The sequence below is a fragment of the Natrix helvetica genome, assembly GCF_964273705.1.
Source record: "Natrix helvetica genome assembly, chromosome: 2".
In the NCBI taxonomy this organism is placed as follows: domain Eukaryota; kingdom Metazoa; phylum Chordata; class Lepidosauria; order Squamata; family Natricidae; genus Natrix; species Natrix helvetica.
The window spans coordinates 273,778,485-273,922,663 of NC_138552.1; the positions used below are offsets into that span (position 1 = coordinate 273,778,485).

General features: G+C 42.4%; 4 protein-coding genes across 6 annotated transcripts in view; all 4 read left to right on the plus strand.

Annotated features, from left to right (window-relative positions):
• Positions 1-10,586: 10,586 nt before the first annotated feature.
• On the plus strand, positions 10,587-20,247 carry ABHD11 (abhydrolase domain containing 11). Its single transcript, XM_081942420.1, has 6 exons — positions 10,587-10,810; positions 12,303-12,438; positions 15,686-15,859; positions 17,097-17,267; positions 17,575-17,756; positions 18,274-20,247. The coding sequence occupies exons 1-6, from the start codon at positions 10,689-10,691 to the stop codon at positions 18,416-18,418; spliced, it is 930 nt and encodes a 309-aa protein (XP_081798546.1). The 5' UTR covers positions 10,587-10,688; the 3' UTR covers positions 18,419-20,247.
• Positions 20,248-23,572: 3,325 nt separating this feature from the next.
• Positions 23,573-65,193, plus strand: LOC309386714 (caspase-1-like). The gene is made up of 14 exons (XM_081942418.1): positions 23,573-24,474; positions 26,018-26,109; positions 35,532-35,804; positions 44,943-45,034; positions 48,290-48,562; positions 50,237-50,346; positions 52,049-52,222; positions 52,971-53,205; positions 53,775-53,927; positions 55,644-55,802; positions 58,331-58,489; positions 61,859-61,968; positions 62,736-62,834; positions 64,614-65,193. The coding sequence occupies exons 4-13, from the start codon at positions 45,028-45,030 to the stop codon at positions 62,826-62,828; spliced, it is 1,473 nt and encodes a 490-aa protein (XP_081798544.1). The 5' UTR covers positions 23,573-24,474; positions 26,018-26,109; positions 35,532-35,804; positions 44,943-45,027; the 3' UTR covers positions 62,829-62,834; positions 64,614-65,193.
• Positions 65,194-86,251: 21,058 nt separating this feature from the next.
• Positions 86,252-104,158, plus strand: LOC309386715 (caspase-1-like). Its single transcript, XM_081942419.1, has 9 exons — positions 86,252-86,677; positions 92,229-92,501; positions 94,128-94,249; positions 94,950-95,123; positions 96,217-96,451; positions 96,945-97,103; positions 99,243-99,352; positions 100,723-100,821; positions 103,243-104,158. Exons 1-8 carry the CDS (start codon positions 86,671-86,673, stop codon positions 100,813-100,815), a joined length of 1,173 nt encoding a protein of 390 aa, XP_081798545.1. The 5' UTR covers positions 86,252-86,670; the 3' UTR covers positions 100,816-100,821; positions 103,243-104,158.
• A 9,310-nt stretch (positions 104,159-113,468) lies between these two features.
• The window catches only part of MTMR4 (myotubularin related protein 4), a 53,367-nt gene continuing 22,656 nt past the window's right edge, over positions 113,469-144,179 (plus strand). The window contains exons 1-4 of one of the 3 annotated variants that reach the window (XM_081942398.1): positions 113,469-113,698; positions 119,361-119,579; positions 128,508-128,574; positions 142,254-142,343. In XM_081942398.1, coding sequence (XP_081798524.1) covers positions 128,572-128,574; positions 142,254-142,343 — 93 coding nt within the window. In that variant the 5' untranslated portion in view covers positions 113,469-113,698; positions 119,361-119,579; positions 128,508-128,571. Of the gene's footprint in view, positions 113,699-113,892; positions 114,051-119,360; positions 119,580-128,507; positions 128,575-142,253; positions 142,344-144,179 lie in introns of those variants that run through there. The other 2 variants (XM_081942399.1, XM_081942400.1) reach the window with 2 other exon arrangements.

The following is a 144,179-nucleotide window of genomic DNA, read 5'->3' on the forward strand; positions in this document are numbered from 1 at the left end:
CGCCAGCACTGTCTCTTTAATATGTGCATTCCGTGCGAACGTGTTAAGCAATACAGAATATGAGAGTTGGAAGGGATCTCTGAGGTCTTCTAGTCCAACCCCCTGCTCTGGCAGGAAACCCTATACCGTTTGAGACAAACAGTTGACCAATCTCTTCTTTAAAACGTCCAGTGTTGGAGCATTCACAACTTCTGAAGGCAAGTGGTTCCACTGATTAATTGTTCTGTCAGGAAATTTCTCCATAGTTCTAGGTTGCTTCTCTCCTTGATTAATTTCCATCCATTGCTTCTTGTCTTGCCTTCAGTAAGGCATTGGAACCCTGCTATCATGTCACCCCAGCCCTTCTTTTCATTAAACAAGTAATGCAAAAAAGGATGTAAAAAAGATGTGGAGACTCTAGAAAGAGTGCAGAGAAGAGCAACAAAGATGATTAGGGGACTGGAGACTAAAACATATGAGGAACGGTTGCAGGAACTGGGTATGTCTAGTTTAATAGAAAGAAGGACTAGGGGAGACATGATAGCATTGTTCCAATATCTCAGGGGTTGCCACAAAGAAGAGGGAGTCAATCTATTCTCCAAGGCACCTGAAGGCAGGACAAGAAGCAATGGGTGGAAACTAATCAAGGAGAGAAGCAACTTAGAACTGAGGAGAAATTTCCTGACAGTTAGAACAATTAATCAGTGGAACAGCTTGCCTCCAGAAGTTGTGAATGCCCCAACACTGGAAGTCTTTAAGAAGATGTTGGATAGCCATTTGCCTGAAACGGTATAGGGTTTCCTGCCTAGGCAGGGGGTTGGACTAGAAGGCCTCCAAGGTCCCTTCCAACTCTACTATTGTATTATTGTATTGTAAACAAGACCAATTTCAGAAACCATTCTTTATAAGTTTTAGCCTCCAGTCCCCTAATAATCTTTGTTGCTCTTCTCTGCACTCTTTCTAGAATCTCCACATCTTTTTTTACATCGTGGCAATCAAAGATGGACGCTATAATCCAAGTGTGGCCTTACCAAGGCATTATAAAGTGGTATTAACACTTCACGTGATCTTGATTCTATCCCTCTGTTAAACAGTCCTTCGGTTTTTTGGGTAGCTGCAGCACACCGCTGGCTGATATTTAAGTAATTGTCCACTAGGATTCCAAGATCCCTCTCACATTATTACTATTGAGCCAGATATCACCTATACTCTGTGTATTTGATTTTTCTTGCCTAAATGTAGAATCTTACTTTTTTCACCATTGAATTTCATTTTGTTAGATAGTGCCCAATGTTCAAGTCTGCCAAGACCTTTCTGTATCTTTTGGAGTGTGGACTATTTCTGCTAGCTTGGTGTCATCTGCAAATTTGATGAGTTCCCCATCTATCCCCTCATCCAAATCAAGCAAGGATAATAGGATACCCTAATTTGATGTCTTCCATTTTGTTCTAAAATTGGAACCTGCCTTTTTGCAGTTTCCAGGTAGTCCTTGCCTTACCACAGGTAGTCCTTGACTTACTACTACAGAATTACAGTTGTAAGTCATGCCAATTATTGTCATCATGTGACCACACCCAAATGTACAACCTTTTTTGCAGAAGTCATTAAGCAAAAGTCATGACCATAAAATGTACACTGCAGTCATAAAGTGAACCTAGTGTTTTTACAATGAGCATTCTTCGCCAGAAACAGAAGTAAATGCTACTTAACAACAAATAAGTTCTAAATCACAATTATATGACGGTGGGATGATGCAAATAGACACAAATGCAGGCCCCCGCCATCGGAACTTTGAATATGGGTCATGAGTATCTTTTGGGGAGTCTGTCGTAAGTTGAGGACTACCTGTCCTGTAAATCCATTATTATGCGCCCTACATTCTGGAACAACAGAGAACAGGTCTTGACTTTCTTCTATGTGGCATTCATTTTATTTGTACTTATTTGTACAATTATTTGTAGAGCAATATATCCAACCTCAGTCTATCCTTATTGTTACAAGAAAGCTTCTTCAATTTCTTGTAGTAAGCTTTAGCTTCTAGTGCCTGACCATCGTTGCTGCCAGCCTCTTAATCCTTCTTAGAGTATGCTGCCAAAAATTAACAAATTATTTGAAGGTGGCAATAGGAGAAACTGTTTAACTAATATCAAAAGAAGCTAAAATATTGCTTCCTGGGATATGGAAATCATACATTCATTTGCCTTTTTTTCTGTAGCCACATTACACTTTTGATGGGTATTCTGTTTGCAATATCTGGAAGCCAATTTATGAAAGGTTAAAAAAAACATTAAATCATTTATTTTAACATATATTTATTTGTTTTATGAACAAGAATAAAATGCAAAACAACAACAAAAAACCATACATCCAACCCTAACAACAAAAAGGGGGAAATTGTGTGCAAAAAGGGGAAAAGGACATAAATAATAAATAAATTAACATTAAACATAAAGAATCCATCCATCAAATAGGTAGCGTCATAACGATAGATTTTGTTTTTAAAGAAGCTTCCCACCCTATGCAAAATAATTTGCATTTTGCCAGATGGCAACCTCCTTGCCAGCAGGGTATCAAGATGGGGGCTGAGATTGAAGCTCCAACAGTTTTTTAGGACATCACTAGGGCATAAAAAAGTAGAGGTTTTTTTTAACAGTTAAGCAGAGTTATCCACGGAAGCCAGGTAAAGAGCCATGCTGTAGCACACACACTTTCTCCCAGCCTTTTTCTTTTGGAAGGCTCGGATCGGCTCCCCTCTGGCTTCTCTGCCTCTCCTCTCACCCCAGCCTGCCAGCAGGAGGTGAGTGGGTGGGCTTTATTGCGTTCCAGGCATTTCCCACCCAGACAGTAGGCTGCATTTGCAATGGTGGAGGTGTTTGGGGAAGGCAGCAGGAGAATTGGGGGGGGGGGGATAGCAGAGGAGCTGCTTTCAAACCACTGGAAAAGATATCCGATCCAACTTTTGTCTGTGTGTGTGTGTTTGTTTGAGAGTGAGTGAGAAAGGGAAGGGGGTAGGAGAGATAGTCCAATCCAACTTGTGTGTGTGTGTGTGTGTGTGTGTGTGTGTGTGTGTGTTTGAGAGAGGGGGAGGAAGGGAGAGAAGGAGGAAGGAGGGGAAGGGAGAAGAAAAAGAAAAGGAAAAAAGGAAACATTTCACAAAGGAGAGAAACAAATGCTGTCGTTTTAAATCGGAACTGAGCATGCCTGGCTGTGGAATTCTGGGAGTTCAAGTCCACAAGTCTAAAAATATTTGAAACCCACCACTGTGTCAGTGCCTCACCAGCCATAAACCTCACCGCACGTCACTGCTCTAGATCCTGGTTACATTTTTAATATCTTTACAGAAGAATCAAAACCAAGGTAATACTGATGTATTTGTTCCTTGTTTGTAAGGGATTCCCAAATCTGCATCCTTCCCAAGTTTCAAACACTTTGGCAGGTCACAGGAATTGCAGTAAGGGGAAGAGAAATGTTAGGGAAATTCTTCTGCTTACTATAAAACGTTTTATTTGTCCTCATATCAAACATTGTAATCTGTTCTAAAAGGCCCCACCTTCGCCATAAAATGTTTTATCTACATTTAACATCAGCAACTAAAGCCAATTAAAAAAGGCAGCAATTGCGGTTCCAACCGAAGAGTTTTCTTAGAGATCCAAAACAAAGCAAAAACAGAAACTTCCAACCTTTTCATGTGCAGAAACACAGCTTAGGCCAGGGGTGTCAAACGCGATTTCATTGAGGGCCGCATCAAGACTGTGTTTGACCTTGAGGGGCGGAGTGGGCATGGCCAGTGAGGGCATGGCCAGCTTGATGTCACTTGTGTTGGGGATGCCTGTGGTGGCCTGAGAGCTCTGCCAGAGAAAACGGGCTCCCAAGCTCAGTTTTCAGCTGCAGCGGCCTCCTGCAACCCTCTGCCAGTGAAAATGGAGCTCGGGAGGGCCCTCCTGAGCTCCGTTTTAACTAGCAGAGGCACTGCGAGCCAGTCCTTCACTGTTTCCAGGATGGCTCTCCAGGCCAGATCTAAGTACCCCATAGGCCGGTTTGACACCCCTGGTATAGATGGATAGAGTACAATGATGGCTCTCATGTCTTCTGGAACAATAGGGGATGGCGGGGTGGGATAGGAGGAGGCAGCAGAAAAAGAGAGAATTATGTCAAAGAAAACAGCAAAGATGAGCAGAGAGCTTCTATAATTACTGGCAACCTACGTTCCACTTAATGAGGCATGCAAATTTATTGTGGTTATACTTAACTCTGTGATTAGGATACCAATGAGATGACCTCTCTCTGAGAATTATTTTCTGAGAATTTCCCTAAAAATACTATTTTCCATACTTCCTGGAGAGTATTCTGTGAAATAGCCTCCTCCTGTTCCTGTCTGCAGACTATCTACGGAATAGAATCACTGAAGTGATTTCAGGTGCTAATGTGGAGCTGCCCCAATATATCTAGGATTAAAGAAGGACAGCAACGGGCTTCCAACTACAAATTTACTAATTTCTCAGAAGGTACAAATAAACCATTCTGAATTTTACCCTCTCCCTCTGAATCTCCAAATCCTGTATGGACATGTCCATAACCCTTTCCCAATAACAAATTGATGTGTTAAACTCTTTCTCATTTTTACTATGTTCTTTTTATTGTAATGACTGGTCAAAGACCGTAATAAAAAAAAAATGATATTTTATTTGACAGGTCTATGACACAATCAGAAGCAGAGTTTAACTCAAGGATAACTTCACCTTGGATGCCCTTCTTTCATAATAATGTATGCATTAACCTCAGCTGAATTTTCTCACAAGATAATTTTCCATGAAATGTTTTTGAAAATGTGGTTTCAAAAGCACCACAAACTAGATGGCCAATTTTGGGAGTTCACTTTCTGTTTAGATGTAGCACGTAACACGTGCTCTGAGGCTTTCAAGCTTTTTTTCCCAACCTAATGTTTTCCAGATACATTCAGATTACAACCTACGAAATTCCTAGTACTGGACACTGTTGCCCAATTTATTGCTTTTTAGGGGGGCGAAAAATGCTGGTTTTCAAGACCCAACACATGGGAGGATCAGCTATCAGTTGAGGCAGGAGGAACCTGTTCTGGGGCACATAACTCTGTTCAGTTGCTAATTGCACTTAAGAAAGGATAGGAGGATAGGAGGCAACCAGTTAGACGCAATTTAATAAGCACTCCAGAAGTGGTGGAGTCTGTCCTCACCAGGACAACGAAGGACTGTTCTATACAGCTCACTTCAGCACGAAGAATACGTTTTGTGATTGCCACACTCGGTCGGAGCACATGACCGATACCAGGACAGATGGAAGATACTTGGCCTCAAGCCAACTTGCCGCCTGGCTGTAGTTTAACTCTTCACCAGTCTTCAAAGGCAGCAGTTCTAATAAGGAACAATGGTGTGTGAGGACTGGGAAGGAACACAGGTCTCTGGATCTCTTGGATGAGGAAGGTCCCCATCTTCCATGTTTTCATCACTATCTTCTGTTGAAGTTTGTGACAGGATCTTCATCATACCAAAGAGCAAAGAGCTATTTTCCAGGTTGTGGATGGCTTTTCTTTTTTGACCTGTGAATCAGATAGCAACTAAACAAGAACAGAATGAGTCTGAAGATTAACGATCAGAAATTCTGCAGTCATGTATAGTAGTTGTTGGAGTTTCAGATATTTATTATCACTTATTATTTGTTAATGTCACAGTCCTGTGGTAAAAAATAAAATGGGTGTATGAAGTGGGGAAAACATCTATGCTATTATGGAATCTCTTGGTTGCACAGAATAGATGTGGTTTCAGAAGTCACATTCACATATTCAGGGGCAACTGTATTATCACTATTATCTAATTAAGTTCACACCACACACAAAAACCAGGTTAACAAACTGTAAGTGCTGCATTCACATGGCACATGAGGCAAACCACTTAAGGTTCAACAGGATTGCTTGGCTAACAATATGCTAAGGCAGTGGCTGAATGTCCACAAAACACTGAACTGTAAATTATCTAATTTAATTTTAACCTAGTTTAGCAGGTTGTCTGAACCAGGCAGGTTCTATAAGCTTTCCACAGAAGGATGTTTTAGGGAGGGAATTTTAAAGTTTTGCTGTGGAAGGAGCCGATAAGTTGCAGAGAGACTAAAAAAATATTACACGCTCTTATCAATCAGCTTCCACAGCTCCACAATATAAATTGGGCCAGTAAAATGTGTGGAAAATTTAAGGTACAGCAAAACAGCTGATTTATGAAAATGAGCAAATAATAATTCTATAGGACAGGAGAAGAAATGTGTGTTTATTCTTTCTCATATTTTCAGCCTCCAAAGACTGCAGAAGGCATTCCACTGTACCTATAAGTAAAAAAGGGGTATTAAATTCGATAGAAGCTTAGTTCAATCTGTACCATTGAATTGAATGGTTGATTGCTGCAATCGAGGTCATAAAGCCAAAAAAAAAGCAAGGTGCCTGCATGTGATGTATGAGTTTCAAACTACTGAGGGAGGTAACTCCATACCTGGATTAGACAGAGATCTAACCACTTTAATGCAGTCCTTACAATGTTTATAAGTCAGCCAAATCCTTCCAATAAACTTGCAAATAATCAGGACCATTCCAAATACTGTACATTCTCACTGCACAAGTTGTTCCATTCCAAGTCAGGTCCAGGTCCTGATGGACAAATCCCTATGCTTTTACAGTTTTTGAAGCAGCTTTCCACTTTTCTTGTTCTAAGATTGATTTCCCAGTCTAGTCTACACTTTTAAGATTTTCTGGTGGTCTCAAATTCTTATACTAATCAAATCCCATCTTGCTTAGCTCAGGCTATAATTGGATGTGTGCTGCCACCTGCTGAGACAAGCTCTTAGTATCCAGTTTATAACTCCCTCCTGAATTAAATGAAAATTAGGATTACCACACCCTTAAACAGTATAAAATTGTATCTCTGGTTTATATTGTAAGTGCTACATGAAAATGCTTATTTGACAATATGTTTTATTTGTGAAATAAGTGGCATTAGCTACTGTCTATTAGCTATTTCTTTCTTTGAGAAAGAAAGTCAGTTTAATTCCATATATTACTGTCAACAGCTTTGTGTATAGAAAGGCACTAGCAGGAAGAATTTTCTGGGTTTTCCCTCATGCAGGAAATGACTAATGATTAAAATAAAGTGGCCTTTTGCTTGCCTGAAAGCTATTAATATTTATTATACTACTAATCCAGTCAATAATTAAAATCCTCTGGGTGAACTAAGAGTTAGTAAAAACATTTTTATATTTTATGTATATTAAATAAACACACAGTAATTAGCATCACAGACATCTTAAAGCCTGCATTCATTTTTATGAATATGGATTGGTCTTGCAATGCTGAACAAAACAGTCAATAGTCAAATGATTTCCTTTACTAGAACATCTTTTAGAGATAATGGAGAATGAAAGGGCAAAGGGAAGAGCTTTGAACAATCACATTTGATTTTTTTTTTGTGTGTATTTTCCTAGAACAATGGTTTTCAAACATTTTGGTCTTAGTGTTAGCATTAAATGGAATTTTAGACTTCATTATTCGCCTTTTAATAAAGACGATATTAGCATTTTAGCATTTTAGTTCAGGAAAATATGTTTTCCTTTTAACCGAAGTTATTTCTTTTTCAGCAACTAAACAATAGGGAGCATAATTTGGAGATCTTTGAATACAGCCACTTCTCAACTTACAACTGTAATTGAGTCCAGGAATAAGATTGTTAAGTCACTATAGTTGTAAGTCAACGTGACCAGAAGTAATTTTCCAGCCTTTTTTTTTCCCGGCAGTTGTTGAGGAAACGTGTTGGACATTAAAAAAGGGAAAAAATTAGATCCAGGAAACTACAGACCTATCAGCCTAACCTCAATACCAGGAAAGATTCTGGAAAAAATAATCAAGCAACGAATTTGCGAACACCTAGAAGCAAACAAAGTAATAGCCAAAAGCCAACATGGATTTGTCAAAAACAGATCATGCCAGACTAATCTTATTGCATTCTTTGATAATGTGACAAAATTAGTGGACCAGAGGAATGCCGTTGATATAGTTTACTTGGACTTCAGTAAGGCTTTTGATAAGGTAGACCATAACCTACTACTAGATAAAGTAGAAGAATGTGGGTTAGACAGCATCACCACCAGATGGATTGGTAACTGGCTGACCAACCGCACTCAACGTGTAGTTCTCAATGGAACTGCATCTACATGGAGGGAAGTATGCAGTGGAGTACCCCAAGGCTCTGTTTTAGGCCCAGTACTCTTCAACATCTTCATCAATGATTTGGATGAGGGAATAAATGGGGAACTCATCAAATTTGCAGATGATACCAAGCTGGCAGGAATAGCCAACACTCCAGAAGATAGGCTTAAGATACAGAAGGATCTTGACAAACTTGAACATTGGGCACTATCTAATAAAATGAAATTCAATGGTGAAAAGAGTAAGGTTCTACATTTAGGCAACAAAAACGGAATGCACAGGTACAGTATAGGTGATACCATACTCAGTAGTAGTAACTGTGAAAGGGATCTTGGAGTCCTAGTGGACAACCATTTAAATATGAGCCAGCAGTGTGCAGCAGCTGCCAAAAAAGCCAACACAGTTCTAGGCTGCATCAACAGAGGGATAGAATCAAGATCACGTGAAGTGTTAATACCACTTTATAATGCCTTGGTAAGGCCACACTTGGAATACTGCATTCAGTTCTGGTCGCCACGATGTAAAAAAGATGTGGAGACTCTAGAAAGAGTGCAGAGAAGAGCAACAAAGATGATTAGGGGACTGGAGACTAAAACATATGAAGAACGGTTGCAGGAACTGGGTATGTTTAGCTTAAGAGAAAGAAGGACTAGGGGAGACATGATAGCATTATTCCAATATCTCAGAGGTTGCCACAAAGAAGAGGGAGTCAAACTATTCTCCAAAGCACCTGAGGGTAGAACAAGAAGCAATGGGTGGAAACTAATCAAGGAGAGAAGCAATTTAGAACTGAGGAGGAATTTCCTGACAGTGAGAACAATTAATCAGTGGAACAGCTTGCCTCCAGAAGTTGTGAATGCCCCAACACTGGAAGTCTTTAAGAAGATGTTGGATAGCTATTTGTCTGAAACGGTATAGGGTTTCCTGCCTAGGCAGGGGGTTGGACTAGAAGACCTCCAAGGTCCCTTCCAACTCTACTATTGTATTGTATTGTATTGTATTGTATTGTATTGTATTGTATTGTATTGTATTGTATTAAGTAAACATTGCAATTGGTAAACAAACACACTGGTTGTTAAGTGACCCAGTTCATCTAAATGGGCATATTTTGCATATCTTTTGTCAGGAAACTGACAAAAAAACACCACAAATTGTGTTCACATAACCATGCCACAACCAGTCATAAAACTGACCCGCCCGACATGCACTCATCAAACATTAAGTGAGACTTAACTGTATACATGTCTTTTCTTACATGGGAATCTTACATGGAATATATGGATTATGGTGTGTGTGTGTGTGTGTGTTGTATGGCATATATATATATATATATATATATATATATATATATATATATATATATATATATATATATATATATATATATATATATATATATATATATATATATATATATATATATATATATATATATATATATATATATATATATATATATATATATATATATATATATATATATATATATATATATATATATATATATATATATATATATATATATACACACACAACACACACACACACATGCTGGTCTTGTTGTATTCGGGTCTTTTCCCATGTAAGATTGTTACATGGTAATCTTATAAAACCCGAATACAACAAGACCAGCATACCTACACCCGTGAAAATCTACGAAAACATAGATAGATAGATAGATAGATAGATAGATAGATAGATAGATAGATAGATAGATAGATAGATATGAAATATGTATATATATCATAATCCATATATTAGAATTAGCATTAGAAATTGAAATTAAGAAATATTACAATATTTATTTGACTCTCTGGATCATTTGAAAAGTGGTCAGTGACATCTAGGCATCCCCAGGCCACATCTTAAGAAGAACCTTTGCCTGATTGAACTAAACTAATCTCAAGAAGGTTACTTCTCATGAGAGACTTTTGAGAACTACTGGGGATAAACATGAGATTGGGAAATTGTGTATCTTGCGGAGCAGAGCAATGGCATCGCACTTCAGGACCGCGGATTTATTTGCCTGCAATCAATAGGCAGGGATGTTTCCTACAGGCTTCGTCTGACTTGTGGGGAATCATTTTTGCTATCCATTATCACGTTTTCCGGGATATTTTCTATGTATCTTACAAGTTTTATTTGAAAAAAAATGTTTTGTGCAATTCCGAAACTTGGCTTTACAGTATTAGCAACCGAACATGAATAGGGGCATTCGTGGCTCCCTCTGGTGACAGACAAACGGCAGTGGGCGTGTCCCACAAAGCCGGAAGGGAAAAGTATTACTTTCTTCTATGGCGGGGGTGAGGAACGGTAGGGCCCTTTTACGACTTGTGGACTTCAACTCCCAGAATTCCTGAGCCAGCATGGAACTCACCCGTTCTATGGCATCGGATACCTTAGCAACCGGCCCGGAAGTAGATCTGTGGCTACGTCCCTTCATTAATTTTAGTCTTTTTGTCACCTTGGTGACCGCTACGCCCGGCCAATGATGCTTCGCGCTCTTGGCTTTCCGCCTTTTCCTTTTCGCTGGCCGCGAGCCCAAACACTCCGATGCCGCCTCAGTATCACAGCCCGGGAAAGAAGGAGTTTCGCCAGCCGCGCCACCATGTAAGAGCTCGGGAAGGGAAGGGAACTTGGAAAGGGGAGAGCGAACCTCCTGGAAAAGCCTGGCAGGTACATGAAGCTTCTCTGTTTCCGGTTGTGTCAGGATCATGGACCGGATGTAGTCATCATAGAGATGGAAAGGACAGGCTGTAGATCACTGTTTTCCAACCTTGGCCACTTGTAGATGTCCGGACTTCAACTCCCAGAATTCCCCATCTTCAAGTGGCCAAGGTTGAGAAACACTGCTGTAATTATATATTAAAATGATGGCATCCCAATAGCCTTCCCTTTTTCGGCTGTCAGCTGTGATGGGGCAGCAGAAATGGTCTCCTTGAAAGTCAAGCGAAGCCTGACCTAGGTAAAGAAGAAAGAGCACCCCATAGTATTGCCATAAACCCCCTCATATCCTGGTCCCCGCATCGGAGCAAAGGGGGATGCTGGTTCTGGATAATGGTGGCTTGTTGGAGTCCTGTAAACTAAGCCTACGCCACAGTTAACAAGTCATCATATTTTCGTTTCCAGCTGTAAAACAGTGTTTCCTATCAACCTAAAATTTAAAGCAGGTCAGCTTCAAATGGCATCTCAAGGAAAAGTTAGACATGGAAGTGGATAAATGAATACAATTAGTATAAAAACATTTTAAAGATTTACCAACAATGCCATATTGCTATTATTACATAGGTTGGTGTTTAGTTATAGTAGTTCTCTTCTATTGTTCTTACATAGTTTGACAGTTCTATATGATGATGTCTGATCTGTGTCAACAGGAGAAAGCAATGAATCTTTCATAACTGATTTTGTTTGATCCTAGAGTCTCCTTATACTTTTAGGGAGGCTTTTAGAGATTGTTCCTTAAAATGAGATTTGGTGCCCTTTTACCTGGAATGTGTGCAGTGCCCCACTGTTTCCTGTCTGAAATACCTGTATAATGGTTATCAATTTAGTTGTAAAAACCTATAAAATCACTACCGGTAGATGGCAGCATACAGGTGCAGAATATTTTGAAAAGATTCTGTTTTTAAAATGCTATTTATTGATTCCTTTGAAATGGATTTATGTTGATAGTAAGCTGCCTCAGAGATTCCTGAGGGGAAAAGATAGAACATCAATAACGAAAATCTTGTTTATGGTTTGTTTATTCTACCTTACTGGTCCTTACTGGTTCTTATAGAAACTTTCAATTTTGCAAAGAAACCCACAAGCAGGGCGCAAGTAAAATGACTTTTTTTTTAACAAGAGAAGGTGACTTCCTGAAGAACCTTCCTGGAGATTCTTTTTAGCTAATAGCCATTCATAAATCTGTCCTTACATTAATTTGTCTTTATAAACCTTGCAAACCTTGCTACCATGAAAAAATTAAGGTCATGGGATGACCGCAAGGAGGGTTTCTACATATCTCTGTTACTATCTGCCACTTTGTGGTCATCCACATTTTTGCAGTCCAGGCCTGCTAGCCTAACCATCAACTTGATCATGAATTTTGTTTCATTTATAGGCCAGTGCCTCTATCCTATGCCATTTTTGATGGACCCTCATCAGATCCTCCACTTGTTTTCCTGCACGGGCTGTTTGGAAGCAAATCCAATTTTTCATCCCTTGCAAAAAAGCTAGTGCTGCAAACTGGTCGTAAGGTGGGTAAAAGGTGTACGATCAGCCAAAGAACGGTTGCTACTGATTTGCAAGTCAGTTGCTGCCAAAAACGAGCCATTTGTATGTTGAATACTGTAGTCAGAAGTTCTTTTGCAGGATTTTGTATAACTGAACAGAATGTTCTAAAATATTTTTCAGTCTGTCTCAGGTGAGCCATAGATTTTTATGTTTTTTTTATGCAGCTCTAAATTCAATACAACAGAGAGTCTTTGTTCTTTCTACTGTCTCTTGCTGCAGCTTCATCATCTCTACTGTCTCATAAACAACCTCCAAACATTCAGACAGGATTAAGATAGTGTTGCAAAGAAGAACAAGGGAAGTACATGTATATAAGAGAAGGAGGACATTAATCAAAAACAAGGTGTTGAACCACAAGTCATTAGCTAAATGAGAAAGTAGAATTGGTCTTATCTGAACTACGAATCCTCTAGATTTCTCTCATTAGGTTTCATGCTCTTGAGACAATGAGTACAAAAATATGAGCTTTCCGGATAATATCGGAAAGATTACAATGGTTCATAATGCATCAAAACTGAATCGTTCTGGATAGCAAAATGAGTGGCGTATAAATTTAATAAAGAAATAAAAATGAATAAAACAGAAGAAATGCAACTTTTAAAATTTTTTAAATTTGTTCTACTTTTTACAACACTGAATCTGCAGGTTATTCTGCTGATTTGTTTAATTTGGTGACCTTAATACAAATCTTATGCAATGCTTTTGGGGGGGGGGGGAGTCTGCAAATTTAGCTAAGCTATATCTTTTCCCATAATTCAAAATGAGTTCAGATTGGGCTGGAATTAAAACCCAAAGCTCTAAATTAATTGCTTCTTTTAAATCTTGGTTGGTTTTCGTCTCTCTCTCTCTCTTGCATAGTTTTAGTATAAATATATTAATTATATAATATAATTGTATTATATTAAGTATTTAATATATATATATAAACTATGCAAGAGAAACAGAGAAGAAAAGCAAACCTATTAAACCTATTAGAGAATCAACCTATTAAAAGGAGCTATATGGACAGGCTACGCGGGCGACTGCGGGCCACCACGTGTTTATTGGACCCGTGTCCCTCCTGGCTTGTACTGGCAACCTGGGAGGTCACACGAGACTGGCTCCTGGGACTGGTGAACGCCTCGCTGAGGGAGGGGTTCCTACCAGCCGCCTTGAAAGAGGCGGTGGTGAGGCCCCTACTTAAGAGGCCTTCTCTGGACCCAGTAGAGTTAGCCAATTATCGTCCTGTCTCCAACCTTCCCTTCTTAGCGAAGGTTGTTGAGAGTGTGGTGGCGCAACAGTTCCCTCGACACCTGGAGGAAATTATTTATCTAGACCCACGCCAGTCCGGTTTTCGGCGCGGCCACAGCACTGAGACGGCTTTGGTCGCGTTGATGGATGATCTCTCGAGGGCGAAGGATGGGGGTTGTTCCTCCATCCTAGTCCTGTTAGATCTCTCAGCGGCTTTCGATACCATCGACCATGGTATCCTACTGCGTCGGCTGGAGGGGATGGGGGTGAGGGGCACCGTTTTACGGTGGTTCTCCCCCTTCCTCTCCGGTCGTACGCAATGTGTGTTGACGGGGGAGCAGAGGTCGACCCTGAGGCCGCTCACGTGCGGAGTGCCACAGGGGTCGGTCCTCTCACCTCTCCTGTTCAACACATACATGAAACCGCTGGGCGAGATCATTCGAGGATTCGGGGTTGAGTGCCATCTGTATGCAGATGACACTCAGCTATATATCTCTACCCCGAACCACCCCAACGAAGCCATCAAGGTGATGTCCCGGTGTCTGGAAGCCGTCCGGGTCTGGATGGGTGACAACAGACTCAAGTTCAACCCTTCCAAGACGGAGTGGCTGTGGCTACCGGCGCCCCGCTTTAGCCAGTGTGTTCCATCTTTGGCCATCGGGGGGGGGAACAACTGCCCCCGGTGGATAGGGCACGCAATTTGGGCGTCCTCCTAGATTCCCGGCTGGCGCTAGATGATCATGTGACAGCCGTGGCTAGGGGGGCGTTCCACCAGGTTCGCCTGGTGCGCCAATTGCGCCCCCTACTAGAGCGGGCCGCCCTTCGCACAGTCACTCAGGCCCTGGTGACTTCCCGTCTTGATTACTGCAATGCTCTCTACATGGGGCTCCCCTTGAGATGCACCCGAAGGCTCCAGCTGGTTCAGAATGCAGCCGCGCGGGCTATTATGGGGAGTACTAGGTACTCCCATGTAACACCGTTCCTGCGCGAGCTGCACTGGCTGCCTGTGGCTTTTCGGGTGCGTTTCAAGGTGCTGATTGTCATCTTTAAAGCGCTCCATGGCTCGGGACCTAGTTACCTGCGGGATTGCATTCTACCCCACACATCCCTGCGACCAATCCGCTCTCACAGAGAGGGACTCCTCCGGGTACCTTCCGCTAAGCAGTGCGGGCGGGCGGTGCCTAGGAGTAGGGCCTTCTCTGTGATGGGCCCAACCCTCTGGAACGACCTCCCCCCCGATATTAGAACTACCTTGGACCTCCGCTCCTTCCGTAAGAAACTCAAGACCCACCTGTTTCGACTAGCCGGCCTGGCCTAACTGTAATTACAAGTAACACTCACTACTGACCTTCCTGGATGGCTTTTTAAATTTTTAAATTTTGGGGTTTTAAATTGGTTTTAGTATCGTTTTAATTATTTAATTAGTTTGGGTTATATATATAGACTGTATGTTTGCGTTGTTCTGTCTGGTGTTTTATGTCATGTTTTGTTGTTTTTATATATGAACGGTCTGTACACCGCCCTGAGTCCCTGCGGGGAGAGGGGGCGGTCTATAAATTTAATAAACCTAAACCTAGTAAACCTAAACCTAAATTCCCCCTACAAGGCCTGGTTTGAAGATTTGAAGAACTTCTTTGATCCAGAGCTTTTCCTGAATCTCTATGGGATGGAAATAATAATTAAGCTTTTCTGCAACTTACTCAAATGTATGTATTGCAACAATTTCTGAGGTGGTCAGACCTGGTAATAATCATCTATGCAATTGTGACATTATGTTTAAACTACTAGACTGCACAGCTGTGCACTAAATGAGGCTACCTTTGAAGAATCTCCTGGTTACTGGAAAATTCAACAGCTAGACTGTTCCTTGGTGGATCATCATAATTTCATCGTGTTGGTTTGAAATATACTTCTGGTAATTCTTAAGTAAGGTCTTATCTTTGCCAACCTGCTGGCTTCCCTCTTCTCTTGCCCAGATAGGTTCTAACAGTAGATGCCCGCAACCATGGGGATAGCTCCCACAGCCCCATCATGACCTATGAAGCAATGAGTGCTGACATCCATCTCTTTCTGAACCAGCTGCATCTCAGAAAGTGTGTGTTAATTGGCCACAGCATGGGCGGCAAGACAGCTATGGTATTCGCGCTACAATGGGTGAGCACCTCTGACTAGTTTCTTCTTCTGGTATTTTACTCCTGATATTGGAGTGATATAGCCTTTTAGACAAAAGGGGAGTTGATTATTGAGAGAGGAGGAAAAGTAGATGCTTAGGACGTAGAAATACTTTATTACTAGAAATTTGTGTATGGGAATGAAGGGGGAAACATAAAGTTTGCATCCATTGCAATTAAAAGATTTGTACACAATAGATAACATTGATAGATGATAGATGGAGGGGTGGTGAGTGGATGGATGGATGGTGCTTTAGGGAATCCTGTCATACAATATTGTGAACAAAAATACAACAGTTTATAATTTCTATGGCTAGCTAATATAAAAACAAATTGATAGAACAAATTGATCTGGAGTTGCCACTTAAAACACAAATCTGCAGATTCAAATTATCATATTTCCAACACTATGAAGAACTAGCTCTCTAGACAAGTCTATAATACTGAGAAAGGTGAGAAGAAAGGGAAGATGATGACATTGGAAACCATTGGAAAACCTGAAGGGCCAGTTTGGAGACAAATGATATCAAATAATCTCATTTTGCATAATTTATGGTTTTACAATTCTGTGTGTGTATGTATTTTGTCTCAAGACACAGCACACAAAAGGAGCTTTAAAAAACATTTCCTCTATTCTTTTTTTTTAATTAGCTACAAAATCCCAGGCTTAAACAGTTGTACAAGTTCAGGACACACAGACAAGAACTGAAGTACCTCAAAATGTATATACTGTATTTCAAATTAACAAGGACAGCCAACATCTAATTTACTGGGAGGGTGAAGGTAATAGTATTATAAAATTTGAAACAATTGTGAACTTACAACAGACTTGTAGCCAATTTTACAATTTTTAAGTAGTTTTTCACATTTACTCTTTTAGTCCCTACAGTTAGTTTGAAGAGCACGATGCAAAATAGATGCAGCAACTGTTAGTCACAGTTGACCCATTCTCCTCTGGAAGAAGGGATAGAGGACATAGATTGTAGTCAAACGTAAGGTTTTAAATCTCTTTTTTTTCCGGAAACACAATTGTCGTCTTCTTACAATGTCTGTGATGGAAACTGAAAGAGAAGAGCAATTCTTGTCTGATACACTGAATCTGCCCCTGGCTTAGAATTCTTTTTAGAGTCTAGGCTAGGGATTAACGTGACAGCTCTTTCAGCCAATGATTCCTGTGACCTTCTTCCCACCCACCCCATCCTCAATTTGTTCCTTTGCAGCCAGAACTGGTGGAGCGCTTAGTGTGTGTTGACATCAGTCCTAGCCAAACAAAAGATGTCAGTGGCTTTCAGAATTTCATCGCTGCTATGAAAGCAGTGGATATCCCTAAAGGTATTCCCCGTTCCACTGCACGCCGTATGGTCGAAGAACAACTGCGCCCGACTATTCAGGTAAAGCGTTTCTGTCAAAGAGCGCAAGTTACGTATTTCAGGTCCAAGCTACTTCACCTCTCTAAGTGGGGCGTGCAAAAGCGTGGGACAAGAAACTGTGTGGTATTTTTAAAAAAATAGAATATACCATTCTTCAGAGCTGGACACGTATTGCAATCTGATCCTAGTAAAGGGACAAAACGTAAATTGGTTTACCAAATTCAGCTTTATGTGGATGTGCTCACACCAAAATACATGCCCAAAGATTATTTTTCACATTTAAGCCATCATCCCAGTACTTTTACTTTATTTATTTTTTTCTGCGTAGGAGCCAACCATCCTCTATTTTCTACTTACCAACCTAGTGAATGCTGAGGACCAATTTGTATGGCGTGTGAATCTGGAGGCCATTTCACAGCATCTGAATGACCTCATGAGTTTTCCTGACTCCCAGACATCTTATCTAGGGCCTGCTCTCTTTCTTGGGGGTTCCAAATCTGGCTATATTAGGTAAGAGACTTGGAGCATCATTTAAAAATAATATCTGCAGAGTGGCAGCCTGAAGTCTTTTTATCTTGCATATCAAACAATTTCCAGTAAACAGTAGACTATAATCTACATCTCCCCAAATGGTAAATTTGTCCTGGTGAGTGTCTGCAGATGATGCTTTTGACCATAGGCATAATTTATTCTGAATTGTATTTTGCACAGCTAGACCAAATATATTTGGAAGCTTAGATCTGGTGGATGTTTCTACCGTAGTCTTGCTATTTAACTTTGGCTTTCAGAATGGTCTACCGTTTCTCCTTGCTTTTTAGAGCCAGTTGTAATCCTTTTTCACTGAGGTTTTTTTTTACTGCCTTTTAGTTTCTCTCCTTCATAAACAACTAGTTACCTTTATTTTATATGGTACAAACAAGTTATTTTATTATTAAATTACATTGATTGATATAATTTATATACTTCATCAAGTTCTTACTGCAATTTTTCCTATTTCCTTCCCATTTCTGTGGCTACTTTTCTGCAGTTCCAATAACTACCCTGAGATCAAACGGCTCTTTCCTGATGCTGAAGTCCAACATATTCCTGATGCAGGGCACTGGGTTCATGCTGATCAACCCCAAGAATTCATCACTGCCATTTGTAACTTCATTGCACTCCATCCACTCTAGGATTTCTGAACAGATCCACACAAACGATCCTATCAAGATTGGACGTTTTCTCGTTGGACTTAGAGTTGTTATGTGGCTCGTGGACTGATTTCAAAAGCTCCATGCAAGTGAGCCATTCAAAGTTTTGGACAAATTGTCAGTCCCCTTCCCTGGTGATCTGCTGCTTGGAAGAGTTAGAAGTGGGAATTAGAGAATGAGAGAAAAGAGAGATGTTAGAAAAAAGGAGCGTCAGAAAGCAAAACTGAGGAGTCTTATTCATTTTCATCTCTGGCTCAATCAGAACTGTTTGCTCCAGTTCTGCCAGTCATTCAATGCAGACTCCAAGAAGGTAGACCTAATGGAATATGCTCTCAGGTTTCCCACTTCTGACCTCAATGAGCAGAGAGATATTGAGACACTCAGAATCTTACCCATTTATTCAACTAGATAGCATATGATAAATACGATAATTTACTTGTGGTTAACAGGGAACTCTGGTCTATGCATGTATATATGTTTATTTATTTAATAACCTTACCAAAAAAAAAATATTGGTAAGCATCATGTTGACAATTCATTGTTGAGGTGAGAAATAGATTTCACCTCCAGTGTTTCTTAATTGTTCAATAATACAATACAATAATACAATAGTAGAGTTGGAAGGGACCTTGGAGGTCTTCTAGTCCAACCCCCTGCCTAGGCAGGAAACCCTATACCGTTTCAGACAAATGGCTATCCAACATCTTCTTAAAGACTTCCAGTGTTGGGGCATTCACAACTTCTGGAGGCAAGCTGTTCCACTGATTAATTGTTCTAACTGTCAGGAAGTTTCTCCTCAGTTCTAAGTTGCTTCAGCCAGCCCCCAGTCTATAATTCTTGATAACACTAGATTTATAATCCAGGACACAATGCTTCCTTAGACAATCTACATAGTAAAAAAAATGAGCAGCTGTTTTTGAATCAAGAAACCCAAATGGGCTAACTTGCGGACTTAATGCAAAATCCAGGATCTATGACTCCCATGGAATTGAAACATGGTAAATTTTATAAAACAGTTTATGATATAAAATTGTATAGGTAGTCCTTTACTTACAATCATGTAGTGATGGTTCAAAATTACAATATTGCTGAAAAAAATGGCTTATAACCATTTTCACAATTAGAACTGTTGCAGCATTCCCATGGTCACATAATCAAAATTCGGACGCTTGGCAACTGATTCGTATTTATGACAGTAGCAGTATCCCCGGGTCATGTGATTACTTTTTGTGACTTTCTGACAAGTAAAGCCAACGGGGAAGCCAGATTTACTTTACCAGTGTTTTACTAACTTAACAACAGCAGTGGTTCATTTAACAACTGAGGCCAGAAAGGTTGTAAAATGGAGCAAAGCTCAACTGTCTCACTTAGCAACAGAAATTTTGGGCTCAATTGTGGACGTATTTCGAGGGCAACCTGTAATACAACATGTCATAAAACATCTCCTGTGCTGATATTTGACCATACTATAGAGTTCAACGTGTACTATTCGCAAGGCAGATACATCTCCCAGTCTTTCTAGGGAAGACAGAATATTAGAAGCTTTGTCATTGTTGAAGATGCAATGAATTTGCATGGAAACATCTCTGAAAGGATGACCCAGTGGGATCAGAGGTTGTCTTGTACTTTAAAAGTGATGGATCCAAAGTACTAACAACCCAGTCGTAATCAACTCTTTAGGTTGCTGCTGGTCCTTGAAGGTGAAGGAAAGAAAACGGATCAGTTTCAGCTATATATATATGTGTGTGTTGTATTTGTGCTGATATGGGAAATATGGGTTTCTGCCTGCATGGTTTTCTGTGATGAGCCGAAGGACAAAAAGAGGGAGGAGTGATCTCCCTCCCATATTTGGGCATACCAGGGGTTGTAACACACACACACACACACACACACACACACACACACACACATATATATATATGTTTTCGTAGATTTTCACGGGTGTAGGTATGCTGGTTTTGTTGTATTCAGGTCTTTTCCCGTGTAAGGTTGAGATTGTCTTTGCAACGTTTCGGCAGGATCTCACCTGCCATCTTCAAGCTGTGGGCTTAAAATGTGATCGGAGCTGCCGTCTTTCTGTAAGTCTTGGTGGGAGGGGATGGGGTGCTGGCTTTGTTTCAATAAGTGGAATGATTGATTGTGTGGTTGTATCATGATTGGTGGATTGGTGCTGATTGGTGCAGGCTGTGTGTGCATTGTTGTTTTGTATTTTAACGGCTTGGGTGGTGGGTGGTGTTCGTTTGTTGGCTAGGGCTGGTTTCCAGATGTTTGGTAGGCGAGAGATATCATCACGTTTGTTCATGCTGTGGGGGTGTTTCTCTATTTCGATGGCTTCCATGATTATTCTCTTGTGGAGGTGTTCTGTTTTGGAGATTAACCTGGCTCCTTCAAAGTTGATTTCATGTCCTGTAGCTTTAAGGTGCTGGAAAAGGGAGGAAGTTTTTTCTTTTTTTCTTACTGCGTTCTTGTGTTCTGTGATGCGTGCATTTATCCTTCTGTTTGTTTGTCCTATGTATATTGCTGGGCAGATTTTGCATGGTATTTTGTAGACTCCTTGGTTTTCTAGCTGGATTTTGTCTTTGGGGTTTCTTAAGATGTTGGCTATTTTTTGGTCAGTGGTGAAGGCTGTCCTGATATTGTGCTTGTGGAGAATTTTGCTGATTTTATCTGTGGTGCCTTTGATATAAGGGAGGAGGGCGATGCCATTGTCCTGTTCTGTGTCTTGGTTTTTTGGGTTTTTGGGGTTTTGGGGGGAGTCTCTTTTTGGATTAGGTTGGTGATTGTTTTTCTTTGGAATCCATTTGGAATCCTCCCTAGGACACACCATCTACCAGAAAAAAACACACACCAACCGCTACTTAAATGCACAATCCCATCACCACCCTGCACAGATCAACTCTGTAGCCAAGACCCTCATCTCCAGAACCAAATGCCTAGCTGACAAAGACCACCTGAAAACTGAATTACACAAACTCACAAATGTATTAATCTCCAATGGATTCCAAAATATTTATTTATCAGTACAATTACAACATATATATATATATATATATATATATATATATATATATATATATATATATATATATATATATATATATATATATATATATATATATATATATATATATATATATATATATATATATATATATATATTGCTATAGTTTGGATTATTTAGCAGGCTTTTAAATATGAGTTATTTACTTAATGCCTATTTTTGTGCTAGTTGTAATTGAATGCCACTTTTAAAAGGAGATATCTAAATGAATCCATGGCAAGGAGGTTGTGAGCATTTGGCATACTCAGTATTTGTGATACTGACAATATTTGATGACATGTGACAGTATTTGTGATATCTGTGCATAGTTATTCTCTTACAGCATGACTCCTGCCGTCTCATGTGCTCAATTGTACCCGTCTCCTGTAGTCTTTTCCAGCAATTTGCAGATTGCCCAACTTTTTTAGTAGACTTTAAACCAATGTAAGGTTAAAAAGTGTTTCCCATCTCAGTCTTGGCAACCAGCAAGACTGCCTTTAAATGGCTTCATGCATTTTGCAGAATTATTACTAATGTTATTATCACTAGATCTCTTTCCTGCCTTTTTTATACCTAACTTAATGTGGCAAATGTAGATAATACAGGTGCTCCTCACCTTATGGCCTTAGAATAGTGACCATTCAAACTTACAAGAGACCCTGAAAACAGGACCAGGTTTTGAAATTCTGACGTGCCCCCTGCAGTCCCATGACCATATTTTGGGCACTTGGCAGCCGGCCCCCGTTTACAACTATTGGCAGCTTTCCATGGTTGCATGACTGCAATTTATGATGTTTTCCCCACAAGCCTGCATTGCATCAAGTTTCAAAACAAAATCTGTATAGTGAACAATGGGTTTGCTTTATGATACTCACTTAATGGCTACCTCAAAAAAGATCATAAAATTGGGTGCAGCCAAGACTTACAACTGAATTTATGGGTTCAATTTATGGTCATAAATGGAGGACTACCCATACAGTATTCCTGCCACCTATTTTCCCCAAGATCCTTGTGAGGTGGCTGGGCTGACGAGTGTGACCAACCCAAAGTCACCCAGGTGCTTTTCATGCCCAAGAGAGGCTTAGGACCCACAGTCTCCTGGTTTCTAGCCCAGCACCTTCAACACTACCTACACCAAACTGGCATAGTGCAAAATCTCTGCCTGGTAAAGTGAATCCCACAATTCTTTGCAAACAGTGATCCCTTTAGACCTCAGCAAGTCCTATTCTTTTTCAGGGAAGAATGCGAATGAATAAATATCTTATTTCGGAAGTATCAGTCTCTTTTAAGAAGTACTTGCATGAGTTCAGCCACACAGAACAAACCAAAATACTACAAATAGATTTTTTCCGATAGCTACCATGTTCTGAATTTGACTCAAATATTTGAAAAGTCATTGTATTTTTAACTATTTTAAAAGGCCTAAAGAATTTGGGATCAGAATCCTATGTTACTCAACTGAAGAGGAGGAGGAGGAGGAGGAGGAGGAGAGTACAGGGAAGAATATTTTTCATCTTGATGTAGCAGTTGTGGAATAAAATGTTCCCAAAGGCCATCTGGTCCCACTGCAACAAATCTTTTATCATTTTGTAACAAGAGTACAGTATTTGTTGAGCAACGGATTAAATAATCAACTGTTAATATCCTAACTCTTTTCTCTGTGATATGTAGCTCTATTCATTGTATTTTTTTTTAAGATTTGTTCACCACTTTGAGAGAGAATTCTTTCGTTTGAATGTCTGTGGAGATTCTCAGTCATCCAAGTCAAGGTTGTCCCAAAGGTGCTTTTTCAAAAGGCAACTGGACTTTATTTTTCCTTGGAAGACCTTTTGCCTCTCATCCAAGAAGCTTCTTCAGTTCTGTTCTTTTGTTTGAAGATTTTTATATCTACCGCGTTGGTTTGCAACCTAAAAAACAGAAGAGCATAAAAGGAGGTTTGGAAACAAGGGAAGGAGACCACAAACATCCAGTTCTGGCTGAGAGCAAGGCATTCTTATGATGTCAGCTGACATAGAAATCGAAAAAGCCCTGGGGAACAAGCCAGATTTTCAGCAGTGCCTGAGAATGCTTCAGCTTTCTGTTTCCTTTTCTGCATCTTGGCAGGACAAATGCTACCAAATAAGGAATCCACTGAACTGAACATTTCAGACACAGGAGACTGGACCATTTTTAATAAATGTTCAACTTGGAAAAAAATATTACCGATGTGATGGTTAAGAGTGGGAAAACGTTTTGATGGCACACAAACATTCAAAGCAACCCATAATTCTGAAGGGCAAAACACTTTGCCTGTCAGCACGGCTGCGTATGAAAGAGGCGATCGCGCCCACTAGCTCTATTTGGCGCAACTCATAATATAGTTTTGCAATGTCCTTCCCCTCTTATTTGGTGAAAATAACAAGGAGAACAGCCAAGACCAAAAACTTTATGAAACATAAGAGCCCGTTGTATCCAGTGGCTTTCCAAAACTCAAGAAAAGGCAAATTAGTTTGCAGGATACTTCCACAGCTGTCAGGGCTAGCTCTATTCCTGTTAAATTCAAGGGCGGGAAAAAGGAAACTTTTGCTAACTTTCTACAGAATGCAGGTCATAAGACACTTGTTCCAAGGCTGTTGTAACTTTGAACTGACATGAAAAGAATATGTCAAGGACTATCTGTATCTCACTAAAATTGTAATTCTTCAAGTCAGTGTGATAAATTTAGAAAAATGCACTTATTTTCCTTACAGACAAGAAGTTGGAAAAAGTGCGCACAGAGTTTATAAGGTGTGTTAACAAATCTATCATCAGCCAACTCTTGGATGATCTGCTTTGTAAGAGAATCATGGATGATGAAGAGCTGGAAGAAGTTCATGTGAAAGATAAGACACAGGACCAAGCAAGAATTTTGATTGATAATGTGAGAAGGGACCTGAGGCTAGCGCGCTCTTTATTTGCATCCTCCTGGCCCGTAATACTTATTTACCTGAACAAGTGGATCTCCAAAAACCTCTTACTGGTACTTGTGATTTTATAGCATGTCATCTAGCTTTGGGCTGGTTAGATTTGGTCATATTGGTGTAATAAATCATTTTGAAAGGAAACTTTACCATGATGATATGTCCCTGTTTTTTAGAAGAACATTCCTAAGAATGTTTCTATATACTGAGATATAGGTACATGAAATTTGAGTGCCTTCCGATTTTTAATTAGATTCATCATATCATATAAAAACTCTCCCTTTTTTTCCAGACTAAGACAGTGAATGGCGAACCTTTTGGGCTCGGCGTGTCAAAAATTCAGAAAAAGCCTAACGTGATTCTGCTAGTGTATCACGCCCTCTCCATCGGACAAAGGAGAAACAATTCTTAACAAACTGTTGTTTGCGATAGTAGGATGGGCAGCAGGAAAGCATGTCCCATTCTTGCACTCTTTTTTGAGGCTCCAGAGGCTGTGTGAGAGCAGAGCCGTTTTGCACAATTTCCAGAATGGTCCAGAGGCCGTGTGAGAGCATACTACATTCTTGTGTGGTATCTGGAGCCTCTGAAAGCCATTTGAGAACTTCCCATGCTTTTTGGAGGCTGCAGAGGCCACATGAGATTGTGGTGTGCTCTTACGCAGCTTCTGGACCCACTGGAAGTCATGTGAGGGTCTTACTCTTATAGGGCTTTTGGAACCTCCAAAAATCATGCCAGAACATTCTCACCTGATTTTCAGGGAGGTCCAGAGGTTGCATGCAAGCAGGGCCCTCTCAAACAACTCCCAATAGATCCAGAGGTGGTGCAAGAGTACAAAACATTCTCATGTGGCCCCTAGGCATGTCACGAAAAATGACAGTGTATGTCACTTGTGGACACATATCATAGGTTCCCTATCACCAGACTACATGGTAGCATGGACAAGAAACAGGTCTGGTGCTTTTTTTTCTCAATTGCTCATTTCAATTGAGACTGGGTTGGGCAGCCACATATGTACATTTTCTTCAATGAAGAAATAATTTGAAGGGATAGGTTTAAATGCCTTTGTGAACCGGAATAGTAGTGTTCAACATGGGAGTGAAGTCATCATCTTTTTACACCACCTGATGGGACAGATTATGGAATGTCAGAAGTATCTTAACACTGAACTGTAAGTTTTGCTATTAAGAATGCCTGATAATAAGCTTGATCTGAATGAGATTCCTAAGCGTGGAGTTAACTGCATGCCCCGAGCAAGACTACAGTGCTCGAGGCAGACGGGGCCGTTTTTAATAAATGTTCAACCTGGAGAAAATCTTATTGATGGGATCCTTAAGAGTGGGAAAACGTTTTGATAGCACATAAACATTCAAAGCAATTCATAATTCTGAAGGGCAAAGCATACTTTGCCTGTCGGCGTGGCTGTATATGAAAGAGGAGATCGCGCTGTCCGCCTCTATTTGGAGCAGCTCTTAATATAGTTTTGCAATCTTTGTAGGATATTTCCACAGCTGTCAGGGCTAGCTCTTCCTTGCTGTTAAATTCACGGGGGGGAAAAGGTGGGAAAAATTGCCGCAATGAGTGTGGTTTCTTTCACTTTCACAGTTGCCCAAGGCTGGAACTGCTGTTGGTCGTGAGCTTTTTTGTTCCCTGCCATCGCTGCCTAGTACCAGCTGAATCTTGAGGTATCATGGCAGGTAAGATCATAGGGTGCTTCTCCCCCTGCCCCCTTTCCCCCCTTAAAATCTGAAGTCCTGAAAGAGCGGGAATGTTTTATTTTCGCTCTCTTGCGCTGCATTTTTTTCCTCTTTGCACCGTTAACATAACAAAGATGAAGGAGCAGGGGGTTTGTTTTATTGTTTTGAGATTGTTTTATAGTTACAGGTTTTATTGCCTTTGTAAGTTGAGGGGAAATGGCATGGATTTTGTAAATTGTTAGTTAATAAGTTATTCTATATTTTACTTTGTATTTTAAACATAATTACTTTATATTTGGATTTGACTAATTTTTCTCTCTTTTAAAACGTTGATCAGGTTTTATAAAAACCATTAGATTGCAATGTAGGAAAACTTTATCCTGTAGCTGTATTGAAGGTCAAATATGCAGATTCTACCTCAGAGGAAGCTCCCAGGAATAAATCATACATATATTGCAACACTGAGCTCTTTATTCCTGGTAGGGGTGGGGGTGGGGGGTTCCATCTAAGTAAGTTAGACCCAAGAGCTTCTCCAAGAATAGTCCGACTATTTTTAAATCTTTGGAGTAATACAGTCCAATATATCTGAGTGCCCCCCCCCCCCACATGTTCATTTTCAGACCAATGAAAACCAAACAACTTCTGGCTGTCCATTTGAAAAGGAATGCAAAATAAAGCATCCTTTAAATCCAATACAATGAACCATGCAAAATCAAATAAAATCAAAGACATCAACGTATAAGGGTTTAGCACAGTGGGATGAATGGTCACTGTCGGTGAATTAATAAGTCAGAGATCAATAACCAAATGAAAGGATCCATCAGTTTTTAACAGGTAGTATGGGTCTTTAATAAGGAGACTTCCTTTTTGAGAAGATCATACTCTAAGAATTTATCAATAGACTTCAGTCCTGCTCTAGCTTCCTGAAATAGGGGATACTGTTTCATGTGCACAGGCTCACCCCCCCCCCAAACCTGGTTTCAGAGCAATCTCGGGGTGAGGGGGGGATTTTGTTCACCCTGGGAAATCCGATGCCCACATCCATGATGTAACTGCATCTAAGATGGATTGGCTTGTGTTGGAAGAAATGTTCTTCTGGCTTCAGTTCCAAGTGGGGAAAAAGAAACTGGAAACACAGATGCTGCTTGGAAAGATGGTTTAATGGTGGACAGTATCACATGGCTTGAGCTCCTGAACAGAAAAGGGGAAATCACATGCTTCCAAATGTTAGGTGAAGAAGAAAGAGAGGAAAAAAAGGGGCTTGCTGAGAGTTCCTGAGTATTTTTATACTCTCTGTTCGGCCCCACCTCTGTTTCCTCTTCCTGTATAACAAATGTATTCTGATTGGTTGTCAGACTCTCAGGGGCGGGGGGGGGATCTTAGCCAACTTTGTAGGTTGTGTGACTTTTGAGTCCCAAGCTTGGTTGAGTTCCCAGATGCCATGTGCTGAGTTTCTGTTGCAGATGGGTCTGCCTGAAGGAGGTATATATTTGTTATGTAGAATAGACTGACTCAAGGCCTTTTAATGGCTCATTGACAAAGGTCAGGGGAGCTATTAAGAGTGAGTCTGTTTCCTGCCTAAAAACATGTTTCTCCAGCTCCTCATTGACAAAGGTGGGGGAAAATGAGTTTCTGCCTTTCTTTAGGGGGAAATATTCTGCCCTTTTAATATTTCCTAAAATATTTCATTTTCTAGGAGAGAGGTGAGTACTAACTTCCTACAAAAGGAAATAGTCTCTTGTAATTTTGAGAGTAAGTCACGTCCCAAAAGAGGAATGGGACAGTCAGGCATATACAAAAAGCTACGTATCAACTTTTTCCCTCCAAGTGCCATTTCCAAAGGTTGTAAAAAGGAGTTACGTTGGACTTGTCCAGAAGCTCCGACAACAGATAGATTTAGGAGCAAGCTGTTTTGTCAATACAGAGTGTGTAGCACCAGTATCCATAAGAAAAGGAACATGTTTGCCTCCCACTGTAACAGGTACCAAGAGCTCTGGGGGCCCTAGTATTATATGAAGACTTTGCCTCTGGCTGCCTCATTCTTGTTATTCCATCATAAGAAGATTTGGACTGGTAGATACATGCTGGTTATCGCCAGATGGAACAAATTTATGTTTTACGTTTAATGGGCATGCAGCCTGCCAATGTCCTATTTTTCTGCACATTCATTTTTCTTAAGAGGTACTCCGTTTCCTTGTCCTAGAAATACATTACATCTTTGCCTTTCTAATCCTGTCCTTCCTCGGGCCCCTCTTCCAGGAGAAATACTTCCCTACCACTGCCTTGCAAAGCCTGTGCCAAAAATACATCATTCTATCTTGCATGTACATTTTCCTGCTTCTCTTTCTCCCTATTCACAAACACTTTATAAGTACTTTCCACAAGCTGGCTCCCTGGAAGAGGCACTGGTCCCTGTAACTTCTAACATCTTCCTATGAACAACATATTTAACATTCTCTGATTCTCTGGGGCATCAGGATCCAAATCAGAATATTGCCTCATATTATCACATAAACGACCTAGAAATGAACTTGGGAGTCTCATTGGGAAGTTGTCTGGTTTTATCCATACATCTTCCCTAAATTTTTCTTCTTTGGAATAGCAATCAGTAAAGCTGCAACTACTCTGTTGCTGTATTCCCATAACTCTCTCAGATGTGCTGGGATGCTTGGATCCCATATAGGCTCTTGAAGGGAAACAAAGCATCTCTAGCATTCTCTGGTATCTCTAATCTACCTTTTCCCACAACCACCCATTTTTCCTCCTCAGTCAGAAAAACATTAAACATAGTTTGTAAGTCATTCCATGTAGGATTATGAATAGGAATAATACTTCTAAACAATTCAGTCATTTTTGTAGGATTTTCACTGTTATGCTGGAATATTATTTTTCCAATTATATAAAATACTGGTGTCAGTTTTGGAAGCCATATTAACACCAGAAGCTTCCACACTGCACATTCTTGTGCTTGGGAAATTAGGAAGGAGGATTTGGTTAGGAGACAATTCTGGTGGCCAAGGATGAAATCTGACGTAGAGGATTATGCTAAAAGCTGTGCTATTTGTGCCACCATGAAAACCAGACCAGGGAAACCCCCTGGGTTTTTCCAGCAAGTGGTCAAACCCACAAACCCCTTGGAGGTGATTGTCATGGACTTTATTGTCGAACTCCCGGAAAGTGGAGGAAATACAGTAATGTAGACTATCATTGATTTATTCTCCAAACAAGCCCACTTCACAGCCTGCAACGGACTGCCTTCTGCCAAAAAGCTGGCAAAACTTTTTGTGAAGCACTTTTACAGGCTTCACGGCGTTCCCCGGCGAGTAATATCAGATTGCAGAGTCCAATTTACTATTAGGCTCTGGAGGTTGTTCTTGAGGTCCATTGAACCAGGGTTTAGCTCGGCTTTTCATCCTGCTACTAACGGATCAATGGAACAATCCAATGCAATGGTGGAACCATACATTAGATGTTATGTAAATTATCAACAAGAAAACTGGGCAGATTTACTACCATTCACGGAAGTGGATTATAATAATGCAGTACATAGTAGTACAGGGTTGATTCCTTTTCAAACAACTACCGGCATGGATTTTGTGCCTATGCCTGAATTGGCTAGAGAACTACCCACTTCCACGTCCCTAGCAAAATGGATAGCCTCATTACAAAAAGAGTGGGAGAATACTAAGAAAGCTTTAGCGGAAGCAGCTGAGAAATATAAAAAACAGACACACAAGCACAGGTCTCTCCAACCACCTTTTTGGATAGGAGACAAAGTGTATTTGTCAACTAAGTACCTAAGATTGAGGTTACTGAGCAAGAAATTCAGATCTAAATTCCTCGGTCATTTCCTATAGTGAACGTGATTAATCCAGTGACTGCCCAATTTAGCTTCCCTTGGATACTAGGAAAGATACATCCAGTGTTTCACAGCAGCTTATTGAAACCAGCAGTAGGATCTGCTTTAAGACTGATACCAGCTGCTCCTCCCCAACCTATGATAGTGCAGGGTGAAGCACACTATGAAGTTAAGAAGATTCTTGATTCTAGACTGCATTGGGGTCGGTTACAGTATTTAGTACTATGGAAAGGATACCCTTTGTCAGAAGCTACCTGAGTAAAAAGTTGGAATGTGAAAGCTGATAGACTAGTGAAACAATTTCATGATAAATTTCCTAACAAGCCAAAGAGTCCTCTTGGGGGTTGGGGCTAAGTGTTTTGATGGAGACTGCATTAACCCCTGTTTTGTGTTTTGTCTATTTCATTTTCCAGGACTTATTTTTTTCTTCAGGGGGGGTACGCCTGTCAGCTTTGCAAACCGTATTAACACTGGAAGCTTCTGCACTGCCACATTCCTATGCTTGGGAAATTAGGAGGGGGGATTTAGTAGAGGGAATGTAGTTAGACATAATAGCATTCTTCTTTTCATGGTCATGGTATTCCTGCACCTGGAGGAGGAGTGGTTGAAGTGATGTCTCGAGTTGGGACAGATTGGGATTGGACCATGTGATGAACTGATGGGGGCAGGGGATGGGTTTAGACTTTTGACTTTCTGAAGGAAAGCCTGGAAATCTCAGATTCGGGTTTTCCCAGATGTGCCTATACATCTACTCTAATAAATGGGAGCTTTGACAAAATGCCTGTCTTGGAGTTTTCCATTGGAGTTGGGTCTTTCCAGAATGCTGACAACTGGTGGAAAAAAGTATATAGTAACATACTTTGCGGGGCACCTGCAGGTGACACAACAATTTGCTCCCATAAAGGCAAAAGCCTTGAGTTCCCTCGCCTTTGAAGCTGATAAGACAGTCAAAGGGTAGCTCGATTCATTTCAAGGAAACGAGCAAGATGTGGATATTCTTGAGAGCTACTGTTTGGTGGAGAATCTAAAACACTTGAGGCGACAACTGGGCGCTCGGGGGGGGGGGGTGCTGCACTAATCTAGAGACCACCTTTTGTAGGACAATTTGTACATCGGGAACTGGGGCTGCCCCATTTGGAGGGCTATATACTGGTGGGAGAAATTCCAAGGGGGAATCTCAAACATTCATTGGAAAAGAATGTTGTGGAGGGGTCCACTATACATAATATGCTGACATTAGCTCAATAACTCTGTATTACTACTGACATTTAAAAACAGCTGAGCATACTAGTGTTACATTTTCCAGACTCCCATAATTCAGTCATAAGAGCAAGTATAATTGGTTGTTCAAAGGTGCATTCAGAAGGCCATGAGTAATTCTTTGAGAATTTTAATTTTGGCTAGATATACTTACAAAATTTTAACAGGCCTTGTCTTTTTTTCAATTCTATCCCGCTGGCTGCTAAAAACCTTTGGTATATACATCCGAGAGGGGTAGAAGCATCTCCACCATCCATTCCTTGTGAGTCTCTTATTCCTACATTCCCCATTTCAGGCAGTTTTAAATCTTCTGCCTGCTAAATCACCTCTGGGATCTGAAACAATGTGCATTCAGCTTTTTTCCTTACTACTTACAGCTATAGGCCTTCTAAATGGCCTTTACACTTTCTTTTATGCTTTTTGCTAGCTTATCTATACCTCACAAAGGAAAGTACCTGTCAGCCTCTGTTTCGCTATTTGCTTTCGGCTGCCATTGAAACGGGGAGGGGGGGCTGGTATTTGGGAGGGGAAGTTTAAGTACAGGAGAGATTGTAAAAAGGGAGTTTTGGTCTCACCGTCTACTGCGCATGCTGGAGATTAGTGCTTGGTATCGGTCAAGGCCAACCGTCCTGCATACCAACCTGATGATGCTCCTTGAAGATGGAACTCACATGACACCTAAGGTTTTTGCAGATTGGACAATGGGATGAGGGCTACCAGGGGGAGGGGGTTTGGTTGCATATTGGTATGTATGATTTCGCGCACTTTTGCCTCAGATCTTGCTTTGCTTAGCTGCTATCTTTTCATAACCAGTAAAAGTACTCTTAATTCTGCAAAATGGAGTTAAGTAGTTTATTTCTTGGTTGCTGAGGGAGGCCGGCTTGACATTAAGCAAGATCTCACTTTCACACTCATCCCAGAGTTAACACCTTCTGAGGGGAGTGTAAATAAAACCAAAACCTTCAAAGGAATGTCTTACCCAGGCAGCGACCAGGAGGACAACATGGGGGTGGCTGTATCCTCGTGGCCCTTGGAGACGGACCAGATGGCGGATCTGAATTTGGAGGAACGATCCGTCCGCCCGAGGTGGTCGTTGGGAGTGGGACAGAAGTATGACCCTGAGGAAATTCCAGCTGGAGTTACCACAAGGCGACATCGGCGGCTGGCAGCTGCTTGGCAGGATGCCGACGAGGAGAACCTTATGATGTCCCAGGCTATGAAACTCTTGGGAGAGGCGACGTTTACGTGAGAGCGGTCCCGAAAGAGAAGCTGACCTCCCAGACCTAGAAGACAGAACTGCAGAAGCCCTGTTCCGCCCAAGGGGGGCCCTGGGGACAGACAGTGGAGCTCAACAGGATGGGGAAGACCCGATAGAAGCAGCAGCAGCCGCAAGAGCCCTTCCAAGAGGAGGAGCCCCCCTCCCCCCGCAGACGCCAGATGGCAAAAGTTCCTCTGCTTGGTGTGAAATTTGGAGATGACCGAAAGGAACTAGGATTTTTCCTGGTCCAAGTCTGGAATTTCATGCAACAGTTCAGAGAGGATCTTCCCGCAGAAGAAGCCAAAGTAAGAGTTGTTACCATGGCGCTGGAGAACAAGGCAGTGGCATGGATGGTTGCTCTACATAACAATGACTCTCCCCTGCTGAGAGACTATAATAGATTTATGGCCGCCCTGAGGAAACTGATGACCCGCTCACGAAGTGGAAGGCCAGAATCAGAATGAAAACCCTTACCCAGGGGAAGAACCCAGTGACTGATTACATACCAGAGTTTCGCGAATTGTCCGTTTATATGCAGGATTGGTCAGAAGAAGCTTTAATGGACAGTTTTATGGATGGCTTAAACAAAGATATATACCAAAACTGTGTAAACGGGGGCGGGGGGGCATAACTTGCAATGCTGGTACGAATTGGCAGCAAACGTGGAGATCGATCTAGCCAGAGACAAGTACCGTGAAGACAGTGAGAAAGAGAAAGCTACCCCTCCCAACCCCCCCCCAAAGGAACTCCGAAAGGAGGAAAAAGTTGGTCTACAAGCAAGCCCCAGTCCACCACCTGCTTCCGTTGCAGAAAGGAGGGGTACCGGGCAGCAAATTGCCGCTTCAAGATTGGCCCAAAGCCCTCTGCCGGTAGGGGAGAGGAAGCCAGACAAACAACCTGGGAAGAAAAGGGATACCGCCATGAAAGGGGTGGAACCTGTTGCGCATACCAACCTGAAGATGCTCCTTGAAGATGGAACTCACATGACATATAAGGGATTTGCAGATTGGACACTGGGATGAGGGCTACCAGGGGGAGGGGGTTTGGTCACATTGATATGTATGATTTTGTGCGCTTTTGCCTCAGATCTTGCTTTGCTTAGCTGCTGTCTTTTCATAACCAGTAAAAGTACTCCTAATTCTGCAAAATGGAGTTAAGTGGTTTCTTTCTTGGTTGCTTACGGAGGCCAGCTTAACAGTACCGTATTTTTCAGAGTATAAGATGCACCGGAGTATAAGACACACCAAGATTTTGAAGAGGCAAATTTTTAAAAAAATGTTTTTGCACTCTACAGACCTCCCAAAAACAGCCCATTTTTTGCAAAAATGGCCCCATTTTTCATCAAAATAAGGGCATGCATAGCCTTTAGGAGATTTATAGAGTGCTCCTAGGGACAGGGGGGGCAAAATGAGCAAAAAACGGCCCATTTTCCACTCATTTTTGCCCTCCTTAGCCCCCAGGAGCACTCTGGAAGCCTCCAAAAGGCTATGTATGGCCATCTTGGTGATGGGGATGGGATTTCGGGAGGCCAAAAATGCTGCATTCAGTGTATAAGACGCACCCAAATTTTCACCCTATTTTTTGAGGGGAAAAGGTGTGTCTTATGCTCCAAAAAGTATGGTAATTAACTAAGAAGTTTGTTTTGCCTTACATACAGGAAAAAGGGATTGGAAGCTTCTTAGGAAAAAAATCAAGACTCACCAATGTCTCTGTCCCAGGAAGGGTGGGTGGCTGCTTCATTCTCTCTCAGATCTCTACCATTCAATGATATTCTCTTTTTTAAAGTACCTTTGAGGCAATGTGTCCAGTGAAAGAAAAGAAAGAACCTTGAAAAAAATGCACCTGCTTATTATTCCTTACCTTTGACTAGAAATCATTGCTTCGAGGCAAGTTTTTGCTGGCTGGCTATTCGGCAAATTGAAGGTCAAATATGGCTTTTTTGGGGCTCATGCCTCGGCATGCATATTTCCAATGAGACAAACCAAGACGGGAAGATCATTTTATTACAATTTATCAGAATATTTAGGCAAAAGGGATTCCTCTCGTTCAAAGAGGGAACCCCGATCCTCAGCTTACATCCCCTTTTATAGTTAACATAAAAAAAGAAAAAGGCAAGAGGAAAATTGATTGGACAGGATAATTCCTTTGCATAGGAAATCAGTTACACCTAGTCAAACATGTTACACATATGCATCCCATAATAGCACACACGTTCATTAAAATGAGGTCTGAGCATGTGTGTGTGAATATATATATATAAAGGGTTGTGATTAGATAAAGAGTCTAACATCACTTTTTTCACTTTCTGCAGAATCCTATGTTAATTTAATAACACAGCCATTGGTCAGACTTAGCCACTTAAGGGTTCTTGGGGCAGAAAGATGAGCTAAGTAATCTGGACACTGGAAACATGGAGGCTGATTTGAAAGATGGTTTAATGATAAACAGAACCACCAAGCACATGGGTTCTGGGTACCACATGGAGTTGAGAATGAGGGGTTTGAACTTCAGCTTCCTGTTCCTGTGCAACAACATGTATTCTATTAGCTCTTGCTGGGGTCAGAGCTGGCTCTGTACATCGTCTCAGCTCCCAGGTTTGGTTGAGGTTTGGCTGATGCAATGAAGGGGCTTGTTGCGCAATTCCTATTGTAGCTGAGGGCTAATCCTACCTTTGTTCAGACCTTGCTGCAGGGAATTTGCTTATGAATAGAGCTAGCTATCTCTTTATCTCTTAAGTGCTGACATCTGCTGTGGGCTATTAAGGAAGTTGGGGGCTGCTTTCCAAGAGCATGTTTCTCCATTTCTCACCCAGGGAAATATAATATTCTGCCTTTTTAATATTTCTCAAAATATTTCATTCTTCTAGGAGAGAGGGGGTGCTAACTTTCTACAGAATGCAGGTCATAAGACACTTGTTCCAAGGCTGTTGTAACTTTGAACTGATATGAAAAGAATATAAGTCAAGGACTATCTGTATCTCACTAAAATTGTAATTCTTCAAGTCAGTGTGATAAATTTAGAAAAATGCACTTATTTTCCTTACAGACAAGAAGTTGGAAAAAGTGCGCACAGAGTTTATAAGGCGTGTTAACAAATCTATCATCAGCCAACTCTTGGATGATCTGCTGCGGGAGAGAATCATGGATGATGAAGAGCTGGAAGAAGTGCATGTGAAAGATAAGACACAGGACAAAGCAAGAATATTGATTGATAATGTGAGAAGAAAGGGGCCTGAAGCTAGCGCACTCTTTATTTGCATCCTCCTGGCCCGAAATACTTACTTAGCTGAACAACTGGATCTCCAAAAACCTCTTACTGGTACTTGTGATTTTATAGTATATCATCTAGCTTTGGGCCAAAATTATTGGCCTCTCTCCCAAATTTACTTATTGTGGTCTAGAATCATACAAAGGCTTTGTGTTGTGCCCCCAAGCTGTTCAGGCTGGTTAGATTTGGTCATATTGGTGTAATAAATCATTTTGAAAGGAAACTTTACCATAAGATGATATTTCCCTATTTTTTAGAACATTCCTAAGAATGTTTCTATATACTGAAATATAGGTGCATGAAATTTGAGTGCCTTCCGATTTTTAATTAGATTCATCATATCACATAAAAACTCTCCCTTTTTTTCCAGACTAAGACAGTGAATGGCGAACCTTTTGGGCTCGGCGTGTCAAAAATTCAGAAAAAGCCTAACGTGACTGTGCTGGTGTATCACGCCCTCCCCATCGGACAAAGGAGAAACAATTCTTAACAAACTTGTTTGGGATAGTGGGATGGGCAGCATATATATCTATTAAAATAAATAAAAACTCACATAATTGCAAATATTTTTCAGTTTGTCTTTGTCTCTTTGTAAGAGGTTGCATGAGGCCTGGAAACTTTGGAGAATGTTCTTGCGTGGCCTGCTCTTAGAAGAACAGGAAAGCATGTCCCATTCTTGCACTCTTTTTTGAAGCTCCAGAGGCTGTGTGAGAGCAGAGCCGTTTTGCACAATTTCCAGAATGGTCCAGAGGCCATGTGAGAGCATATTACATTCGTGTGTGGTATCTGGAGGCTCTGAAAGCCATTTGAGAACTTCCCACGCTTTTTGGAGGCTGCAGAGGCCACATGAGATTGTGGTGTGCTCATACGCAGCTTCTGGACCCTCTGGAAGTCATGTGACAGGGTCTTACTCTTATAGGGCTTTTGGAACCTCCAAAAATCATGCAAGAACATTCTCACATGATTTTCAGGGAAGTCCAGAAATTGCATGCAAGCAGGACCCTCTCAAACAACTCCCAATAGATCAAGAGGTGGCGCAAGAGTACACAACATTCTCATGCAGCCCCTAGGCATGTCACCAAAAATGACAGGGTATGTCACTTGTGACCAGTGACGTGCGGTCAGGGGAGGCAGAGCCTCACCACTGTCAATCATGAAAAGGAAAAAAAATGTAAACGGGAAAAGGCGAGTGCTAAAGTGAGGTTAGCTAGCTGCTGCCTCACCGTGAATGACTGCCTGTTTAAAAAAGCCTCTAAAGCTCTGAGCTCTTCCGCGGGCGAAAGAAAGCGCTTTATTCAGTGGGGTGTCGGGGGAGAGGAGAGAATGCTCAGGCATTCTCTCCTCCTCTTCCCCACACCCCGCTGACTAAAGCGCTTTCTTTCGCCCGCCTGAGCTCTTCGGACGCTCAGAGCCCCTGGAGCCCTTCCGCCGAGCAGGGTGCTCCCTCACAGCTCCTGTCGTCCCGTCTGGCAGGCGCCACCCGCCCGGGAAGCAGCTGAGCTGGGAAGTCCCGGCCGGCAGTTTGGCTTCCAGAGCAGGCGGTGCGGGCACCAGTGGGCTCCTCTGGGCTCCCACCTTCCCAAAGCACGTCCCTGTTTTTGCGGAAAGCAAAAGAATGGAGAAGAAACGGGGAAGCTTCGGGTGGGAAATGAGGCCATGGAAGAGAGTTTTGCCCTTTGCTGGTGAACATGGATCGGTCTTGCGCCCATCCTGGAGAGATCCCACCCTGGGCTGGCTTTCAGAGACGTGAAAGGCTCTTTCCTCAGGCGGGCATCTTTTCCAATGAAATAGATCGAGACAGGAAGATCATTTTATTACATTTGAACATTTTGACTAAAACAAATTCTCTCATTCAAGGAGGGAACCCAAAGACCATCTTTCCGTCCTTTTTATCAAAGAAAATGCCATTGGACAGGGCAAAAATAACACCTCCTTTGCCCTGGAAATCAGCTACATGGAATTAAACACTATAATCCAACGTGTGTGTGTGTGTGTGTGTGTGTGTGTGTTTGAGAGGGGGGAGGGGGAGAGAGGGAGGAAGGAGGGGAAGGTAAAAGAAAAAGAAGGAAGAAAACTTATTTAAATAAGTTTAAAGCTGTTGCTTTAAATCGGAACTGAGCATGCCTGGCTGTGGAATTCTGGGAGTTGAAGTCCACAAGTCTAAAAAAATTGCTGCCTCATCAGCCATAAATCTCACCGCACGTCACTGCTTGTGACACATATCATAGGTTCCCTATCACCAGACTAGATGGTAGTATGGACAAGAAACAGGTCTGCTGCTTTTTTTTCTCAATTGCTCATTTCAATTGAGACTGGGTTGGGCAGCCACTGTAGGAAGTTATCACCCAGCCCTCTCCCAGAAAAATGAAATATCCTAGGAAATATTGAAAAGGCAGAATATTATATTTCCCTGGATGTGAAAAGGAAGAAACATGTTTTAAATTGAGAATAGCTCCCTGTAGCTTCCTGCCTCCACCCACTTTGTCAATGGGCCATTAAAGTGGCCAAGCCAGTCCCTTTACATAATAAAGAGTTCTCCCCTTCAGCTCCAGGGAGGGAATGAAGGCATGATAATATAAGCCTTTACTCAACTGACCACATGGCATCTGAGAACTCTGAGAATTCAACCAAACCTGGACTCAGCCTAGAGAGTTGCCCCTGCATGGGCCCATGTGAGTCTGACAACCAATCAGAATACATTTCTTACACAGGAACAGGAAACAGAGAGGTGAGACTGAACGGGTTATAAAAAGCCTAGCAAGCCCCTCCATCGGCCCTTCTCTTCTTCTCCACAACATTGAAGCATGTGATCACCTTTTCTGTTCAGGACTCAAGCCATGTGGTCCTGTCCACCATTAAAACCATCTTTCCAAGCAGCCTCCATGTCTCCAGTGACTTTTTCCCCACTTGGAGCCGAACCCAGAAGGACATTTCTTTCAACAATTGGTGACCACGAAGGGACTCCAAGCTAGCCTAACAAATGGATATGGCCCAGGTAAGCTTCCCATGCCGGCACAGACCCCATTGAGTCTGTGGGTGGATTTTATCTTGGCCTTAGCCATTTGGATCTAGGTTTTAAAGGGGTTTTGAGTTTGAGCTCAAAAGCTGCCTGGAAAGAAGGTGAGTACCTCTAAATTTTAATTCTCTAAAATTTAATTTAAAGCATGGCAAAGCGTGGAAATGTGTGTATGCCTGCATGTGTGTGAGTGATGAAATCTTTCTCCCAATCACAGCTGGATCTTGGTTCCTCTGTGTGTTTTACCAAGAAAGCCTGGAAAGTATTAGAATCAGGCCAGAGCACAGGACCTTCTGTTAGGGTGTGTGAAAATGGATGGAAAAGTGAATGAAATTTTGTTGTTGTTGTTGTTGCTTTTGTCCTGTGAAAGCAAAAAAGCAAAGGCTCATTGTGCATAAAGAGAGAAGGAGGTGCTGGTACTAACTGCAGAGGGGCAGAGGTCCTCCCCAGATCACCTTTTTGGATCTGGAAAACCTTAGCAGAATTCCCTACGAGGAAAGGGGCCGAATACTTCGTTGAGGGAATCAAAGTCCTTCCCGGGATTTTTTTTCTTCCGAAAACTTATGGCGGGTGGCACCCGACTAGGCCAAAGTGAGCCCTGCATGTAAAGGGTCATGGGAAGCGTTAGCTCGTGGGTGGCCAGAAGTGCCCTCGGAGATTTCCTTAGATGCCAAGATTTTGGCTGAGAGCAAGGAAATTGTGTGAGAAATGGGCTTTGCTGAAAGATGATACAGGAAAACTAATTTGGATAAAGGTACTTAAAAGAAAAGGGGAAATGTTGGGGTTTCTTTTTTTCTCTTGTCTGTTTGTCTCTTTCTCTGTCTTCTATGCAACCACGTGGTTTTGTTTGTTAAGATTTGTGTCTTCCCTAATTTAACAGATTTGTGCTGGGAATGAGTAGGATGCGTAAAGCTGAGAGTTCTCTTTCCCCCCCCCTCTTATTTTCTCCTTGTCCTTGTGTAAATGTGTGTCTAAGTCTTTGTGCACCCTCAAGGTAATTGTAACTAAGATGTCTCCAATCCAAAAGACAAGCATTTTAAAGTGTTCAAAGAAAGAAAGGAATAAACTGGCAGAAATTGCCTTCGCTCAGTTTGTTGGGCCCAGAAAACTAACTGAAGGTGGGGGGAGTCTTTACTTTGTGTCTGTTTGGCCAGCAGAAACAGAGTACAGAGAAGTTTTTTTCCTTCCTTCCTTCCCTATACCTTAAGGTAACAACCCAGGAAATGTTTTAAGTTCATTTGCAAGAAAAGTTTCATCCTTGCATTTATTGTGTGTCTAAATGATTTTACCTGTTCATTTCTTTCCTGAAGCATGTGAATCCAGACCCCATTTCTCATCTGTGATATCCCCATAATGTTGATCTGTTTATCTGTTTAGTAACTGATGGTTTTATTTTTCAAACGCTGCCTGCAAGCTATCTACCCCCCCCCCCCATGCCCCTTTACCTCTAATCCTCCAACGATGCCTTTTCTGTGGGGGAGGGAACCTTGTTCTCATGTCTTTCAGCCCTAGAAGATTGTACTCTTCAGGTGAGTATAGATTTTTTTTTTCCCTTTGGGGGAGAGGAGGAGAGTGTTGCCTTGTGTGTGCATGTATGAAATGAAGGAAATTCCTACTAAAGGTTTGCCTTCAACCTGAGTAAAAAACCCTCTGCACATTTATCTGGCCAACCTACTCTATTGGTCCTAAAGTAAAAACCTGGCTTCCAAAAGGCAGTTTTGATTTAGATTTTGTCAACAAAATTGCTGATTTCTGGCCACCATCCGATGAATCAAGAACCCCACCCAGATGCAAACGATGTGTTAATGAAAGTCTCCATACAGCTGGACCTTTAAAAATATGCCAGCGCGTGCTGGGAGGTTCAACCTAGAACCCTGGCCGAATGCAAACAATGTGTGGACAAACACATTGTTTCTATACATTGTCTCTATACATCTTGATCTTTAAAAATATGCCCGCGCTTGCTGGGAGATCAAAATAGAAGAATTTGGATCTTTAAAAATTAGCCAGCACCGCTGGCAGATCCAAATTAGAAACGAACACCCCAGGGCAGAGACAGGTATTAACAATCTAGTGCTTAAGGAGATAGAACAATGGGGGTAACTTCAAGCAAAAGTAAGAAATTTAGCAGGTAATAAAAAGGTAAAGCCTGTCTGAATGGGAAGACCTAGGTAATTGGACTTAATTTGATGTAATGTCTGTTAAAAAAATTCTTAGGTGTGCATCTATACTAATAACATGTTGAATTGAATGGCATTGAATTGATTGTGATATGTTTGACCAGATGACAAAATAAGTAAGTTTGGGCTCGAAGCTGTGGGGAAGGGGAGGGTAGTTAGGATTTAAACTGCTCTGAGTTTTCCCATGCTTGGAAAATGAGCCACATGTTCCCCAAGGAAAGAAAATTGAAGATTTAAAGGGACAGGACCTCCCCAGGCCTGAAAGTGTTGTTCCATGGTATTTGTGCATGTATGTGTGTGTGTGTTGAGATCTTTTAATAATAGAAAATGGAGCTCATTGGCTTATGTACAGCTCCCTGAAATAATTGTGATAATTGCTTTGCATGAAGGAAGAATGTAATGGGATTTTTGTATGTGAAATTAATTTACACAAGCAGTCTGAATGCAGTGCAAATGTGAGTATGTTGATGGTAAAAGTTGGTATGAATGTAGTTTGATTCCCTTTCATATAAAGAAACAATAAGTTGCAAGGTTGTTTAATGGTATGTGTGTGTATGCATGTGTGTTATCATTTCCAAACCTGAAGGGAGGGTGAGATCCTCTAATAAAAGAAAATGAAGCTTGGTGGCTTGTGAAAAAAAAGCTTCCTGAAATACTTATGATTGGTTGGCATGAGCAAGCATGAAGGTCTGATTGCAGTATGAATGTGTCCCCGATGCCCCAGGGAGTGATAAGTGAAGGGATCCAGAGACCCGTGATATCCTGCGTGAATTCCCCCCCCCCTCCTTCTGGGTCATTCTTTGGACGGAAGGAGGAAAGGCGGGGAGAATGAGTGTCTGCTCATTTTTACCATGAGTGTGTGTATGAAATGCCCCCAGTGATACCTGTGAATGCCTCTGGGCATCCCCCCTCCTTCTTTCCCTCCTTCCTTTTGGGTCATTAAAGGCGGCTGAAGTTTTTCTTCTCACTTTAACCACTTTTTTTTCCTCTCTCTTCTGAGAAATTTGGAGTAAATGGGTGATCTGCTCCTGCACCTTTACCTTTCAGTGTTGTGATCTTTCATCTGCATAGAAAAGTTATGCAGTTACATTTCTTTGTCTGCTCTGAATACAATTTTGTGTTTTTTTTCTTCTGGAAATTTTTGAGGTTTAAAATTCTTAATGAAACCTATAAAAAGAAATGATTTTGAGAGATTTTGCTTACATTTGTAAATGTTTTAACATACTTAATGAGAATTTGCTTCCATCTGAATGGAATTTGATATTTTGGAGTGTTGACTCTTTTTTTATTGCATTTTTTTTTAAAAAAAGCTGTTCTTCCCTCTCTTTTATGCCTGAGTGCATTTTTAAATGCTTATGAATCAAGGTGCTCTACCCTATGATATTTTATTTGTTTGTTTGCAACACAAGTTGTTGTCCCTCTTGGAAATTTACTCATCATTGCAAAAGTGTTTCAATCATACAGGCAGTGGGAATGTCATGTTCCATGAAATTTACATCGTCTGCCTCCTGAAATAATGTTTGGATTTCCACACTTGGACAGAATGGGTGAGATTCCACAACATGAGACCAAAGATATGTCTGTAAAGAACTGTATTCTTGGCCTCTCCTCTTTTTTCTTCACCTCAGAAACAAAGGACTGCTAGCTCAAACCATAACTCTTGAATTGGCTGCTGGTGATTGCGTCTTGATAAAACCTGACATGAGGAAAAAACTTAGCCAAGCCTGGGACAGACTCTACCAAGCCTGACTGACCACTCTTACCAGCAAGCCAAACCTAATGCCATCTAGCAGACATGAAAGAAAGAACCCTAAAATGGACAAGAAAGACCAAAAGACTCTCTTCTATCCCCAGAAGACAGCTGTAAAGACTATGGGGGAGGGTGAAAATTGATTGTAAAGTTTTCTTTCTTTGCCTCATTGTAAGCTTTCCTTTCTTGTCTCATTTATATTGTAATCAGTTTAATGTATTCATGTGAGAATTGTATTTGAGAATGGCTAGCACAGCAAGTTCTGAACACCTTAGATTTCTGTCTAGTGAGAGGGAAAGTTTGTCCAAAATGTCTGGATTTTCTGTATTGTAGAAGCAGCTGCACACAGAGAGAGAGGGGGGGAGGGGGGGAGAGGGAGAGGGAGAGAGGCCCCATTCAGAATTAGATTGAAACTATCTCCTTGACTTAACTCCACAAAGCTTTTCCTAGGTTGATTTTTGCCCTTGCACAAAAGCCTAAGCAGTGATATATCCCTTTTAATCCCATGGGGGAGGGTCAATTCCCCCCAGGCAATTCTCCCACTTGAAGAGTAGCAGAAAGAATCTTCAAAACTCAAACCCTGACTGTGACTCAAAAAAAATGATGCTGCCCAGTTGCCCAGTAAAGCAGGACATGTTGCACTGATGGTCTCTGATAGGAGTCTCTGGGCTCATTGTGTGTAATTTTTAAAAAATACTAAATAGCTTGTATTGCACACTAGCTAAACTCAATTTGGCCTCACTAAAATAAGAGCTAGGGCATCCCTTTCAAATGGGCAGCCTGTAACTTAAAGGAAAAGCATGGCTGTGAAGAATTTTGGGACTTCTGCTTGCTTGTAACCTGTCTGGAAGCTCACAGAAAGTGATATCAAACATCTGAAAATAATTGGCATGGTAAATTGGATATTGTAAATTTCTTTCCAGAAATTGTGCCCTGGTTGCTAGACCTTCATGGTTGAAAGCTCTCTGGGAGCCACTGAGGGGATCCTTCTGCTGTCTCTCTCAATGCCTTTCCATCAGAAAAATTAAGCCTCCCTGATCTGACCAATTTTTATCTTTTGTCAAAAACACGTGCGTTCCACTCACATGTTTTGAAAAAAAAGGAGGGATTGTAGGAAGTTATCACCCAGCCCTCTCCCAGAAAAATGAAATATCCTAGGAAATATTGAAAAGGCAGAATATTATATTTCCCTGGATGTGAAAAGGAAGAAACATGTTTTAAATTGAGAATAGCTCCCTGTAGCTTCCTGCCTCCACCCACTTTGTCAATGGGCCATTAAGGTGGCCAAGCCAGTCCCTTTACATAATAAAGAGTTCTCCCCTTCAGCTCCAGGGGGATGGGAATGAAGGCATGATAATATAAGCCTTTACTCAACTGACCACATGGCATCTAAGAACTCTGAGAATTCAACCAAACCTGGACTCAGCCTAGAGAGTTGCCCCTGTATGGGCCCATGTGATTCTGACAACCAATCAGAATACATTTCTTACACAGGAACAGGAAACAGAGAGCATGTGATCACCTTTTCTGTTCAGGACTCAAGCCATGTGGTCCTGTCCACCATTAAAACCATCTTTCCAAGCAGCCTCCTTGTCTCCAGTGTCTTTTTCCCCACTTGGAGCCGAACCCAGAAGGACATTTCTTTCAACACCACATATGTACATTTTCTTCAATGAAGAAATAATTTGAAGGGATAGGTTTAAATGCCTTTGTGAACCGGAATAGTAGTGTTCAACATGGGAGTGAAGTCATCATCTTTTTACACCACCTGATGGGACAGATTAAGTCAAAAGTATCTTAACCCTGAACTGTAAATTTTGCTATTAAGAATGCCTGATAATAAGCTTGATCTGAATGAGATTCCTAAGCGTGGAGTTAACTGCATGCCCCGAGCAAGACTACAGTGCTCGAGGCAGACGGGGCCGTTTTTAATAAATGTTCAACCTGGAGAAAATCTTATTGATGGGATCCTTAAGAGTGGGAAAACGTTTTGATAGCACATAAACATTCAAAGCAATTCATAATTCTGAAGGGCAAAGCATACTTTGCCAGTCGGCGTGGCTGCGTATGAAAGAGGAGATCGCGCTGTCCGCCTCTATTTGGAGCAGCTCTTAATATAGTTTTGCAACCTTTGTAGGATACTTCCACAGCTGTCAGGGCTAGCTCTTCCTTGCTGTTAAATTCATGGGCAGGAAAGGTGGGAAAAATTGCCGCAATGAGTGTGGTTTCTTTCACTTTCACAGTTGCCCAAGGCTGGAACTGCTGTTGGTCGTGAGCTTTTTTGTTCCTTGCCATTGCTGCCTAGTACCAGCTGAATCTTGAGGTATCATGGCAGGTAAGATCATAGGGTGCTTCTCCCCCTCCCCCCTTTCCCCCCTTAAAATCTGAAGTCCTGAACGAGCGGGAGTGTTTTCTTTTCGCTCTCTTGCGCTGCTTTTTTTTTTTTCCTTTTTGCACCGTTAACATAACAAAGATGAAGGATCAGGTGGTTTGTTTTAGTGTTTTGAGATTGTTTTATAGTTACTGGTTATATTGCCGTTGTAAGTTGAGGGGAAATGGCATGGATTTTGTAATTTGTTAGTTAATAAGTTATTCTATATTTTACTTTGTATTTTAAACATAATTACTTTATATTTGGATTTGACTAATTTTTCTCTCTTTTAAAAGGTTGATCAGGTTTTATAAAAAACCATTAGATTGCAATGTAGGAAAACTTTATCCTGTAGCTGTATTGAAGGTCAAATATGCAGATTCTACCTCAGAGGAAGCTCCCAGGAATAAATCATACATATATTGCAACACTGAGCTCTTTATTCCTGGTAGGGGTGGGGGTGGGGGTTTCCATCTAAGTAAGTTAGACCCAAGAGCTTCTCCAAAATCCTTGGAGTAACACAATCCAATATATCTGAGTGTGTCGCCCCCCCCCCCCCATGTTCATTTTCAGACCAATGAAAACAAAACAACTTCTGGCTGTCAATTTGGAAAGGAATGCAAAATAAAGCATCCTTTAAATCCAATACAATGAACCATGCAAAATCAAATAAAATCAAAGACATCAACGTATAAGGGTTTGGCACAGTAGGATGAATGGTCACTGTAAGTGAATTAATAAGTCAGAGATCAATAACCAAATGAAAGGATCCATCAGTTTTTAACAGGTAGTATGGAGCTTTTATAAGGAGGCTTTTCCTTTTTGAGATGATCATACTCTTAAGAACTGATCAATAATAGACTTAGTCCTGCTCTATCCTCCTGAAATAAGGGATACTGTTTCATGTGCACAGGCTCAGCCCCCCCCCCCACCTGGGGTCAGAGCAGGGGGGGGTATTTTGTTCACCCTGGGAAACCTGATGCCCACTCCCATGATGTAATTGCATCTAAGATAGATTGGCTTATGTTGGAAGAAATGTCCTTCTGGGTTCAGTTCCTTGGTTGGCTTGGATGTGGAGACTCTTGCATATGAATAGTTTCCAAGAGAGGCAAAAAAAATGTCTCCAGGATCCAGGTTTAGGTAAAAACATAGAGACTTTCCCTTGATGAAAGGAAATAGTCTCTTGTAATTTTGAGACTAAGTCACGTCCCAAAAGAGGAACGGGACAGTCAGGCATATACAAAAAGCTATGTATCAACTTTTTCCCTCCAACTGCCATTTCCAAAGGTTGTAAAAAGGAGTTACGTTGGACTTGTCCAGAAGCTCCAACAACAGATAGATTTAGGAGCAAGCTGTTTTGTCAATACAGAGTATTTTTCCAGGATTTATAGACCGCCCCCTCTCCCCGAAGGGACTCGGGGCGAGTGTGTAGCACCAGTATCCATAAGAAAAGGAACACGTTTGCTTCCCACTATAACAGGTACCAAGGGCTTGGGAGGCCCTAGGGCCGTGATGGTGAACCTTGATCACCGAAAGCACGCCTCACATGCCCACTTCCATAACCTAAACCCCACCCCCCAATGTTGTGTCCCATGTGCATGTGACACACACACACACACCCCACTGCCCCGTGCATGCGTACACGGCTTTCTAGGAGCAGGGGGAGGGCAAAAATGGCCTCTCTGGAGGCCAGAAATGGCCCATTTTGCAACTTCTAGTTTACATGTTGGCCCATTTTTTGCCCATTCATTTAATGTGCGTGCAACCTGCCAATGTCCTATTTTCCTGCAAAGAGCACATTCATTTTGTCCTGGAAAAACATTATGCCTTTGCCTTTCTAACCCTGTCCTTCCTCGGGCCCCTCTTCCAGGAGAAATGCTATCCCTACCACTGCCTTGCAAAGCCTGTGCCAAAAATACACCATTCTGTCTTGTGCATACCTTTTCCTGCTTCTCTTTCTCTTTATAACTCTATAACTGTATGGTTTGGCTCTGTAACCCAAGACACAGAATTCAGAAGATAATCAGAACTGCAGAAAAAACAATTACTGCCAACCTGCCTTCCATTGAGGACCTGTACATTGCACGAGTCAAAAAGAGGGCTGTGAAAATATTTACAGACCCCTCCCATCCTGGACATCAATTGTTTCAACTCCTACCCTCAAAGCGACGCTATAGAGCCATGATGGTGAACCTATGGCACGCATGCAGGGGTGGTACGCGGAGCCATTTTTCCTGGCACGGCAGCCATCAGCTGATTTTCGGCCTTCCGGGGGATGCCATTTTTGCCCTCCCCAGGCTTCAGGAAAGCCTCTGAATCCTGGGGAGGGTGAAAACTCCCTCCCCAGGAGGGAGTGCGTGGGAGGGGGCAGCGCATGCATGCACAGGTGGGGGGTTGTGCGTGCATGTGCAGGTGGGTGGGCACGTGTGCACTCACAATAGTCCATGTGCACAATTTTGGCACACCTTTAGAAAAAGGTTAGACATCACTGCTATAGAGCACTGCACATCAGGACAACTAGACATAAGAATAGTTTTTTTCCTAATGCCATCACTGCTAAACAAACAAATCCCTCACCACTGTCAAACTATTCACTAAGGCTGCATTACTATTAGTCTTCTCATCGTTCCTATCACCCATTTCCTCCCACTTATTACAGCAGGACTGTAACTTTGTTGCTTTTATCCTTACGATTTATATTGATATAGTTTCCTGATTGCTTATTTGTACCTTATGGCTATCATTAAGTATTGTATCTTATGATTCTTATTTATTTATTTATTTATTTATTTATTTATTTATTTATTTATTCTTCGCATTTCTAAACCGCCCCCTCTCCCAAAAAGGGACTCGGGGCGGTGTACAGTCCACACAACAAATAACAGATAAAAATACAAATATAAATATAAATATAAATATACGTATATATATGGAGGAGGTTAAAATTAAGAGCACTGTACAGAAGAATAAAATATGGCTCTAAAAGCCCTAAAATCAATTAGAATTAAAACACTACCCTTAAAATAACCAGTTGAGAGTATACTTCCAGGAGGTAGCAGTTGTAACATTTATAATTATGTCAGGCCAGCTAATCGAAACAGGTGAGTCTTCACGAATGTATCTTGTCTTTTTATGTACACTGAAAGTATATGCATCAAAGACAAATTCCTCGTGTGTCACACTTGGCCAATAACAAATTCTGTTTTACCTATCTTACAGACAAGAAGTTGGAAAAAGTGCGCACAGAGTTTATAAGGCGTGTTAACAAATCTATCATCAGCCAACTCTTGGATGATCTGCTTCGTAAGAGAATCATGGATGATGAAGAGCTGGAAGAAGTGCATGTGAAAGATAAGACACAGGACCAAGCAAGAATTTTGATTGATAATGTGAGAAGAAAGGGGCCTGAAGCTAGCGAGCTCTTTATTTGCATCCTCCTGGCCCGAAATACTTACTTAGCTGAACAACTGGATCTCCAAAAGTTTCCTCCTGGTACTTGTGATCTTATATCATCTAGCTTTGGGCCAAAATTACTGGCCTCTCTCCCTAATTTCCTTATTGTGGCCCAGAATCATGCAAAGGCTTTGTGTTGTGCCCCAAACTGTATGAACTGGTTAGATTTGGCCATATTGATGTAATAAAGTCATTTTGAAAGGAAACTTTACCATAAGATGATATTTCCCTGTTTTTTAGAAGAACATTCTTAAGAATGTTTCTATATACTGAGATATAGGTACATGAAATTTGAGTGCCTTCCAATTTTTAATTAGCTTCATTTTATCACATAAAAACTCTCCCTTTTTTTTCCGGACCAGGATAGTGAATGGCGAACCTTTTGGGCTCGGCGTGTCAAAAAATTAGAAAAAGCTTAACTTGACTCTGCTGGGGTATCACGCCCTCCCCATCGGACAAAGGAGAAACAATTCTTAACAAACAGTTGTTTGGGATAGTGAGATGGGCAGCATGTAAATGTAATAAAACATAAAAAGTCACATAATTGCAAATATTTTTCAGTTTGTCTTTGTCTCTCTATCTGAGAGACAAAGCATGAGGCCTGGAAACTTTGGAGAATGCTCTTGAGTGGCCTGCTCTTAAAAGAACAGGAAAGCATGTCCCATTCTTGCACTCTTTTTTGAGGCTCCAGAGGCTGTGTGAGAGCAGAGCCGTTTTGCACAATTTTCAGAATGGTCCAGAGGCCATGTGAGAGCATACCACATTCTTGTGTGGTATCTGGAGCCTCTGAAAGCCACGTGAGAACTTCCCATGCTTTTTGGAGGCTGCAGGGGCCACATGAGATTGTGGTGTGCTCATACGCAGCTTTTGGACCCACTGGAACTCATGTGAGAGGGTCTTACTCTTATAGGGCTTTTGGAACCTCCAAAAATCATGCAAGAACATTCTCACATAGTTTTCAGAGAGGTCCAGAGGTTGCACATGAGCAACACCCTCTCAAAAAACTCCCAGTAGATCCAGAGGTGGTGCAAGAGTACAAAACATTCTCATGCGGGCCCTAGTGTGTCACCAAAAATGTCAGGGTATGTCACTTGTGACACATGTCATAGGTTCCCTATCACCAGACTAGATGGTAGTATGAACAAGAAACAGGTCTGCTGCTTTTTTTCTCAATTGCTCATTTCAATTGAGACTGGGTTGGGCAGCCACATATGTACATTTTCTTCAATGAATAAATAATTTGAAGAGATAGGTCGGAGGTTAGCTAAAAGAATCAGAAAAATTGGTAGGCTTCATTCTGCATGATAAACTATCCGCTACATTTCTAGTTAGTATCATGTAGGCTTTCTAGGAGACCAGCAATGTGGGGAGGAAAGGCCAAAGTCTCCACGGCTATCCTTTGCCAGCAGCTCTGTTCATGTTCCTTAATTCTCTGCATGTTTTTTAGATCTGCTATGGCAGTGGAGACAATAAGATGGAGGACATGTTCTTTCTCAGGGCTCAGATTTGCTAATTGCTAACCAATTTTTGTTCCTGTTGGAGCTGACAAAAAAAACAAGTGTCCCTGTGATATACTATAATTCCCAATGTCCTTCTGACCAGCTGCTAGGGACTATAGCTATTTAAAAGGTCTGATTCTGACTCATGTAATATTGAATAATTCACTGTGGTAAAAAAGCTGAATCTGGCGTTCAACTTTCCTCCCATCTCCAGTTGGCCAGCCAACAGAAGTTAAAATCTCAGTGGAAGAGGAATCTAAAAATGGGATCAGGCTTTGTCCTCAGAATGTATTTCAGCAAATACAGACTAGTGAAGGCACTGAGGTGAGTTGGCAGACCTAAGTTAGATCTCTCCGAGACTTGAGCTTGAATGCTGCACTTTATTGCATGCAGCAGCTGCAAAGGTAGCCACAGCAGAATTTTTTTAATTTATCTTAAATTCTCCTGATCCTGGGTTTTAGAAATACCATGTTTCCCCGAAAATATGACATGTCCTGAAAATAAGGCCATGCCATATTTTTCAGGTGGGCAAAAATATAAGCCCTCCCCTGAAAATAAGCCCCTTGGACAATCCCTCCCCCTCCGGCCAGATAGAACGCCACTCACCCATCTAGTGGTATCCCGAAGGCGCCAAGCTGTGGGAGCCTGGGGGGCAAAGGCGCTCACATTACTTGGCGCCTTCGGGATACCACTAGGTTGGTGAGTGGCACTGTGCCCAGCTGGAGAGGGGGGTTACAGGGCGGCTACATTCTTGCAAGCGGAGTCCCGAAGAGCCGGGCACAACCTCGGGTGAACGACAGAGAGTCTTCCAGCAGCCGGCCCACAACCATAGAGTGCACTCCCAGAGCGGCCACTGTCGGAAGACTTGGCAGCCAATCTTCGGAGTTTGGAAGCCGGAGAAGAAACCATGCTGGGATGGCAGCAGTGGTGGTGGTGCCTCAGCCCTGCAGGGAGAGCTGGGCCAGGGCTTGGTGAGGCTGTGAGGTACGTGGGCTAGGGCGGAAAAGGTGCTTGTGCAACCCCCCCTCTCCAGCCGGGTAGAGCGCCATTCACTGACCTAGGGGTACCCCGAAGGTGCCAAGCCATGGGGGCTAGGGGGTGGGCAGAGCACCACGCGGCTTGGCACCTTCGGGATACCCCTAGGTCAGTGAATGGTGCTCTACCCGGGTGGAAAGGGAGGTTGCTGGGTGGCTGCTCATGAGCGTGGTCACCTCATGGTTGCTGTAGTGTGCTGCTGCGACAGGCAACACAACCGTTCGCCCCGAGGCTGTGCCCAGCTCTTCGGGAGCCCGCTCACAAGAGAGCAGCTGCCCGGCAACCCCCAAACAATAAGGCCCCCCCCCCCAATAACAAGGCCCAAGCCATATTTGGGGGTCAAAAGAAAATAAGGCCCTATCTTATTTTCAGGGAAACACAGTATTATTTCAATAAATAATAATATTTATTATTTGTTTTATTTCTAAAGCCCAAAAAAAAATGAGCTGGGAATCCTCTGTTGTTCCATATGTAACACAAATAAAACAGGCAACATAAAATTAAGGGGGCTTTAAATGCTATGTGACCACAATGCCTTCATTGGCTTTAAAAGTAGACAACTCAAGGACTCTGTGGCTTCACAGAATTGCCATGCTCTCTGAATATTTGCTGCTGGTTACAGGAGGGGGAAGGAAAGGCTTGTGCCTTGCACCTCAAGTGCCTTGCCACCCACTATGGCAAACAGGAAGTCATACTATTTTGGGGCTGATTTAACAATTTAATTTTATGGTTTAGTGGTTTAGTGGTACAAATATTCAGAGTCAAATAATCTCTGAACATTAAATTCTGAGTAATAGCAAAACCATTGTATCAGCCTTGTTTGTAGATTTTAAAGCGCCGTCAAGATCATTAAATTAGTTATCGAACTAGTTTCCAGGATCCTCTACCACTGGCTAAGATTGATAAGAACTGGGAGAGCCCTAAACTAGATGGATGCTTGCTTGGCATAACTATAGTTCAGGATAAGAATCACTTTTGTTTCCCCATGCAGATCTACCCTATCAATGATCGCAAGACTCGTACACGCCTGGCCTTGATAATCTGCAATATCAAATTCGATCACTTGAATGATAGACAGGGGGCTGAGGTGGACTTGGAACAGATGAAGCTTCTCCTAGAAGATCTGGGATACAATGTGAAAATAGAGTGTGATTTAAACTCACAGGTAAAAAAAACAGTTACATTTACAGAGTAAAATTCAATTTGTTACTCAAGGAAAAAAAGTCTGGCAACTTTAATTGAAACCTAAACATTCAAAGAATGGTGTGGAAGTTTTGATTTTGATTTAGTTATCTGGACCTAGGCAGCTTCAAAATTGAATAAAGCGTGGCAATCTTGTTAAACTACCTATACAATAACATTTAGCACAGATGTAGATAATATAATACCATGTGGATGTTTTAAATTATAAACCCAACAAGGCCTGGCTCATGGCCATGCTGATTGGAGTTGATGGGATTTCTACTCCAAAGAACTGTAGGTTACCAAGTTGTTTATACCCAATTTAGTATAAGAAAAAATGTTCCTGAATTGGTAATTGAACTTCTCTCCTGGACTACCTTTAAAAAATTTTAAATGCCAGCATATTGTTTCTTTTTCATCTTCCATAATTGTTTCTCCAAAGAAACAGTTGAGGAGGCTAGCTTTTCAGTGAGAATATACGACTATACTTGCCAGGATAGGTTTTTTCACCCTTCTGGAGAGCATGATGAGGTCAACCTTCCATTCAAACCTAGAGAGAAAAATCTGCTAATTGTTTCTGCCTTGAATTTTTACTAAGCTTGAATAATAATTTAATTATAGTACCATTGCAGAAGGCTCCCCCCATTCTTCTCAATTCTAATAGTGAGTGCAGAGTTAGTTAGAAACTCCATTTCCACTCCTGACAGGCCTTCCTTTTTCATTGCTTTCAGGATATAACCACTTGCTTGAAGAATTTTGCAGCTCAGGAAGAGCACAAGGCTTCAGATGGGATGTTTGTGGTACTGATGTCTCATGGCTATAAGGACAACCTTTGTGGAGTCCATTCAGAAGACAAACATTCTGACATCTTTTGCATCCATACTGTCTTCTCCACCTTCAACAACATAAATTGCCCAGCTTTGAGGGGAAAGCCCAAGGTGGTCATTATTCAAGCATGTCGTGGGGGTAGGTTGCTGAAGTTGAGACCTTCTGGGGTGGCGGGGATAGTGGGGGGAGGCAGATGAGTGTTTGGGAGGAACATATAATCTCTTGCACATAGTCTTAACTAGACCAAGCAAACTCTAGATCAAGGGGGGGGGGGGAACTATCGCCCTTTTATTGACTTGTGAACTTCAGCTCCCAGAATTCTTGAGTCACCGTTGCTGCCTCAGGAATCCTGGGAGTTGAAGTCCACAAATCATAAAGGGGTCCTAGTTTCCCACTTCTGCTCTAGACCAACATCTGCTTTTGGCAAACTGATTTGTAGATATTTACTGCTGATTGTATTTATCTCCACAAGACCTGTCATCTTCAGGTGTGTTGGAATAATGACTTTCCATAAATGGCAATACAATAGTTGGGAAACACTAATTTTGAACCTTATCTTAAACCTTGGCAGTTCGCCTCATTGAAACCTGTCAGGAACCAAAGCTATGCTGTACTTTTATGATGACCAGAAAGCCTTGTGTGAATAACCTCTGTTCTGTCAGAGGGTTTTGATAATGATTGTTGAGTCCCCCATTTTGTCTCTCCAGAGCAACGAGGGTATATGGTGGAAAACGTGGAAGACTCAGCTACACCCGCTGCTGCCTCTCTCCAGTGGGAATCACACGCAACCGTGCAAACTGATCCCATCAAGGGCGTACATGTGGAGAGTCACCTCAGCAGCCTATATTCCACCACCCCTGGTAAGAGACTGTTAAAAGGAAACTGCTCATTGGGGGTCCAAAGCAGGACAGAAATGAAAAAGAATTCCTGCCTTAGCAATACAGGCATTTGGTTCAGAAAGCTGTCTGTCAAAGATTGGCAACTAATCAGTTAAGAAAAACAGATCTGGACCCAAGAATGGAATGCTACCGATTCGGGCTGGTTCGCCCCAACTGGTGGTAAAAATGTTACTGCTTCATCCAAACCGCTAGAAAAAAAAATGCTTTTAAAAGTTTTTTTAAAAAGTTTCCACTGTGGCACAGCTGATTGTCACATAGCTGATTTGGAACTTTTTTTTTCTTTTTAAAGCATTTTTAATTAAATGACCACTAGATGGCAGCAAAGAATTTTTCATCTTAGACTTTCTCAGCAGCTTTATCCCAGGAATATAGAAGGTGTTGGATAAAAGATGGATAAAAAGGATATTATTATTGTTGTTGTTGTTGTCGTCGTTATCATTATTGTTATTATTGTTATTGTTATTATACGATTGTATCACAGCGGCCAGTTGTTTCGCCGGATTTGGCATTAATTACTAATCGGGCCCCACCCAGGGGCCTAGGAGGTCGTAATGTATTTTCGTAATATACATGCAGATCCAAGCAGTGCAGCTTTTTGTATTTGACTGATGGTGATTTTGTCAAGTTTTAACTGTTTTAAATGTAATTCAAGTGCTTTTGGAATAGCACCCAGTGTGCCGATTACCACTGGAATTACCACTGCTGGTTTGTGCCATAATCGTTGAATTTCAATTTTTAGGTCCTGGTATTTCGTGATTTTTTCATGTTCCTTCTCGTCGACTCTGCTATCACCTGGTATTGCGATGTCTATGATTGTAACCTTATTTTTCTCAACCAGTGGGATGTCTGACGTGTTATGCGCTAGTATTTTGTCCGTTTGTATACGAAAATCCCACAGGATCTTGACCATCTGATTTTCGGTGACTTTTTCAGACCTATGTTCACACCAGTTTGTTGTTGTTTTAATATTATAATTTTTGCACAAATTCCAATGGATCATTTCTGCTACTGAATTGTGCCGCAATTTATAATCAGTCTGCGTGATTTTTTTACAGCAGCTGAGTATGTGGTCAACAGTTTCATCAACTTCTTTGCATAGTCTACATTTGGCATCATCAGAGGATTTTTCGATTTTGGCCTTAATGGCATTTGTTCGAATAGCTTGTTCTTGCGCAGCCAGGATTAGTGACTCTGTTTCTTTCTTTAATGTACCTGTTGTTAACCATAACCAAGTTTTTTCACTGTCCACTTTATCTTTTATTTTTTCCAGAAATTGACCATGTAATGCTTTGTTCTGCCAACTCTCCATTCTTGATTTTATCACATCTTTTCTGTATTCTTGTTTCATCTGTTGGGCCTTCAGTAGATTTTTGTTCTTTACTTCGATTAATAGATGTTCTTGACTTTCTTTTAAATAATCAGCCAGTGTTGTTGTTGTTATTATTATTATTATTATTGGCTATACTGAGAATTAGAATAGATTAAAGAGATTAAACCTTGCTGCAAAAGGCCTAGTCAGTCAGTCATAAGACTTTTATCCCCCACCTTTATTATTTTGTAAGTAACTCACAGCAAATAATATATTAGTACTCCTTCCTATTCTTCGAGGAAGAGTAACCTCTGTTCTGTCAGAGGGTTTTGATAATGATTGTTGAGTCCCCCATTTTGTTTCTCCAGAGCAAAGAGGGTATATGGTGGAAAACATGGAAGACTCAGCTGCATCCGCTGCTGCCTCTCCCCAGTGGGAATCACACGCAACCGTGCAATTGCAAACTGATGCCACCCAGAGAGTACATGTGGAGAGTCACCTCAGCAGCCTATTTTCCACTACCCCTGGTAAGAGATGGTTAAAATGAAGTTGCTAAGTAGGGTGGTTTTTTGTAGTCAGAATGTTCAAGTCCGGTAAATTTAGAATTTCCAAATAGCGAGGTAGCCCTTTAGGTATTGCTCCAAGGGCTCCAATTACAATCGGGACAACACACGATTTCTTTTTCCACAGTCGTTCAACTTCAATTTGCAAGTCTCGGTAATTTGTGATTTTTTTCTTGCTGCTTATCTTCGATTCGTGCATCACCAGGTATTGCAATGTCAATGAACCAATACTTTTTTCTTTTCAACTATTGTTATGTCTGGTGTGTTGTAGGCCAAGTGCCTGTCAGTCTGAATTCTGAAATCCCACAAGATCTTGACTTTTTCATTCTCTAGAACCTTCTCAACCTGATGTTCCCAGTGGTTTTTGCTGTACTCAAATCCAAACTTCTGGCACAATTTCCAGTGAATAATCTTAGCAACGCCGTCATGGCGTTGTAGGTAGTTTGTGAAATTTTTCTGCATCCACTGATCAAGTGGTCAACTTACTACTACTACTACTACTACTACTACTACTACTACTACTACTACTACTACCAGTGATGTGCGGTGAGTTTTAGGGCTGGTGAGGCTGGTGACGTCATCAAATTATCATCATGAAGGGAGGACTGTGACAACTTTGATCTTTGCAAGCATGCAAGCAAAATACCCCAGGATCACGGTGGTGGGGACAGCAACTCCTTCCGCTGCGCTGCGGAGGAGAGCCACAGGAAGGAGGGGAATGGGACGAGGTGTGCAGGAGGCAGCCCTTCATGTTGGCTCAGGAAGGAGGGGAATGGGACCACGTGTGCAGGAGGCTCCTCAGCGCCAGCCTCAGATCTGCGCGAGCCACGGTCCCCTTCCCCTGCAAACGTGGTCCCATTCCCCTCCTTCCTGAGCCAACATGAAGGGGACCGCGGCTGCACTTATCTGAGGCTGGCGCTGAGGAGCTCCTGCACACGTGGTCCCATTCCCCTCCTTCCTGAGCCAACATGAAGGGCTGCCTCCTGTGCATGTGGTCCCATTCCCCTCCTTCCTGTGGCTCTCCTCCGCAGCACAGCGGAAGGAGTTGCTGTCCCCGCCACCGTGAACCTGGGATATTTTGCTTGCACGTGCAAGAAAGAGATGAAAGAGAAAAGGGGAGATTTTTTTTTCTTTTCCTGATGAGAGCGGTGAGGCTCTGCCTCCCCTGCCTCCCCTGACTGCACATCACTGACTACGACTACTACTACTACTACTACTACTACTACTACTACTATTATTATTATTATTATTATTATTATTATTATTATTATTGGCTGTACTGAATATTAGAAGAGATTAAAGAGATTAAAAATTAGAATTAGGGGGAATATAGTTATACATGATTTTGTATAACATATCTAAAGTGAATGTTGGAAGTTGAGATTAGATTTTGAAAAAGGATGATATTAGATATGCCTAAGAATATTGTTATGACTATTAGAAGGGTATAGTAAATATTGATTATATATAATAATACTAGAATATGACGATTAGAAGGATGTAATAAATATTGATTAATTGAAAAATGAAGGCATACGTGCTGATATTAATATATATAATAACACTAGAGTATGTTCATTTGATTAATATAGTAATTTTATTTGTATTAATATTGGTTTTGTACAAAAATGAATGATGCTCAGACACCACCTTGTCCATGCAATGATATGGATGATATTGTATGTTTAAAAATAAAAAACTACTCAAAAAAAGGTGTGTCTTCCATCACATTTGCACCTGCCATTTTGACTTTTTTGACCTTACTGCGGACACCTTCCCATTGTGGTAAGGCTTGGGGACCCACACCCTCAGTTTTGGCCCCTCTGATTTGGGATTGTAGTCGTACAGCTGGGGGAGTCCCCAAGCCCAGAGATTGAGATTCTAACAAAATCAGTCTTAATACTTCAGCTTGATTGCTTGGCTTGGGACGGGAATCAGCTCTGCCTGCAGGTGTATTTTTCCTTCAGATCAAATGATTCCTTTCAAGCTACCACTTTTCAAATATGTTTGTTGGGATTTTTCCCCCCTGCAGATAATTAAACTGCAATTACTTCACAAATAACCCTAACCAAGCAATTAAATGAAGAAAGATAAGGCAGATGCTCACTTGATGGAAGATAGATAGATAGGGAGAACTGGTAGTTAAAAAATGCTAAACGGGGGAGGGGGGTTGGCCATGCCCACCCAGTCACCTAACCACCCCACCAAGCCACCGCCACCAAGCCACGCCCACAGAACCGCTAGGGGAAGATTTTGAATTTCACCACTGTCTGGATCTCTTTTCTAAGTATCAGAAATTCTCTGTCATGCTCACTGCAAAAGGCCTAGTCATTCAGTCATTCATAAGACTTTTATCCCACCTTTATTATTTTGTAAGTAACTCACGGCAAATAACATAGTAATACTCCTTCCTCCTCTTTGAGGAAGAGTAACCTCTGTTCTGTCAGAGGGTTTTGATAATGATTGTTGAGTCCCCCATTTTGTCTCTCCAGAGCAACGAGGGTATATGGTGGAAAACGAGGAAGACTTAGTTGAACCTGCTGCTGCCTCTCTCCAGTGGGAATCATATGTCACCATGCAATTGCAAACTGATGCCATCAAGAGAGTACATGTGGAGAGTGACTTCATCAGCCTATATTCTACCACCCCTGGTAAGAGACTGTTAAAATGAAATTGCTCAGTAGGGGTCCAAAACAGAATAGAAATGAAAAGAATTGCTGCCTTAGCAATACAGGCATTTTGTTCAGAAAGCTGTCTGTCAAAGATTGACAACTAATCAGTTGAGAAAACTTGATCGGGACCTCTTTTCTAAGTATCAGAAATTCTCTGGCAAGAGGCGGGGCTTGACGCCGCAGCAACAAGACATGCAATCTTGGTGCTCCAGGACTGCTGTCGATATCTCTGTTCCTGGACGGTCCTTTTGGACCTAAACTGTTCTGAAAGAACAGTGATAGAGAAGAGCATGTCCTGCTGATCTCAGGGGCATCGCAAAGCCCCCGATTGATCCAGGAGAAAGCTCTTTTTGCCAGCTACAAGAGAAGCAACCAAGATGGCTGCAGAAGGTTGGGACAAGCCTCTGAAACAGAAGCAATACAGGAGTGTGTGTGTGTGTCAAAATGTTGAGGAAATTTTCTATTATTAGAGGAGGGAACCCAAAACGCTGGAATTTAAAATAAAATTGAAGACAGAAGAAAACAAGTGGCGAATTAACTCTGGTTTAAAATTAAAACTATTGTGTTATCTTTTCTACCTTCACTTGGTTTGTTTTTTATGGATGGACTTTTTACAAATGCCTCTTACTTTTAAACGAGACTGGTCTCCTTTTTTCCTTCTTCCTCTGTACTTTCTCTATCTTTTGTATCTGTGGATTAAAAGCTTCTTCTCCCATAAGGCTTGGACGGAGTGTAATTTTTAAACATTTAAACACTTTTTTTAACCCTTTCCGGAGCTGAGAGTCTACAAAAAAGAGACAAAAACAGATGGAAAAGAGGCAACACTGCCATCTAGTGGCTAGAGACTTGGCAATATCTGATAAAGCTATAAGCTTTGTTTACTGAAAGGGTCTGTGGAAAACGTCTTGTTTACACAAGTATTCCTTTGAAGGAAAGAGAAAGCTTTGATTTGAAAAACTCCACTGGATATATTTGAAACCTAAAAAGTCTGAGATGTTTTGGCAGTGTTTATAACTTGGAAAATGGCACAAGGTGAAGGCACTAACTTTGCAAAGAATTTTCCTAGAAATTCAAAAAGTTTTAATAATTACAATGGAAAAGAGACTTGAAATTATAGATCAAAATACAGAAAGCACGGGGACAGTGATGAAGTTTGAGGACAGAGCTGTCAAAATAACAGAGACATGTGAAAGTGATAAGAAAATTGTTAACACCGACAGTAAACTGAGAAAGGAGGGAAATGATGTGTGAAATACGGAAAGGAGAAATTGATGAACCGGAACCTTATTTTAGATGTCAGAATACAGATGAAGAAAGGAGAGAACATTTGGCAGAAATAAAGAGAGTAATCTCGGCAGAAGTACTAATGATAACAAAAGTTAAGCTGATAAAAAGAGCAGACAGAGGGTTTTTAATTCTTATAAGTCATGCTATTAATAACAAGTTTTTGAGAGAAGTCCACATAAGACTTATCAAGAAAATACTTAGAATACAGACTTTACAAATGGCAAGAGTATTTCTGGAAGGATACAGGATGATGAAATGAAATATCACAATAAATTTTAGTTAAATGTAGTTAAAATTTGAGTGTTATGTACAACGTAATAATAGCTATAGTCAAATAAATGATTAATAATGATAACAAAACATTTACTAGATTGATAATATGAAATTTTATACAATACTGTAAGTGAGGATCATGGAGAAGATGTTGAAAAGCCTTTTTATAAAAGATAAACAATTCTATATAGAATAAAATATAAAGATGTAATATCATCGGATGATTTTAGGATGATGTAATAAAATGTCATAATATAAATTTACTTCAATTTTATATGCCTTATATTGAAAGGATGTAATAATAGCTAGATGTTTAATAATTATAACAATTTGTATACATGTATATTAGATTGATAATACTAATAATGGGGGGGAAACATGGAATTGAAAATTATTAGAGGATGTTATCAGTGCTAAAATAATAGAATGGCTTAGAATTGGATTTTTAAAAAACCTTTATTATTGGATATATTGAAGATGATACAACGAATCATTATAATATTAATGGTTATAGATTTAGAATACCTTGTCTAAAATGGAGAGACAATAGTGATAATCAGACAAAGGAAGCATCATAACAATGTATACAAAGATATCTTGATTGACAATATGTGAATTTTGATAAAATTCAAGTGATGACTATGGAAAGGACGCAGAAAGGCCTTGTAACCAATCGACACACAGTGTTTAGTTGAAGAGGCTTTTATGTTATATGTGTTGTGCGTTTGTGTTTGTCTGGAAATAAAAATTTTATAAAAAAAAAAAGAAATTCTCTGGCATGCTCACTGCAAAAGGCCTAGTCATTCAGTCATTTATTCATAAGACTTTTATCCCACCTTTATTATTTTGTAAGTAACTCACAATGAAGAAAGTAGTAATGCTCCTTCCTCCTCTTCTTTTTCACCACAACAACAACCCTGTGAGGTAGCTACATTTGGGGACTTGACAATATATTGAACCACATCCCACCCAAAGAAATTGGGTCTGCCCAATAAGTTAAGCTACCAGAAATCTGATCACCACGAACGAAGTTGAGTATGTAGTACGAACTGACCTCGTTGTATAGTAATTGAACCATAAGCTAACCAGCCCACCCTGCTAAGTCCTCATGGGCCTTGGGCCTGCTCCCCACCTACTCATACCTATTGTACCCTTACCTTTTGAAGGTCTCCAGACCTCATATTGAGGAAGGAGGGCAGACCTCATCCCTGGGCCACTTGGCTCTCTCCAGGAAAAAGCTGTCATTTTTGACACACCCATAATTTCTTGAAGTCAGGCCGAAATGGTGGCCACTTCTGGGAATGGAGCACTCCGTTCTGCTTCCCTAATATGGTCTGCTCAGTGCTGAGAAAACTTTTAGAGATCTTTAAAATGTAAGTGGATAATGGGAGATGGGGAAGAGGCCAAGTCCTGCGAGGGACCCAGGAGAAAACTTGTGGGTATCTGGTGGAGGGGGGGAAGTAGACCCAAGGGCTGTAAGGATTATGAGGAGCAGGAATGAAGCATAAGGTGTCTTAGGGGTGGGGTAACTCTTGGGAGGCTGAAGGCAGGTGGGCTGGGGTCCACATTAGATCTCTCAAGCCTTCCCCACCCCTGAAGCTCTTCTCAGTTTAACAATCCACATGTTCATACAACTGCATCAGGAACAGCAGGGAATGATGCTAATGGATAGGCTCCATTACTGTCATAGATCAAAGACTATCTTTATAGGTTTAAAATTTGTTAGGTAGAGATTGAAGTTTGACATTGTGAAGAATCATTATTGCTTAGCCATTGTTTTCTGTTTAGATCATGTATCCTGGAGACACCCTAAAACTGGATCACTCTTCATCAAGCAACTAATAGATACTATCAAGAAACATGCCTGGAATTGCAATTTGGAAGAGGTCTTCCGGAAGGTAGGTCTGCTCAAGGACCTCATGTTTGGAATGAAGTTCTTTTGTTAAAGACCCACTTTGGAATGGCATTAGGAGCCGTGATGGCACAGTGATTAGAATGCAGTATTGCGGGCTAACTCCGCTCACTGCCCGGAGTTTGATCCTCACCGGCTCAAGGTTCACTCAGCTTTCCATGCTTCAGAGGTCAGTAAAATGAGGACCTTGATTGTTGGGGGCAATGTGCTGATTCTGTAAACCGCTTAGCAAGGGGTGTAAAGCACTATGAAGCGGTATATTCTGTAAATCTAACTGCTATTGCTATTAGTGGCCCTAATTTTTTTAGCTCCTGTTTCTTTTTTCCTGCTATTAGTAATTAAGGGCCACATCAGGGTTGTGTTTGGCCGGGGGTGGTGGTGGTGGCCGGCTCTGTTTTTGCCCCCAGAGGACTGCAGGAGGCTCCTGTGGCTAAAAATGGAGCCGGGGCAGACTGCATGTAGCCTTCCTGAGCTTTGGTTTCATTGCCAGGGGACTGCAGGTGGCCATCATGGCTGAAAACAGAGCTGGGAGGGCTGCATATGGCCCTCCTGACCTCTGTTTTCACTGGCAGAGGCACCATGGGATGGTCGTTCAGTTTCCTGAGCAGACCAGATCTAAGCATCCCATGGGCCGGATCCAGCCCACGGGCCTTGAGTTTGTCCCCCCCCCCCGTTCTACAATGTCTAGTTAGTAAAGTGAGCATGGATAAAATGGACTCACCGGCTTTTGTTTCTGTACCTTCCATATCACAGGTGTTGCAGCATTTTGCACGCAACCCATGTCAGATGCCCTCAAAGGACAGAACCACCTTGACCAAAAAGTTCTACCTCTTCCCGGGACACTGAAGCCAGGTAAGTGTTTTGTCAGTGTTCCAAATATCATCCAGAATTAAATCCAAGGCAAAGTATTGCTCTAAGTTCCAATTTAATAAGAGAGACATGTTGACACATCTGTGGAAAACCCGAATCTGAAAGCTTCCTGGGATTTCCACCCAGTTGAAAGTTCATGATCTTGCCCCCACCCACCCACAAGTCCATCAAATGGTCCAATCTTCCACTTCCACCCATCTAGTTGCAGTCAGATACAGAGGTGCAGAGACAAAGAATGACCTTGGGCTTCTAGAAAGGAATGTTTTATTTTGACAACAACACATTCTACTCCTTATTATTCCCCCTCCCAATTACCCCACTAATGAAACAGCGTAGTAAAATAATAGAGTGTGTGGCAGGCCAAAGATCCTAAAAGGAATAGGACTGCAGGCCTGACATGTTTCTTCTTGCAGCTGTAGTACCAGATGTTGGGATATTTGGGGGCAGTAGAATGAGGGACAACAGAATCAACCGATTTCTCTTGGAGTTTTTGGGTAAATCGGAAACCCGTTTGTGACAAAGGAAATCCCTTATGAAGAAGGGATCTCAACATTGTCATGAATTCACTGTCAGGGCTTCAGCCTCTTTCACTCTGTGTAATATGGAGGAAAATAATCCTTTTTTAAACATCAGTAACAGTAACATCACAAGCCACAGGTGGGCTCCTCTGCTCCCCGAGTAATGTATCTGACAAATTTCTGACAGCTTTCTTTTGCATTTTGAAGAAAAAGAAATAAAATGCGTGTGTGAAATTTTTTCATAAGTTTTGCACATCTTTGGATAATCACAGAAAGAAGGACTAGGGGAGACATGATAGCAGTGTTCCAATATCTCAGGGGTTGCCACAAAGAGGGAGTCAAACTATTCTCCAAGGCACCTGAGGGTAGAACAGGAAGCAATGGGTGGAAACTAATCAAGGAGAGAAGCAACTTAGAACTGAGGAGAAACTTCCTGACAGTTAGAACAATTAATCAGTGGAACAGCTTGCCTCCAGAAGTTGTGAATGCCCCAACACTGCAAGTATTTAAGAAGATGTTGGATAGCCATTTGTCTGAAATGGTATAGGGTTTCCTGCCTAGGCAGGGGGGTGGACTAGAAGACCTCCAAGGTCCCTTCCAACTCTGCTATTGTATTGTATTACTCCAAATACCAGCCCCCCGGTCAGTCCTATCTGCTTCTGTGATGACATTGATCATTGTACACTGCATTTCCCAGACACTGGCAACAACCCCCCTACCCACCCACAATGGAAAAAGATTGCTTGCCCTCTCTTTACAAGGTATTGAACGATTACAACTGATAGCACATATGAATCAATTCAAACAATTGCCAGCACTCTACGAAGTATTTGCAAGACCTCTTTCACCTACATTACTAGGTGAAAGAGTCAGCTTTGGAATTAGGGCAAACAGGTAATATATTTAACCTAATATACTTCCAAATATATTTGGAAGTTCAGATATGGTGGATGTTTCTACCAGAGTTTTGCTGTTTAACTTTGGCTTCCAGAATGGTCTACCATTCCACCTTGCTTTTTAGGGCCAGTTGAAATTATAAGGTCCTTTTCCACTGAGGTTTTTTTTTTTTACTGCCTTTTAGTTTCTCTCCTTCACAAGCAACTAGTTCCCTTTATTTTATATCGTACAAACAAGTCATTTTATTATTATATTATATTGATTGATAGAATTTATATACTCCATCAAGTTCTTACTGCAATTTGTTTCCTATTTCCTTCCCATTTCTGTGTCTACTTTTCTGCAGTTATAATATCTACCCTGAGATCAAATGGCTCTTTCCTGATGCTGAAGTCCAACATATTCCTGATGCAGGGCACTGGGTTCATGCTGATCAACCCCAAGAATTCATCACTGCCATTTGTGACTTCATTGCACTCCATCCACTCTAGGATATCTGAACAGATCCACACAAACGATCCTATCAAGATTGGACGTTTTCTCGTTGGACTTAGTGTTGTTATGTGGCTCGTGGACTGATTTCAAAAGCTCCATGCAAGTGATCCATTCAGAGTTTTGGTCAAATTGTCAGTCCCTTCCCTGGTGATCTGCTCCTTGGAAGAGTTAGAAGTGGGAGTTAGAGAATGAGAGAAAAGAGAGATGTTAGAAAAAGGGAGCGTCAGTTTAGTTTAGTTTATGCTATTGTCATTGCACATCATACAACGAAATTAATTACAATCTTCAGTGTACATTATAACCATAACAATAAAAAGACAAACACACATACTTCACATTCTATATCAGTGATGGCTAACGTTTTTGTAAAGGTGTGCCAAAATAGTTTGCGCGTGTGTGCCCAGACTCACAATGGAATGTGCCCCCCCCACCTGCGCATGCGTGCGCCACCTCCACACACATGGAGGGGGGAGTTTTTGCCCTCCCCAGGCTTCAGGAAAGCCTCTGGAGCCCGAGGAAGGCAAACAACGGGCTCAACAGGCCAACCGGAAGTTCAGGAATGAACTTATGATTGGCCCGTTGGGCCTGGTTTTTGTCCTCCCCGGGCTCTGGAGGCTTTCCTGAAGCCTGGGGAGGGCAAAATGGCCTGCATGTGCTGGAGCTGAGGTCTGGAGTGCCAGCAAATATGGCTCCACGTGCCACCTGTGGCATGTATGCCATAAGTTCACCATCACAGTTCTATATAATGGAAATTGCAAAGCCAATATTGTATTAATATTGCACTATACTGTAGAATTCAATATAGTTGCTGCCCGAGAGTAGAAGCTGTTTTTCAGCCTATTTGTTCTTGTTTTTATTATCCTGTACTGTCTGCCAGATGGTAATTGTTAGATATTTGCATAAACTGCTGTAGTCTCCATTCAGGTCCGCCACTAGGGCAGGAACAAGGGGTTGTTCTGATTGGACAGGAGGTCTGCCAGCTCCCCATAAAAGGGGAGCTGCACGACCCCGTATTCAGCTGGATCACTACTACCTAACTAATAAAGAGCTGTTGTCACAATCGTCTGGAGTCTGTCCTCTCGTTGCCCGAATCTAACACTGGCGACGAAGGTGGGATCGAGAGGCAGATAGGACGAAGATCTACTAGCAAGAATCCACGGATTCGATCCAGCCCCGGATTCGGCGGAAATCCCGGCAGCCATCTCAGCGCGGCAAATTCAAACGCAAGACAAGATGGCGATGCACGCTCCACCAACCCTGTACAACCCAGTAGCCGAACATTGGGAATCCTACATGTTGAGATTCGAATGCTTCCTCGAGGCAAACGATCTCATGGGAGTACCAGACTCCCGGAAAAAGAATATGTTCCTGAGCTACTGCGGTCGAGAGGTCTTCGAGACGGCCAGGATCTATCGGAGCCAACCCCCATCCAGGCAGTAACATGGACGGCGCTACAACAAACGCTACAGACGCATTCCACGCCAAAACCTTCCCGCCATGTTCGCCGCCACGAATTCAACATGAGGAACCAGAAAGCGGACGAATCCATCAACCAATACGTTGCAGCACTCCGAAAAGCAGCAACGTATTGCAAATTCAGGGATCTGGACGAGCACATCCTAGCACGCCTCATATGCGGAGTACGGGACAATGCTTTACAGAAACGGTTGTTGGCCAAACCCAACTTAAACCTGCAAATCGCACTTGATGAGGCAAGAGCTTCGGAATCAGCGGACAGATCAACGGAAACGCTGCAACGCGGGTACAGCGCACCCCAATCCGGGACCAGACAGACCCGGGTGCATCACGAGGCCACCGATCAGGAGACCGAAGACAGCGAGTGCGAAGACAGCCATCGCATGCGCAGTAGGCACACAAAACCGGCGTGAAAATTCGAATCCCGTTTGCCGCCCTGCGCAAGCTGCGGAGGGAATCATCCCCGGTCTACCTGCCGTTTTAGAGACGTTGTTTGCCAGCGCTGCGACAAGGTCGGACACATTGCAAAAGTGTGTCGGAGCGAAGTCCCTGCTACAACATGGCAACTGCCATCTTATCGCCGACAGAAGCCCACCCCAGGGGCTTGGCAGAAAAACAAAGGGCGCCCAGAGAGAGAACCAAGGGAGTCAGCCGAGAGAGAGTATTCCCAGAGAGCCGAGAGAGGGTATGCCCAGAGAGAACCACTAAGAACCTATCTCACAACGATAGGACAGGTCCGCACAAAGCGACCTAAAAAGCTGAAACTCACTGTCCTCCTGGAGGACTCCCCATGCGAGCTTGAAGTCGACACGGGATCATCGCTGACGATCATCTCGTGGTCAGCGATGAAGAAGGCGATTCCCAACCTAAAGAAGCACCAACTGCGGACACCAGACATCCTGTTTCGCGATTACCAGGGGAACAGGGTCCCCATCGTGGGTCAAGGCACGTTCCGAGTCCAGTTCAAAGACATCACGGCCCAACTGCCCGTAACCGTAGCCAGCGCGCCACTGCAGAGCCTCCTGGGACTGGATTGGTTCGAAGCCCTGGGGCTGGAAGTCACCGGCATCAACACCGTGGGTAACAGCAGCGCCGAAGGAATTTTTAAGGAGTTCGAGGATGTGTTCAGCCCCGGCCTTGGTAAGTATGTGGGGACACCAATCTCATTCAATTTGGATCCAAATGTGGCGCCTATCAGACTCAAACCCAGAAGAGTGCCTTTTGCGCTCCGACCCAAAATCGATAAAGAAATTGATAAGCTGGTAGAGCAAGGAATCCTCGAACCAGTGGACCACGCTCGCTGGGAAACCCCAATCGTGACCCCGGTTAAGCGAGACTAGTCAGTCCGCATCTGCGCGGACTATAAATGCACAATTAATGTCGCTCTCCAACAGAGCGCTTATCCTGTGCCCGTAGTACAGCACCTATTGCACTCGTTGGGGCCAGGAAAAGTCTTTGCAAAACTAGACATGGCACAAGCTTATCAGCAGCTGCCAGTGGATAGCGCCACGGCGGAGCCCAAACCGTAGTGACGCACAGGGGTGCTTTTAAATGCAACCGTTTACAATTCGGCGTAAGCATTGCTCCGGGATTGTTCCAAAGCGTCATGGAACGGCTTTTGCAGGGCATACCAGGAGTCGTCCCTTATTTCGACGACATCTTAGTATCGGCTGCAAATGAGGAGCAACTATTAAAGCGTGTTAGGATTGTTTTGGCCAGAATTCGAGAAAAGGGTTTCCGCCTGAAAAAGGAAAAATGCCAAATTAACATGCCCAGCGTAGAATTCCTGGGTTACAGGATCGATGGACTGGGAATACACTCGACATCGAAAAAAATTAAGGCTATTCAGGACGCCCCCACACCACGAAATCAGACCGAGTTGCAGGCCTTCCTCGGACTTCTTAACTTCTACAGCGTCTTTCTTAGACAGAAAGCTACCGTTGCTGAACCGTTGCACCGACTTCTAGCGAAGAACGCTAAATGGACCTGGGGACATTCCGAGGCAACCGTTTTCACCGCAGTCAAGCACCTGCTGACGGCCGACTCTCTGCTAATCCAGTACAGCCAAACCCTACCGCTGGTGTTAACTTGCTATGCCTCACCTTTCGGCGTCGGCGCAGTACTCAGCCACAGAATGCCAAACGGAAACGAAGCCCACATCGCATTCTACTCAAGGACATTATCTTCGGCAGAACGAAACTACAGCCAACTGGACAGGGAGGCGTTAGCCGCTGTGGCGGGAATCAAGCGTTTTCACGAATATCTCTACGGCCGCGATTTCGAACTTGTGACGGACCACAAACCATTGCTGGGTCTACTGGCGGGGAACCGACCCACACCGGTCTCCCTCTCCCCGCGCATGACCAGGTGGACTGTTTCCCTGGCTGCGTACTCCTACAAACTGGTACACCGACCGGGTTCTACGTTGGGACACGCAGACGTGCTCAGCCGCTGCCCGTTACCGGAACTGTTGGCCGACCCCACTCTAGAAATACCAGTCCTTTTGATTGACTGTTTGGACACAGGACCAGTATCTTCTGTGGACGTTGCTAGGTTTTCTGCTAAGGACAATGTAATCAGACAAGTGCAAACTTGGGTATGGAGGGGGTGGCCAAAAGGGATTGTGGGACCCGAATTCAAACTGTTTAGGTCTAAGCGGGATGAACTGTTGGTTTTGAAAGGTTGTTTATTGTGGGGGGATCGAGTTGTTGTACCGCACAAACTGTGGAAGAATGTATTAGAAGCTTTGCATGTAGGGCATCCAGGGATCGTAAGGATGAAAGCATTAGCAAGGAGCTACGTTTGGTGGCCTAACATGGACAAGGAGATAGAGGAATGGGTGGCCACTTGCAATCCGTGCCAAGAATCCAGACCAGCCCCCCCTGAAGCGCCTGCTATGGAGTGGGACAAACCGCAGGCACCCTGGTCGCGAATACACATAGATTTCGCAGGACCAGTTCAGGGACAGACATTCTTAATAGTTGTGGACGCGTACTCCAAATGGTTAGAGGTAGTCCTGATGACCTCGATCACGGCAGAGGCAGTCATCAAGGTACTACGCCGACTTTTCGCCACACACGGCCTGCCCGATCTTCTAGTCTCCAACAACGGCCCCCAGTTCACGGCCATGCAATTCGAATCCTATTTAGCAAGTCAGGGAATTCGGCATGCCCTCGTCGCGCCATTCCATCTGGCATCCAATGGTCAGGCGGAAAGGATGGTGTGAGCTGCAAAAGAGGCCCTCGCTAGGATGGGCCTGGCTGATTGGCAAACACGGGTTGACCATTATCTACTAATTCAACATATTACCCCTAGCGCCACGACGGGAAGGAGCCCCGCTGAACTCCTCATGGGTCGCCGACTAAGGTCTCACCTAGACCGGCTACACCCAAATTACTCTGCCACATCGCCCCCAGACTCCACGAGCAAAATTCGGAATTTTAGCATAGGGGATTCAGTATACGCCCACAACTATGCAGGGGGAACGCTGTGGATTCCGACAAAGGTAATAGGCATCACCGGGCCTCGTTCCTACTTGTTAGAATTGGAAGACGGTAGGAACTGGAAAAGACACATCGACCAACTGAGGTCGCCTGACACACTCCAACCTAAGATCATCTAACGAAGAGCTTATACCATCAGAAAGATTGCCGACACAATAACCCGACACACCCATCGCAGACGACTACAGCACAGCGGAACCAAGGGTGGAACCAGAGGCCGGCGTAAGAACGGAGCAGTCCCCGAGCGAAGGGAATCAACATTCCCCAACCAGGACGGAGGAACAAAAAGAACACTCCGATCCTGCACCCGTTCAGGCACAACCAGAATTACGCAGGTCCACCCGAGCAAGGCAGAAACCCGCATACTTACAGGACTTTGTAACTAACAGGAACACTCCATCTAAGAGGGGAGGGGTGTTAGATATTTGCATAAACTGCTGTAGTCTCCACTCAGGTCTGCCACTAGGGCGGGAACAAGGGGTTGTTCTGATTGGACGGGAGGTCTGCCAGCTCCCCATAAAAGGGGAGCTGCACGACCCCGTATTCAGCTGGATCACTACTACCTAACTAATAAAGAGCTGTTGTCACAATCGTCTGGAGTCTGTCCTCTCGTTGCCCGAATCTAACAGTAATAGTTCAAAAAAAGGGTGCCCAGGATAAGATGGATCTTTAAGAATGTTTTGAACTTTCTTAAAGCAGTGGGAGCTGTAAAGCTCTTCCAAGGAGGGGAGAGGGCAACCAATGATCCTCTGGGCAATGATGTTAACCCTCCGGAGTGCTGTCCTATCTGCCACTGTCCAATTGGCAAACCATACACAGGCACAGTAAGTTAAAATACTCTATATAGTGCAGCAGTAAAAGGTCAATAGCAGTTTTTCATTCAGTTATTGTTTCCTGAGAAGTCTCAGATAGTATATTCTCTGCTGGGCCCTTTTGACCAGTGCTGCAAGGTGAGTGCCCCAAGTCAGGTCCTCTTTTAAGAGAACACCCAGAAACTTAAAACTGGCCACTTACTCCACTTGGTCTCCATTGATAAGCAAGGGCTGGATGTCTGATCTATTCCTTCTATAGTCCTATATAAGCTCCTTGGTCTTATTGGTGCTAAGGACCAAGTTATTGTCTCCACACCACAAAAGCAACCGGTCCACCTCATCTCGATAGGCGGGCTCATCCTCCCCAGAGATGAGTCCCACCACTGTTGTAACATCTGCAAATTTAGTCATAGTATTACTAGTTTGAGTGGGAATACAGTTGGGCACATAAAGAGTATAGAGTAAGAGACTCAACACACAACCCTGTGGTAGACTAGTATAGAGCTGTGATGGTGAACCTATGGCATGCGTGCCACAGGTGATGCATGAAGGCCTCTCAGCCGGCACATGAACCATCACCTCAGCTGAGCTCTACCGCGCATGTGTGCATGCCACCCACTAGCCAGCTGGTTTTTGTGTCTGCAGCGCATGTTGTTTAATCAAAATGCAGTTAAAATATTACACAAGCCATCGAGAATATAACTATATACATCCAACAGAAGCGGGAAGTGCCTCACGGGAGCCGATAGAGGTAAATCCTAGAGAGGCAGGAAATGCATCACTGAACAATGAAGATGAATGTTAGGAATAAAGCTGCATACAAGGCTGACCTAACACCTGTAACAGTATAGGCATGCACTGCCCACGCCCCATTTTTTCTCCCAGGAGTCTTCAGGGAGGCCTGCTAGGCCCAAAATGGGGGGGGAGCGCATGCACTTGTGCAGGGCTGCAGGGGGGGGGGTGTCAAGCATGTATTGTGTTATGGGTGTAGGCAAGTGTACGTGCACTGTCGTAGGCACACACGTGTGTGCTGTCATGCATGTGCTTTTGGCACACGAGGACAAAAAGGTTAACCATCACTGGTATATATGTTTATTTATTAACCCTACCAACAAAAAAAATACAAATATTGGCAAGCACCACTCTGACAGTTCATTGCTCCAGATGAGAAATAGATTTCACCCTTCAGTGTTTCTTAATTGTTCAGCCAGCCCCCATCCATAATTCTTGATAACACTAGACCTATAATCCAGGACACAATGCTTCCTTAGACAATCTACATAGTAATACATCTTTTGTTTCTCTAGCCTTTAACTGGGCAAAACAATGCATCCTATAGCAGCTGTTTTTGAATCAAGAAACCCAAATGGGCTAACTTGCAGACTTAATCCAAAATCCAGGATCTATGACTCCCATGGAATTGAAACATGGTAAATTTAAAAAAAGATTATGACATAAAATTATCATAAACCAGTTCACAACATACAGGTAATAATAATTATAATAATAATTTGAATTTATTAGCCGCTCCCTTTCCAAGTAGGACTCGGGGCGGCGTACAATGGAGCATATAAAACATAGAAGATGTAACAAAACACATAAACGTACATACATACAGAACACACATACACGGAGGAGGTAACAAATTACATCATTTAGACAATTAAAAATCAGCATTAAAATACCCCAATTGTAGGAAACCCAATATGCAGTTAAAAATTTGACATTTAAAAGACAATTTAAAAAACAGTTAGGAGGAATAAGGGAGATTACGATTGCGATTGAGCCAGGCCAGATAATTGAAAGAGGTGGGTCTTCAGCTGTACACGGAAGGAGCGGAGATCGGAAGTAATCCTAATGTCACGGGGGAGGTCATTCCACAGGGCTGGGCCCATCACAGAGAAGGCTCTGCTCCTGGGTGTCGCCCCCCGGCACTGTTTGGCGGACGGCACCCGGAGAAGTCCCTCTCTGTGTGAGCGAATTGGTCGTAGGGATGTGTGGGGCAGGATGCGATCCTGCATGTAACTAGGCCCTGTGCCATGAAGCGCTTTAAAGATCATAATCAAAACCTTGAAACGCACTCAGTAGACCACAGGAAGCCAGTGCAGCTCGCGCAGGAGAGGTGTTACAGGGGAGTATCTAGTCCTCCCCATAATCACCCGCGCGGCCGCGTTCTGGACCAACTGTAGTCTCCGAGTGCATCTCAAGGGAAGCCCCATGTAGAGAGCATTGCAGTAATCCAGGCGAGACGTCACTAGCGCATGGGTGACTGTGCGTAGGGCATCCCGGTCCAATAAGGGGCGCAATTGGCGCATCAGGCGGACCTGATGGAACGCCCCCCTTGCCACGGCTGTTACATGGTCATCCATGGACAGCCGGGCATCTAGGAGGACGCCCAAATTGCGCACCTGTTCCATGGGGGCTAGTTGAACGCCCCCGATGGCCAGAGATGGAAGCACCTGGTTGAACCAGGAGGCCGGAAGCCACAGCCACTCCGTCTTGGAAGGGTTGAGTTTTAGTCGGTTGCCATCCATCCAGACCCGTACGGCCTCCAGACACCGGGACATCATTTCGACGGCCTCATTGGGGTGGTTCGGGGTGGAAATGTATAGCTGAGTATCATCAGCATACAGATGATATCCCACCCCAAAACCACGGATGATCTCGCCCAGCGGTTTCATATATGTGTTGAACAGGAGAGGCGAGAGCACCGATCCCTGTGGCACTCCACATGTGAGTGGCCTCCGGGTCGAACTCTGCTCCCCTGCCAACACACGTTGCGTCCGATCAGAGAGGTAGGAGCCAAACCACCGTAAAACGGTGCCCCTGACTCCCAGCCCCTCTAGCCGGTGCAACAGGATACCATGGTCAATGGTATCGAACGCCGCCGAGAGATCTAATAGGACCAGGATAGAGGAACAACCCCTATCTCTGGCCCTCCAGAGATCATCAACCAATGCGACCAAGGCCGTCTCCGTGCTGTGCCCGGGTCGGAAGCCGGACTGGCGCGGGTCTAGATAATCATTTTCCTCCAGGTGACGTGGGAACTGCTGTGCCACCACACTCTCTACAACCTTCGCTAAAAAAGGAAGGTTGGAGACTGGACGATAATTGACTAGGTCCGTTGGGTCCAGGGAAGGCTTCTTGAGCAGGGGCCTCACCACCGCCTCTTTCAAGGCGGCCGGTAGAGACCCCTCACCCAACGAGGCGTTCACCAGGCCCAGGAGCCAGTCGCGCGTAACCTCCCAGGATGCCAGTACAAGCCAGGAGGGACACGGGTCCAATAAACATGTGGTGGGTCGCAGACGTCCACGCAACCTGTCCAAATCCTCGATGGCAACCGAGTCAAACTCCTCCCAAAGCGGTCCCTCAAGACTCGCCACGGGCGTCTCTACTGAACCACTGAAAGGGGCCCATCCCATCCGGATTTGAGCGACTTTGTCCTGTAGATATTTCCCAAACTCCTCTGCTCTGCCCTGTAATGGGGCTTCCCGTGGTCTCTCAAACAAGAGGGAACGGGTCACCCGAAACAGGGCGGCAGGGCGGTTATCTGCAGACGCAATAAGAGCGGCACAATGTTGACGTTTGGCCGCTCTTAATGCCACGAGGTACGTCTTCAAATAGGCTCGTGCCTGTGCTCGGTCAAATTCGGAACGGGAGGATCTCCAACGACTCTCTAGGCGTCTCTTGTGGCGTTTCATCACCCTTAGCTCCTCGGTAAACCAAGGTGCCAGGGTGGTTCGTCGCCGCAGGAGAGGCCGCAAAGGCGCCACCCGGTCTAGGGCCCCGGTAGTCGCACTATTCCATGCGTCTACCAGGTCCTCCACTCGGGGGCGGGTCAGGTCCACAGGAGGTGGCCCAAGTTCCGTCTGGAACCTGTCTGGTTCCATCAGGCGCTTGGGGCGGAACCATCTAATACCTTCCAGTTCCGCCTCCTCGCGGCGGGGTAGTCCTTTACTTACAACCATTTAGTTACTCCAAAGTTATAAAATTGCTGGAAAAAATGATTTATATAACCCTTTTTCACTCTTAACAACCGTGGTAGCATTCCCATGCTCACGTAATCAAAATCCGGACATTTGGCAACTGACTCATATTTATGACAATTGCAGTATCCAGGGGTCATGTGACCTTTTGCGACTTTCTGCCAAGTAAAGACAAAGGGAAGCCAGATTTTCTTTACAAGTCTGTTACTAACTTAACAACTGCAGTGGTTCATTTAACAACTGTGGCCAGAAAGGGCGCAAAATGGGGCAAAGCTCAATTTTCTCGATTAGCAACAGAAATTTTGGGCTCAATTGTGGACGTATTTCGAGGGCAACCTGTAATACAACATGTCATAAAACATCTCCTGTGCTGAGGTTTGACCATACTATAGAGTTCAACGTGTACTATTCGCAAGGCAGATACATCTCTGAAAGTATCTCAACCTTTCCACGGAAGACAGGTTGCTGCTGGTCCTTGAAGGTGAAAGAAAGATAATGGATAAGTTTCAGCAATATATATATTTTGCTATAGTTTGAATTATTTAGCAGGCTTTTAAATACGAGTTATTTACTTAATGTCTATTTTTGTACTAGTTGTAATCGAATACCACTTTTAAAAGGAGATATCTAAATTAATCCATGGCAAGGAGGTTGTGAGCATTTGGCATACTCAGTATTTGTGATACTGACAATATTTGATGACATGTGACAGTATTTGTGATATCTGTGAATAGTTATTCTGTTACAGCATGACTCCTGCCGTCTCCTGTGCTCAATTGTACCCGTCTCCTGTAGTCTTTTCCAGCAATTTGCAGATTGCCCAACTTTTTTAGTAGACTTTAAACCAATGTAAGGTTAAAAAGTGTTTCCCATCTCAGTCTTGGCAACCAGCAAGACTGCCTTTAAATGGCTTCATGCATTTTGCAGAATTATTACTAATGTTATTATCACTAGATCTCTTTCCTGGCTTTTTTATACCTAACTTAATGTGGCAAATGTAGATAATACAGGTGCTCCTCACCTTATGGCCTTAGAATAGTGACCATTCAAACTTACAAGAGACCCTGAAAACAGGACCAGGTTTTGAAATTCTGACATGCCCCCTGCAGTCCTATGACCATATTTTGGGCATTTAGAAGCTGCCCTGTATTTACAACTATTGGCAGCTTTCCATGGTTGCATGACTGCAATTTATGATGTTTTCCCCACAAGCCTGCATTGCATCAAGTTTCGAAACCAAATCTGTATAGTGAACAATGGGTTTGCTTAACAATACTCACTTAATGGCTACCTCAAAAAAGATCATAAAATTGGGTGCAGCCAAGACTTACAACTGAATTTATGGGTTCAAGTTATGGTCATAAATGGAGGAGTACCTATACAGTATTCCTGCCACCTATTTTCCCCAAGATCCCTGTGAGGTGGCTGGGCTGACGAGTGTGATCAACCCAAAGTCACCCAGATGCTTTTCATGCCCAAGAGAGGCTTAGGACCCACAGTCTCCTGGTTTCTAGTCCAGCACCTTCAATACACCAAACTGGCAAAGTGCAAAATCTCTATCCGATGAAGTGAATCCCATAATTCTTTGCAAACAGTGATCCCTTTAGACCTCAGCCAGAAGAAAGCAAAGTCCTATTCCATTTGAGGGAAGAGTGTGAACAAATAAACATCTCATTTAGACAGTATCACTCTCTTTAAGAAGTACTTGATGAGTTCAGTCCCACAGAACATATCAAAATACTAGAAATAGAAATTTTCCTCGTTGCTACTGAAGGGACATAATAATAGTAGAATAGGTAGAATTACTGGGACATAATAATAACTTGCTATTTCGCTTCTGTAATAATTGCTTTGCTCCTGTAAGAATTAGAATTGCCTCTGCCATTTGCTTCTACCAGTGATCTAACTCCTGCCATCTTGTTTTTTTGTATAACTAGGAGCTTGGTACATATCTCAAACAAGAAGCGGGGTATGTCACAGCTTGACAGAGTTACATCGGGCAAATACCTATGTTCCTAAGCACCCAGCCCCTCTTGCACTCAGCCCCCCTGTTCCTTGCTGCACAGCTAATGCAGGGCTACAAGGAGGGCCAGGAGGCCAGAATTGGGTACTAAGATGATGTCTCTGAAGGTATAAAAGGATGCCATACCTTCCCCAAGGTGGGGCTTTCCTTACATGCACCTTGTCTGTATGTTCATGGAATGGTCTACCCATCCTTTTGCTTTGATGAAAATAAATGACTGATTTTTTTTCTCAAGCCTCCGCTTAAGTACTTCTTTTGGCTCATTGTTAACTTAAGTGTATTGCTGTGTAGTAAGGTAATGAAAAATAACCCAAAGAGCACAAACAGGAACGAACTAATGAATACATAATCAAGGACCAAAGCTAGAGGAAAACACGCACACGTAAACAGGAAAAGGTTACACCTAGTCACAAAGGAGATAAGATAATAGGATTAGGAAAAGGATAATGGAGTTGGGAAAACCCCGAATCTAGCAATGATTACAAGATAACACGAACACCATGACCATCTGCATAAAACAGATCTCTTTGATAAGCGCCCCGAATAACAGGAAAACATCCTCTTCAGGTTTTATGATAAGATTAACATAAGGGCAAGATACCAGACAAACGAAACCCAAAAGACAAGAGAATCAATATCAGAACGATCATCCAGAATAAAGGAACTTTTATTCTCAGTAAAATTTACACTGTAGCCAGGGGCAAGAAAAACTGTATATAAGGAGAAACCAAATTGTATATGGTGCTGCAGACCCGGGAACGACAGAGCTGCGTCTCATCCTTCCCGTTCCTTTTTTCCCTTCAATAAAGCTCATAACTTTCAGGTGGCTGTCTTCACGAAACTTTCTTCTAGGCGTCGGTGGTGACTCCCGGCTGGGAACGAACCAGGAAACCTTTGATCTTCCAACAATTGGCGACCCACGAAGGGACTCTCAGCTCACCCAACCACCGAACCGGGCCCGAGGAATCACTCTCTTGCCGGCCGCGGATGTTTTCATCCGCAGGAGGACTTCCACGGACCCGGCACGGCTAAAAAGGGTAGTAAAGGGAGATCCGGAGTTTGAACTCTACAGCTGCCTGAAAGGAGGTGAGTACCGCTCCGAAATTTTTTTTTCCTAAAAATAACACGGGGAGTGAAAGAGTGTGTGTGTGCGTGTGTGTTAGAGGGCTCAGATCCACAAGTAGCAGTCAGAATTCACCTCCTCCGCCTAACCCCCAGCCGCACCTCAGCCTGCTGCTAGTCCGAAAGGGCAGTGACCGGCAGGATTGAGAAAGCAAGGGGGGGTTCTTGTCGGAGTGTGGAAACTGACTCGCGAAAAAAGGGATACTGAAGCAGCCGAGCGGGCAACGAGTGGGGGAATTATTGCTGAAAAGTAACGATACGGGTGGAAAAACAAAAAAAACAAAAAAAACAAAAAAACACACAGGAAAAAATCCCAGGGAAATCGTGTATTGTAGATAAAGCCCATAAGAAAGTTAGTGAGGAAAAGGGAGGTACGCATACCCGCTCCGACAGCACCCCTCCTGGGTCACTGTGCGGCTGGTCCTCCGGGTCTCTTTCCCCAAGACTTGAAACTGTAAGAAAAGTCCCTGCGTGAAAGGGCGCGAATCGAGAGAAGGTTCCCGCGGTGAGGAACGCGTCAAAAGTCCCTCCGAAGGGCACCCCCAGAAAAGTCCCTCCGAAGGGCACCAATAAGACCCTCCGAAGGGCAAACAGAGAAAGTCCCTTCAAAAGGGCGCGAAAGGTCCTCTAAGGACGCGAAAGTAAAGTGGGGAAATACGAAGTGGCAAACCCGGCTAGGACGAAGTGAACCCACATCTAAACGGGATCATGGGAAGCGGTAGCTCGAGGGTAGCCATGGAAACCCCCCTAGGGGAGCTGTTGGGGGCCTGGGACGAAAAGCAAATGCCCGTCCTGGCCGGAATGAAGAAAAAAAAGGCAAAACAAATATGTAAGGAATGGGCTTTACTCAAAGACGAAACTGGGAGACCGATTTGGCCAAAGAGCGGTTCATTCAATTTTAAAATCCTGAAAGCACTTAGACCTAAAATTAAGCCCAGCCACCTACCCTATTGGTACTGCTGGGCTGAACTGGCTAGACTCAAAGACCCCCCGGCAGAGAAACCCAAAGAAAAGACAGATAACCCCCCCGAGAAGGACGAGACAGGAATACCCTTCATGGCTCCCCTTTTAAGTAAACCAGTACCGGGAAGAAATAGGGGACAATTTGAGTATGTACTAACCCATTCCCCATTTTCGGCTTCAGACCTAGTAATCTGGAAAAGGGACACCCCCACTTTCAGAGCCGATCCCCAGACAGTGATACAGACCATAAAATCCATAGTGGAAAGCCACAACCCCTCATGGGGAGACATGACCCAGTTGTTGCACGTTTTCCTAACGAAAGACGAGCTCCTCAAATTATTCGAGGCAACTGAACGAATTGCCAAGCAACCCGTCATACCTGTGTCAGGGCAGGTAGCCCGGACAAGGGTGGCATGGCCCCTACATCGTCCAGATTGGGATTATAATGATACAAACCACTGGGATGAATACAGTAGGGCAAAGGAAAATTTAATTGAGGCTCTAGAGGACATAGGGAGAAAGCCCCTTAATTGGGCCGAATTCCAAAGGGTAACACAAAGGGAAGCGGAAAATCCGGACGCCTTCTGGGTACGCCTAACAGAAGCGGCCGCTACATATGCCCACCTAGACCTCCATAGCCAGAAGGATCAGAGAATATTAGCCTCGGCTTTTGTCAATCAATCAGCCGATGACATCCGCGATCATTTTCAGCGGGTCGTCTCGAACTGGTCCTCACTAGAAATCTCGGAGTTACGCAGGATTGCGAACTTCGTGTATGACCAAAGGGACAGGCTAAAGGAGGAGGAGAAAGAAAGGAAGGAAGACAGAAAGGAAAGGGAAAGAGAAAGAAAGAGGAGAGAAGAGAGGAGGGAGGACCTACAAATTTTTGCGGCTCTAAATCCCAACCGCAGGGCTTACACACCCCCGGGTCGGTACCCACCTCCCCCGCCACACTGGCGTAAATGCCGGCAATGTGAGTGGGAGGAGAGGCCCCAAGAACGCTGCACCCACTGCCTGCAGTGCGGGGAGGAAGGACACATGAAACGAAATTGTAGACGAAACCCGGCAAACCAACCGCGCCGGACCCGGCCTAGAGCACCTATGCACAGGGCCCGCCCAGGTGACCAAGGAGAATGGAGGCAGAACTACACACACACACAGGATTCAGGGTGGGATAGGGATCAGTCGCCCTTATGACTAGCGGCAAACGCCACGGACTTTTTGGCTACCTTTTGTGGATTGGCCATTCCCTTAAGGAATGGCCCAGGAGGGGAACCCATGATATCTCTCTGGATAGGGGGAAAGCAGTATGAGTGCCTAGTGGACACAGGAGCAACCTCCTCACTAATAACAACACCTCCAACAAAAAACTCAATTGCACAAGGGGTCCGGGATGAAATAATGGGGGTAGGAGGAAGGACCATCCCAGTAGAATTCACAAAGGAAATTCCAGTCGATGTAGGTCCGCTAGCCCTAAAACACTCCTTTACAGTCTGTACTCAATCTCCTCTCTCCCTACTGGGAAGAGACCTCTTGTGTAAAATGGGGGCCACTATTAAATGTGGGAAGGATGGTTTGCTACTAGATATACCAACAAAAAGCATCCATATGGTAGTCACGGAAGCCGCCTCACTGCCTACTGACCTTAATAGTCTACCCTCCTCCTTATGGGGCTGGGATGCCACGGAAGTGGGATTATTAAAAGGAGCTTCCCCAGTGAGAATAGCGGTAAAACATGAGCCCCCACCTTATGCCCCACAGTATAGAATCCAGACTGAAGCCATCCAGCCCATAAGAAAGTTAATAAGGGCTTATCTAGAACAAGGAGTCCTCCGCAAGTGCACCTCCCCATGTAACACCCCAATCTTCCCAGTAAAGAAACAGAAATTGGACCAGGAAGGGAACCCTATCTTCAGATTCGTACACGACTTACGCCTAATCAATAGGCACGTGATACCCCGGGCTCCAATAGTACCCAATCCTGCAACCATAGTCACGGAGGTACCAGCTTGGGCACAATATTTTACAGTCATAGACCTGTGCTCTGCCTTCTTTAGCATCCCGGTACATCAGGCTTCCCAATACCTTTTTGCCTTCACTTGGGAAGACCAACAATACACGTGGACTCGCTTGCCACAAGGCTACACGGAGTCACCCACCTTATTCTCACAGATCTTAAAAGCAGACCTTTCTTCCATATCACTCCCACACAGCTCCACCCTAATACAGTACGTAGACGACTTATTGCTAGCATCAGAAACAGAGGAAGCCTGTAAAGTGGACACAATTCATCTCCTGCAAGCCCTAGCAGATAGGGGACACAAAGCATCACCCACTAAGTTACAATATCTACAACAAGAGGTGACCTATTTGGGGTACATCATAGCACCCGGCATAAGGAAACTAGCCCCCAGCAGGGTGCAGACCATTTTGAACATGAAAACTCCACACACAAAGAGGCAAGTCAGAGCCCTACTGGGCGTACTGGGTTTTTGCCGCCCATGGATTCCGTCATTCGGGGAATTAGCAAAACCCTTAATACAATTAACAGAAAAGGCCATGCCCGACCCCATTGAATGGACCAACTCCTTAGACCAAACTATAAAAGAAATTAAACAGACATTAGCCTCGGCCCCGGCACTGGGACTTCCAGACTATAATAAACCCTTTACATTATTTATTCATGAAAACAAGGGAGTAGCTTCAGGAGTTTTAACGCAAACATTCGGCCCTGCGCAACGTCCGGTTGCCTACTACTCCGTAACCCTAGACCCAGTAGCTCAGGGAGCCGTTCCATGCTTGAGAGCAGTGGCAGCAACAGTAGAAATTGTAAGAAAATCAAAAGACATAGTCCTAGGACACCCGCTGCTCCTAAAAGTACCTCACGAGGTTTTTGCGATTCTGTTAAAATCACAAACGCAAGCCTTCACACAGCAGCGCCTAGCACGATATGAGGCCGAATTATTTACAACAGATCACATAACATTTGAAAGGTGTTCCACCCTAAACCCAGCCACCTTACTCCCGACAGAACAACAGGGCAACTTACACGATTGCCTCCACCTGATTCACGATGCTAAATCCCCACGCCCCGATCTAACCGATACCCCACTCCTAAACCCAGACATGGAACTATACACGGATGGCTCCTCTTATATGTATAACGGGAAGAGGGTAGCAGGAGCCGCCGTTGTTTCCCTACATGAAATTATTTGGGCTTCACCTCTCCCCCCCTCCCATAGTGCCCAAGCAGCTGAGCTCATGGCATTAACAAAAGCTTGTGAAGCCGCTAAGAACAGGTCCGTGAACATTTACACTGACTCCAAGTATGCCTTTGGAGTCTGCCACGCCACAGGCACCCTATGGAAACAGCGGGGGTTTCTCACGTCAGCTGGCCAACGCATAGCCCACGCTACCTTAGTCTCTGACCTATTAAGTGCCATCAGGTTACCACGCTCCATAGCCGTCATACACTGTAGAGCCCACCTAACAGATAACTCCCCGACCACAAAGGGCAATAGATATGCGGATGAAACAGCAAAATGGGTAGCCACCGAACCTCTCCCTCAAAATATGGCAGCAGTAACAATGCAAGCCACCCCTACCATCCCTTATGACGATTTCCTGGAAAATGGAGAAACAGAAAGATGGAAGGAAACATTGGGTGCAGTCTTTAGGGACGGGTTCTGGAGGGTGCCAGATGGCAAGCCAATAGCCCCACGACGCCTCTTACGATTAATCTGCCAGAGGCTACACACAAAAGGCCACTGTGGGACGCAAGCGATAGTAGACGCTGCCAGAAGTGTATGGTACGCACCAGGGATCTATAGCGAGGCCACTAGGGTGACTAGCACCTGTCAGACTTGTCAAGCCAATAATAGTTCGTCTAGGAAAAGTATTCATGAAGGTGGTAGACCCTGGGCACAGAGGCCATTTGAAAAAATACAAATGGACTATATACAATTACCCAAGGCAGATGGATATCAATATGCCCTTGTATGCCGGGATCAACTCACACACTGGGTAGAAGCTTTCCCCTGCCGCCATGCAACAGCTTTAGAGACAGCAAGGCACCTCATTAAGGATATTGTACCAAGATTTGGAGTGCCTACATTCATAGACATGGATCGTGGAAAACACTTTGTAGCACAAGTCCTAGATCACGTCCTCCAAGCCCTAGGTATTACCCAGAACCTTCACTGCCCGTATTCACCTTCCTCCTCGGGAGGAACTGAACGATCTAATAGGGAAATTAAGACCCTGCTGGGGAAACTTTGCCAGGAAACGCATCTCTCTTGGCCTAAAGTGTTGCCTATTGCACTATTTCATATCAGGACTAGACCACGGCGAGACATTGGACTCTCCCCATTTGAAATACTTTTCGGACGACCACCTGATACCTTAAAAGGTCTAGACCCACACTCCCTGAGCCTAGATAGGGGGGATATGGTATTATGCTCTTATCTTTCAGCCCTGCATAACAGCCTCCAGACCCTGTGGACACAGAGCGCCCTGACTCAGACGCTACCCCTGGAAGAAAACCTGCATCCATACGAACCGGGCAGCTGGGTGTGGATAAAACACTTTACCAGAACGACGTCATTACAACCTAGGTGGACAGGACCCTACCAAGTCTTGCTGACCACTCAGACAGCTGTAAAGGTTGCGGAAAAAGATTCCTGGATTCATTGGACTCACGTCAAGCCCGCGGTTATAGACCACAGTGCTGACATCCCACCGATTAAGCTGAGGCGTGATCCGGAAACCCAGCAGTGGACTCTAGAGGCCCTCTTCCAAGAGAGGGAACAAGTAAACTGACCTAAAAAGACTTGTTGGTTAACAAAAATTTTAAGACTTTTCGTAACTTAAAAAAAAAAAAAAAAAAAGGGGGGGGGTATTTGGGGGGTATTTGGGGGGTATTTAGGGGGTATCTAGTTGAAAATGGGAAAAGAGAGTACGGGGACAAAGATCTTATATTGTTGTATAATGTTGACTGTAACTCAAGTAACTGCATTTTTAGAACCAAACCTCATCCCAGAGAAAGGAAACATATGGGAATATTTAGCAAAGGAAGTGCTTAACACTACAGACTTCTGCCTAGAGGGAGGGAGCTCAGTAAAAGACATTTTAAAAACATGCCTCATGGGGGTGGCAGTGGGACCCCAAGCCATTCACAACGACACTAAGCTTCAGCACATCCTCATCACTCCGTCATACTCAAACATTTATGACTGGGGAAACGTTACCAAGGCTAAAAATTTAGACATGTACACCCTACACATAGTGGCCGTTACATCCTCATCCTGGTGTTTCAGGATCGAGGGATGCGAGGCCAAAAGAGGGGAAGGTTGCACTAACCTCAACAACACCGACCTCAAATGCAACCACACAGAAAACATACCCCACTCCTATAGCTACATGAGGCTACCCCACGGATGGTTCATACTATGTGGATTACAAGCCTATTCATATATACCGGCCAACTCTACAGGGGGGCCATGCACCCTAGGAAAGTTAACCATGCTCATGCCGTCTTTACAGAGGCGACACAAAAGGGCCTTTCACTCCCTAGACTCAGATTGCGAATCTAAAGTGTCCCTACTGACAAAAGCTGAATATGTTTCATTGGCAGTATCACTAGTGGGAGTGCCAGGGCTAGCAGTACGAAATTCCAGAAATTTGAATAGCCTGGCATGTACCCTAGCAAAGGGTTTAAATTCGACTTCCCATGCGCTGGATGCCTTAAACAGAGAGCTGCGGCAAGTTAGAGAAGCCACCTTGGAGAATCGCGCAGCAATAGACTTCCTATTGCTAAAACATAACCACGGTTGCGCGGAGTTCAGAGGGTTGTGCTGCTTCAACCTAGACCAAAGCTCTGAAGCTGTAGGAAAAGACATCCACCACCTAAAAGAATTGGCTCAGAACATAGGCCAGGACCAACCCTCCATAGACTGGTCCTGGATTTATTCCTGGCTGCCAGACTTTCACTGGCTTAAAATACTCCTGACAGGAATCATCGTAGTCTGTGTCATAGGAGCCCTCACGTGTTGCCTCTGCCATTGTATCCCCCCTTGCCTAGCCTGCTTAAGAACCTGTCAACCCACTAGGACTTCACAAACGACTAAACACAGCCAAGCAGCCCTCATGATGATCCAGATAGACCGAGATTTTCAAGTATACCCCGATGAGACGCCCAACGACACTGAGGGGGCGAAAATAATTGACATCAATTATTTTGCCCCAGTTCAGAATGAGGGATTGTAGTAAGGTAACGAAAAATAACCCAAAGAGCACAAACAGGAACGAACTAATGAATACATAATCAAGGACCAAAGCTAGAGGAAAACACGCACACGTAAACAGGAAAAGGTTACACCTAGTCACAAAGGAGATAAGATAATAGGATTAGGAAAAGGATAATGGAGTTGGGAAAACCCCGAATCTAGCAATGATTACAAGATAACACGAACACCATGACCATCTGCATAAAACAGATCTCTTTGATAAGCGCCCCGAATAACAGGAAAACATCCTCTTCAGGTTTTATGATAAGATTAACATAAGGGCAAGATACCAGACAAACGAAACCCAAAAGACAAGAGAATCAATATCAGAACGATCATCCAGAATAAAGGAACTTTTATTCTCAGTAAAATTTACACTGTAGCCAGGGGCAAGAAAAACTGTATATAAGGAGAAACCAAATTGTATATGGTGCTGCAGACCCGGGAACGACAGAGCTGCGTCTCATCCTTCCCGTTCCTTTTTTCCCTTCAATAAAGCTCATAACTTTCAGGTGGCTGTCTTCACGAAACTTTCTTCTAGGCGTCGGTGGTGACTCCCGGCTGGGAACGAACCAGGAAACCTTTGATCTTCCAACAGCTGAACCTTACACTACCTTGTTCTGAATTTGACTCAAATATTTGACAAATCATTGTATTTTTAATTATTTTAAAAGGCCTAAAGAGTTTGGGATCAGAATCCTATGTTACTCCAGTGAAGAAGAGGAGGAGGAGTAGGGGGGTACAGGGAAAACTATTTTTCATCTTGATGTAGCAGTTGTGGAATAAAATGTTCCCAAAGGCCATCTGGCCCCACTGCAAAAAACCTTTTATCATTTTGTAACAAGAGTACAGTATTTGTTGAGCAACGGATTAAATAATCAACTGTTAATATCCTAGCTGTTTTCTCCATGATGTGTCATTTTATTGATTGTATGTATTTAAAAAAGAAAATTTGTTCACCACTTTGAGAGAGAATTCTTTCGTTTGAATGTCTGTGTTGATTCTCAGACATCCAGCTCATGGTTGTCCCAAAGGTGCTTTTTCAAAAGGCAATTAGAGTTTGTGGTTTTTCTTTGAAGACATTTCATCTCTCATCCAAGAAGCTTCTTCAGTTCTGTTGTTTGAAGATTTCTATATCTACCTCTTTGGTTTGCAACCTAAAAAAAAGATTAGCATAAAAAGAGGTGGGAAACAAGGGAAGGAGACCACAAACATTCTTATGATGTCAGCTGACATAGAAATCGAAAAAGCCCTGGAGAACAAGCCAGATTTTCAGCAGTGCCTGAGAATGCTTCAGCTTTCTGTTTCCTTTCCTGCAGCTTGGCAGGACAAATGCTACCAAATAAGGAATCTACTGAGCTGAACATTTCAAACACAGAAAACAGGAGACGGGACCATTTTTAATAAATGTTCAACTTATCGATGTGATCATTAAGAGCGGGAAAACGTTTGGATGGCACATAAACATTCAAAGCAATTCGTAGTTCTGAAGGGCAAAAGATACTTTGCCTGTCAACGTGGCTGCATATGAAAGAGACGATTTGGCGAAACTCTTTCAGTTTTGCAACGATTCTAAGAGCTGTCGGGGCCAGCTCTTTCTTCCTGTTCAATTCATGGGCGGGGAAAGGAAACAATGGGTCAGATTTCTTTCACTTTCACAATTGCCCAAAGCTGGAGCTGCTGCTGTGTCTTGAGCTTTTTCGTTCCCGCCATCGCTGTCTGGCATCAACTGAGGGATCATGGCAGGTAAGATCGTAAATACTTCTCTACCCCTCTCTCACCTTTTTCTTTTCTTCTTGAAACCTGAAATCCTGAAAGAGCGTGAGTGGCGGTTTTACTGTTTCCTTATCGCTCTCCTGCCTTGCATTTTTTTACATGTACCATGCGAGGAGGGTCCCTTCCTTTTTCCACCCACTCTCCATCTTGCAACGTGCAAAGAAAGAAAAAGAACTTTATTCCTAAACCTTGTTGCTTTGGTTGCCAAGATCAGGATTTTAAATCAAGATAGATAGGAAGTACGAAGAAGAGCAACTGGAGCTGGTTGGGAGGCATCTCAAGGGGGTGATTGAGGAGCGGGGATGTCATTTTATTGTTTTGAGATTGTTTCATAGTTACTGGTTTTATTGCCGTTGTAAAGCTCCCAGAGTTGCTTAAGTTGGCTGGTCATACAAATCAATCAATCAATTAATAGTGTATTGTTGAGGGAACCCTGATCCTCAATTTACATCCCCTTTTATAGTTAACGTAACAAAGAAAAAGGCAAGAGGAAAGTTGATTGGACAGGATAATTCCTTTGCATAGGAAATCAGTTACACGTAGTCAAACATGTTGCACATCTACATCCCATAATAGCACATATGTTCATTAAAATGAGGCCTGATGTCCGAAGGGGCGTAAATTGTGAAGAAAAAGGTTACTTGGACTTCAGGTGTTGCTTAAGTTGGCTGGTCATTGAAATAAAATAAAATAAATAAGTAATTAAATAAGACGTGAATGAGTAGGCAAACACAATTGCTTCCTCAGATACAATGGAGGACCATGTGGCAGCCGTGGCAAGGGGGGCATTCCACCAGGTTCGCCTGGTGCGCCAATTGCGCCCCCTACTGGACCGGAGTGCCCTGCGCACGGTCACTCATGCGCTGGTGACGTCTCGCCTGGACTACTGCAATGCCCTCTACATGGGGCTTCCCTTGGGACGCATCCGGAGACTGCAGCTAGTTCAGAACGCAGCCGCGCGGGTTATTATGGGAAGTACCCGTTACTCCCACGTAACACCTCTCCTGCGCGAGCTGCACTGGCTACCTGTGGCCTTTCGGGTGCGTTTCAAGGTATTGATCACCATCTTTAAAGCGCTCCATGGCAGAGGACCTAGTTATCTGCAGGATCGCATCCTACCACACACGTCCCTGCGACCTATCCGCTCACACAGGGAGGGGCTCCTCCTGGTGCCGTCTGCTAGGCAATGCCAGCGGGCGACACCTAGGAGTAGATCCTTCTCTGTGATGGGCCCAACCCTCTGGAATGACCTCCCCCCAGACATTCGAACTACCACCGACCTCCGTTCCTTCCGGCAAAAGTTAAAGACTCACCTATTTCAATCAGCTGGCCTGGCACTTTCTTAGTTTTACCCCCCGGGATTCATTTATTTTAATTGGGTTTGGGGTTTTAATAGGCTTTTAACGTATTATATTTATTATTCTATTACAGTCTCACAACCTCCTTCACCTACGTATTTAATTATTTAACTCTTTATGTATGTATTTTACAACGTATTTTAGTGACTGTACACCGCCCCGAGTCCTCTCCGGGAGAGGGGGCGGTCTATAAGTGTGAATAATAAATAAATAAATAAATAAATAAATTAGCATAATTCTCCCCCTACATGGCATTCAGTTGGGTTCACTTGCGCAATTCAAATGGAGTGCAAAGGACCTTTGCTCTCTGGACTACGTCACAAATAGAGATACATGCACAAATTAGCATAGGGAGACGGATCGTTAGCAAGCAGTCGGCAGCAAGCAACAAAGCACAGGTAGTCCTCGACTTATGATCACAACTGAGCCCAACATTTCTGTTGCTAAGCAAGACAAGCTGTTAAATTTTACCACTTTTCTTGCCACATTTGTTAACTGAATCTCTGCAGTTGTTAACATTAGCAACACGTTTGTTAAGTGAATTTGGATTTTCCATTGACTGCTTGTCAGAAGGTCGCAAAAAAAAAAGACCGTCACATGACCCCAGGACACTGCAACCATCATAAATATGGACCGGTGGTCTAGCATCTAAATGTAAATTGCGTGATCAAGGAGAAGTTGCAGTGATCATAAGTGTGAAAAATGGTCATAAGGCACTTTTTGGGTGCCATTGTAACTTCGAACAGTCACTAAACCAACTGTTGTAAGTCAAGGATTATCTTTATTCACAGCTCCTGGTAGAGGATGGCCCTCCCAGAAGTTCATTACTAAAATATTACATCTCTCATCCTTCTATCCCACCGATAATTATTCATTCAAAACCTTCTAGCTAGTTTATCTGCGACAAGGCGAATTATCCTTGAATCAACTACTGGCTTGGTATGAGTTCCTTGATGTGTCTATTTGGGGTAGCTTTCCTGGAATTTTAGGACAAGATGGGAGGGCCAAGAATCTTCTTCCTAGGGAATCCCCAAAAGTGCAGGGTCTGCTTATGTGGGGGCCAAGAATGATAGGCACAAAAGGAAAACATCTTAAGAGCAAAATTCAAACAAGATGAAATGTCCTGTATAATATCGCAATGACTTGTGATGCAGTAATTGGAAGTCAAGACCTTTCCTGCTGCCTCTAGTATTTGTATACTAGAAAAAAAGAATCCCCATGCAGTACCTGTGAGATCTCTTGGAACCGTGATGGCGAACCTATGGCACGCGTACCACAAGTGGCGCCCACTCTGTGGGCATGTGAGCCATTGCCCCAGTTCAGCTCTGCCGTGCATGTGCTCGAGCCTCCCAACAGCCTGCTGGTCATGAGGTCATTGCCACACATGCTTGGGGCGGGTGATAGGGCTGTGCGCGTATGCAGGGTTTGTGCGGTGGCCATTTTGGGGGTTCAGGCATGCGCATGAGCTTTGGGCACTCAGTCTGGAAAAGGTTAGCCATCACTGTCTCAGAATGAACAGATCTGAAATTAACAAGAGAGGGCCTACAAGAACCAACTTGCCTGCTAACTTAAGGTTTTGGCATTCACAAGGCTCCACCTGTTCTTTTTATTCTGCTTCCTTTGAAGGAATGACTGGATGGGTGGATGGAGGGAAACTTGGCTCTGGGCCCAGTACAAGTTCTTAGGAAGTCAACATGTGGAGGTGACTGCACTCAGTGTTTTATCTGGAAGTGGGCTTGCATGTTAGGGACTCACCAGTATGCCTTTGAATAAATGGTGGAAGTGATTGCCCATTAGTGCAAACTATTTGCAATTGGGCAAACCTTCCTCCATGATTTTGTTGGCATCTACAACAGTGTTTTCCTAGCTTGGTGACTGGGAGATTTTGGGAGTTGAAGCTGCCAAAGTTGAGAATCCTAAGGGTGCCAAGGCTGAGAAACACTGTTCTATAGCATGCTCTAAAGATTTCAAATGTTCGTTCCAACCCACAGATTGGGGATTCCGAGCACAGACAATGCAAATTGGACCAATATAGTTTGGACCAAAGAATTGACTTCGGTATAAAGTAACTTCATACACAGATCCTACCTGTTGCTTTTCAAGGAAGAGGTTACCCTCCACAACTGATATTCATTTACCTCACTATTCTCTCTCACTTGAGCCATGGATTTCCAAGTCTGGTTGACCATAAAGGGAAAAGATTCCTTATTTTTGCAGGACCTAGCAGCCAAATGCAGAGGACAACTCAAATCAAGATGGGTCTAGACTTTCACTGAATATCTCTAAGTGATAAGGAACTTATATCTACATTTCCCTTCTCTCCCCCAAATAAATTTCAGTTTTTCTGGGGTCATTTATTCCTATATTTTGTCAGTGATATCTATCAAAGTATTTGGCTATGTAGTAGGGAAAGAGAAAATGGATAAAGTATCATAAACTAATCAAAATGTAGAGGGGTGGGCTTCATAATTTTTAGCAAGGGGTACTCTGCCAGGTTGCTAGGTGATCATGGCCATGGTGGGTGTGGCCTAATCGGCCTCCTGCACCACAGCGGGAGGGGGGGGGCGTTCTTGCCCTCCCCCGGGCTCCGGAGGCTTTCTTGAACTTCCGGTAGGCCAGTGTTTTGCCTTCCCCGAGCCTCCGTGTGTGCCCTGCACTTACCTGAATCCAAAAGAGGCCATGTGGGGACTCTGGGGTGGGGTGGGCGGGGCCAGCCAGGAGTGGGATTTGGGGGTTCTCTGAACTGCACAGAATTTTAGCTAGAGGTTCTCCCGAACCCCTGCGAACCCCCAAATATAACTGCTTATATAAAGTAAAGTATCATAAACTAATCAAAAAGTATAGCTTTTACATCCTAAGCTAAAAAAGAAAACTTGCATTGATATTAAACAAGTTTAGCCTGTTGCACAAATCAGCTACTGATGCTTTGATTTGTTTAATGTGTTGTAGAAATAATATCTGAGCGTGTGTGTGTGTGTGTGTGTATTATATATAATAGAAATTAGAAATAGATCTATACTAGTCTCCCTTTATTTATTTATCAGCACAAATACAACACAAATATAGCAAAGGCAACATTAAAAATAAAAATATGGTTTTCTGCCTGGATGGTTTTCTGTGATGAGCCGAAGGACAGAAAGAGGGAGTAGTGAGCTTCCTCCCATATTTGGGCATACCAGGGGTTGTAACACAAATACCTACCTATTTCCCTGGCTCAGCTGATAAGGAGGAGAGCCTGTGGCTTAGTGGCTAATACATCTGCCTAATATGCAATACAGCTCAGGTTCAAATCCTTCTCCAATGGCCATTTTTTTGCCAGAAGTTACCAAAAAAAAAAAGGGGGGGGTAGCAAATTACTACCATTTGACTGCGGGATGCTACAACCAATTGTAAATGCAAGCAGGTTGCCAATTGCCCGAACTGCAATCACATGAGTGCAAAGGTTATTCAACAATCCTAAATGTGAATTGTTGGAAGAAATATCCATCTGGTTCACTTCCAAGCCGGAAGAAAGACATTGGAAACATGATGGCTGATTGGAAAGATGGCTTAATGATGAAGTAGAACCACCAAGCACATGGGTTCTGGGTACCACATGGAGTTGAGAATGAGGGGGTTTTAAAGATTCTCTTGGGCTTTGAACTTGAGCTTCCTGTTCCTGTGCAAGAACATGTATTCTGTTAGCTGCTGTAGGGGTCAGAGCTGGCTCTGTACGCTGTCTCAGCTCCCAGGTTTGATTGAAGTTTGGCTGATGCAATGAAGGGGCTTCTTGGGTAATTTCTATCGTAGCTAAGGGTTAATCCTACCTTTGTTCAGACCTTGCTGCAGGGAATTTGCTTATGAATATAGCTATCTATCTCTTTATCTCTTAAGTGCTGACATCTGCTGTGGGCTATTAAGGAAGTTGGGGCTGCTTTCCAAGAGCATGGAAATGTAATATTCTGCCTTTTTAATATTTCTCAAAATATCTCATTCTTCTAGGAGAGAGGGGGGTGCTAACTTTCTACAGAATGCAGGTCATAAGACACTTGTTCCAAGGCCGTTGTAACTTTGAACTGACATGAAAAGAATATAAGTCAAGGACTATCTGTATCTCACTAAAGTTGTAATTCTTCAAGTCAGAGTGTGATAAATTTGGAAAAATTCACTTGTTTTCCTTACAGACAAAAAGTTGGGGGAAGTGCGCGCAGAGTTTATAAATCGTGTTAACAAATCCATCATCAAGCAACTCTTGGATGAGCTGCTCCGTGTGGGAATCATGACTGATGAAGAGGTGGAAGAAGTGAATGTGACAAATAAGACGCAGGACCAAGCAAGAGTTTTGATCGATAATGTGAGAAAAAAGGGGCCTGAAGCCAGCCGCCGCTTTATTGGCTTCCTCCTGGACCGAAATACTTTCTTAGCTGAACAACTGGATCTTCAAGCTTTCCCTGCTGGTACTTGAGATCTTACAGTATATCACGTAGCTTTGGGCCAAAATTACTGGCCTCTCTCTCTAATTTAGTTACTGTGACCCAGAATCATGCAAAACTTTTGTGTTGTGCCCCAAACTGTTTGGGCTGGTTAGATTTGGCCATATTGGTATAATAAGTCATTTTGAAAGGAAACTTTACCATAAGATGATATTTCCCTGTTTTTTAAGAGCACATTCTTAAGAATGTTTCCATATACTAAGATATAGGTACATGAAATTTGGGTGGCTTCCATTTTTAATTAGCTTCATCATATCACATAAAAATTCTCTCTTAATTTCTTTTTTGGACTAGGACAGTGAATGGCGAACCTTTTGGGCTCAGCGTGTCAAAAATTCAGAAAAAGCCTAATGTGACTCTGCTAGTGTGTCACGCCCTCCCCATCGGACAAAGGAGAAACAATTCTTAACAAACTGTTGTTTGGGATAGTGAGATGGGCAGCATATATATCTAGTAAAATAAATAAAAACATAATTGAAAATATTTTTTCGATTTGTCATTGTCTCTTTATCTGAGGTTGCATGAGGCCTGGAAACTTTGGAGAATGCTCTTGCGTGGCCTGCTCTGAAAAGAACAGGAAAGCATGTCCCATTCTTGCACTCTTTTTTGAAGCTCCAGAGGCCATGTGAGAGCATACCACATTCTTGTGCTATGTCTAGAGCCTCTGAAAGCCATGTGAGAACTTCCCATGCTTTTTGGAGGCTGCAGAGGCCACATGAGATTGTGGTGTGCTCTTATGCAGCTTTTGGACCCACTGGAAGTCATGTGAGAGGGTCTTACTCTTACAGGGCTTTCGGAACCTCCAAAAATCATGCAAGAACATTCTCACATAGTTTTCAGAGAGGTCCAGAGGTTGCACATGAGCAACACCCTCTCAAAAAACTCCCAGTAGATCCAGAGGTGGTGCAAGAGTACAAAACATTCTCATGCGGGCCCTAGTGTGTCACCAAAAATGTCAGGGTATGTCACTTGTGACACATATCATAGGTTCCCTATCACCAGACTAGATGGTAGTATGGACAAGAAACAGGTCTGCTGCTTTTTTCCTCAATTGCTCATTTCAATTGAGACTGGGTTGGGCAGCCACATACGTACATTTTCTTCAATGAATAAATAATTTGAAGAGATAGGTCGGAGGTTAGCTAAAAGAATCAGAAAAATTGGTAGGCTTCATTCTGCATGATAAACTATCCGCTACATTTCTAGTTAGTATCATGTAGGCTTTCTAGGAGACCAGCAATGTGGGGAGGAAAGGCCAAAGTCTCCACGGCTATCCTTTGCCAGCAGCTCTGTTCATGTTCCTTAATTCTCTGCATGTTTTTTAGATCTGCTATGGCAGTGGAGACAATAAGATGGAGGACATGTTCTTTCTCAGGGCTCAGATTTGCTAATTGCTAACCAATTTTTGTTCCTGTTGGAACTTACCAGAAAACAAGTGTCCCTGTGATATACTATAATTCCCAATGTCCTTCTGACCGGCTGCTAGAGACTATAGCTATTTAAAAGGTCTGATTCTGACTCATGTAATATTGAATAATTCACTGTGGTAAAAAAGCTGAATCTGGCATTCAACTTTCCTTCCATCTCCAGTTGGCCAGCCAACAGAAGTTAAAATCTCAGTGGAAGAGGTCCAGTTCCTGGAATCTAAAAATGGGATTAGGCTTTGTCCTCAGAGTGTATTTCAGCAAATACAGACTAGTGAAGGCACTGAGGTGAGTTGGCAGACCTAAGTTAGATCTATTCGAGACTTGAGCTTAAGTACTGAACTTTATTGCGTGCAGCAGCTGCTGTAAAGGTAGCCACAGCAGAAAATTTTAATATATTTTAAATGCTTTTAGAAATACTACCTTGCTTTATTTGTAAAGCAAAAAAAATGAGCTGTCAATCCTCTGTTGTTCCATATGTAACACAAATAAAACAGGCAATATGAAATTAAGGGGGCTTTAAATGCTATGTGACCACAACGCCTTCATTGGCTTTAAAAGTAGACAACTCAAGGACTCTGTGGCTTCTCAGAATTGCCATGCTCTCTGAATATTTGCTGCTGGTTACAGGAAGGGGAAGGAAAGGCTTGTGGGTTTCCTAAAGTCCCTAGCCACCCACTATGGCAAACAGGAGGTCATACTATTTTGGGGCTGATTTAACAATTTTATTTTTATGATTAAGTGGAACAAATATTCAGATTCAAATAATCTTTGAACATTAAATTCTGAGTAATAGCAAAACCATTGTATCAGCCTTGTTTGTAGATTTTAAAGCGCCGTCAAGATCATTAAATTAGTTATCGAACTAGTTTCCAGGATCCTCTACCACTGGCTAAGATTGATAAGAACTGGGAGAGCCCTAAACTAGAAGGATGCTTGCTTGGCATAACTATAGTTCAGGATAAGAATCACTTGTTTCCCCATGCAGATCTACCCTATCAATGATCACAAGACTCGTACACGCCTGGCCTTGATAATCTGCAATATCAAATTCGATCACTTGGATGATAGACAAGGGGCTGAGGTGGACTTGGAACAGATGAAGCTTCTCCTAGAAGATCTGGGATACAATGTGAAAATGGAGCGCAATTTGAGCTCACAGGTAAAAAAAAAATATTAATCTTACAGAGTAAAATTCAATGTGTTACTCAAGGAAAAAAGTCTGGCAGCTTTAATTGAAACCTAAACATTCAAAGGATGGGTGTAGAAGTTTTGATTTTGATTTAGTTAGTTGGACCTAGGCAGCTTCAAAATTGAATAAAACGTGGCAATCTTGTTAAACTACCTATACAATAACATTTAGCACAGATGTAGATAATATAATACCATGTGGATGTTTTAAATTATAAAGCCAACAAGGCCTGGCTCATGGCCATGCTGATTGGAACTGATGGGATTTCTACTTCAAAGAAATGTAGGTTACCAAATTGTTTATACCCAATTTAGTATAAGAAAAAATGTTCCTGAATTGGTAATTGAACTTCTCTCCTGGACTACCTTTTTCTAATTTCAAATGCCAGCATATTGTTTCTTTTTCATTTCCCATAATTGTTTCTCCAAAAAAACAATTGAGGAGGCTAGCTTTCCAGTGAGAATATACGACTATACTTGCCAGGATAGGTTTTTTCACCCTTCTGGAGAGCATGATAAGGTCAGCCTTCCATTCAGCTGTGGTGATAGGACCCATCACCATATTGGAGATTTGTGACGGTGTTCACAATTCTCAGATATGGAGATTTGCTGCACAGTCCTCCCATTCAAATCTAGAGAGAGAAAAAAACTGGTAATTGTTTCTGCATTGAATTTTTAATAAGCTTGAATAATAATTTAAATATACACTGTTTCCCTGAAAATAAGACCTTCCCGGATAATAAGCCCAACCAGGCTTTTGAGCGCATGCGCTAAAAGAAGCCATCCTCCCAAAATAAGCCCAACCTGAAAAAATTGCAATACACCAGTGGCCATGAAGTAACCACATTCGCTGCCTCCTGCACCTCAAAAATAATAAGACCTCCCTGAAAATAAGGCCAAACGCTTATTTCACGAAAATATGACCCTGTCTTATTTTCCAGGAAACATGATAGTACAGTTGCAAGAAGGCTCCCCACATTCTTCTCAATTCTAATAGTGAGTGCAGAGTTAGTTAGAAACTCCATTTCCACTCCTGACCCACCTTCCTTTTTCATTGCTTTCAGGATATAACCACTTGCTTGAAGAATTTTGCAGCTCGGGAAGAGCACAAGGCTTCAGATGGGATGTTTGTGGTACTGATGTCTCATGGCTATAAGGACAACCTTTGTGGAGTCCATTCAGAAGACAAATATTCTGACATCTTCTGCATCAATAGTGTCTTCTCCACCTTCAACAACATAAATTGCCCAGCTTTGAGGGGGAAGCCCAAGGTGGTCATTATTCAAGCATGTCGTGGGGGTAGGTTGCTGAAGTTGAGAACTTCTGGGGTGGCGGGGATAGGGGGGGGAGGCAGATGAGTGTTTGGGAGGAACATATAATCTCTTGCACATAGTCTTAACTAGACCAAGCAAACTCTATAGCAGGGGGAGGGGAACTATGAGGAATCCTGGGAGTTGAAGTCTACAAGTCATAAAGGGGACATATTTCCCCACTTCTGTTCTAGACCAACATCTGCTTTTGGCAAACTGATTTGTAGATATTTACTGCTGATTGTATTTATCTCCACAAGACCTGTGATCTTCAGGTGTGTTGGAATAATGACAATACAATAGTTGGGAAACACTAATTTTGAACCTTATCTTAAACCTTGGCAGTTCGCCTCATTGAAACCTGCCCGGAACCAAAGGCTATGCTGTATTTTTAGGATGATCATAAAGCCTTTTGTGAGTAACCTCTGTTCTGTCAGAGGCTTTTGATAATGATTGTTGAGTCCCCCATTTTGTTTCTCCAGAGCAACGAGGGTATATGGTGGAAAATGTGGAAGACTCAGCTGCACCCGCTGCTGACTCTCTCCAGTCTGATTCATACATTAGCATGCAATTGCAAGCTGATGCCATTAAGAGAGTACACGTGGAGAGTGACTTCATCTGCCTATATTCCACCACCCCTGGTAAGAGACTGTTAAAATGAAATTGCTAAGTAGGGGTCCAAAGCAGGACAGAAATGAAAAGAATTGCTGCTTTAGTAATACAGGCATTTAGTTCACAAAGCTGCCTTTCAAAGATTGGCAACTAATCAGTTAGGAAAACCAGATCTGGGCCCAGGGGTGAAACGGTACCGCCCAAACCGGTAATAAAACAAACTTTTTTAAAGCATTTTTTAACTAACAGCTGGGGAGAACAGGTAATTTAAAAATGCTTTAAATTTTTTTTAAAAATAATGTTCTGACCCCCAGACCTGAGACAATCAGCTGTGTGGGAACTTTTTTTTTTCTTTTTAAAGCCTTTCTTTAATTAAATGGCCACTAGATGGTAGCAAAGAGTTTTTCAGCTTAGACTTTTTCAGCAGCTTTATCCCAGGGATATAGAAGGTGTTGGATAAAAGAGGGATAAAAAGGATCAATAATAATAATATTATATAATAATAGCTATACTGAGAATTAGAATAGATTAAAGAGATTTAAAAAATAGAATTAGGGGGAATATAGTTATACATGATTTTGTATAATATCTAAAGTGAATGTTAGAGGTTAAGATTAGATTTAGAACAATGGATGATATTAGATATGCCTAAGAATAGTGTTATGACTATTAGAAGGACACCTTCCCATTGTGGTAAGGCTTGGGGACTGACACCTTCAGTTTTGGACCCTCTGATTGTACTCTTACAGTTGGGGGAGTCTCCTAGCCCAGAGTTGCTCTGATTGAGATTCTAACAAAATCAGTCTTAATACTTCAGCTTGATTGCTTGGCTTGGGATGGGAATCAGCTCTGCCTGCAGGCGTATTTTTCCTTCAGATCAAATGATTCCTTTCAAACTACCACTTTTCAAATATGTTTGTTGGGATTTCCCCCCCCCCCCCCTTGCAGATAATTAAACTACAAATACTTCACAAATAACCCTAACCAAGCAATTAAATGAAGCAAGATGAGGGATATGCTCACGATGGAAGATAGTTAAAAATGCTTAAAAGGGGGGGGGGTTGGCCACCCGGTCACCTGACACCACCACACCCACCAAGCGACGCCCCACCAAGCCAAACCCACAGAACTGGTAGGGAAAAATTCTGAATTTCACCCTGTCTGGACCTCTTTTCTAAGTATCAGAAATTCTCTGGCACGCTCAGTCATTTATTCATAAGACTTTTACCCCACCTTTATTATTTTGTAAGTAACCACGGTGAGGAACGTAGTAATGCTCCTTCCTCCTCTTCTTTTTCACCACCATAACAACCCTGTGAGGTAGCTATATTTGGGGACTTGACAATATATTGAACCACATCCCCCCAAAGAGATTGGGTCTGCCCAATAAGTTAAGCTACCAGAAATCTGATCAGCACAAAAAGAGATGAGTATGTAGTGCGAACTGACCTCATTGTATAGTATTGTACCATTACCTTTGGAAGGTCTCCAGAGCTCATATTGGGGAAGGAGGGCAGGCCCGTTCTCCTGGGTTTCTCCCTGGGCCGCTAGGCTGCCTTCGGGAAATAACTGCCATTTTCGGCACATCCACAATTTCTTGAAGTTGTGCCGAAAAGGTGGCTGCTTCTGGGAATGGAGCACTCCGTTCTGCTTCCCTAATATGGTCTGCACAGCACTGAGAAAACCTTTGGAGATCTTTAAAAGGTAAGTGGGTAATGGGAGGTGGGGAAGAGGCTAAACCCTGCAAGGGACCCAGGAGAAAATCTGTGGGTACCTGGTGGAGGGAGGGAAGTAGGCCCAAGGCCTGAAGGGATGAAGGCGAGCAGGAATGGAGCATAAGGTATCTTAGGGGTGGGGGAAACCTTGGGAGGCCAAAGGCAGGTGGGCTGGGGTCCACATTAGATCTCTCAGGGCCTTCCCCACCCCTGAAGCTCTTCTCAGTTTAATGATCCACATGTTCATAGGACTGCATCAGGGAGAGCAGGGGATGATGGTTGTTAAGTGAGGCCATCTCGTTCAATGGCTATCATCATTTGCGAAGGTAATGGCGAGGCTCCATTACTGTCATAGGTCGAAGACTATCTGTATAGGTTTAAAGTTTGTTAGTTAGAGAATGAAGTCTGACATTGTGAAGAATCATTATTGCTTAATCATTGTTTTCTGTTTAGATCATGTATCCTGGAGACACCCTGAAACTGGATCACTCTTCATCAAGCAACTAATAGATACTATCAAGAAACATGCCTGGAATTGCAATTTGGAAGAGGTCTTCCGGAAGGTAGGTCTGCTCAAGGACCTCATGTTTGGAATGAAGTTCTTTTGTTAAAGACCCACTTTGGAATGGCATTAGGAGCCGTGATGGCGCAGTGATTAGAATGCAGTATTGCGGGCTAACTCTGCTCACTGCCTGGAGTTTGATCCTCACTAGCTAAAAGTTCACTCAGCTTTCCATGCTTCAGAGGTCAGTAAAATGAGGACCCTGATTATTGGGGGCATTTGCTGATTCTGTAAACCGTCTACAAGGGGTTACTCCAGTGGTTCTCAACCTATGGGTCAGGACCCCTTTGGGGGGTCAAATGACCCTTTCACAGGGGTTGCCTAAGACCGTTGGAAAGCACATATTTTCGATGGTCTTAGGAACCAAGACACCAATTTTATGGTTGGGAGTCACCACAACACGAGGAACTGTATTAAAGGGTCACGGCATTGGGATGGTTGAGAACCACTGGGTTACTCTGAGTCTGTTTCTCATGCTTCCTTCCTATTCAAAAATGTGTTTTGTAACAGATGCATTTCCTATCGAAATCTTGCTGCTTCCTCTGTGTTTCAAGGTCTATTAAGCATTCCATCATGAGAGTCCTGTAAGACCTTTTAAGATTAACAACTTTATTTTAAGAGAGAAGCTTTTGTGAACTGCAACACATTATAAAAGGTTCATGGAGTCACTTAAAAATTGATGTGGAATTTAAATAGATAGGGATGAGATGAGGGCAAAAGAAAGATGGTTATAAAGATGAAGATTACACGTTGAACACCTATCAACTAATAATTATAATATGCTATGCCTTAAGATAAAATCATTAGTTTAAAAAATTCTCAATTGATTATTTCTGATTTTGCCTACTGTAGTCTACTCTGATTCTTCTACAACAGGGGTGTCAAATTCTATTGAGGGCCACATCAGGGTTGTGTTTGGCCGTGGGGGTGGGGGCTCACATAGCCTTTCCGAGCTCTGTTTTTGCTGGCAGAGGGCTGCAGGAGGCTGTTGTGGCCAAAAATGGAACCCAGCTGGGCTGTACACAGCCTCCCTGAGCTTCATTTTCACTGGCAGGGGGCTGCAGGAGGCCATCACAGCTAAAAACGGAGCCACAGATGGCCCTCCCAAGCTCCGTTTTCACTGGGAGAGGCGCCGCAGGCTGATCCTTTACTGTTTCCTGAGCAGCACCGCGGACCAGATCTAAGCATCCCATGGGTTGGTTCCAGCCCACGGGCCTTGAGTTTCCCCCCCCCCCCCCCCGTTCTACAATGTCTAGTTAGTAAAGTGAGCATGGATAAAATGATAAAATATTACTAATTTTTAGATGGGGCTACTTGACTTTCTTGGACATGCACTCATCGGCTTTTGTTTCTGTACCTTCCATATCACAGGTCTTGCAGCATTTTGCACACAACCCATGTCAGATGCCCTCAAAGGACAGAACCACCTTGACCAAAAAGTTCTACCTCTTCCCGGGACACTGAAGCCAGGTAAGTGTTTTGTCAGTGTTCCAAATATCATCCAGAATTAAATCCAAGGCAAAGCATTGCTCTAAGTTCCAATTTAATAAGAGAGACATGTTGGCACATCTGTGGAAAACCCGAATCTGAAAGCTTCCTGGGATTTCCACCCAGTTGAAAGTTCATGATCTTGCCCCCCACCCACCCACAAGTCCATCACATGGTCCAATCTTCCATTGCCACCCATCTAGTTCCAGTCAGATACAGAGGTGCAGAGACAAAGAATGACCTTGGGCTTCCAGAAAGGAAAGTTTTATTTTGACAACACATTCTACTCCTTATTATTCCCCCTCCCAATTACCCCACTAATGAAACAGCATAGTAAAAGAATAGAGAGTGTGGCAGGCCAAAGATCCTAAAAGGAATATGACTGCAGGCCTGACATGTTTCTTCTTGCAGCTGTAGTACCAGATGTTGGGATATTTTGGGGCAGTAGAATGAGGGACAACAGAATCAACTGATTTCTCTTGGAGTTTTTGGGTAAATCGGAAACCCCCTTGTGACAAAGGAAATCCCTTATGAAGAAGGGATCTCAACATTGTCATGAATTCAACATTGTCAGGTCTTCAGCCTCTTTCCCTCTGTGTAATATGGAGGAAAATAATCCTTTTTTAAATATCAGTAATAGGAAATCACAAGCCACATTCAGGCTCTCCTACTCCCCAAGTAATGTATTTGACAAATTTCTGAAAGAGAACACAGCATTCTTTTGCATTTTGGAGAAAAAGAAATAAAATGTGTGTGAAATCTTTTCATAAGGTTTGCACCTCTTCGGATAATCACTCCAAATACCTGCCCCCACCCCCAAGTCAGTCGTATCTGCTTCTGTGATGAAATTGATCATTGTACACTACATTTCCCAGACACTGGCAACAACCCCCCTACCCACCCACAATGGAAAAAGATTGCCTGCCCCCTCTTTATAAGGTATTGAACGATTACAACTGATAGCACATATGAATCACTTCAAACAATTGCCAGCACTCTGCAAAATATTTGTGAGACCTCTTTCATCTACATTGCTGTAAGGCAGGCAATATGCTTGATCAGTAAGATCAATGGTAAAAGTCAGCTTTGGAACTACGGTAGGTCAAACAGGTATACTTAGCCTTTTTTATGATTACCACTTCTATTTTGCATCTACGTGGAGCAAGACAAACAATTAATTCTTTAAAAAAACCAATCATTCACACAAAGCTGTGATTTTATTATAAAATGTAGGGCAAAATGATTTAGAGCAGTGATGGCTAACCTTTTTGTCATTGCGTGCTGAAAGCATGCGTGCACACACCGATAATGCAATGCGTGCATGAGACCCCCCGCCTCCTGTGCTTGTGTGTGTGCAACACACACACACACCCCAGCATGCGTGCCCCCCCCCCCCTTGCCCATTTCTGGCTTCCAGGTTGGTACAGGAGGCTTTGCAGGCCCAAAACTGCAAAGGCTTATACTAGATAAGTGTGGAAGGCCTCCTGCACCAACCTGGAAGCCAAAACAGGGTGCGAGGGTGGGGTCACCAAAATTAAAACATGATTTTACCACAAGTCCACCAGTCTGGCTTTGCCACCATTTCTTTTCTGAAAAAGGCTTCCTGGGGCAACACCCAAAGAGGCATCTTTGTAGAAAACCTTGTTTTGTATTTATTCCAAAATCTTGGTATGGCATGTCTAACAAAATGGTTGTTAAAATCAACATTTACTTTTAATTTGTCATACCACAATGCCATCTTAACCTTAATTCATGGCTTTCTAAATCAAGTGGCCTCTTGTTCCAGAGGTTCACCCACTCTTTTAGCCAGACCAAACAACAAGCATGGAAATACAGTTTCAAATCCGGTAAACCTCCAACCCCTTTTTCCTTAGCATCTTGCAGTAGATTATATATAACGCTTGTTTTTTTTTCCCCTTGCCGTATAAACTTGAAAATATCCCTCTGCCATTGTTTGAATGGAAGTGTGGCCTTGTATTATACTTTGGGGGAGCAATATTGTATAGCTTTAATGTATTGTGAGCCACTCAGAGTTATACAGAGCATATGCCTTACACCAGGGATGACTAACCTTTTTGTCATGGCATGCCAAAAGTGCGTGTGCACAAGTGCACCCTTAATGCAATGCATGCACGACCCGCCCCCCCCCCCCCGCAGGTCCCCTGCCCTCCATGAATGGGTCCACAACCCCTCTGCGCTCCCCCACACATGCGTGTGCAACCATCACGCATGCGTGCATGACCTCCTATCCCCCCGCTCATGCACGCATCTGCCCCACCCCACACGCATGCATGGAAGAGACCAGAAAACCAGCTGGCTGGCAGGAGGCGCGTGGACATCTGGCAGGAGCTGAGCTGGGACGACGGCTCGCGTGCCTCATTCTTTTTCTTCTCTTTTTCTCAGGTGAAGGAGAAACTATTGGGCCCAAAAGCAGATAATTTTCAATATGGAAGAAACACGGATTGACCACACCTTGTCCTTTCTCCACCTTATTCCTCATTGTAAATTTCTATCAACCCGTTTTTGGAATTTAATGTGATTTGTGTCTAAATCTTATACAGCGTGATTAGTATTTGTTTTCCATAGCAAAAATGTGACATCTTGATTAGCTGATGTCACAACACAACCAACCAATCTGCTTGCAGCAACAGAGCCAGCACTCCACACACCCCCACCAGTATATATAGAGGGACGGCAGCTCCGATCACGCTTTGCTCGCACAGGCAGGAGGCCGAAGACAACAACCTGAGGATGACGAGTGGATCTCTTCAAAATGTCGTCAAGATACTCTCAATCTTACACCGGAAAAGACCCAAATACACCAAAACCTGCATACCTGTACCCGTGAAAATCTACGAAAACAAAAACTAGTATATATGTATACATTATTATCATTGTTAATCATTTATTTGACTATAACTATTATTACTTCATTTTATGCGAGATATTCTAAATTTTGAATTATTTTATATTGTGATTACATCATTCTAAATCCATCCAATGGTAGTACATCTTTATATTATATTCTGTATCATTCCATTATCCTTATATTGTAAAATTCTCTAACATATTTCATTTCCATATTTTTTTGTCCAACCACTGATAGAATAAATCCCATATCTTATAAAATTGTTTATTTTCTTGTTCTCTAATTTCAAATGTCAATTTGCTCATTTCAGCACATTCCTTTATTTTCTGAATAACTTCCTCCTGCGTTTGTGTTTTCTCGTTTTTCCAATTTTTTGCAAATACAATTCTAGCCACTGTTAACACATTTACAATCAAATATTTTAATTCTCTACTATATATTTCCGGTAAAATCCCCAATAAAAATATCTCTGGTTTAAAGTCTACGTATTGGTTTTCATATGTGCAAATAGATTCTAGATATGATAAAGATGTTAAAATAGAAGGCTTTTATGACAAATTGACTGATTTAAATAAAATCCTGACAGGTACTGATGAAAAGATGATTAAAAAACTATATGGATACTTATTAGAGGTTAAGCTAGAGGAAGAACAAGTTAAAGAAACAATAATTCCTTTGGGGGGGGGGATTTTGGACATTTGATTGACAGAGAAATGGCAAAAATTGTGGTCTCAAAATTATAAAATGACAATGTCAACAGCATATAAAAATTTTTTGTATAAGATGTTTTACAGGTGGCACTTAACACCCATCAAGAATAGCAAGAATGTTTAAGAATAAATCCAAAAAATGTTGGAAATGTCATCAGACACCTGGTTCATATTACCATATGTGGTGGACGTGTGCAGAAGCTAAAAGATACTGGACTAAAATTCACACATGGTTGGAAAAAATGACAGAAAAACATACAGACTTTAAACCAGATAAGTTATAGACTTTTAATAAAGTAGCTGATTTTTAAGGTCAACAAACAGAAAACCAAGGTGTTGATCAAAAATATGAGTATACAAGATTAAGAGAAATTAAGGCTAAACACACGGCTTTTAAAATTGAAAAGGAAGTTTAAGTATTTTGGAGTAATATTAACCACTCAAAATTGTATGTTATTTTAGAAAAACTATGGAAAAGTGTGAAATGCAATTTAAACATATTTAGTGAAATAGAATGAACTAAAAATATCAGTACTGGGCAAAAGAGGCAGTTGTGCAAAAGTCCTAGAAATTAAGAATGCTTTAAGAAATAGAAGTGTTAGCAGTTATACAATAATACAATAGTAGAGTTGGAAGGGACCTTGGAGGCCTTCTAGTCCAACCCCCTGCCTAGGCAGGAAACCCTATACTGTTTCAGACAAATGGCTATCCAACATCTTCTTAAAGACTTCCAGTGTTGGGGCATTCACAACTTCTGGAGGCAAGTTGTTCCACTGGTTAATTGTTCTATCTGTCAGGGAATTTCTCCTCAATTCTAAGTTGCTTCTCTCCTTGATTAGTTTCCACCCATTGCTTCTTGTTCTGCCCTCAGGTGCTTTGGAGAATAGTTTGACTCCTAGTTTATTATTTGTATTAATTAATAAAATGAAAAGTAAAGGAACAGAAGAAAAATCCAAATCAAAACAATGTTTGGTCTGACCAGCCTTTCTCTTCCACACAGGATCATTTTTTATATTTGCACAAAGTAAGGAATTTTGTAGGGTTAGAGTCAAATGTACGATTAACCAGTTATAACAGGCAGGTACTAACGATCATCAATTTCACATGGAGGTTGAAATACAGTCTTAAACAGAAACAGCTTTGTAGGAGGCTTAAAACTGGGTGAGGAAAAGCAAAATTCTGCACTAAGGTGAGCTTGTGGAAGACAGCTTCATGTCACAGGTCATACACTTGGCAAAACAGAGAACAGGAACAAGGCATAATGTTGTTATACTGCATCAGCAAAGTCTCCCCCAGGCAAAGATTTGAAAGAAGATTGGGCTTTCAAGATGTGCTGTTCAAGCTGTTTTGAAGAAGCACAAAGAAATGAGCAACGTCGAGTGTAGACACTGGTCAGCCAAGGAAAATTTAATGCAACAGACGAAAGACACATCATACTTCCCTTCAACATTGGAAGAAGCCCAGCAGTGCTGGAAACCAGAACTAGCGGAAACCAGCATGACTCCCATCTATCCATTTTTAGAGAAGTCTGGCCAGAAGTGGTCTTCCTGGAAGAATTGTGCCCCAAAAGCCGTACCTCTGATGTGGAAACAAGGCTAAGCAATTCAGCTATACGCAAAAACATAGGAACTGGGGTGCAGGAAAATGGCAGCATGTGCTCTGGACTGATGAGTCAAAATTTGAAATATCTAGCTGTAGCAGGTGGTATTTCAAAATTTGAAAAATCTAGCTGATCAATGGTGTCCTCAATGCTGAGAAATACAGGCAGATACTTAGTGTTGTGGCCCAGCAGCGGCAGGCTGAGCTGTTGGTGGACTCGTGACAGCTCAGACCATTATGGGATTGCTCTGGAGGATGAGGAAGATTCTGGAGGGTGTTTGGAGTCAGAGCAGGAACTAGAAAGGCCCTGTTGGCCACCAGGTGGCATCTGAGTCAGGGAGCAGTGAAGAGGAACAGAGGGAGGTTGTCCCTGATGTCCGTATGCGTAGAGCTGAGAGGAGAAAGGAACAGCTGTGGAGAAGACGTCATAGAAGGAAGGAGGGACAGCTGGCTAAGGTTGTGGCCCCTCCCAAAGAGTTTATAGGTGGAGCGACGGGAGGGGAATCTTTGCAGGAAACAACAGTCCATTTTACTAGCCGTTGAGAAAGCATTCTGTAAATTTAATCTTGGTTTCTTGAAGATAGCACCGTTTTGCGGTGGTTCTGCTCCTTCCTCTCCGGCCGGACGCAATGCGTGTTGGCAGGGAAGCAGAGGTTGACCCTGAGGCCGCTCACTTGTGGGGTGCCGCAGGGGTTGGTCCTCTCGCCTCTCCTGTTCAACACATATATGAAGCTGCTGGGTGAGATCATCCGTGGTTTCGGGGTCGGATACCACCTGTACGCTGATGATACGCAGCTGTACATCGCCACCCCGAACCACCCCAACGAGGCTGTCGAAATGATGTCCCGGTGCTTGGAAGCTGTACGGGTCTGGATGGGAGACAACAGACTCAAGCTCAACCCCTCCAAGGCGGAGTGGCTGTGGCTACCGGCGACCCGGTTCCACCAGTGGACTCCATCACTGGCCATTGGGGGCGAGCAACTGGCCCCCGTGGAGCGGGTGCGCAATTTGGGCATCCTCCTAGATGCCCGGCTGTCAATGGATGAGCACGTGGCAGCCGTGGCGAGGGGGACGTTCCACCAGGTTCGCCTGGTGCGCCAATTGCGCCCCCTATTGGACCGGGACGCCCTTCGCACAGTCACTCATGCGCTGGTGACGTCCCGTCTGGACTACTGCAATGCTCTCTACATGGGGCTTCCCTTGAGATGCACCCGGAGACTACAGCTGGTTCAGAATGCGGCCGAGCGGGCAATTATGGGGAGTACCAGGTACTCCCATGTAACACCTATCCTGCGCGAGCTGCACTGGCTACCTGTGGTCTACCGGGTGCGTTTCAAGGTGTTGATTACCATCTTCAAAGCGCTCCATGGCACAGGACCTAGTTACTTGCGGGATCGCATCCTACCCCATACATCCCTGCGGCCAATTCGCTCTCACAGAGAGGGACTCCTCCGGGTGCCGTCCACTAAGCAATGCCAGCGGGCGGCGTCCAGGAGTAGGGCCTTCTCTGTGATGGGCCCAGCCCTCTGGAATGACCTCCCCTCAGATATTAGGACCACCACCGACCTCCGCTCTTTCCGTACGAAACTCAAGACCCACCTGTTCCAACTAGCCGGCATGGCTTAACTATAGTATTACCTTCTAATCCTCCTGGCAGTTATTTTAAACTATAGGGTAGTTTTTAATGTTGTATTATATTTTATCATTACTGGACTAATTTTACCATTATTGGATTGATTTTAATGAATTGGTTTTATGAGTCCTAATGCCTCCTCCATATAAATGTAATTGTATATACATTATGCAATGTCTATGTAATTATATATGCTTTTAACTTCCGATTGTACACCGCCCCGAGTCCCTTTGGGGAGAGGGAGCGGTTTAGAAATGCAATAAATCTAATCTAATCTAATCTTATTTTAGTGCATGCGCTCAAAAGCCTGATTGGGCTTATTATCTGGGGAGGTCTTATTTTTGAGGAAACGGTACTATCAGGGAGGCATGTGATTAGCCCCAAATTTATTCTATAGCAGCAGAATAACAGCCTCAAACATACAGCTAATGTCATTAAGAACTACCTTCGGCGTAAAGAAGAACGGGAAATACTGGAAGTGATGATTTGACCCCCACAGAGCACTGATCTCAACATCATCTAGCCCAGGGGTGAAATCCTCCCGGTTCAGCCAAACTGATAGGGACGATTGTCCTTGGTTCTGCAAACAGGTAGTTTAAAAAAAAAGCTTCCAAGAATCATGCGATTCAGCTGTGAGCTGTGCAATCATCAGAAGCTGCTTTTAAAGCATTTCTTCCCTACCAGTTTGGGCAAATAGGAGAGAGAGGGGGGGAGGGGGGAGAGGGAGAGAGAGAAAGGGGGAGAGAGAGGGAGAAAGAGAGAGAGGGAGAGAGAGGGAGAGAGGGAGGGCGAGAGGGAGAGAGAGGGAGAGAGAGGGGGGAGGGAGGGAGAGAGGGAGGGAGGGAGAGAGAGAGAGAGGGAGGGAGAGGGAGAGAGAGAGGGGGAGAGGGAGAGAGAGAGGGAGAGGGAGATAGAGGGAGGGAGAGGGAGAGAGAGAGGGAGAGAGGGAGGGAGGGAGAGGGAGAGAGAGAGGGAGAGAGAGGGAGAGAGGGAGGGAGGGGGAGGGAGAGAGGGAGGGAGGGAGAGAGAGAGAGAGGGAGGGAGAGGGAGAGAGAGAGGGGGAGAGGGAGAGAGAGAGGGAGAGAGGGAGGGAGGGAGAGAGAGAGGGAGAGAGAGGGAGAGAGGGAGGGAGGGGGAGGGAGAGAGGGAGGGAGGGAGGGGGAGGGAGGGAGGGAGGGAGAGGGAGATAGAGGGAGGGAGATAGAGAGAGGGAGGGAGGGAGGGAGAGGGAGAGAGAGAGGGAGAGAGAGGGAGGGAGGGAGAGAGAGGGGGGAGAGAGAGGGAGAGAGGGAGGGAGGGAGAGGGAGAGAGAGAGAGGGAGGGAGAGAGAGGGAGAGAGAGGGAGGGAGAGAGAGGGAGAGAGAGAGGGAGAGAGAGAGAGAGAGGGAGGGAGAGTGAGAGTGTACACCTGGCACTAGACACAGCTTCAGAGGATACCTTGAAAGAGCACAGCAATCTAGAGCTGGAAGGGACCTGGAGGTCATCTAGTCCAACCCCCTGCTCCAGCAGGACACTGTTAAAGTGAGTTTCTGTCTTTTGACACCACCCTCCCGTCACATGACTACATAGCCACCAAATTGATTCTTTGTTTCCTAGGGTCCAGTTAGAGAATAGTTTTTAAAAGTCCAATTAGAGAATAGTTTAAAAGTTCCTTGGTGCTTCTGAGCTTTGTTGTTTACTCGCAGACAATCAGAGAATAGTTTGAATGTAAAGATCAATCAGACGCCACATCAGTTGGTTGCATGTAGAGAGGTTACAGCCAACCCCTTGTGCTTGTGAGCAGATACCTTCACCTCTGAAGACACTGGATAGAAGTAGTAGAGAAATATCAAGATATGGCATCAGAAAATGAGTAGCCATTTACCCATAAGCTCATATCTTGATATATCACACTACACTGAAATAATTAAGTCTCACAATCCTGAAATGCTGCCTCAATGTGGCGGGGGTGGGGGAGGGGGAGGGGGAGGGAATATTCCTGGGAGAACACCAAGAGTCTATTACCCTATTTTGGATATTCCATTAATATGCAAACATCTAGTGCTAATGATAGGAAAGGTAAGAGGAAAGAAAGAAAAGAACAAGTTGAATGCGTTATACAGCAGCAGTGAGCACGCTGTTAGAAGAGATGAAAGAGCAAATTGAGTTTATTTATTTATTTTATTTTATTATTCGTATTTATAGACCGCCCCTTCTCCCGAAAGGGACTCGGGGCGGTGTACAGTCACTAAAATGCGTTATAAAATACATACATAAAACAGTTAAATAATTAAATACGTAGGTGGAGGAGGTTGCAAGACTGTATATAGAATAATAAATATAGTACATTAAAAGCTTATTAAAACCCCAAACCCAATTAAAATGAATAAATCCCCGGGAGGTAAAACTAAGAAAGTGCCAGGCCAGCTGATTGAAATAGGTGAGTCTTTAACTTTTGCCGGAAGGAACGGAGGTCGGTGGTAGTTCGAATGTCTGGGGGGAGGTCATTCCAGAGGGTTGGGCCCATCACAGAGAAGGATCTACTCCTAGGTGTCGCCCGCTGGCATTGCCTAGCAGACGGCACCAGGAGGAGCCCCTCTCTGTGTGAGCGGATAGGTCGCAGGGACGTGTGTGGTAGGATGCGATCCTGCAGATACCTAGGTCCTATGCCATGGAGCGCTTTAAAGATGGTAATCAGTACCTTGAAACGCACCCGAAAGGCCACAGGTAGCCAGTGCAGCTCGCGCAGGAGAGGTGTTACGTGGGAGTAACGAGTTCTTCCCATAATAACCCGCGCGGCTGCGTTCTGAACTAGCTGCAGACTCCGGATGCGTCCCAAGGGAAGCCCCATGTAGAGAGCATTGCAGTAGTCCAGGCGAGACGTCACCAGCGCATGAGTGACCGTGCGCAGGGCACTCCGGTCCAGTAGGGGGCGCAATTGGCGCACCAGGTGAACCTGGTGGAACGCCCCCCTTGCCACGGCTGCCACATGGTCCTCCATTGACAGCCGGGCATCGAGGAGGACGCCCAAATTGCGCGCCCGCTCCACAGGGGACAGCTGTTCGCCCCCTATGGCCAGCGATGGGGTCAGCTGGCTGAACCGAGGCGCCGGTACCCACAGCCACTCAGTCTTGGAGGGGTTGAGTTTGAGTCTGTTGTCCCCCATCCAGACCCCGACGGCTTCCAAACACCGGGACATCAGTTTGGAGTTTGGAGGAAAAAAATGCTAAAAATCAACGCTAACATGATGGCACATAATGAAATCAAATGTATAGATGCAATAGATGGGTTAAAACTCCCATTAAGTTTCTGGGGGCAAAATTAATGGGGGCAAAATGAATATTACAATGTGATTAAACTACATTTTACAGAATATTCTATTGATGATTTATTTTAGGTATGTTTTACACAGATGTATACATTAATGGGAAGGAAACAAAACTGGATTTATTCACAAACGTTTAATTTAGAACATTTCTACCCCATCCTTCAGATTACCAAAGTGTTTCCAATGTAGTGTAGGAAGTTATCACCTAGCCCTCTCCCAGAAAAATGAAATATCCTAGGAAATATTGAAAAGGCAGAATATTATATTTTCCTGGATGTGAGAAAAGGGAGAAACACATTTTAAACACAAAGTAAATTCCTACAGCTTCCAGCCCATCCCCACTTTGTCAATGGGCCATTAAGAAGGCCAAGCTAGTCCACTTTACATAATAAAGAGTTCAGCTCCAGGGGGATGGGTGTAGAGTTCTGGCAGTGACAATAAGGCAGGATAATATAAGCCTTTATTCAACTGACCACATGGCATCTGAACTCAAATCAAACCTGGATTCAAAACTCAACCTAGAGGGTTGCCCCTGCATGGGCCCATGTGAGTCTGACAACCAATCAGAATACATTTCTTACACAGGAACAGGAAACAGATAGGTGGGGCAGAACAGATTATAAAAAGCCTAGCAAGCCCCTCCATCTTCCCTTCTCTTCCCTTCTCTTCTCTTCTCCACCAACATTGAACCATGTGATCACCTTTGCTGTTCAGGACTCAAGCCATGCAGTCCTGTCCACCATTAAAACCATCTTTCCAAGCAGCCTCCATGACTCCAGTGTCTTTTTCCCCACTTGGAGCCGAACCCAGAAGGACATTTCTTCCAACAGTAGCTTCTACTGTAAAGGAAACCAAATGCACCATTTAAATGAGCACAAGAGCAGTAAAGAACTGGAGATTCTTCTGGACAGAGATCTTTGCATGCTTTTAATTAAAACATTGTTTTTATTTTTTTCAATTTAGTTTGTCGCTCATGTACAAGATAACAGGAATAAGAATAAACATGAACAAAAACACAGGAAGTGGGTACAAATGGAAACATTAGGACAGGAACATTAGAGCATGGTGGTGCACTTATGCACGCCCCTACATTATGTAGATTGACTAGTCAATAGCCAGTCTATCTTTTCCTTCTTATAACAGAAGAAGAACTGAAGGAACAGTTAAACTGTGATGGAGCAATGAGTGATCATAAGAGCAGTTTATTTTATTACATTTCTGGTTTATTATATTTCTCTGGACAGATTATACAGAAAATTAAAATATCAACAAAACCCAATATTATTAAGAGTATAAAATCAGGTTACAAATGGAAGATGATGAGTGTACTCATGTATCATGTCCTTAAAATGTTAATAGATTTGGGGGAAAGGTTCATTTATCCCAAATTGTATTTAGTGTGTTTTACACTTCCTCAAAATATGTATTTGAAAGTTTGGATACCTTTTTTATGCTGAAGGTATTTAAAAAATTGAGAGATATCTGATGAGATAATATGATCATCTTGTTTTGGGATGGGGCATCAATCTATATGTATGGAGAAATCGTTGAATGTTAAAGATGTTAATGTTATGTTCAATTACATATCAATGGTAAACCAATGACTATAGATAAGTATAAAATGCAAGATTTTTTCCGAGTTTGCATTTTTAATTTGCACTTTTAATTTTTTAAAAAAATTGTCTTCCAAGACTAAAGATGTTGCTCAAAAATGTGGTTTTTTTAAAAAAAGTAGCGTGTCTTTCTCCCTGAGACTCAGAATACATCCACATCTCTTCACTCCGAAGATTGTGACTGCCCGTAATTTAGGCTCGTAATCTCAGCAGCGGCCCTCCTTCTCCCGTCCTTCCCAGCAGAGCGCCGAGGCTGCTTTACCAGGAGGAAGGGGCGCTTTCTATGTGTATCCGACCGAAGCTTTGCCTCATTATCAGCCAATTATCAGGGCAATCGCTGTTAAATTTTAATTAATGCCACTTACATGCTTCAAACAGTATAATTATTACTTTACACAATCTGAGCTGACAGGTATACATTTTATTAAAATAAAAGCACTCGGAGGTCGATACATGAAACGCCTAGCGCTAACACACTCACTCATTCACTCGAGCACCAACCCCTTTCCTTTCAAGGCATACCAAAGGAATAGTCTGCAGTAATTGGCCCACACAAGCCCAAGGTCCCGCCCTGTCTTTTGATTGGGTTAAAACGGAGGCGTAGGAGAGGCGGGGCGATAAGATTGAACATAGGCGGTGGGATTAACGCCGAGAGACAGAAATTGGTCTGGAAATATCCTAACTGGTGCAGCACCCAGGCGTGCCTCTGGTCGCAGCCAATCAACAGGAATATTTCATTTCCCTCCCTTCTTTTGACAGCAGTGAGGTGAAAATGGCCGTGGGCGCCTCTTTTTTCTCTCTCCTCCTGACTGGCTGGCGTGAAGGACGCGCTGTGATTTCTCATTGGTCGTCGTGGCCTGCCCCTTCCCCTCCCACTCCTTTTTCTTCCTCCTTTGTCACGTTAGGGCAGAACGATTGACGGGAGCGTTGGCCAATCCGAGCAACAGAAGCATAGAATCGTCTCCTCCAGGAGGCGCGATCTCAGTTTCTGGATTGGATCTCGGTGAAGAGCATTGATTGGCTGACAGCGGGCACTGTGAAGGAGTGGCTGGCTAGGCGGGTGGGCGGGAGCTGCACGAGGCGCCTGAGGTGGGAGCAGCGCCGTCAAGAGAAGGAGGAGGAGCGCAGGTGAGGAGACCCCTTTCGCGCTCGCTCAACCGGCCGCCCTCTTGTCCCCTCTTGTCCCCTCATGCTGCGGTGGCGGCGGCGGGCTTCGTGGGTGGGGCCTTCACGTCTCCGGGCCTCGCTTCGTTTTGCGGAGCAGAAAGCGAAGGCCCAGGCCGGACGCCTTTCCCTAATTGCTGTCAGTCTTTAAAGCGAGGGGAGGAGCCAGGACAAACCTCGCCCTATTGAGGGCATATCAGGCCACACCCCCTAAAGTTCCAACGAATTCTCAGCGCGAGCTTTGGACATGCTCAGGAGAACTCCGGTTCCACTGGGCCCACTTCTCCCGCTTTCATTTTCTCGAATACGGGAAAACGTAGGTCTCGCTTCCTTTTTCCTTGTCTTCGTCTCCTGCCACCACTTTCTAGTTGCCGTTCCTTAAAATAAGTGGGAGGAGCCTTGAGAAACCGTGCCTTCCATTGTTCAAGCCTATTAGCATAAAAGTCAAAATCTCAAGCCAGTAGTAAATTGGACCGACGTGCTTTGCTTCTATTAAGGCGGACTTGGGGTTTGTTATACAGTAGTGGCCAAAATTGTGGAAATCTTTTTTTGGGGGGAAGTGTATTTTTGAAGTTTGATGGCTTAATTCCACTTTTTTTTTGGAGTAGTACCATAAAAATATATATCAATGGAAATATAATTTAATCAAGAATGTAAGGCAATGACTTGTATGAACGATTTGCTATTAGAATAGCAGTTATAAAGAAGAAAAGTGAAACACATAGAAAAAATGAGATATACAAACATTATCGCCATGTCAGTTAATACATAGTTGGGTAACCTTTAGCAAGTCTTCCCATGGAGTGAACCAAGTCTTTTAGTTCTGCAGCTGTTATAATGTGAAACCAGGATTGAATGATTGCTTTTATTAACTGAGTTTCATTGCTTGGTCGCTTCTGACCTATAGAATACAGATAATTGAACAAACTTCATTGCATTACATTCTTGATTAAATTATCTTTCCATTGATATATAATTTTATGGTACTACTGCAAAAAAGTAGTGTTATTAGCCACCAAACCTCAAAAATACACTTTCCCCCAAAAAAAGTTTCCACAGTTTTGGCCACTACTATATGCTACAATACAATTTTTATCTTTCAAAGTGGTTACACTTTACTCTTAAACATAATAGCAGTGTTATGTTTATGCTATAGATTAAGACTTAAGAGTTCAGTCTTGAACATTTTTTTGTCTCAGAAGAGAAGCCCTGATTTTTTTTTTGTAAACAGCCCTTTTTACACACTAGCTTTTTAAAATGTGGGTTATTTATGTAAAAAGTGTACATGTAGGACGGGGTGCATATGACAATGTTTTTCTTTCAAAAAAACAAAAAAGGTGGTTGCTTTCTTTCGCTGTTATATAGGAAGGAATGCTTTTTTTAAAAGAGTGTACCTGTCTTAATATGTATATATGTTTCCTAAAAATAAAGTTGTGTCTTTCAAAGAATTTTTTTTTAATTCAGGCAAATCTAAATGATTCCAGTGCTAGGATTGTAAGCCAGGGTGGGTGCAAGATGTTCCTGTGCATCTTTATGGCAGAAAAATTGCAACATTATCCACTGTGGCTTTGTGCTTTTTTTTAAAAAAAGGCTAATGTTGCTGTGTTTAAGATGGTTTAGGTATTGTATAATAATTTGCTCTAGAATTAGTAGCCATTTAAGCCAGTCCCCCTCTCCCCCCATGTGGAGGCAACTACTCCAAATTAAGAATCATTAACAGAAGATTGTCCAGTTTCTGCAAAGGAATGGTAACCAACTACCTTGCAGACAAGCTACTATTACCTTAGGAACTTTTAAAGATTCAAGTGGAATCTATCTTTCTGTATTTAAAGAGCATTATTCCATTTCCTGTTCATTGGGCTGCAGCACAATGAGTACAAGGCTTTATCTGTATTATTGATTCATTTTATATTTGAAAATTAGGATCATAGTCATCCTCTGTTATATTTTCTCTAAGATAGATTGGCCTGTTTCTTCTCATAAGAAGGGTAATCTTTGCTGCTTTTCTCTGCATCTGTTCTAGTTTGTCTGACTCACCTTTTGTACATTTGATTATTTTTTCCCATGTGGCAAGCTTTTCATTTGTCTCAAAATTTCATTCTCTTATTTTTGAATTCAGTGATTTCCCTTCCCTCCCATAAAATTATCTTTCCTTATATTTAAAAAGAATTGTATTTAGCACTCCAAGTACTATAACAAAATAAGTGTAATCAAAATTTTGAAATGAGCTATAACTTTAAATAAAGAGGGTAATATTGATTCATTTAGAACATCTTAATTCTGAAAAGCCGAAGAAAATTATCATGTTTGCAGTCTTTGAGATATGAGAGAAGGGGCTTGGTACATGATTGGCTGCTTACAGATGGATGACAGAAAATCACTTCATATTCTCAGAAGGATGATTTCATTTCATTATAACAGTGAGCTTTTCATATGTTACAGATCAATTCTGGTGTATTCAAAACAGATTCTAAAATAGGATATGTGGGTGTAAGCAAAACTTTATGCTTAATTTTAAAATGAGGAAGTTTGCAGATTTTCCATAAATCCTGTCTTTAAATCACTTGTATATTGGTTGCTTGTGTATGGAGTTTAGGAAAGAAAGAAAAATAAGAATATAGTAAAGAAGAAAAGAAATATATACATTTCCCCCATCACAAGTGCAAACAATTTTAGTAACTTATTGCCTCTTAAAATGCAGCAAGGGTTATTAGAGATGATATATCTATTTTAACCTTGATCAAATAAACAACTTTATTCCTTTTTTTACTTTTAACAATCTTGATCTTTATTCCCTTCAAACAATCTCCTACAACTTGATTTCTTTTTTTTCTTTGTCCCTTCTCATAGAATTTTTCAAACAAGCCTCTTCCGTAAATCCATTATAGGAAAGTTACCCAAGTTGCTCTTTTGTTGTTATTTGTATATCCCTTTTAATTACTAAGATATCAACTGGTTTCATTTGTATGTCCAGTGTAGCATCTTTTTGCCACACAATTCTTGTAGTCTGTCATTTTTAAAATCCACTTTCAGATCACTTTCAGTCTGATCCACTAAAACTCTTCCATAGCATCTTTTGAGCACGGTCTATTATAGAGGCAATTATTCTTAAATTTTTAACTTCTGGGTCCATTATTCAACAATATCCTTCAATATTTCCATAGCAATAGCACTTAGACTTATATACAGCTTCATAGTGCTTTTGCAGCCCTCTCTAACTGGTTTACAGAGTCAGCATATTGCCCCCAACAATCTGGGTCCTCATTTTACCGACCTCGGAAGGATGGAAGGCTGAGTCAACCTTGAGGCGGTGAGATTTGAACTGCCGAACTGCAGCTAGCAGTCAGCTGAAGTAGCCTGTAGTACTACACTCTAACCACTGCACCACCTCGGCTTTTGCGTTGTTAAAATATTTTGCTTCATTCTGCATTAGTAAGCAAATTTTAAGCACTCTCCTTTAATTGTAATGTTTAGTTTCTTCAGTTCTCTCCAAGGTTTGGCCTTCAAAGTGTCATCTCATCATTTTTAAAAATCAAAATGAAAGCATTGTTCCACAGAAAAGATTTTTTATAATTATTTCTAAAATCTTATTTCAGATCCATCTGGACCCTTAGTCTGTTTGTAACTTTCCCAAATCAAAATTTTAATTACTCTTTCTTATTTATACCATTTTTAAAAATTCTTAAACTTGTATTTAAAACTTCTTTCACTAAGAATTAAAGGAAGCTCAACCAGTACTATAAAACCTGTCAATCTAAAGGTTCCTAATAGTTGAAAAGCAGTTACCACGCAGTTTCCAAAAGTGATTAGAAAAGTATGTGTGAACCCAGGGTCCTTTTAAAGGCACAAACCAGAGGTGGGTTCCTCCCAGTTTGACCCGGTTCGGCCGAATAGATAGTAACTTGGCCGTCCATGTGCCCGAACCGGCGGCACCATCTTGTTTTTTGCTTTGCGCATGCGTCCCTGAGCAAACGAGGTAAAAGCATCCAGCACCAACCCCTGGCACAAACCATGGTTTGAGTAAAGGTAGCTCTAAACAGCTCTAAAACCAGTGGAGATCATTGTGTTGTGGTCACCTCATGAGGAGCAACTGTATGTTCCACTGTTTTCAGCTTGCAAATTTTCCCTGGCAGTTTTATGGTTTATCATTTTTAGTATTTCGATTAGTATTACCAAATTGAGGATACATTTGTTGTAGACAAGTAGTTTTCGTTTGTTTGTTTAATTAGTCCTATTTAGGTAAGTGTTTCTTGTTTCTCTTTCAACCATGGCAGGAGATATGAAGCTAAAAAATATCTTTTAAGATAGCAATAGCATTTAGATTTATATACTGCTCTATAGTGCTCTATATCACTCGTTGAGCAGTTTGCAAACGTCAGCATATTGCTCCCAGCAATCTGGGTCCTCATTTTATCAGAAGGATGGAAGGCTAAGTCACCTTTTAGCCAGTCAGGATTGAATTCCTGGTTGTGGGCAGAGTCAGCCTGCAATAGTGCATTCTAACCACTGCACTGCTATGGTTCCGTCAATATCTTTTTGTTACAGAGATTCTCATACATTCTCAAATTTTAAAAAAATCGAAAATCATTTTTATTTTATGCTTTGTAGATAAAAGATCAGTTTTAATGCTCACATGGGAAATCTTTTTATGAATATTCATAAATTTAATGCAATTTCCAATCACTAGCCACATAACATTTCTTTTTTGGAGTGGACTAACAGATAAGTCTTGTAATGTATCTGTTAGCTTTTAAATTTCCACTGGAATTACCTTTGTGTGCTTATGGTAATAATTTCTTATAGTTCCTTTAAGTCCTTTTCACCTCCAAAATAATCTTTTCTATGTTTTGTTTTATTTCATTATTTACATTTGTCTAGTTCACATTAAGTGCTCAAAGTATCTGATAATTAAAATGTTTAAAAAATTAAACCAAATTTGTTAGAAACCTGCAACACAGCTAATAAAATTTTCCAGGGAAACAATTGTTTATAGTACTAATGGACTGTGTGTATGATAAATATCTTTACAGAGCAATCTTGTAAACATTCCATAAATTTACAAGTTTAGCTAGTTTTACCACCTATGTTTATTTGCTAGGGAAGCATAATTAATCTTCATTAATGAAGATAAATGCTATGACACATTAGAAACTATTTGCTCATTTTCTTGAGATCAGAGTTGTGTGAACGAAAATTGTTATCTAGAAGTTTGGTTTGTGTTCATGCTTCAGTTTGTAAGAAATGAAGCACTGTTGATTTATTTGACCTTTTGTTTTTCACACAACTGCAATGTTGCATCTTGAGAATTTTGCACCATAGAGCAGGCAGAAAATCCCATGCAAAATCCTAGTAGTCCAAATTAAGGATTTGCAAGATAGTTTGAAGTTTTCTGAGTTTATAAACCTCCTTTAGCCTAAGGACATGTTTGTTTTAGTCGCAATGGATTATCTCTGAAGGGATGTGGATTTGAAACAGCTTCCAAGTTCACAATAGATGTTTTCATATTGAAGCGCAGGGCATTCTTGGATTGGACATGAAAATTGTTCTAAGTCCAGTTAGAGTGTTTTGAACTCAAACTAGTTCAAATTAAAAATGTTTAATTTTTAATGCTTCCTACTCATTCTAGATGATATGGAAAGATTCTGTGAAGCCTTTCCTGAAAAGGAAGACTATAACTCCATACCCTGTCCCCTGCTGTTGTAATCCAGTTCTCCTGTGCTAATATTGAAGCAGTGAAGAATTATTCCCAGTTCTCATGTCAGTGATAAAAGGACCCTCTTTGTGAAAGAGAAGATTAGGACCATCTGCCTCTTCCTCCTCCTCCTTCTCCTTACAAAGAAACCAGGTAAGATAGGGCTGGGACAACACTTCTTTCTATGTGATATATAGAGTTTTGTCTTCAAAACGTCCAACCTTTCTGAGAGCACAGAGGCAAATTACCTGTGAATACACCTAGACAAAACATTTGTGAAGATAGAGACTAGCTTATTTTGATTACTTCTGAATGGACCATAGAGAGTACTGCTGCTTTAGGAGAAACAAAGTCTGTGAACAGTATGAAAAATGGAGAATTCTCTTCAGATGCCCTTTGGATAGTTGGGCTAGCCTGGTGTTTATAATGTTCTATATAATCTGTGCATTGTTTTTGGTATTGAATGTCATAGGTTGGCTGCTTGGACAGATTTAAGAAGGAAAGGTCCGTCTACTACTACCGTAGCTCTAATGGCTATGTGAAACTATAATCGGAGGCTGTCTGCTATGTGAAAGTTGCCATTGCTTTCATGCATTGGTTCCTAAAATTATTTGACTGATCTCTTAGGGAAGTAGGATTCTGACTTTTGATACATCACAGTTTGTGAGTACAGTGCATTGGAAAAGGAGGTGTAAGTTCCCAAAAATGAAAAAAATAAAATAAAAGCTATATTGAAAGAGTTTAGCTTTGAAAATTGTACCTGATGATAGTTACGAAAGAATGGAGACATGAACCTAAGAGAATTGCTTTAACTTTGAAAGAATAGTAGCTATTTTCAGAAATTAGGTCAGCCCTGTCTTTATAGTGTTAGATTTCTTAATAAATTCTGGTTTCTTGGCAAAAGTGCATTCACTGGGGAGCAACAGAAGAGCAATGCGTAAGATGACCAGTGCTTCAAGGGGAGAAAAACTTTTACCAGCAGTAATTATATAGAAAGAAAAAAATTCAGTAAATGGCACTTTTTTTCCCTACTCTTGTTTGATAAAATCAGAACTTTTTATCTTTTATTTCATTTAAATATAGAAATAGAGATACATTTCAGTTATATCTACAATAATAGCATTTGTCCTTAAGCCTTTACCCATAATTCGTTACATTTTATGTTAAGGCTGACAATATCTTAAAGCATAAAATTTAGAGTTCTATGTCTTAGCTTTCAGGGAAGTAGATATAAGATTGCAGTTCAATGAATTGATTAATCAGTGTATGCGTATAGCTTAGCTTTACCTGCTAGCGCAGCCAAGTGCCAGATCTAGCTTGTTCACTGCTTCTGGAGTAATCCAATTTATTGAATGAACAGTCCAATTACTGAGTGCTTAAATTTTGGTCAAAGTAGAACTGTAGGATAACTATGTTTTTAAATAAGCATAAGCCAGTTTTCTGCTCAGAGGATTCCAGGCTGTAGTCCTAAACCCACTTAGCGGGTAATAACTCCCATTGAATTAAAAGGGATTTAATTCTGAATAGATATTATATGATTGTTCCACAAGTAAGACTTACTTAGTTCACTAAGGAATACTAAGAAGGAACATAGTTATAGCTATTTTGTTTTATTTAAGATATATGTTATCAAAATAAAACCCCAGATAACTTACTATATCTAATTGACTTAGTTCTAATTTGCCAATCATTCTTACAGGGAAAACTGGTCAGTGTTATAATTTGTTGGAAGATGTGCAGGGATAGGAATGGTGTTACTTTTGGTACTTTTCTCCTTATTCATACCACCTGATACTATTTCAAAACCATTGCCCTGCCACAGCTGCTTCTGCTTCAGTTCCTTTCACTTGTCTATCTCCCCTTCCCATCTTTGCGCTTTTGGATGCCCTCCATTCCACTGGTACTATTCCTGCTGCCTTTACCTGAACTTTGGCATCTTGTTCTTCTTGATGCTGGCCCAGGATCCCGGCTCTGACCCAGGATGCAGATCCAGGATATGCATGGCAGGATGGCAGGGCCTCATCTCCTGAAGGGAGCTCACTGGGCCCAGATGGGGAAGAGGTAGTGGGACAGAGCAAGTGGAAGAGACAGGGAGATGTAGGCAGTGGCTTCCCTGACAAAGGAGGCGGTTTCAGAAGGCCCTGTTCAGTGTTGACAAGATGCCACCTACACATAGCTGCCCTAGCTCCTCCACCAACTCCATCGCACTGCTTCCTCCCCATCTAAACCTAACAATGTCCCTTCGGCAGACAAGGCACCATTGCTCTGCCACACTCACCTTGGTCTAAGTGTCAGGAAATTTCTCCTTAGTTCTAGGTTTCTTCTCTCCTTGATTAGTTTCAATCCATTGCTTATTGTCTTGCCTTGAGGGGCTTTGGAGAATAGCTTGATTCCCTCTTCTTTGTGGAGACCTTTAAATATTGGAACACTGCTATTATGTCACTTCTAGTTCTTCTTTTCGTTAAACTAGCCATGGCCAATTCACATCTTCACCCAGTCCCTGTATCCTGGGCCAGGAGGAAGAAGAAGACAGCAAACGTCAGCCGGAGGGAGGCGGGTGGCAGGCGTAGATAGATGAAGTACAGGGTGGCCAAAAGAGTAGAATTTTGATCACATGACTGCAAGGTGCTCCAATAGCCATAACTTTATGGACAAGTCATAACTACCATTTGTTTAGTGCTGTCATAAGTTTGAATGGTTTCTGAACAAAGTTCAGACTACTTGTAGTTTTAAGTCTCTCATTTATGCCTCAAGTGAGAACTCTGAATGGTACCCTGGGCTGTGTCTGAAGTAGAGGTCCAGGGCTTGACTTCAGCCCTAGTACCACCGCTGCCATTTAAAAAGACTACCCCATGTCATTCAAGGTATAGTTGTCCTCCATGACCCAGTGCTCCCCAGGATCTGCACTCCACTTATCTTTTGGCACTGTTGACAGCCCCTGCAGCCTACTGGAAGTTCTTCCAGGTCGCACAAGGAGTTTGTTCTTGCAATGGTTTAGGACAATGGTCGGCAAGCCGCGGCTCGCAAGCCACATGTGGCTCTTTACACATTTTAATGTGGCTCTTCTGTGTGCCGGGCGCCCGCTCCCCTCCCTCCTCTCGGGCACTTCAAAACAAGCGCCCCTTTCCCTTTTTTCTTTTCGACCCACAATGATTAGGGAGGATCCTGAAGTCGGGCGGGAACGAGAAGCGAGGAGGCAGAAAAAGAAACGGAGGCCAAGGAGCTTCCCCCCCGCCCCCTCCCAGCAAAAATCTAACCGGGGAGCCGGGCAGTAGCAAATTAGCCAATCATGCGAGGAAAGCGAGGTCTGACCGGGTGGGCAGCGAAACTCCAGGGCTCTCTGTTCTAATTCCCCGTGAAAACTGTTGCCTCTGAAGCGTTTGCTCTACTGTTTGAACCTTTAAGCGCCCCTTTCCCTTTTTTCTTTTCGACCCACAATGATTAGGGAGGATCCTGAAGTCGGGCGGGGACGAGAAGTGAGGAGGCAGAAAAAGAAACGGAGGCTAAGGAGCTTCCCCCCGCCCCCTCCCAGCAAAAATTTAACCGGGGAGCCGGGCGGGCAGTAGCAAATTAGCCGATCATGCCGCGTGGGTCGAAAAAAAAGGGAAAGGGGCGCTTAAAGGTTCAAACAGAGCAAACGCTTCAGAGGCAACAGTTTTCACGGGGAATTAGAACAGAGAGCCCTGGAGTTTCGCTGCCCACCCGGTCAGACCTCGCATGATTGGCTAATTTGCTACTGCCCGGCTCCCCGGTTAGATTTTTGCTGGGGGGGGGGGAAGCTCCTTGGCCTCCGTCTCTTTTTCTCCCTCCTTGCTTCTTGGGGCTCCACCAATGGGGGAGCAAGGCCCAGCACCAGGCTTTGGGCTAACACAGGGGTCTGCAAAGTTGGCTGTTTTAAGACTGGTGGACTTCAATTCTCAGAATTCTGGGAGTTGAAGTCCACCAGTCTTAAGAGCCAATTTTGCAGATCCCTGGGCTAATATGATTGATGCCCTTGGTGGACTTCAATTCTCAGAATTCTGGGAGTTGAAGTCCACAAGTCTTCAAGCTGTCAGGTTTGAAGACCCCTGGTTTTTTTTTCTAAAGGGTTAGTGGTGCAAGGGTCTTGCAACTTGACAGCTTTAAGACTTGCACACTTCAATGCCAGAGTTCCTGAGCCAATATGACTGGAGGAGGAATTCTGGGAGTTGAAGTCCACAAGTCTTAAAGCTGTCAGGTTTGAAGACCCCTGGGGTTTTTTTTTCTAACGGGTTAGGGGTGCAAGGATCTTGTAACTTGACAGCTTTAAGACTTGCGTGCTTCAAATGCCAGAGTTTATTGAAACTAAAAACAGTGTACCATCCTATGTATTTTCGGTTTTAAAAATGTGGCTCTCAAAATAAATTTCAATCGTGGTTTTGGCGAGATTTGGCTCAGTTGAAAAAAAAGGTTGCCCACCACTGGTTTAGGAGAATGCTTTTCTTCAGCAGCCTCCAAAAACCTGCAGCTTCATTCTTGCATGATTTTTGGAGATTCTGGAGTCCATAAAGAAGACAGCCCTCTCATGTGATTTCTGGAGGCCAGGCAAGAGCACACCCCATTCTCTTGTGTGCCCTCCACAGCAACTGAAAATCACATGAGAACTAGTCTTTTCAAGAATAGTTGTTACGTGTTGGTATACACTGGTGTGTCAACCAAAACATCATGGCATACACCTTTGACATACATGTCATAGGTTTGCCCAGCAAAATCCAGAACAAAGAAGTATGTCTTTGTTTTCCCGTTTCCTCACACAGAACCACTCCAGAACCAAATCAGATTTCCATCTATTGCAATTTCTGTTAACAGTTGTGAACTCTTCAAGGAAGGGAAGGTTAAGAAACAGACTGAAGAAGGGTTTCTGGAATATTCCTTTACTGTTTTAGGCGATAACAACAGAATCTGGTCCTTCTGCCCCTCTTATACAGGACAATGTCGACTTTTTTCTTCTCCTTTCCCAGGACTGATTTTTTTTTTTACTTTTTCTTAATGGTTTTTGCATTTCTTTGTCAAGGTTATCTTGATGCTCTTCTACACAATCTAGTTCTCAACTAGATGTTCTTCCTCACTGTTCTTCAGTAATTGATAGAGATGTAAATGAAAACAATGGAGAATCTATACAGCCAATTTGATTTAATAGAAACTTCAATTAAATATTTATTTCAACCCAAAGTTATTCTTTCCAATTTAGCAAAATGGGACTAAATTTGGTGAAGAAGGTGTAGCTGATAAAAGAATATTTGAAGTACAAGATTAGCCAGAGCAGTGCAGGGGCTGGGAAGAAAAAATAAACTTGAAAAAATTGCCCAAATATACCCCTCTGGGGGATAGGCAGTTGGATATCAACTTCGAATACAGGTAGTCCTTGACTTACAACCACAATTGAGCCCAAAATTTATGTTGCTAAGACACTGGTTAATAATAATAATAATAATAATAATAATAATAATAATAATACTAATAATAATAATAATAATAATAATAATAATAATAATAATAATAATAATAATAATAATAATAATAATAATAATAATAATTTTATTTGATTAGCCGCAACCCTCTCCCGAAGGACTCGGGGCGGCGTACAATCAAAACGGATAAAAATACACATAAGGCAAACATACAAAAAGAACAGAGACATATACATATGTGCATGGAGGAGAGTTGACTTATAAGTGAAAGACAGTTAAAAACACAATTTAAAATCCCCTTAAATAAAATTACTAAATTAAAAAACCCATCAGGAGCGATACGAAGTTATGGTTGAGCCAGGCCAGCTATTTGGAAAAGGTGGGTCTTGAGCTTGACACGGAAGGAGCGGAGGTCAGTAGTGGTCCTAATATCCGGGGAGAGGTCATTCCACAGGGCTGGGCCCACCACAGAGAAGGCTCTGCTCCTAGGCGCCGCCCCATGGCACTGTCTGGTGGACGGCACCTGGAGAAGTCCCTCTCTGTGCGAGCGGATGGGTCGTAGGGATGTATGGGGCAGAATACGATCCCGCAAGTAACTAGGTCCTGAGCCATGGAGCGCTTTAAAGATCGTAATCAAGACCTTGAAACGCACTCGATAGACCACAGGAAGCCAGTGCAGCTCGCGCAGGAGAGGTGTCACATGGGAGTACTTAGTACTCCCCATAATCACCCGCGCGGCCGCATTCTGGACCAACTGCAGTCTCCGAGTGCATTTCAAGGGAAGCCCCATGTAGAGAGCGTTACAGTAGTCCAGGCGAGACGTCACCAGCGCATGGGTGACTGTGCGTAGGGCATCCCGGTCCAATAGGGGGCGCAATTGGCGCACCAGGCGAACCTGGTGGAACGCCCCCCTGGCCACGGCTGTCACATGTTCATCCATGGACAGCCTGGCATCTAGGAGGACGCCCAAATTGCGCGCCCGCTCCACGGGGGCGAGTTGAATGCCCCCAATGGCCAGGGATGGAATTATCTGGTTGAACCGGGGAGCCGGAACCCACAGCCACTCTGTCTTGGAAGGGTTGAGCCTGAGTCGGTTGTCATCCATCCAGATCCGTACGGCTTCCACACACCGGGACATCACTTCGACGGCCTCGTTGGGGTGGTTCGGGGTGGAAATGTACAGCTGAGTATCATCAGCGTACAGATGATATCCCACCCCGAAACCACGGATGATCTCACCCAGCGGCTTCATGTATGTGTTGAACAGGAGTGGCGAGAGGACCGACCCCTGTGGCACCCCACAAGTCAGGGGGCATAGAGTCAACCTCTGCTCCCCTGCCAACACACTTTGCGTCCGGCCAGAGAGGTAGGAGCCGAACCACCGCAAAACGGTGCCTCGGACCCCCAACCCCTCCAGTCGGTGCAACAGGATACCATGGTCGATGGTATCAAAAGCCGCCGAGAGGTCTAATAGGACCAGGATAGAGGAACAGCCCCTATCTCTGGCCCTCCAGAGATCATCTACCAACGCGACCAAGGCCGTCTCTGTGCTGTGCCCAGGGCGAAAGCCGGACTGGCGCGGGTCTAGATAATCATTCTCCTCCAGATGTCGTGGAAACTGAGAAGCCACCACACTCTCTACAACCTTCGCCAAAAAGGGAAGGTTGGAGACAGGATGATAATTGGCCAGCTCCGTAGGGTCCAGGGAAGGCTTCTTGAGCAAGGGTCTCACCACCGCCTCTTTCAAGGCGGCTGGGAGAGACCCCTCACCCAAAGAAGCGTTCACTAGGCCCAGGAGCCAGTCGCGTGTAACCTCCCAGGATGCCAGTACATGCCAGGAGGGACACGGGTCCAGTAAACATGTGGTAGGTCGCAGTCGTCCACGCAATCTGTCCAAATCCTCGATGACAACCAAATCAAACTCCTCCCAAAAAGGTTTCTCAAGACTCGCCACTGGCGTCTCGACTGGGCCACTGAAGGGGACCCAATCCTTCCGGATTTGAGCGACTTTATCCTGCAGATATTTCCCAAACTCCTCTGCCCTACCCTGTAGAGGGGCCTCCCGTGGCCTCTGAAACAGAAGGGAGCGGGACACCCGAAACAGGGCGGCAGGGCGGTTCTCTGCGGATGCAATGAGAGCGGCACAATATTGACGTTTGGCCGTTCTCAATGCCACTAGGTACGTCCTTAAATGGGCTCGTACCTGTGCTCGGTCAAATTCGGATCGGGAGGATCTCCCGATTAAGCAAATTTTGCCTTGTTTTATAAGCTTCCTTGCCTCCGTTCTTAAATGAATCACTGGAGTTGTTACATTAGTTACACAGTTGTTAAGTAAATCTGGCTTCCCCATTGACTTTGCTTACGAGAAGGTTGCAAAAAGTGATCACATGACCCTGGGACACTGCTACTGACATAAATATGAGTCAGTTGGCAACCATCTGCATTTTGATCATGTAATCATGGGGATGCTGCAACAGTGTTAAGTTTGAAAAACAGTGATAAGTCATTTGTTTCAGTGCTGTAAGTTGACTACGTATATTCCATTCTAAGTTCCCTTTCTGGGACCTAGAAAAAGACATATGCAACTTGTAACACTGTACACATAATCACAACATGAGGGGAAAGCAGAAGCACAGTAAATTAGTTCATTGTAAAGAAGAAGAAATAGATATCCCTCCCATGAGCCCTGCCAGTAAAAAGGTTGGAAACAGTTCCAGAAGTGACTTGTTTTCCATACCTCCTTGTTTGCAACCCAGCAGAAGGTCAGCATAACTTAATAAAAAAGAACACAATACTAAATTCAGTATAGCAGGAAAAGTCAGCTAATGAGTGATCAAGTTGGAAAATGGATCAGATTCATCGATAGACTGAGGAAAGAAGCACTATAGAAAAATACATCTGGAATGTATCCCATGGGAGAGGCAATTAGATAGCTTGGTATGCTGCAAAATACTCTATTCTAAGCTCCTCCCCGCTCCCGGTCACCGGAATGGAGAGTATGTAGCGTGCTCTGTGCTTGCCAATACAGCCATGCAGAAACTTGGGACAATTTGAGAGTGAAAACACACACACTGTATACTGGGGCAGCACAAAAATATCCACTCTGCTCAGAGCCTGCATGTAATATAGTACATGTGTCCTCTCCAGAGTCTTGCAATTGAGTAAATATACAAACATTGTAAAATATAAACATATATGCACCCCAATTAGATTCCCACAGATACCACAGGTACACATTTTCATATTTAACTGTAAATAATTGATTTAATGCAGGAGATTAAACCAGAAGCCAAATCTTTGTTTTGCTAGATTTTCTGCTTAGTAACTAATCTCCCCCCCACACACTATTTTTCTTATTACAGCCAGTTGTTGAAGCATGCTTTAGGAACAGTGGTAGATTCATGTACTTTGTTCTTTCACCTTTGTAGCTTCAGAGAGGGAGGAGTTTAACCATTTACTTTCTCCTGCTGTTTAGGAGAATTTCATAGTTTCATTCTAGGTACAGTGTTGCATGATAGGCTGTAATATATTCTTATAATTTAATACTTTAAATAATGGTGCTGTAAAATATATTTTAAGGAATATTTGCTTTTGCTTCTGGTTGCATTTTGCTCATCCATTATCTTACCTAATCTTGCTTTTCCCCCCCCAGTAGGTGGATCTCCAGCAGCAGTTCTGGAAAAAAAATCAGAGCGGGCCAGGAATCGGAGAAAACCATGGTGAATGTGATTTTTATTTCTATTGCATTCTGTTGTATGTGTTTGCAAAGCTTAACTGTAGTGCTTGAAGAGGATTTGTTCCATAATTGCTTGATGTTTGGTTTCTGTAACAGTAAATGAAAGATAAGAACATGCTACACAAAACAATCACAATATGGTTTATTTGTTCAAGAATACCATGTTATGTGAACATGGCAATAGTTTCTCTTTGCATAGAGGAACAGTGACAGTTTGTTCCATTCATCAGACCTATATGCTGTCTTCACACATGAGCATTAAGCAAATCACAAAACCGCTGCATAAACAAGCCACCACATTTAGCATTTTTCAGTTTAATTGTCTACATCTTCAGCCTTGCCATTTTGCGACTTTCAGGATTTATAATTTCCTTGAAAATTATAAGTAATTTTCATGGACATGAACATTTCTGGGATTTGTTTCAACTCTACTTTGCCATACAATTATTGTTCCCATACAGTTCTCTAAAATATTCCTCCCAACATTCCTTTAGCTTAATTTCATCCCAAATCATCCCATCATATTTATTTTAAATTCCATTCATTTTGCTTGAGGCTCCTTTAGGTTTTTTCCTTTTCTTCCAAAATATTTTTTTAATTTTAATTAAATCTAATTAAATTGACCACATTCTTTGCATCTTCACATTTCTTTTACCATTTTCAACAGTTTTTGTATCTTTTACCTCAGTTTACAGTTTCTTTCTACTCATTATTCCATTAAACATCCATATTTCCTACTAACATAACTCCACATCCTTTCATTGTGTTCCAAACAATTTCTACACCATATTTCTTTATTTCTGCTTTCTCTTCATTCTGTTGGAAAATTAATCTGTATCCTGCATATAGGAGTTATCATTTCTCTTCCAATAGTCATTCTGCTCTTCCAACAGTCACTCTTAGTTCCTTTCACATTTTTCCTTTTCTTGCATATCATTTTTCCCAAGATCTAAAAATACTTGGAACGTGGGATACTGCCAAGTTATGACCTGTCCCATATCAAGAACATCATAGCACTTCATAGCATTTGACTAATTTGTTCAGTCTTTCATTTTAAAAATACAGACAGCCACGCTTTCCAATTGATTTTCCATACATGGATTCATTTATGCTTAAATTTAAATTTAAATTTATGTATTTGAAACAGACACTTCTCTTAAGCAGGTATTTACCAAATAATAACTTTTTATTCATTCTTGAGTTTCTAAATGGTCCAGTAACTTTTTCTGTATTTCCCATGTCATTCTCATGCATTTAGAACAGGGGTGTTAACTCGCAGCCTGTGGGCTGGATTCATCATGCACTGGCCACACCTGGATTAGCGAAGGGGAAAAAAGTTGTGATATGTCACGTGACACTGCAAGTTTGAACCCCTGACTTAGAATGTTGCAACTTTTCACAGAACTCATCCCTGATTCTTCCATTATCACCATTCAGTGAAGTGTAACTTACCACCTATCGATTTCTACTTTCATATGAACTCACAATAAAATTCATACTTTTTGATAGTCTAATGCCTTCATTCATAATTAAAACCTACCCTTTACTTCCCTGAACATATTTATGAATTTTATTCTACAGAAAAACTATTTCATTCAAACTTATTTTGCAGTTCATTCATTAGTTAATACACCATATATTCCTTTTTCATTACAGGTTGCAATTTTCATATGCCATGATCTTCACTGTGTGGGCCCACAGATATTGACTTCCCATTGTGGCATTTTCACATAATGTTTTTTAGTAAGTTAAAGAATTTGTAGGCTTGGTTACCTACCCCTCATGCAGCACTTTCTGCTAGTGGGAAGGTCTGAAGCAGTTGGCCAGTATGACTTAAGGGCACCGAGGTCTAGTTTTATTCCAAGCATACTCACACAATTTATGTGAGGAACTGTTTCACCCCAGTGGGGTTGGCCTGCCCCACCTTCGCTGACAGAAGGGGCATGCTGCAGACCCTGTTGGTCAAGGAATTCTTGCTAGTAGGGTCCACGAGGAGAGCCTTTTCCTACATGGCTCCCACCCTCTGAAACATTGTGCCCCTACAACTGAGATTTCCCCCACCCCAAGTCATGGCCTTCCAGAAGGGCCTTAAAACTTGGTTCTGCCGATTGGTCTGGAGTCCTGATGGTGGTATTCTATACTGCAGGTGGTTAGTGAATTAGAAAAGATTCTACATGCACCCCATATTACTTCTTTCCTTAGCCATCTTTGTTATTTTTAATGTTAATATTTATCACTTTAATGTTTGATATTGTTGTTTTTATTTTGTGAGTTGCCTAGAATTGCTTGATCGGGCAAAATATAAATTTAAATAAATACATACATTCTATGGAAACTGATCTCTAATCTACAAATCTTGCAGTTGCATATGCTTTTAGTGATGCAACAAGATTTTACAAAAAGTTGATGGTTCAAATTAAATGATTAACTTCAAAACAAATAAATGTGAAAATGTTTATTTAGATACAAAACTTGAAAGTGTAGATATAGGATGAGAAGCATCTATCTTGGAAGCAGAACATGTGAAAAAGATTCTGTGTTCTCAGTGAATAATACGGCTCTTTTGAAAATTTATATAATTTTCAAACTGCATTAGCAGAAAAATAGTGTTTAGTTTACAGGAAGTAATAATCCATTATTCTGTGTTAGGCTATATGAGGAATGTTAAATTGAACTTTAGGTGCTGCATTTTAAGAATATTTGCACATACATGTAGTCCTTGACTTACAACAGTTCATTTAGTGATTATTCAATGTTACAATGGCACTGAAAAAGTGACTTATGAGCGCTTTTCAGACTTATGACCATTGCACCATCCTTATGTCACGTGATCAAAATTCAGATACTTGGCAACTGAATTATATTTAGGACAGTTGCAGTATCTGGGGTCATGTGATCACCTTTTGCGACCTTCTGACCAGCAAAGTCAGTTGGGAAGACAGATTCACTAAACCACAATGTTACTAACTTAACAACTACAGTGATTCACTTAACTGTGGCAAGAGAGGTCGTAAAATGGGGCAAAACTCAATTAACAACTGTCTCGCTTAACAACAGAAATGTTGGGTTCAATTGTGGTCATAAGTTGAGGACAACTTGTAATAGCATGTTCAGAAAAGAGCAGCCTGGATAATGAATGATAGAAACCAAGTCTTATAATAATGCTAAGAAAAAGAGCAAATTAAAAAAAAAACTATGATAATTGTGTTGTCTGAAAGTAGTGGTGGGATTCAGCCAGTTCAGGAGAACCAGTTGTTAACTTTCTGAGCAGTTTGGTGAATTGGTTATTGGAAGAAATCATTAGGGCAGAGAACCGGTTGTTAAAATTATTTGAATCCCACCACTGCCTGAAAGCCTGTTGTGGATAGAACAAATTTATTCTGTATTGTTTCGAAGTATAAGTCCAGAACCATGGAAATTATGGTGACATTGGGGCATTCTTAACGATGAGCTAATTGGCAATGGAACTGAATTCCAAGGTTATAGCTTCTGTCAGAGACATTGTAACTGCTATAGTGGCTGACTCCCTTGAAGAATTAGGTTTCTTACATTTCTTTTTTCTAACCAGGAAGGATTAAGAATGGGAAACAAGATAGATTGTGAATATGGTGAATTTCTAGTCATTGGAAGTTAGTTGGGAGAAGAATAGTTGATGATTAATGAGATAAAAAGTGTAGCACATTGAATTCATATTGAGGAAAAGTTTTTTAAACACAGATCCCTAGTGTCAAAGTATTATCACTGTAGAGAATCATCAGTGGCCAGAATAACAGAGTTGGAAGGACCTTAGAGGTCTCTAGTCCACCCCCTTGCTAAAGCAGGAAACCCTAGAGCATTTCACTCTCTCTGGTGTCCAGATGGGTAGTTTTGTTTTGAAGGGTCACAGTTTAGTAAAATCATACTTTTGTATCTTTGATTATGTTCATCATTGCCAGTCCCTAGGTACTGTGCACCAGCAAGACATAACTAAAAAATGTGTCCGCATTACTTACAAATACGATAGTAGAAAATAAAGATAATTTCCTTTTTATCTGCCCCGTAACTGAAATAGGTGGTGGCAGCTTAAACAAAAAGGGTGATAATGCTTCATTTGGAGACTATCTCTGAGGAGTCTAGCTATTAAAAGAACTATGGTATCAAGGGCTCAAGAGAAGGGGTAAATATTTAAGCCAGAGAGAAAGGGCTACTACTACTACAGCATCCTGGATTGCTGAATCTGTTTTGAGCAAAAAGTGAACCAGATGACTGCCAAAGTTCCTTCCAACTGTGATTCTATGAAAATGCACATTAACTTAAACTCTTCGTCATGATCTTAGTGTTTCACACAAAGCCTACATCAATAACTTTCTCAAGCTGAAGATTTTTTATAGAAACTGTACTCTGCCCGCTGTGCATATAAACTACTGTTCCTGTCATTTTCTTTTAAGCATTGCATAAGTGGGGCATTGGAAGCATTCTGTATCTCTTTTGAGGTCATTTTTCTTTGTCTGAATCATCATTGGATTTCAGAAGAGAGAGAAAAATACCTTAATTGTCTGTTGGGAATATTGAGATCCTTAACATTGGTGCTATTCTTCCTGCTAAGCTCTCAGACTTATGACTTATAGATAGTCCTTGACCTGTTTGAAACAATGACAATGCTGAATGAATGGTGGTTATGAATGGTCCTTGAGGTTCTGGCAATACCAGTATTGCTGCAGTCACAAGGTTATGATCTGGGTGTTTGGCAACTGTTTCATACTTATGACCCATTGCAGCATTCCACAATGACATGATCACCATTTGCAGGCTTCTTTATTGGCTTCCCCAGAAAGTCAGTGGTTAAAGGTTGCAAGTCCCTGAGCTAAGTCTCCTCCACCTATGCATCATCTCCCAGGCTCTCTGCATTTGCACTACAGTTTTTATGTACCCCCATGCCATGCCTCTCATGCACCCCTGAGCATCCTCCCCAAATTTGTCACACCATTACTCATCCCCTACACATCTCTAGCACCTCGCAGGTGGCTGGAGCGAGAGGTGAGCAGGTGGGCAGTGTGCATAGTGCATCGGGGTGGGCGGTGTGTGTGTGTGTGTGAAAATGGGAAGACCCAACTGCCGCTGCCTCCCCAGTGCCTGCCCCAACGCCCAACGCTTGCTTGCTTGCCCATCCACCTGCCCAGCTCTCTCTCTGGCCGCCCGCAGCAATTTATCTCCATGGTGAGTTGGCCATGTGTCTTGCAGCAACTTGACAGAGGTTGATTCTCTCCTTGATTAGTTTCCACCCATTGCTTCTTGTCCTATTCTCAGGTGCTTTGAAGAATAGCTTACCTCCCTCTTCTTTATGGCAGCCCCTGAGATATTGGAACACTGCTATCATGTCTCCCCTAATCCTTCTTTTCATTAAATTAGGCATACCCAGTTCCTGCAACCATTCTTCATATGTTTTACTCTCCAGTCTCCTAATCCTCTTTGTTGCTCTTCTCTGCACTCTTTCTAGAGTCTCCACATTGTTTTTACATGGTGGCGACCAAAACTGGATGCAGTATTCCAAGTGTGGCCTTACCAAGGCATTATAAAGTGGTATTAATACTTCACGTGATCTTGATTCTATCCCTCTGTTTATGCAGCCTAGAACTGTGTTGGCTTTTTGGGTAGCTGCTGCACACTGCTGGCTCATATTTAAATGGTTGTCCACTAGGACTCCAAGATCCCTCTTACAGTTACTACTATTGAGCAAGATACCACATATACTGTACCCGTGCCTTTTGTTTTTCTTGCCTAAATGTAGAACCTTACTTTTAAAATGGTGTAATTTAGAACCATTAAATTTCATTTTGTTAGATAGTGCCCAATGTTCAAGTCTGTCAAGATTCTTCTGTATCTTTAGCCTATCTTCAGGAGTATTGGCTATTCCTGCCAGCTTGGTGTTATCTGCAAATTTGATGAGTTACCCATCTATCCTCTCGTCCAAATTATTGATGAAAATGTTGAAGAGTACTGGGCCTAAAAGAGAGCCTTGGGGTAATTGCAAATTATATACAGTAAATGATGAAAATCTACAGTAAAGCAAATGAATGAATTTGAATATTTTGGAAAAATGTTTATAAGATGGGAAAATGGATAAAGAATATTAAGGCATGAAAACTATGATTGAAAAATAATGAGTTAATTGTGTTCTGTTGCAAGGAATAAATGCCTAAATAATGGCTATGTGTAAGGATATTCTTCCTCAATTCAAGGTTCCTATTTCGTTATATCGTAGCCCATATCGAGTGTTCAGAAAACAAAAAGTAAGTTGTATGCAATGGGAAATTTAAGTGTATGCGATAAGGAAGAAAAGATATGGTCAGGAATGAATGAGTGCTGAAAGAATAAGGATTGAATACAAAAGTAAATGACTGTACAAAGGAAAGGTATGAAAACTATAAATGTAGCTAATGGGATTCATATAACTAACTAGTAAAAACTTGACTTTTCCAGAAGGGTTTTGGGGACCGATTGTATACATGTACATATATATTATGTATGCCAATGTGTGTGCATTTGTCTGTGTGTTTGTTTTTTATTGCCTGGTCTTTTGTGGAAAAGTAAACACTATTTTTGTTTTATTGTTATTTTAACCTCTGTAAACTACTTGAATGGAGGATGGAGGCATAGAAAAATCGTACATTTATTTTTAATTATTTGGCTTATTATTTCTTCCTCCTTTTCTATGCTCTAGTCTATACAATGTTGCTTACCTTGAAAAGCAATAATGTGATGGTTATGTATGTTTGTAGAAACTGGCAGTTTCTCTTGGTCTTCAAAATGGTGGACTTCTTCCTGTACTTTTTGTTTAATTAGAATTTTCAGGCAGACCACACCTCAGGTATGGTACAAGGATGAACTTTTGTATTATGAGGGGACTGATTTAGATCACCTTGGTAGTCCCTTTGTGATTCTGTAGGTTTGCCTCTGAGTTTGTAACAAACCCAAAGAAATCCCTTCCCTTATAACTACCACAGGCATAGCTTTTGAAAGCCAGTTTAGAGTAAAATTTAAGTATTATGGTATTTTAAAATTAATTTTGTCTATTTAATGTATGTCCCAGAAAAGCTTTAGCTATAGGTCAAAGAACATGTTGAAAATGAAAATGAAAATATACAATTTGTGTACACAGTTGTTCCCTGATTGTGTCAGGTTTTCTGTGAACTGGGGACGTTTCCGAGATGTCAGCTGTATATTCTTTGGCACATGGCCAGAGGAGATTGCAGGCCTAGCTAGCTATGCAGCAGAGCTGGCAGATCCTGTGTCCCTTTGGCAGAGCTCTGCCAGGAGGATTTCCATCCTTACTCTGGGAATATAAGCACCAAGCTGAATCCTGACTGCATATTTCCCTTACTGTAATATACTGAGCTAGGTGGCGGCTGCTATTGTTCCCAGACATTCCTGCACATGCTGCCTGGCTGCTAAGCTGCATACCAAACAGTCTTGTGCTGTAGCCCCACGATAGAGGACAATGAGAATTGCAGAGCCATGAATTCTCCTCCGTCGCTGACGTGATGACTCCATTTTCTGTGTTTGCTGTCAGGGAACCCCTAGCATGGCAGAGCTTCATCTTCGTTTCATCAGAGGGAGGTGGAGTCTCTCTTCCTCCTCCTTCTCCCGCCTTTCCCTCCCCTCCATTGTCGGCAGCTGCTGAAGCAGCCAGCGCACCTGCTCCCGTCTCTGGCGACAGAGATGCTCTAGCCGTGCTCAGGGGGTTGCTTTTCTCATAGTCCGTCTGCCTGAGCCATTGATGCCAAGGGGGGCAGGGGAAAGCAATGCCACTTGCATGCCCCAGGCACAGCAAGCTGCTTTGGAAACAACCATGACTCTGCCGGGCCGTGTCTCCTGTTCCATGCTGAACTGCTTTGTAAGTAGGTTCCCATTTCCCACCCTTTTCTTCTCTCCAATGACTGCATGCAAAGCTGCTTCTCAGTCTGCATTTCTCTCTGCATTTGATATTTTGGGGTGGGGGTGGAGCTGCGGAGCCAGGAAGAAAACGTACTGTCTGCCTGGAGACATCTGGCCCTTTTTACGGCTCTCCCTAATGCTTGGGGAGTGGCTCTCTTCCCCATTCTTCTTCCTTATCTTCATTTTACCTGCTTCTTGTTGATATCCTAGTTCTCTTTTTGAATAATTCCCAGAATATGTACCACATCTTCACCTAGACCTTACAAGCTCCAGTTGGGGTTGCCAAATTTATTCCAGTGATCTCACTGAAGAAAACTGTCTGAGCAAAATGTACAAGGAGAAGTTTGGCTTTCATAATCTAGGGCATCGGTGTATTCCTGTATATTGATGTTGGCCTGCTGAGAACAGGTTCACATTCCATCTACAGAACCTGTGATTCCCACTTTCTGGCTGCTTTGTACTTCATTGAATCACAGCCACGTAGCTGCCAAAGAGATGGGTTAGGTTTACTGAGACCTGGGTCTTCCTATTAGAATTCCCCACTGTGCTTGCTAGCATGTATTAAATCCTTAAGATGGAAAGTACGCTGCTTCATACTTCATACCCACTTCATACCAATTGAAGCTGGCCTCGTAAGGTAGGCAGCATTTGGCAGCATTTCTCAGTACAGTTACTCAGCATGGTGCTCTACTAACCTCTGGCCTCCAGAGTACATCCTGCTAGGATTCTGACATGAACCTGCTGAGAAAAAAACTTGAGGAAGAAGCATAATAAGAATAAAACTTAGCTGAAAACATGGGTTTGTTGGAGAAGTCATGGGAATGTTTGCTGGGAGGCATAAGGATTCTCAAGGTTAGTTAGCTGTTTACAATGTCATATAGGTGAAAAGTTGTCCTGATTCTAGCTTTGATGATATTGTGTCGGTGCCCAAGATGCACAGAACCTATCCGTTGCTAGTGTGTCTGAAAAAGAGGTTTAAATGGACAACCGTAGGGAAACATTTGTTCAGTCACAGAGCAGACGCAAATGTTAAAAGCACGACAGAAATTGTACGATTCACTCCATCCAATTGGCATGATAATTAATAAAAGTGCTATATACACAGATTTATAAAAGGGAATGGATGCAAAAGACTGATCTGTGCCCTCTGATTTCCCTGGAGGTGTGGTCTCAGGCTTTATAGGCCTGGATCTGGTCAGTGCCTAAATGGGAGACCAGTTTAGTTTCATTTACTGTAAGTAGCAGGATCGAGAAATATAATAGAGAAATATTAATTTAATTAAGATATGAAAACCTGTGCTATTTATGGGAAAAATATTGAGCACGTATTTAGATGAGAGAAAAGTGACATCAGGTATCTATGAAGGGGTGTGTATCTGTGTCTGTGTAGCAGCTTTGGCACAGCCTACAATGTTTATATTTCCAGGACCAATATGATAAAGTGTGTGTGAACACACATAGTTGTAGATTAAGAATAGTTTTAGCAGTTTAATCCTATATGATGGGATGTTTCTGAGCATATCTGCCTGTCTCCTATTAGTAAAATGTCATTGGGAATGATCAATACAATACAATACAATACAATTACAATACAATACAATACAATACAATACAATACAATAGCAGAGTTGGAAGGGACCTTGGAGGTCTTCTAGTCAAACCCCCTGCCTAGGCAGGAAACCCTATACCGTTTCAGACAAATGGCTATCCAACATCTTCTTAAAGACTTGCAGTGTTGGGGCATTCACAACTTCTGGAGGCAAGCTGTTCTACTGATTAATTGTTCTGTCAGGAAATTTCTCCTCAGTTCTAAGTTTCTTAGTTCCTTGATTAGTTTCCACCCATTGCTTCTTGTTCTGCCCTCAGGTGCCTTGGAGAATAGTTTGACTCCCTCTTCTTTGTGGCAACCCCTGAGATATTGGAACAGTGCTATCATGTCTCCCCTAGTCCTTCTTTTCATTTAACTAGACATACCCAGTTCCTGCAACCGTTCTTCATATTTTTTAGTCTCCAGTCCCCTCATCCTCTTTGTTGCTCTTCTCTGCACTCTTTCTAGAGTCTCCACATCTTTTCTACATCATGGCGACCAAAACTGAATGCAGTATCTCAAGTATGGCCTTACCAAGGCATTATAAAGTGGTATTAACATTTCACATGATCTTAATTCTATCTCTCTGTTTATAGAACTGTGTTGGCTTTTTTGGCAGCTGCTGCACACTGCTGGCTCAATTTAAATGGTTGTCCACTAGGACTCCAAGATCCCTCTCACAGTTACTAGTATTGAGCAAGATACTACATATACTGTACCTGTGCCTTTTGTTTTTCTTGCCTAAACGTAGAACCTTTTTTCACCATTGAATTTCATTTTATTAGATAGTGACCAATGTTCAAGTTTGTCAAGATCCTTCTGTATCTTAAGCCTATCTTCTGGAATGTTGGCTATTCCTGCCAGCTTGGTGTCATCTGCAAATTTGATGAGTTCCCCATCTATCCCCTCGTCCAAATTATTGATGAAGATGTTGAAGAGTACTGGACCTAAAACAGAGCCTTGGGGTACTCCACTGCATACTTCCCTCCATGCAGATGCATTTCCATTGAGGACTACATGTTGAGTGCGGTTGGCCAGCCAGTTATAAATCCATCTGGTGGTGATGCTGTCTAACCCACATTCTTCTACTTTATCTAGTAGTAGATTATGGTCTACCTTATTTACTGAAGTCCAAGTAAACTATATCGACAGCATTCCTCTGGTCCACTAATTTTGTCACTTTGTCAAAGAATGCAATAAGATTAGTCTGGCATGATAAGAATAAAGTACTTAGCCTTTGCGTCTATTTATTTGTATATTAGGGACCAACCAAGATGTTGAGATCTAATACACAACTCCATTATGCTAAGAGTATTCCTATCATGAGTTAGGCGCTATCATCTTGAATCACATCCATTGCTACCTGACATACTGTGTATTGTATGTTTGCACAAGCGTATGCAAGATATATTGGATAGTTATTTATAGGAGAAATAACTTTTGACTAGAAATAACAGTTGTTTAATTTATACCGCTCTCTTAAATTTTAACTATATGTTACTGAAAGCAGCTTTCTCCCTGATTTTTTTTAATTCAGTCCTTTTTTCCTCAGTTTCAAATGGCTAATATTTTTTTTAATAAAATGTGAATTTATTGATATTGTGAAATATTAAAAAACCTGTGAAATATTTAGAACGATTGATGTACATAGGTGTTTTAGTGTTGAATTTCAAGGGGTTGTATCATTTTCAAGAGTTTTTTAAAAAAAACATATTTAGATGAACTGATACTTTATTGATTTCTGAGGGCAGAAGTGATTACTGGATTAGCAGGAAGCACCTCCATATCACTAATTAATTTTACTTTCCTGGCCTTCAAGAAAGGCATAAAAACACATGCTTTCTTGGAGCGCAGAGAGGAGCACATAACTAGGGCTGTTTCAATAATTTTAACATTCTTTCTTGTAAATTTTATATATTGTTTTTATGCTTCTAATATTTTATTTTACACTGTCCAGAGTCCCTATGTGAGGGAGATGGGTAGTTATTAGATATGATAGATAAATAAATATAAATACATTCAGTTATCAACTTCAGAAAATAGTGTCTCCAGTTTCAAATGGAAATGTTTGTGTCTATAATGAGCTAACATTTTATGCTAGCTCCACAACAGCTTTACCATTTTTTAATCTGTGCACTTATTTTAATATCTGGTTTAATGCTGCTCTTAGTGATAACAGTTGATTATACCTGGCAATGAAAATCTTATATCAAATGAAGAAAAATGGAATACTGTTCCTGTTCCACACACGAATATAGGAACATTTCCGGTTACTGGACCACCTATATCAGCATGATCTACATCAAAAACATATATATCAGGATGAAAGGTCTCATACAAAATTACTTTATACCAGCTCAAACTAATAATCCATCTGCGTCAATATTTTTAGACAGACATTTTTCCTTGTTGTCTCCCCCCCCCCCCCCCTCGGAAACTGGGTCTCTTCAGTGTAGTGCATATGGACTTAAAGTTCAGTGCTGGTCCTATCAACAAAATCTAGGATTAAATCCATTTTCCTCTTAGTATTTTCTAAGAAAACATACCAGGCATTATAAGAAAATCCATAGAATTTAGAGCCAGATAATATGATTTGCAAATACATGTAATGCCTTGATTTCTCTGATATTCTTTTTAGAGGTGAATAGTTATCCTTTAATAGTCTATTTTTTCTTCCAAACAGTTTTAACAAGATAGAAATTCTTCATGTTTATCCATCATGATCATGTAAAAATATGCAGGCTAATCCTGGGGCTAGTTCGAGAATTTTAAGTATTTTCCAATCATGCAAAGCTGCTATAGCTTATTTACTTAAGAGCTTCTTCCGTATACTGAAAAAAATTGATTTGAAACAGAAAAATGCAATCTCACCTAAGAAACTGCCCAAGGGCTTTCCTGGGCAAATAAGAGCAATGTTAAGGAAACTTTATTGTTTAGAACTTTAAAAATAGCTACTTTGCACTTTTTATTACTTTGTTAATAAAAGCATGGATATTGAAATTATAATAAAAATATATATATTTTAAAAATAGAATATCATTGTAGTGGACTTTGATTAGGTCAGAAATCTAAGTTTGTGGGAGAATATCAGAAGATCCCATTCCCAAGTAGAGGTTAGGCCGAAAGTTCCAATTGTAAAATAGAAATACAGAAATAGTTCCACTGTAAGCTAAAGAAATTTAGCTGTTTTTCCAAATTGTTGTTACTGCTGTTGTGGCTGCTGCTACTATTACTACGCTATGTCATTTTTGTACATCATGAATGTTTGTGAAGCTAGCCCTGGCCAGTTAATTATAAGAAGGAGCTAAAGGGACATTGTTGGAATTGCTAGTTGATTAGGAATGATTATATTTTTTGCCTTTAATTCCAAACTGGTTTATTGTACATCTATATTATGTTTAGTAAAAGTATTAAATTGTATTTATGGATATTGTGTGCTTGGAGAATTTATATATACAAGACATCTTATCAACACTATATGTGGGTTGTGCGTATGAGAGTAGTGGGGATGTAGTGGTTAGGAGATGGGCCCAAAATAGAGAATTCTGATTAATATCCACCCTCATTCATATGAGTTCACTGGGAAACTACAGGGAGTCCTTGAGTTACGACCACAACAGAGCCCAACATTTCTGTTGTTAAGTGAAACATTTGTTAAGTGAATTTGCCCCATTTTATGACCTTTCTTGCCACAGTTGTTATGGGAATCACAGCAGTTATTAATAGCACAGTTGTTAAATGAATCTGGCTTCCCTGTTGTCTTTGCTTGTCAAAAGATCACAAAAGGTGGATCACATGACCCTGAGACACCATCATAAATATGAGTCAGTTGCCAAGCCTCTGAATTTTGATCACATGGCCATGGGGTGGCTGTAGCAGTTGTAAGTGTGAAAAGTGGTCATGTCACTTTTTTCAATGCCTTTGTAACTTTGAATGGTCACTAAGTGAACTGTTGTAAGTCAAGGACTACTTGTATTGATCAATCACTATATCTAAATGCAATGTATCATATATGAATCAAAAATTCCATGAGACAGTACTATGTGACACCTTGAGTAAAAAGATGAAATTCATAAAGAAATAAGTAAATGTTTGATATATTTTGTCAGGTAATGATCCATGTGCATCTCTAAGCATTTGTTTTTCTGTTTGGTTTTTAGGGTGAAGAAGGCCCCCCCAGTCTAGAATACATCCAAGCTAAGGATTTGTTCCCATATAAAGAACTGATTAAAGAAGAAGAGTCTTTACAGGTAAGTTACTTGGGTTTCACTAGCACAAAGGAATGGTGTATAATACAAAATCATATGTCTGAGGTAGGGACAAAAGATGCACAAAATATCTTTTTCCATACAGTTGGTAATTGAGGAGACTAAAATACACACTGCATTCAAAAAGTATCCAGACCCCCTTCACTTTTGTCAATCTTATTATGCTGCAGCCTGATTCTAAAGTTGTTTCATTTTTTTCTCATTAATCTACACTCTGTACCCCATAATGATAAAGTGAAAACAGAATTTTAGAAATGTCTATAAATTTATTAAAAAGAAAAAAATCTGAAATATCACATTGGCATAAGTATTCAGACCCTTCACTAATACTTTGTTGAAGCAGCAATTACAGCCTTGAGTCTTTTGGGGTATGATGTGACAAGCTTTGCACACTTGGATTGGAAGATTTTCTGCCATTCTTCCTTGCAAATCCTCTCAAGCTCAGTCAGGTAGCATGGCAACTTTCAGTGGACAGCCATTTTCAGGTACCTCCAGAGATGTTCAATAGGATTCAAGTCAGGGCTCTGGATGGACCATTCTAGGACCTTCAGAGTTGTCCCTAATCCACTTCTGTGTTGTCTTGGCTGTATGCTTAGGATTGTTGTCATGTTGGACAGTGAACCTTCAACTCAGTCTGAGATCCTGAGCGCTGTGGAAAAAGCTTTCATTGAAGATATCCCTGTACTTTGCTCCATTCAGCTTTCCCTCAACCTTGACTAGGCTGCCAGTCCCTGCTGCTGAAAAATACCCCCACAGCATGATGATGCCGCCGCCACCATGCTTCACTGTTGAGATTATATTGTCCACATGATGATATACAACAGACATAACATTTAGAATTGAGGCCAAAGAGTTCAATTTTGGTTTCATCAAACTAGAGAATCTTGTTTCTCACAGCCTGAGACTCCTTCCGGTGCTTTTTTGCAAATTCCAAGTTGGCTTTCATGTGTTTTGCATTGAGGAGAGGTTTCTGTCTAGCCACTCTGCTATAAAGCCCAAATCGGTGGAGGGCTGCAGTGATGGTTGTCCTTCTGGAACTCTGTCCCACCTCCACACAGGATCTCTGGAACTCAGTCAGAGTGACCATCGGGTTCTTGGTTACCTCTCTTACTAAGGCCCTTCTCCCCCAGTTGCTCAGTTTGACCAGGCGACTCTGTCTTGGAAGATTCCTGGTTGTATCAAACTTCTTCCATTTGAGAATTATGGAAGTCCACTGTGCTCTTAGGAATCTTCAGTGCAGCAGAAATTTAACTGTACCCTTCCCCAGATCTGTGCCTTGCAATAATCCTGTGTCTGAGCATTGCAGGCTGTTCCTTTGACCTCATGGCTTTTACTCTACTACAGTATGCATTGTCAGCTGTGTTAGGCCTTCTACAGAGAAGCATGTGCCTTTCCGAATCATGTCCAATCAATTTAATTTATCGCAGGTTGCCTCCAGTCAAGGTATAAAAACATGTCAGTAACGATCAAGAGAAATGGGTACTGGAGCTAAATTTCAAGTGTTGTTGCAAACGGTCTGAATACTTAATGCTGACGTGATATTTCAGTTATTTCTTTTTAATGAATTTACATACATTTCTAAAATACTATTTTCACTTTGTCATTGAGTGCAGATCAATGAGAAAAAAAATGAATTTCAATAGCTGTAGAATCAGGTTGCAGCATAACAAAATTGGCAAAAGTGAAGGGGGTCCGAGTACTTTCTGAATGCATTGTATGCCTACAGCAGTAGCTGCAAGTACTTACTGTTGTTCAAATGCCATTCAAGTCTTCTTCCTGTGAAGTACTGTTGAACTTTTCTTCAATTTTGCTATATCA

Excerpts from the sequence above, each read along its gene's own strand:
- ABHD11 (XM_081942420.1), top strand. The coding sequence starts at position 10,689 with ATGATGCTTCGCGCTCTTGGCTTTCCGCCTTTTCCTTTTCGCTGGCCG. Across the intron at positions 17,268-17,574 it reads AACTGCGCCCGACTATTCAG|GAGCCAACCATCCTCTATTT; the intron begins GTAAAGCGTTTC and ends TTTTCTGCGTAG. Across the intron at positions 17,757-18,273 it reads TCCAAATCTGGCTATATTAG|TTCCAATAACTACCCTGAGA; the intron begins GTAAGAGACTTG and ends ACTTTTCTGCAG.
- LOC309386715 (XM_081942419.1), top strand. Across the intron at positions 92,502-94,127 it reads TCTTCAAGCTTTCCCTGCTG|TTGGCCAGCCAACAGAAGTT; the intron begins GTACTTGAGATC and ends TTCCATCTCCAG. Across the intron at positions 95,124-96,216 it reads AGCGCAATTTGAGCTCACAG|GATATAACCACTTGCTTGAA; the intron begins GTAAAAAAAAAA and ends CATTGCTTTCAG.
- LOC309386714 (XM_081942418.1), top strand. Across the intron at positions 52,223-52,970 it reads AGTGTGATTTAAACTCACAG|GATATAACCACTTGCTTGAA; the intron begins GTAAAAAAAACA and ends CATTGCTTTCAG. Across the intron at positions 61,969-62,735 it reads TGGAAGAGGTCTTCCGGAAG|GTGTTGCAGCATTTTGCACG; the intron begins GTAGGTCTGCTC and ends TCCATATCACAG.